The 144,179-nt window shown below is 40.5% G+C and overlaps 2 protein-coding genes across 2 annotated transcripts; one reads left to right on the top strand and one right to left on the bottom strand.

Moving 5' to 3' along the window:
* Positions 1–18,408: 18,408 nt before the first annotated feature.
* On the top strand, positions 18,409–25,836 carry TNIP2 (TNFAIP3 interacting protein 2). The gene is made up of 6 exons (XM_054295610.1): positions 18,409–18,870; positions 20,961–21,266; positions 22,993–23,076; positions 23,586–23,867; positions 24,231–24,350; positions 24,835–25,836. The coding sequence occupies exons 1-6, from the start codon at positions 18,430–18,432 to the stop codon at positions 25,114–25,116; spliced, it is 1,515 nt and encodes a 504-aa protein (XP_054151585.1). The 5' UTR covers positions 18,409–18,429; the 3' UTR covers positions 25,117–25,836.
* A 41,111-nt stretch (positions 25,837–66,947) lies between these two features.
* Positions 66,948–143,643, bottom strand: FAM193A (family with sequence similarity 193 member A). Its single transcript, XM_054292610.1, has 22 exons — positions 143,586–143,643; positions 112,248–112,313; positions 109,368–109,613; positions 106,956–107,122; positions 106,544–106,711; positions 104,376–104,610; positions 100,977–101,101; positions 96,600–96,744; positions 91,785–91,862; positions 90,095–90,207; positions 89,699–89,941; positions 87,613–87,766; positions 87,327–87,506; positions 84,181–84,432; positions 82,006–82,204; positions 80,510–80,782; positions 79,875–80,157; positions 77,822–78,008; positions 76,085–76,315; positions 73,349–74,192; positions 70,375–70,456; positions 66,948–67,820 (listed from the first exon to the last, which is right to left on the bottom strand). Exons 3-22 carry the CDS (start codon positions 109,455–109,457, stop codon positions 67,727–67,729), a joined length of 4,143 nt encoding a protein of 1,380 aa, XP_054148585.1. The 5' UTR covers positions 109,458–109,613; positions 112,248–112,313; positions 143,586–143,643; the 3' UTR covers positions 66,948–67,726.
* Between the last annotated feature and the right edge of the window lie 536 nt (positions 143,644–144,179).

Raw genomic sequence — 144,179 nt, 5'->3', positions numbered from 1 at the left:
ATTGCAATTTTTCCGTTCCTCGCTGCGCTGTCGCCAGAGGAGCATCGCTGTCACTGCTCCCGCTGTCACTAGAGGGCAAAGAAGGCTCCCGGAGCAGAGGCTCCTGCACGGCCTCGGCTTCCCCAGGAGGATTTCTGCTCTCTGTAGCTCAGTCAGCCCGGTCGGCAGGGAAGGGTTTCACCCTCAAACCACGGGGCTGCCGAAGGGGTCAGGCAGAGCCCGCGGCGGGAGCGCAGCATCCCCTGCACTGCAGCACCTGCAGCCTCTGTGTACAGACAGTGCCGGAACCCTGGGCACAGACAGTGCCCGAACCCTGAGCACAGACAGTGCCCGAACCCTGCTCGTTTTGGCTTCAGCCCTCAGGTGCTCGGCCTTAGCCCTCCCCAGCAGCTCCAGAGTGCTTGTGCAGAGCAGTGTGACAGTGCTGGCTGGGACACAGCTACGCTCTGCTGGAAGGGAGCAGGGAAGGGACATCCCAGCGGTGAAGGCTCTGCTGCTGGATGTGACACACACAGTTGGGAAGGGGCAGCTGTGCTCTGGGACAGCCGGGAAAATGGCACAAATCAGGTGTGATCCTTCCTTTACACACCTGCTGTGCACAGACACTGCAGCTGCCAGCCTGGGGCTGTTGTGGAGGACATGCAGTGGCAGGGGGACGTGGGGATGGGTTCTCACCCTGAATCAAAACACCCTGGCAGATCAGGTGCAGCTCAGCATGGCAGCTCAGCCTGCAATGCATCAAACACAAGGCTGCACCCTTCCCTTCCCTTCCCTTCCCTTCCCTCATTTCTTGGCCTGTAGGTCTCACTTTTGCATTTTGCCAGTCAAAAGAACCATGGAAACAGCAAAATTCCAGCAATTATAAGCCCCAGCAAAGGATCCCAAGCCAGAAGACTGAAAGGTCAATTATGGACTTAGGCAAGCTCATAATAAGGGGGAGGTTTGGTGGAGCTGCTGCCAACCTCACCTCTCAGCACAGAACCTGCTGTGTGACCTCCCTCCCTTTCCCTCCAGCTGCAGTCACTGCTCTTTCCAAGACAGATAAGCAAGTGGTATTTATTTATTACTGAGTCATTATAATTTTTTTTATACTGCAGTCAGGCTACAGGAGTGTGTGGGACTGGTAAAATGGAAAGAAAATATCATTGGTTGGCTGTGAAATAAGGCTTTCAATAACAACTAGAGCAGATTAGATTAGAAGCATAGGGAAATACTGGTCTTGTCAGTTTTTCAATGTTGATTTTCACATGCTTTCTATTTTTCCAAATGCTATATTTGTTACTTTTCCCAAAGTCTCATACTGGAAAGTAAAAAGGGGAAAATATGTGGTCCAATCACTACTGTGTTGTGTATATATATAAACATATACACACATTGTGTACACAGATGTGTATACACAAATATATGTATATAAATATATACACATATCCATTGTCTATACATACATATGTATGCACACATGATGAACTTGTGTTCACATGTAAACATGTGTTTACATGAGCTTCCCATTCGCAAACTTGGCATTTTTCCCCAGTATTCTTCTGCACAAATGTGGGAAAAGAACAGAGGACTTGTTGTCCAAAATAGGGTTATTCTAGAGCAGTCTGCAGAGATAAATTTAATATATGGGCAATTTAAGAAGAAAAGAAAGTGTAGAAGAAACAATCTGCAAATATACACCTAATCCTCCTCTGCTTTTACTTCCCCTTTTCTCTATTCAAGGTAACAGAAGTATAATTTCATTTGTCCAAACAGTACCAGCACAAATAACATCGCCTGATAATCCTGTAACTTTAGCTACAGGAAATATTATTTTATGTTGTGAACAGCACAGAGTGATTTGGATCCATGCAGGAGCCCTGCCTGTGCCCCAGGCTGTCCTGGGGAATGGCTGAGGGTGGCACATGGGCTGCAGAGGTGCCACCAGGAGCTACCAGCACTGCCAGCATGGGGGAAGAAGCAGAATTATACAGGAGCAGGGTCTGTTTGCAGGGGTGAGGGATCCACATGTCCTTCAGCAGAGCAAAGCACAGCCCTTTGTAGCTCTGGACTAGCTAGATCATCAATACCTGTCCAGAGTGTTGGTGGGCTGGTATTGATGATCTGACAATTCCACCAGGAGAACCATATTGGTGATGTGGTTCTCCTGGTGGAATTAAATTGTGAGAGTGTAATACATGAAAAGCCTAAGCAGCATTCAGCCATGCACAAGGAAAAGATTAATCTAAAGAAGGAGTGATATTGATTTTATGCTTTCATTCTCCACGTTTTGTCAACTTATTTTGGAAGGAATTTCTGCCTTTCACTTCCTGAGTTATATTGATGAGGTGATGTTGGTATATGAGGATGGTGCCCAGGATCACTCTGAACCACAGAGGAACCACTGCACATGTAAAGGTGATGAGATCAAGGTATTGTTGAGCAGAAGACCCAAAATAGCTGTGCTCTTATTGGGAATGGCAGTTCTCCCCAAAAGCAGGAGTCAAAAAACTGAGTTCACTGAATACAGATACCTGACAACCTGGACAAAGCCTAAAATGTCTTTAAGATCAGGAAGGAAATGAGTGATATAATATATCCAGGTTTCCAACACCAAAGAATAGGGAAATGCTGTGAAAAGGGAGAAGAACAGTCAAATTTTCCACTGTTTTCCTATGCTACCATCCATTTCCATAACACCAAACAAGAAAAGCAACAAACCTCCTAAAAATATGGAAAAGATCTGATCTATCTCTTCAGCGTCAATCTATTATACAGGACATTGTATCAAAGACATCATAGATGCTGCTTAGAAATGAAGATTTCCAGCATCTGCCAATTTCAAGGCACTGCTTCACTGAAGTGTCCAGTATTGTACTGGAGTGAGGAACAGCAGCTGAGTTCTTTTTTAACAGCATCAATTCTCAGCTTCTTTCATAATCTGTTTGACCTTCATAATCTGTTTGACCACAGCAGTCAGATGGACTTTTTTTTTCCATTCTTTTAAAAAATAAATCAATCCCAAATCTGAACACACACCAACACACTTGGTACTACCATAACAATAGAAGGGAAGTGGCTGAGAGATAAAAATGGAAGACTTCGGGACAGAAGCAGAAAATATGAACATTTGTGGGAAAGGACATCACATCCCTGCTGTCAGTAAATTCAGATGAATGATAAACTTGGTTCTAGTGGCCTTGCCATGTTTAAGTTAGCTGACTCTGAAGCAGGGGTCAGACTTATTTGAAGTGACATGAGAAAAAATCTGTGAGAGGAAGAACTGAATCTCTGGTATTGAATTTGCCTCCTTCTCTAGAACAAAAGCTGCAGTTTTTTCCCTCCACTGGCCACAGCAAACAGCATTAGTAAAACCCCAGCAGCTTTACTGGTAGCACAGAAGGAAACCGAGAGGCAGCGTGCAAACTGCACCGCACATTATGGGAAAACGATGACACAGATGAAACTTGTTCATTCTCTTGTTGGTCTGAAAGAGCTTTTTGGCTTTGCATTTTTGATTCACTTTTATCTTCTTTCTAGAGAAAAACACATGGCAGTAGTGTGGAAAAATGAGTGATGATGTCAGAACTGGCCTATGAAAGAGAGCTGTGTGTCTTTACAGTGTACAGGTACTAGAACAGATTTCATTTTGTCTCATGTTCTTCCAGATACCTCCCCCTCCCTATTAGATTTCTCTGTTTGCACTCCATTATTTAATAATAAATACACTTGTTTTTCTCTGCTTATATTTTTTAATTGTCCCTTAGCTCCTCTTCATCCAAAGTTTTCTATCACGAAAAGAGGAATAAGAACACTGACTTATCTCTGTAAACTGTTAAAAAAGCAGATGAAGACTCTGGGTAACACTGCTGCTAAGGAATAGCAAATTACAATGTACTTCATCTGAGCCAGATAAACATTCTATATTTTTTATTAGATGTAAATCAATAATTTGAAAAATTATTAATCTTTAATAAATGTTAAATGAAATCTGCAACAGTTTCCTGGTAATTGGGCCCATTCTGATAAATATTTCACTTAATTCAACATTTTAGAGAGGGCTCTACTGAATACATTTGTTAATTGGGCTACAGGGATTTTTCTTCTCTTTGTGTATTGAATTGGAAAACTCCTGTGAGATTGTGGCTTCTGTGAAGAAGAAGCAAATCAATTTATTAGCCTGGGCTGATGAATTTAGTAAACTCACTGTGTGCACTTCCTTTTACTTTACTGAAAACCAAACATGTCACAGTCCCCCATTTAGATCACGGTAGAACAGAGAAAAGGAACAATTGGTAATGGGAAAATGTTAACAAATCTTACTGTAAAGTGTGATTTGGACCTCTTTGTATTACAGCACTCATACAGTTTATTATGATGCAATAAAGATGGAAATAACTCATGTTTTGAGAAAGATATTGGTTCAACACAAATCTTTACATTACCAGAATCTGATGGTTTCATTTCTTGAAGCAGACTGAGAACTTTTCTCCACTAAGAACCACTACAGAAATGCTCTTGTAAATATTAAAATCCTGTTGACTGAAACTAAATAGACCCCACAGGGTTGCTTACTTGTGACTAATTTACTTTGAAGATTTTTCTCTAGTCATTTTCCTGCTGACCCCTGTAGTAACCTTCTTGTGCTTTTCTGTTTGGTTTTAATGGGTGGAGTTTTTGTTTGGGCTTTTTCAATGAAGAAACACAACCAGAAAATGGAACTGATCATAGTGTTACCTTTTTATCTTGTCCATGTGGTGTTAGAACTTTGAGCTATGGTGCCTGAGTAATATTCCAAGAGCATCTGGAGCTCTGACCTGTGAGCCAACTATCTGGGTACTGCTAGCATTAAAACTGATAAAAAATACATTAGCTAGAGGAGTGATTTCGGTTTCAGTTTCTCTCTGATGCTGTGACTCACAGGATTTCTGAAGTAAATGGGTGCAATCCATAATCTTCTGGTAAGAAGACTCTTTGAAAAAAGATTAGATAATTATCAATACACTGAAACACACTGCCTTAGGTCTAATTGTGAGATACACAAAATAAACCCCACAGCTCCAGCTCAATAATTAAGGATCCAGAGTAACCAAAAAAACTCATTACTGCTCTAAACAGAGTGAGGGACTCAATTGAATATAATTTGTCACTTTACAATCTAGGTTTCTCCAGTATGTTTTATCAGATATGCACTCTATTTGCCAAGACTGTACAGCATTGGCTCTGTGTGTGGTTACACATGCACACAAATGTAAATTAATAATGTATAAACACCTCCTATGATATGCAATGTCATTTCTATTTCTATATAGCATTTTATAATACCAGGCAGGAAAAGTTCTTACTCCAGAATTCTTATATGAAAAGTTTTTTGTCTTTTAAAAGCCTTGTTATTAGCCTTCAGGGAAAATCTGTATTTACATGGAAATAACACACTGGAGCAGCAGGATCTCCTGGCCTTGCAAAGACCCCAGTGGGCATGTTAGTGCCAATAAAAGATGTCTCAGATGGGCAGATAAAGGGGAACACAAATTTAGAACTTGTTTTCACAAAGATCCCAAGTTACAGAAACATAGGGCTGGCATCACCCTGGCAAAGGAATAGGAAATGGATGGTTTCTCCATGCCCTAAAATATAACTGAACCCATGAAAAGAAACAAGAAAAAAGAAAATGCTGAAAAACCCCTCCAGAATGCTGAAAATGAGCTGTAAATTATCTCCCCTTTCTTTTAAATCTTGCTTTCTGTTTGCTGCTGGTTATGGGAAAGAAGCACAAGGTGTTCCAGCTTTACCATCCAGTGGTATTTTTCTGCCGGCATCAGGTGCATCTGAGTAAGCAGAGCTATTTTTACATGCACAACCATCTCACCCAGTACAGCAATCACATAAGTGCAGAGTCATGCACAGCACCCAGGGGAGCCACTCCTCTTGGTTTGCAGAGTCACACACAGGGGAAGGACACACAAACTGCATCCTAGAGATTTTCATGAGCTCGTGACGAAGTCTCAGTTTCAGACTCTGCCCTTACCCATAACAAAATGTTCTCAGAAATTTAACATGGTTAAGTCCAGATTCAGTCAGATTTATTTTGGTGGCAAGAAAATTTCAGAAAGTCCCAAATTCAGCCATGACAACCACTTTCCTGGCTGACACATGGAGGAATGCACTGGGGACCTCCAGAACAAGAAACGTGACAGTCCTGAGCCCTGAAACCTGATGGTGCAAATTGCAGTGCTACAACTTCTGCTTTTTCTTGTTTGGCACACAGACTCGAGTACTTGCTGTGCCTTGCTAAATAATACAACCAAAAACAAAGTTCAGAATACATACAACCAAAAACAAAGTTCAGAATTATGCAAACTGAAAGAAATCAATGCCACATTCTACAGCTCTAAAATGCCTAATTTTCCCAGGAGGTGTCTAGGAAGTGTTGTGCCATGAAATGGTCAGACTGCTGTATGTAAATCAAACAAGAAGAGATACTCAACTAAACATTAACATGGCCCAGAGATGAATATTTAAGTCAAGTGTGTACAGTGATGCTCTTCACAGAGGTCTGCTAAGGGGGCCTGGCATCATTTATGCCAGGATCTGCACACAGCAGGATGTCACTGCAAATACTCTGAGCTCCTGACAAAAGCTTGTTGATGTTTGACACCACCTTTTAGAATTTTAAATGGAAACATCTGAAGAGTCACAATGATAAATGTTGCTGAACCTTTCAGTATGTACAGGATAACCATTTTCAAACCTATGGCAAAATTTAAATTTTCACTTCTTCTAAGTACAGTGCAGCAGGCAGACGTTAAACAAAAAAAAAAAAAAAAAAAAAACAAAACAAAAAAAAAAAAACAAACAAAAAAAACCCAAAAAGAAAACCAAAACCAGCAGGCACATGGCAAGCAAAATAACCCTAGCTTGTCTTGGGGGAAATAAAATAGAGCTAATGTCCTTTTTGTTATTCTGTACATTTAGCAGCAGCTCAGACACTGTGATAAGCAGGCTGCTCATGGAGATTTGAGCACTCTGATCTCTGCTATCCAGTGTGGAAATGAGCTCCTGGGTGTCTTTTCAGGGTCAAACAGCTGCATCTCCAAGGGCACAGTAAGGGGATCCCTTGCTCAGGGGTCAGACAATACACACAAGACTCAGCTAAGGCTTTTGCTCTTCTAGCCAGCCTCACTAGCAGCCTCCTATGAAGGAGGAGAGTGATGAAAAGAGGAGATGTATGCCCAAACCCATGTGCCAAGGCATATGTTCTGTGCTTCAGGCTATTAACACAAAAATCTGGAGGATACAGTAGTAGTTCTTTTGAATTTGAAATTTGAAAAGGTTATTTTGAATACCATAACAAAACAAGGGGGACAGCAAGGCAGCAGGGGCAGCATCCTTACCCATGAAAAACAGAAAAAGAGTGTTTTTGAACCATTTGTGTCATGTAAGTGGCAGGATGATTTCTCTATGTTAACCAACTACATCCCACTTTGGATCACCACCAGCCAAGAGCACACATTTCATAGAACCGTGGAATTCTTTAGGTTGGAAAAGACCTTTAAGATCATTGAGTCCAACTGTTAACCCAGCATTGCCAAGTCCATCACTAAATCCCATCCCCAGGTGCCCCAGCCACACCTCTTTTAAACAGCTCCAGAGATGCTGATTTCACCACTGCCCTGGGCAGCCTGTTGCAGTGCTTGACAAACCTTCTAGTGAAGAATTATTTCCTAGTATCCAGCCTAAGCTTTCCCTGGCACATCTTACACCAAATACACATTCTGCAGGTATTTCCCTGTTTGCCTCCATACTAGTTGTTACACACACACATATCTTCCCATCTTCTGCCAAAATCAAATAACATCACACTGCTTTAAAAGCAGTGAGGCACATGCCAGGGAAATGAAGGATATGTCTCACAAATTTGAAATCAAGAACCATAAATGGCAGACATTCAAATTACTCAGCATCACCCTGCAGAAGTAACAGTAATAATTCACTTTGGCACTCACCATCACATTGAGCATGCTACACTTTGAACAAAGGTATCACTTCCCCATTCTATCACATCTCATGTTGCTTTTAGCTGAACCTATCCAATCTCTGGTCAAGCCATAGGGGCAGAGTCACTGCAAGGCTGGCACTGTCAGAGGCTGAGCAGAGTTAAGGACATCACCCATTTCTCTACATGGAAAAACCTGTGTACACAAGGTAGGAGCAGAGAGGAGGGCCCTTCTCCATTATCTGCCCTCGTGGATCCCAAAGACTCCAAGTTTCTTGGTAAGACTAAAGCCACAGCATGACAGGTATGAACCAAATCAGCACCAGGCTGATTTGGAGCATCTGTGGGTTAGTGAGGAACAGCTCATGAAATTCCTTGGAGCACTGAGCAGCTCCAGACTGAAACAGCAGCACAAGCAGGAACAGCACTCCTCTGCTCCATGCAAAAGCATCTCCTCTTTCCAACAGGCCACAAGACTCAAATGATTCCCACACAGAGCAGCCAGGAAAGCTCTTTCATCACCATAGTTCTCTCACAAGTTCTCTCACAGGAAGGTCAAATTCCCAATTCCATTTGCCTCTGCCCCAGGGAATTAGAGCCCTCTTGGGCAGCAATCCCCTGTTATTGGAATATGAATCCCAATATTACCAGTTATATTGTGCCTGGGCCAGTCTGACCCTCGCTGCTGGGCCAAAGGCAGCAACTGTGGTGTAAATCACCCCAGAGATACCTTGGCTGCTGGAGATTGCAGCTGGGCACTGAACAAGTCCAGGCTTGTTAGGAACTCCGTTTACCTCAGGAGAGCTTCAGGCGATGGTGAGGAGAAAAAGGAGATAGATTCTGCTGGAGGGTTTAAATCCAGAGGTTTATTCCATGGTTACAGAGGTCTGGACGTGAGCAGCTGCTCCAACAGAATCCCGGCCGCATGGCCTGATCACCTTTTTAAGCTCCCGGGGCAGGGGGAGGGGAGGGGACAGCTGAGCACCAACCAGGTGAGAGGGGCAGGGTCTCAAGGGACAAGGGACACCCAGACAGGCCAATGACCCCTGGACATAGGGGAGCATCCTTTGAACTTGACCAACCACACGACGCCTTGCTGGAATGTTAAGCCTGATTGACAGGACTCACTCAGCAAGGGGCGAGGGGGAAGGGAGAGGCATATAGGCACACCTGGGAAAGGGACCCGGGCGTTTAAAACAGTTTACAACACACTGCAACACCCTGTGTGGGCTGCTGCAGGAATAAATACACAGGGATCACCCTGGGGATAGCAGCACTTTGAATGCCATGTGCTCTGTCAGAGGTACAGAAAACCTGACATGAGAGGTAGCACAACTCCCTTGTGGCAAAGCCATCCTGGAGCTGTTATGCAGATATGCTGGGAAATTCTCAAGGTGCTGCTCTGGCAGAGACTTGTTCCATTTGGCTTGGATTGCTCTGCAGGAGATGTATGTCTGAGAGTATTGCTGAGGTTGGAGATGTTATTAATAAAGACGAGAAAAGGAGAGGCTGAAAATACCTTTCACCTTCTAGCATAGATTGACATTAATCTATGGGTAAACCTGGGAAAGAGACAAATTTTGTTTTCTGAGTATTCTAAACATCATTTTGTCTATTAGCAGGAGTCATGAACAAATTCTGATACTGTTATTATCAGACATTACATCTTGAAAACTGCTTATTCTTTTCCAAAGTGTTTTCAGTGTTTTTAGCTCAAGTATTCTGTGCTTCTTCAGCTCACAATCTTTTGATATTATATGCAGCTTTGAGCAAACCTCTTGGTATCTTGTTGCTTCTGATAGCTCCTTTAGAGGCTACCTAGAACAGAGGCTAGATGGTGTTAAAGGATAAAATAGGTATTTATTAAAAGGCCTTCACAGGATACACCTTGGGCAGTACAAGAGCCTGGCTGAGGCTACACCCAATATGGACTCTGAGTCATGAGTTTTCACACTTTTATAAATGTTGGGCCTTTTACATATTGGGGTTAATTTTCCAATTTCAGATTATGAAGTGCCACCCTCCCAGATTGCTCTCCTCAATTCACTGTTGTTTATACTCTTTGGGCCTGAAGCTGCAATGGCGTCCTTGGTTCTCAGGCTGGAAAAGGATTCTTTTGTCTGACTAAAATGTGAGGAGAACTTGCTTACACTTTATATGAAGTTCAGAGTCACACACTAATGCAGTACAGTATCTAGAAAATATGAAAGCTAAAATTTAAGGCATCACTTCAGGTCTCCTCCTTCCAAAATAAAGAAAAAAATGTCTTGCCTGATTTCATTCTATTAAATGAAAACTACAAGAGCCATGTAAATTCTACAAAATATTGGTATCTTCCCCTCCTGTTTGGGGTAACATTTGCTGTACCAAGTGTGGTTGGGATGGAGATAATTTTATAACAGCAGCCTGACCAAAGCTGTGTTTTAGATCTGAGGCCAAAGCAGTGCTGATAACAGGGCAGTGCTTTGGCTATTGCTGGACAGGGCTTGCACAGCCTCAAGGCCTTCCCTGCTTCCCTCTCTGCCCCAGGAGAAGGCTGGGGAGGGCAGGAGGGACAGGCCACAGGCAGGACAGCTGCCCCCAGCGACCCAAGAGATTTTCCATGTTATTGAGCAGTAAAACTGGGGGTGATGGTGGTGTCAGAACAAGCCATTACTCAGAGGCTGTCTGGCCATTGGCTGGGGGTGGGAGGTGGTGAGCGATGCCTTCACATCAGTTCTTTGGTTTCTTTTTCTTTTCTCTGTTTAGTAACAGAGAAAACCTCAGCACACACGTTTTGCTTGCATTTGCCCCTCTGATTCTCTCTCCCCTGTGCTGGGGGGTCTCACCTGCCAGCTCACCCATCACACTCCTCCAGTACCTCTGGAAAGAAATAATGCCCTAAGCACAGCTTTCCTCTCAACAGCTAATCAATCATTTGGCTACTCTCACTATCACACAAGTGAACTCCTTTACTCCACTTCCTTTAAGTTTACAAGAAACCCTTAATTTTGCCTACAGGAAAGAACCATGAACCAAGATTCGGACTCATTATCTGGCAAATTCATAGCTTTTCTTTCATTCTGAGACACTTCCTGCATAGTTCACAGGAAATAAGAGATGGGGGTGATTGTGTTTCATTTTTTTTACAGCCATTGGGTCAGCTAATGGCCACACCATCATGTCAGAAATCTGATTTAAAAAAAAAACAAGGATTGGTTTTATCTCTAAGTCCCAGTATTGATGGTGCAAATGTCATATACAGATATAGCAGAAGCAAAGTTTGTAGGGAGAGACAGATAACTAATCTGAGGAAGTAGAGATCATCTCAAGAGGTCTTTGTTCTTTTTCCAGATACAGCAAAGGACCCAACAAAAACACCCATCCTCCAAATCTTCTCTTTTAACAACACCTCTGATTTTTTTTTTAAGGTGTAATTTCAGTAAATACAAGATTATGACAATATTATATTCTGCTCTCAGAGAAAAGGGAGTATTACCAAAGCTGGTTACATGAATATTGTGACTTTGGTGGAAATCTTGAAGTTGAAACCCACTGTTTCTGAAACCAGTGCTTTTAAAGGTGTCTATGTGTCTGCACACCCTGAAACTGGAGCATCACAATTACACTGTGTCTGACTTACTAACCCCCAAATGAGCCACTATGTAGAGTATTCCAGTGCAGAGAACATTTCTTATTTTGTTTATGCAAGGCCTAACAGAATTAACTTTCTCACAGCTGACTTCCAAGCATTTCAGTCATAAACAGATAAGTGGGTCAATTAAATGGCCATAATGGCTCATTCTGTTGAACCAGTTTGAAATCAAAACTTTCAGGTTTTCTCCAAAAATTAAGTAAGGATAAGCACAGACTGATGTGATCTTCATTCCATAGACCAAATACTTAATATTCTGCAGCTTTTTTGCCTTTAAGCCATCTACATCAATGTCATTATTGTCAGTACCAGAAGATTCACATGGCAAAGCAAATTAAGCTCTCACAAAACTTACTCAAGTCAAGCAGCACACTCAAGGGAAGAGACAGCAGCAATCAGTGTCAATCAATTCTTAAACTCACCCCTTTAGATGGTGGCATCTCTATTTGTTCAGTTAAATATATCAGTAGCTCTCATCAGAAACTTAAATGAAAACCATACATCTAGAATCCCCTGCAGTATCTCCTCCATAGCTTAGGGCAAGAAGAGAGTAAAGACTTTGCCAAACAGCCACCTACCCTAAAATGTACATTAATCAATAATAATCATAATATATTGCATAAATTTAATATAATTAATTGGAAAGAAACCCATTTAATTTAGAGCTAGAAAGATTTATTCCTGTAGACACAGGCATATTTCACTGTACCATGAGTGTAAATTCCTGTGGAGCTCAGACACATTCAGCCATGGAAACAGCTACAGTGGCTTTTTTTCCAGGAGTTATCACTTTGAAGAAATTATTTTTTCTTATGGTTTCCTGATTTTTATCTTCTACAATCCATACCTACTTGTGTGTCCACATTAAACTAATTATTGTGCTAAGGCTGAGAAGGTACTGGCATGCAGGCTCCTCAAAAATACTATTTTTCCACATTCCATTAATTCTGTTTGAGAGCAGAAATTGTCAAAATGCTCGTCTGCTTCAAGCATGACCAATGACTGAGAATATGCTTACTCTGGCTCATAACAAAAACAGGTTTGGACAAGAGCTGAAGTTTTCAGTAGCTGGTATCTACATGGCATTTATTCTTCACTTCAGTCTGAAAAACACTACATTGATGGCTTGAATTCAAAACTCTGCCGAAAACTGCTTTCCCCTTTCCTGCCAGGATGATTGAAGGATTTTCTGCTTTACACAACTGTGCTGTTTCTTGCCTCTGAACTGGACACTAATCAGAATTTTAGGAAATGTTGCCATTTCTGTGGAAGAAGAATGAGTGGTGTGGTAAGGACACTTCCACTTTCAAGTGCTAGTTGCTTAATTCTTCCCAACACTTCTTCTGTATTATAGTTCTGAAACTATTTCACCAGCTAGAGCCAAAGATGTTCTAAGAAGCATCCAATGTTTCTTTTTCCTGATTTAGAATTCTAGTAGAATTGAATTCCTACGTAACCATGATTTATTTTGTGGTTCCTGACAGTCTTAGGAAATCCTTTTTCCCCATCATCCTTTAAAACAAATGTATAAAAAAAGACATTTAAATCACATATTTATCTAACCAAACTCTAGAGGTCTGTTTGCTAAAAAGAAAGAGTTAAAGATCAAAAATGCTGAAACTGGTTTTGTTCTAGTTAGAATGAGCGGTTTTGAACAGAAACATCACGGACACCACTTTAGAAAGTTTCATTACAAAACATTAACATATCAAACAAATCTGCAAACAACTAAGTTTTTACCTGCAAACCTTTTGAACCTTTTGTTTCCAGTCTTGCAAGTGAATGCCAAGTTATTCAGAATTAATAATTTTATTTTTTTCCCCTTAAAATTGGCTGGCCTTTGAGGAAAGGTGAATAACAGAAACCAGAAAACTCACATCACTCTATATTAACCAAAGCAGAAAATCCATTTAATATATATATATAAAATCCACAAAAAGTCTGATTTTGGATCATATGCTAAGAGTTAGGAAAGTATTTCCTGCAGCACACAAAAATAATTTGTCTGCAGTATTTCAAATTTCAGATTTAGGGAAAGGTTTCCTATGACAACTACAAGCCAGCATATCCTGCACTGCTCAACAGGAATAAATAGATGTGGGCAAACCCCAAGGTTTTATCCAGAACAAGCTCAAAGAAGTAATTTGCTTTTAAGTAGGAGTGACCTAAGCTTGTGGGTAAAGAAACAGCCTCCACTTGTTGCACACTTAATGCACCAGAGAGCTTTTTACATTCTTGTAAATAGAATCACAGCTCAAAAATCAGTGACATCATGATAAGGGTTTCCAAAGAACCAAGAAAACTGCTTGAACTTCTCAGATCCAGGGGCAGCAGCAGCACTGCAATAAATTCCAGTCTGCAAGGTCAGACTGAGGCAACTGGTGCTATTGTGCCATGGGCAAACAGAAGAGAAATGCAAAAGTGAGACTGTGCAGGGGAAACTAAAGCAGGGCCTGAAACAGCTGAACACACAGACAGTGAGCACAGCAGGGTGAACTGAGCAAAGACCAAAGCACTGAGGAATAACAAAGCACAACAGAAAGCTCTTGCCTTGGCATGGACACAAACAGATCAAGGGCCTGGTGAGAGACCCATACCAGAGTGTACCCAGCTTATCTATCAACACCCATCAGGATGAGCCTGAACCAATTCTGTCCATATGAATGTGAAAGAAATACCTCTTAGGGAAAAGTGTTGGGACTGCTGGATCTGACCAACGTCATGGCTTTGTACAGCTCATCCTGGTTATTTCAGCCCTACCGTGACTAAGAACATGGGGCCCTGGGACTCAGCCCCCCTGCATCAAAACACTTTTGGTTTTTACATCCTCCAAAGGGCAAACCATGTAAAAACAAAACCAAAACAACAAGAACAACAATAGGAAAACCCCAACAAAACAAACAAACAACCCCCCCCACAAAAAACCAAACAACCCCCCCCCCGCCCCCCAAAAAAACCCAACAAACCCAACCCAAAGCCACCATCACCACCAAAGCAGGGGAAAGCCTTACATTAGAAATAAAGAGACCCCATTCTATTTCCCCAAGATAAACTAAATAGTTTCATGTGTGTAAACAGAAAACAAGACTGGAAAAGGAATGTTGTGCTCCAAGTCAGAGCCCCAGTGCACACAGATGGCCACATATGTACGTCACAGACATGAGTTCATCCAGTTTTGGGAATCCTGGCAGCCCTCAGGCCAACCTCTCAGGGACTGTCATTGCAGCAGTAAAACATGTTGATCATTATCTCATCAGAACATCCAATACAGGGATGTATAGAAAGGATGTTTAGTCCTGCCCATGGAAGGAGTGTAAACATGCCTGCAGCTCACAATTACTGTTGATCTATGAGTCACAAAAGCCTCAACACTTCAGTTGTTCAGCATGAAAATCAGATTTTTGGACACACACAGAGATTTCTGGCAGCACCTTATGTAGCAGGGAGTATGTCAGATAATTTTACAGGTTATTTCCCCCCCTTTTGCACTGCATGAGCAAAAGGAAATGTGAACTCATTGCTTTTTTTTCAGCCTACAGCAGCCAGAGGATCACCTACTAATTTCTAATTAGTTCTAATTAGTCACCTCAAGGCAATTCCAACAGTTTTTAAGTATCATTATGTCACAACTTACCCTCCAGTACAATTAGTGGTGACTTAAGACCATGGGGTAGATGAATGACATCTGGAGCTCACAAGTGAAACATACAATTTCTTACAAATTGAGTAGAGGTGACTTTAGAAAATGACAGAACCTCCCAATATGTTGTAGAGTCTTGTCAACAGAGAATTACTCTTTTAAATACAAAGATTTACAAGATTTTCTCTAAAGTTACAGAAACAGAACATTTAGAGGAATTATTCTTACCCCCTCGACAAATAATTCATGCTTAAAAATGAAAATTTAAATATATGTACATTTATGAACCCTTCACTAATCTAACCATACTGTTCACCTTCCTTTCTTTCTGCTTTCCTAGGAGCAGCTTCACTTTCTTTTTGTTTCTAGGCAGTATCTAATCCCTTTTTTCCATGCACTCTGTGATGAATCTCATATATGATGGTAAGTTGTGATGTGGACAGAATTACTTATTCAAAACAGCTTTGTTAAGAGTTCTTTAACAAAATCCGAGGTTAAATTTTTCCCACATGGGTTTAATCACATCCATCCTGTTACACCCTACTGAGAAAGAATTAAAGTGACCTTCACCTTATATATCATGTTGAAACCAGTACAGTATGGAAAATAAACTTTCTTTTCTTTATATCAAGTCGTGCAGAGCATACCTCCTGTTCACACAGTACTTAATAAGCCCTCAGGATTGTGCAACCCCAAAAAGAACAAGTGTGCCACAGCACAAAGCAGCTGCTTATCAACAAACTGGGTAAGAGTGCAGGAGAGGCAATCCAGGAAAAGCCAGGTGCTAGAAGCACAGCAAGATGTGACTCATTCTTTGGCAGCAGCTCCTTTGACTGAATTCCCAGGAATTCCTCTGTATTTCAGAAGTGACAAAAGGAAACAGTCATCTCAGGGCATTCCCAAGGACACGAGGGATCAGTTTCTTACTCAGCACTTACGCAGGTCAAATTTCCCTGGAGTCACTGGTGTTTTCCTTCATCCAAGGCACGAGTAATTTCAAATTTTCAGTCATGCTCTATTTTAACGTACTAACACAATACTACAAATGTAACTGTATTATAAAGGATTCTATTTTGCAGTTAACTAAATTCTCTGATGCTTTGCCTCATCTGCAAACATGGCATGGCTGAGTTTCCTTGTAGTTTGCTAATTAATTGGCAGGGAACCAAGCATTTATCCAGTACCGGGGCTTCATCATACGTTTCTACAAATCTTATACAAAAATATTTTGACAGTCAGCAAAAGCAATCTTGCTCCAAATCCTTCAGTTAGCTCTGACTGTAACACAATAATGAAAATGTAACATGAAGTTTTATGTGGTTTTTTTTCACTTTTCTTTATAATGTATATGAAAATGACAAAGCATAGGTATTTTAAAGCAGGAACTTTACTTTCTTCACACCAAAATCAGTGTCTTAAGGCTGTAGAATATAACTTTATACAAGTAAAATATAAAAAATTATATTCCCTCAACTTCCACACATTTTTCATTGTCCTAAATCATTCGATATTTACAGTATTAGATGAAATAGCAAATATGCCAGGGACCTGTCACATAAACAAGTGCTTTACCCTTTTCTGTCACACAAGGTCTTCTGTGAAATAAACTTCTATAAAATTCAGTTATATTTTCAGAAGCAGCTTAGCTAACAGACTGTTTTGAATTTATTACTCCTAATTCTTACTAGAATAATTAAGGTGACAAAGTAATGACCTTCCTCCTCAAAGAGCTTGACTGAATCACAGGATAATTCATGTTAAGAGGAACCTCAGGAGGTCTTTAGCCATCACCAGGGTGACTGACAGTCTCAACTTTGAAGTTCACCATCTTTTCCTTTCATCATGTTCCCATTCCTGTAAATTATTCACTGGTGTCTTTTTATCCTGAGACCTGCTAACACAGGAGGCTGCTCTCTATCACATTGTCTAAAGTCTCCTCTCTTTGCTGCCACCACCAGCAGCATATGGTGATTTTCACTTGCTGTATTTCAGGCACTTAGGTCAGACACATCTCCCGTGGCTTGTGCACACATGGAGCTTTGTGTTGTACACGTTATGATACGCATGCATACTCATACACACAATAAATACTATTGCAAATAATAACCAAATGTAACCTGGGACTCACTTTTGTACTGGTTTAAGGCTCTTTCCTCCCACTTAGTTCCATCAGAATAGTAACATGGACATAACTAAACCAATCCAAAATATGTCTTCTTTCAGTCCAGCTTTACCATACCCTACGAGAAATACTACACCAGTGTTACTCCCTGACAGTGATATTGATTAACAAGTTCTGTCTCTATGCTGCCAATAAAAAAGTTCTCCGCCATACGGCAGCCAGTGGGCAGCAGTTTATTCAGTGTCAAGCAGCTGCTTTTGCTCTCGTTAACTCACCCTGAGAGTATAAACACTGGCTGGTGATATAGATTTAGATGACCGAAGATTTTGGTGTGTTCGAGGTCTTTGCTAAGGAAGTTCCTCTTCCACACCTGCCCAGGTCCGGGGCTTGCGAGGGGGACGGGCTGCTCTGCCCGGGTGCGGAGCCATCCCCTCACACACCGCTGCAGACACAACCACCACAGGGAGGATTCCTGGGCCTTTCTTCTCCTGCTGCTGCCCCGGGGCCGGCGGAGCGGGGAGAGCCGAGAGCCCGGGGGTCGCCGCCAGCGGGGAAAGTCCCGCTCGGAGCCGGGAATTCCCGCAGCGGCGCCGGGAGGACGCGGCGCTCCGGGCCTTTCGCAACGCGGAGCCAGCGCCGCCCGCCAGCCCCGAGAGACCCTCGGTGAGCCAGGAGCCCCGCTCCCCGCAGCACCCCTCCCGCAGCCTCCGGCCCGCGTCCCCCCGCCCCGCTGGGACTTCCCCCGTGCCCCCGAGCCTCCCGCTCGCCCCCTGCCTCGCCCCCAGGTTTCTCCTCCCGCCCCCGGTGCCGGTTCTCCCGCTCGGCCCTGCCGGGGTTCCCCATGCAGCCCTGCCTCGGTGGCCGCATCCCGCGCGGGCCGGCCCTGCCGGGGTTCTCCCCCGAGGGCGGAGCTCGGCCCGGCCCGGCCCCACCCACAGAAAAAAGCGGCGGCACAGGCGGGCCCTGCGAGCCCTTAAAGGGAGCTGCTGCCGCCTCCCCTGGCGGGGAAGGCGGAAGAGCGAAGCCGCTGCCTTGGTTGTGCTGCGCTGCCGGGTTTTATGCACCTGTCTGGGCTCCTACTCGCCCTGGAGAAGGAACAGAAGGGAGCTACCCCGGCCATGTGCTCGGTAAGCGAGGCCGGTAGCACAGACCCCCTGGTGACCCGTTTCAGGCAGGTGGAGGAGACGCTGGAGAAGCTGCACCGGGAGAACAGGAGCTTGAAGAATAAAGTGCCTCGGTACAACGCGCTCTGCACCTTGTACCACGAGTCCGCGCAGCAGCTGAAGCACCTCCAGCTGCAGCTGGCGACCAAGGAGGCGACGATCCGGGAGCTGCGGGGCAGCCTGGCCCGGCAGCGGCAGCCTGGCCCGGCGGCGGGCGGGGATGCGGCGGCGGGCGCGGAGCCGGCCCGCTCGCTGGTGGAGAGCCTGCTGGAGCAGCTGGAGCAGGCCCGCGACAGCGAGCGGCTCTCGGCGCGGAGAGCGGAGACGCTGAGCCAGGTACAGCCGCGGGCGCGCAGGGAGCGCAGCATCAGCGGCGCCTTGCCTTCCCTCGGGAGCGGTGCAGCATCAGCAGCGCCTTTCCGCGCTTTTCCCTCCCTCGGGAGCGCGGTGCGGGCGGAGGGTGCGGGCGTTCTTCCCGAGTTCTGCCCCCGCAGCGCTCCTGATGCGGCGAGCGGCTGCGGGCGGCGCTGGCAGCGAGGGCTGGAGCCCCTTGGAGCGATGCCCGCTCCATCGCCGGGTGCCCGAAGCAACTCGTTTGTGTCCAAAGGTGGCGCCCCCTGCGTTCACTTCCAAAAGGCAAACGATAAAATCCTAAACCAAAAACTTAGCAGGACACTATAGATCTTCATGCAACTGTTTCCATAAGGAGAAAGAACATTAGTAAAAACCTCCCTGAATTTATTAGATATTCAGCTGATGCCACGAATTTTTCTATTACAGTGTTTTGTTTGAAGTGCTCTTAAAAATGGATTTTTGTATTGACAGTGAGGTAGGACGTTCATATTTGAAGAAGTAACTGAGAAGTTGGGAGAGATAGATTAGGGAAATCAGTATCTTTCTTGAAAGAAAAAAACCTGAAAACTGCATCCCTCCCCATCCAGCACAAGTGCTGTTTTGGTTATTGTCATTAAGAGTTTCCCAGGTTCAGTCTGAAATTCTCAAAGATTTTTACAGCATTTATTTCTAGATGAAGCTGTAATTTCCAAACTGAGCAGCAGTAGTTAAAACTGAAACAACTGTTTTTGTCATAAGTAATCTCTTGACCTAATGCTTATACAAAACATTTTCCATATATGACACTCACCTAAAATACATATTAAAAAGTTAATGTTTGGAAATTTGTTATAAGAGATGATCTCACTGACACTTTGCAGACAGATGATAAACCTATGGTATCTGAACATATTTGAAAGGCTGGTGCAGAATATCCTTAAAGGGGAAGTTTAGCATTCATCATGAAGCTAAAGAATGTAAATGTCAGTAATAAGAACAAGTGCTGTTTATCTATGTCAGATGTTAATGTTTATTTCTTGAAAGAATACAATGCTATGCCCAGTCAGATCACTGAAATAATTGGCACTAAATAATAACCAAATAAAAAAGACATTTTTGTGAAGCCAGAGGCCAGTGTTCTGGCAAAGAGTGTTCCCAGTGATTTACAGCTCTATCAGCACTCCTGAGAACTGGAGTGGTAGAGCTGGGATAGGAGCTGTCTATTGGTCTGCACTGGCACCCAGAGATCCTTGATTCTGGAGGAGCAGTGCTGCAGACGTTTCTAGTGCCTGCATCTTGAGGGTGTGTAAAAACCACCCTGTTTGTTTACAAAGCCAGAACCAGTGCCTTTCAGTGCATGGAGCTACAGGTGGTTTGCAAACCTCTTCCTTCCCAAAACACCTGCAGAGATGTTAGTGCAGTGTGGATGATCCCACAGAGCTCCCAACAGGACAAGGAGATGCAGAAACAAGTACACAGTTGTTTTCTAGGGGTGTGTCAGACCCCCTTGTGTATCCGGGAGTCAGCTGTGCCCAAACTAGAGCCACTGCTGCCACATGGATTTTATTTTCTGCTTGTTTGTCTTTACCTTACCATTCCCATCCTTTCCTAGGTGGAAAAGTTGCTCTGTTTTGTCCTTGTGACAGTGCCAGGCAGTGAATACACCTCACTGAATTTGATGACTTAACAGTTCCTTTTTTCTTTTGAGGAAAATCTCTATTATATGGTAGTTTAGTGTATAGGACCTGTAAGTATTTTTCAGTCTCCACAGTTATTAATCTTAAATTAGTTTGTTTCTTGTTTTTGTTGCTGCTGTATAGTCATAAAATCTTCCTGAATTTTTGCTGCTTGTTCCTCCATTCTACTGATTAGAAAGTGTTTGCATGGCTGCCTGAGCAGTTCTTGATTGATTGATCCAAGAGTTCCAAGGTCTTGTGAACATACAGAAATGAAATGGATTTGATCTACTTTTTAAGTACTTTGCAATGAGTGCAGGAGCAATAAGGAATTACTGCAATATTGAAGTCTAAGATGTATTTTGGCTTTTGACTTTATTTTGCTTTTAAGTAACTTCCCCTCCTCCCTCTGTTTAGGAAGTGCAGAAGTTGAATCAGCAGCTAGAGGAGAAAAATGGAGAGATACAGCAGATGATAAATCAGCCTCCATATGAAAAGGAGAGAGAAATCTTACGACTGCAGAAGACTCTGGCAGAGAGGGAGAAGGCTCAGGCCACCAGTGATGTTTTGTGCCGTTCACTCACTGATGAAACTCACCAGCTTCAACGCAAATTAGCGTCCACAGCAGAAATGTGCCAACATCTGGCAAAATGTCTAGAAGAGAAGCAAAGAAAAGAGAAGGGGAATTCAGATGACCAGATACCTACAGAAAGATCTAATCAGGTATTCTTAACAGCTACTGTGTGGGTCTTTGAAGTCTTATTAGCTTCCGAGATGTTAATTACAGTATGACAGGTGTAACTGGGGAATGGTGAGAACGGCCCTTTAAATAATTTCATGTAGGGTGTTAAGACTGCCATGGCAATGGTAAATAATTCTGTGTATCTGAAATTCAGGATAGAAGCAGTTGTCTACCCCTTCACTTTTGTCCATCTCATCATCAGAGGCTTTTTTTGGAGAGGAGAAGAACTTGAGAGGTTTTGTCCAACCTCAGCAATTCCATGATCACAGTTCTTCCCTCAATACACAGGAGACAGTACCTACCTTATACCACTCCTGCTTCTGTGCAGCACTAGATGGTGCTGTGATTTTGAAGCCTATCTCTCCTGATTGCTTGTTTAAGTATCAAAATCACAGAAAAAAGTAGAGATATTTCAAATTAGTTTTTATATTAAGAACTCTGTAACATGTGGTCTTGGATCAGGATTTGGCTTTGCACACGTAGTATAGCCCTAAAGAAAGTTGGTTAGTGGAATATGAGTCAAGGTGTCCTACCTTTTTTTTTTGCTCTGGGATTCCCCCTGGCCTCTGAGTGCAGGGCAATGCTTCTCTTCATGTTTAAAAAAATGTTTAAAAAAATTGGAATGTTTTAAAAAAAAGCTTCATAACAGGACAGTGTCAGAAGTGCTACTGCAGGGCACAAAGAAACACCTGGATTTTGGTATACTTTGCTAATGGCTGTTGAGGCTTCAGTAAAAGTTCTCAGTGTGGGGTAAGGGTAGATCATTGTTCTGTTGTTGCAGAAGTCCTGACGGCTGAGAGTCATTCATTAAACATTCATTAAAATGAGGTAATTCATTAAAACACCATAAGGAAATAACAGCAGTGCTGCCTCTAGTAACAGATCGGAGCAGTGAGTAGGGTGCTACAGACAGTTCTCACAAAAATGAATAATTCTGACTTGGGCTGTTAGTGCTACACTGTGGTAATGCTGTTTTCCGCATGAGCACTCATCTGTGCTGTTGTGATGAACTCTATGCATACCCATGTCTGCTTTATCAAACATCCCAGAAGTGCTTCCAAAGAAAACTTACATTAAAGTTACCTGTAAGAAATAGGGGTTGAGTAGATAGAAGAAAAAATGACTTTTTAAGGGACTTGAAGCATTTGGCATTATCATATTTAACATGTAATTGATAGACAGGAAGCTTGATTGACTTTGATATATGCAATAAGAAGCTAACCTTGTACAGTGGGGACTTCCCTGTTGAAGAGGAGAAATTTCAGATGCCATTACTAGCTGATTCTAGGGAATTTTACACAAAAGTGTTCTATATTACTCACGTACACCGGGGTTTTTTTAAGCAGATGTCACAACTGTAAAAAAGAGGTATCATTTTAGTCAATTATTTAGCAAGCAGGGTTTTTTCCCCTCAGTAATTTCTTCCTAGTACTGCCCAAAATTGACAGTAATAACAAAGCAAGATGAAGGCATATCTGTGCCTTTGTCATGTGTTCTCCCACTCCAGACAAGTAGTTTTGTGTAAACTCTTAAACATGTTGTCATGAGGTCTATTTAATAGCAGTACCAAGGTCATAAAAACCTAGATGTATGTCATTACACATCCCATAAAAAAAAAAAAAAGATTACTTCCAGTTAACAGCACAGCCAAACAGCATCTGAGATTTTTATGTTAAAGTAACACCTAACTTTATCTGAAAATTACAGCTTTTAGACAATGAAACTTCACTTCAGTCTCTTATCTGCAACTTACAAGAGGAAAACAGGATGTTAAAACAAAAAGTAGCTCACGTGAGTACTTTCATTTTGTTACAGATTAATATTTGCTAAGTATTTTGTATTAGAGTAAATTTGGAATAGATAAATCTGGTTAATCTAATTGCATGGCAATAACAAAGCAAGACAGTTTTTCTTAGTCCTTTCAACATGGCACATAGTTTTGGTTCCCTTAGTTAAGAATAACTTATTACATAATTTCAAGCACACTGGATTTTTATTGTTAAAAAATACAGTGCAGAGCAGAAGAAAATGTTCATGTTCCTTCTGTGGATCAGTATTCCACCCCAGAAGAACAGCACTAGGCCCACTAGACCCTTCCCTTTCCACATTATTTAATATTGTCCCTTTGGACTGGGAGATGGGAAGGCTGGGAGATTGTGAAGAGTCTGCACAATCATCTCCTGCTCTCCCGTACAGTGACTTACCCTCAGGGGTGGAGTCTGGTCCTGCAATTCTAGACAGCTTATGAAAGCCTGGAAGTTTGTGTCTCCCTATTCTTCATATCCTGGATGAACTTTCAGGTGGAAGATTTAAATGCAAAATGGCAGAAGTACGACGCGAGCAGGGACGAGTACGTGAAGCGACTGCACCTGCAGCTGAAGGAGATGAAGTCCCAGCTGGAGCAGCACCACGGAGGAGCTCCAGCACAAAGGAATTCTGACCTGATGCACAAGGAGATCTTCCGGTTAAACAAACTACTGGAAGAGAAAATGAATGAGTGCATAAAAACCAAGAGAGAGCTGGAAGACATGAAGAAGGCTTGTGAAGGAGATCATGAGCGAATACAAATGCTGGAGCAACAGGTCACTGTGTTTCTTTTTCCTACACATGGGAATTCTTAGTTTCTTCCCAGACCACTAAAGTCCAAGGGGAAAAAGGCATTTTCTTTTTTGGACATTTGCGTATCTGTGCACATTTGGCTATACAGATACTTAACACCACAGATTTAAAGGAAACTCACTACTTAAAGAACTCCATGCAGTTCTGCTGGCCTTAACACAGAATATGAAAGATCTGTAAAAGAAATACAAATACCTTTGAAATGCACATACAATAGAGAATACCGATATTCTGGGAATAAGTAATAAAGGAATCAGTCTCAGCTTTCCAATCTAACCTGCCAATGCTCTAATGTATAAAATATTAAAATAAAAATTCTATTTCAGGTCCTGGTTTATAAAGACGATTTCACATCTGAGAGATCAGACAGAGAACGAGCGCAGAGTAAAATACAAGAACTTCAGGCAGAAGTTGCATGTCTGCAACACCAGCTAGCAAGAAGACAGGTAAGTAAAGCAGCATGTTGCTTCTTTAGTTTAAGCATGCCAAGAGAATTTGGGACTAAAATATACTTCTAAATATATTTTTAAAATATCTTAGTATTTCTAAAACAGTTTCAGCAGCTATCAAAAACTTTGATTGTTTCATAGTCAGTTCTGGTGGAGATGCTTCCCAGTTCAGATGTAATACCCCTTTCCAGTCCCTTTTTTCTTCTGCTTTTGGATCAACATTGGAAAGGTGAATTCTTAGAAGGTACAGGACAGCCATGACTCTTGACATCTTTAAATTAGCACACTGGTTGTATTCTGTGTTTTCTACAAACCTTCTTTACAACAATATTAATACCACTGCAAAAACTGATTAATAATTTATTTACAAGTCCTCAGATAAATATTTGAGTGGTGTTTCAGATCAAGGTGATAAAATATCACCCGTTAAAAAAAGTATTTTTCTTGCATCTTTTTCAAGAGCTCTTTTTCGTCTTTCTAGGACTCCAGAGACACAAGCAGTCATTTCAGAGTTCACGCTGGTAACCAAAATCATTTGTTTGTTCAGACAAATGTGGAACACCTACGAGGCAACAGCCCAGGCCAGACAGGGAAGAGAAGAACAAACTCACAGTCTGAACAAGCTTCTCCTCCTGGGGACAATGGAAACTTGGGATCTGAAGGCAGGGCACAGGGTGAACTCAGATGCCCTCACTGCATGAGGTTTTTCAGTGATGAACTTGGTGATGAATTCCTCAAGCACGTTGCTGAATGTTGTCAGTGACCACAGGATGTGAGGGGTGTAAGTCAATAAATCACTACTTTTATAGACGTAAAACTTGCTCTATACATGTATCTCCTACAGGCCTAAAACAGAGTAATTCAAATGGAGAGCTCTGGGGAATTAGGAGGATGAACAATATCTACCTCTTACTTGATTTTGCCTTCTCTTGGACTGTGTGAAAGGCTTCAAGAGAAAGCAAAGTGTTTTTCTGAAGAACTATTTTTGACAGCTACAAGGAAAGCAAGTGTAATGGAGATTCTACTACAAACTAAACTGAAACCTACAGTGGTAGTTTAGCTTCAGAGTGCAGCTTGACTTTATTTGGGTCTAATTCTCTACCACAGTCTGATGGCTTGTGAGAAAAATTACTGAACTTGAAATTTTCCTCCTCTTCCAAAAAATGTAGGCTGAAGAACAGGAAGGAATATTTTGGCAGAAGATAGGAAAAATCTTATTGTGCTTTATCTGGATTAAAAGCGAAAGTATTTTCTTGACTCTTGAGGCTGAACTTTCAAACATCTCATCCGAAAATCCTTCTGTTTAACTGAAATCAGAAGAAGTGAAGAAAACATAAAAGGGCTGGTTATTGACTAAAACTAGCCTGTCTTTTTTGCACAGAAACAAGGTACAGGGATATTTATATTGTCTGTGCCATAAATATCTGTCCTACAGATTTGTGAATGGATATTTGTGTAATTATTGTCTGTATTCCTATTTGACCTAAGGATTATTTTTATAATAAAAGTGATTCTGCATTTGCTTTACTACAAAAGGGGTCCAAAAAATCTCTTTTGGTGTAAGTATTTAAATGTGAAATAGTGAACTATACTAAGGGCTAATTAAATGTCATGGTTTCAGGTATGAGTTATTTCATTACTTTAGTGATAACCAGCTTCTCAGACTATTTTCAAATGTGTTGAAAAAAAAATCTCTCCTCATCTCTGAGCGAAAGATTGACATTTCAGAGGCACAGGAACACATTTAACCCCCTACCCTGCCACACACATGTGACTATGCCAATGCTAACTTAAAATTTCTTCTTATCCTGTCTGCACTTGAGAGAGCTTCAACAAATAGCAGAGGACTGTTTTGAGAAGGAATATCAGCAATTAATTAAAGTGTACAAATATAAGAGTGCCACAGGTTTTTGCAGCTTAGCTCCAGGTGAAGCTGAAATTGTTTTCTCACTGTGTCAGAGCAAGAGTTAAGGATGGGACAGAAAGTAAAGGCCTAGTGCAACCATGGCACTTCATAATTAAAGAAAACTCACTTTGTGTAACAACTTTTGTCTTCTGCTTTGCTTCAGTCCACATTCCACATTTGAAAAGGAATGTGGATTGTTTTTCTGGCTATTTCCTTTTTGGGATCCTGTTGCAGCCCCAGAGGAAGATGGTGGTTTATGCCACTCTTATCTTAGGTGGGATATTACCAAAAGCAATGCCTGGGCCCTTGCATGCAGCAATGGTTACTTTTAATCTAATCTACAGCTGACTGCAATCCTGTCATTCACTTCCAGCTTGTTCTTCCCAACACAACATGCACAAACACGCAGAAAGTTTTGGGATTTTTTTTTTAGTGACCATTTTTTACATTGCCTTTTAAGGTCTTAGAGATCAGATGCAGCCAAGAGAATATAAGCTGAGAAACATGATTAAACTTCCTGTGGCATAAGCTAATCTTACTTTTTTGACAGTTATCATTAAACAAGCCTGGTTTAGAGCTTCAGTGTTTATCGGTATGATAATGCCAGTGATTGATACAGCAAAAGAGGGACTTGAGTTTTGTACTGATTCACACTAGAACACTTAAGAAAACAGAACAGAAAAGTAAGTTTGGTCTTGGCAGAACCTTTTTTTAATTGCCTTGAGATGATGACTGCTTTAATATGTATCCAAGGGAGAAATCTGCTATAGGTTTCCATATGTTAATCCCTGTGGGAATACTTGGATAGACTGACCTACAATAAGAAATAATAATTTCTAATAAGAAATAGATACAGGAATTAGATAGGAGAATGCGCACTACACAAAAAATTAATAATGCCTAGTCTTGTGGATTTAAATTCTGTGAATTAGTCCCTAGTCAAAGCAGAGGTTAGTTTCACACTAATCCTGGGAAAGGAGAGTACTTCAGAGCTGGGAAACTTGGATATACCTCCAGCAAAGACAACACTGGACCAACAACAAACCAAACCAGGTAAAGTTACAGATCAAGCACAGATTACAGCTACCACATACAATAATAAGAGCAATAAATGAGGACTGGCATTTGACTACCTGTGACATAAATCTAGGACAGATCTGCTGGTTTTCTGTATAAAAATGTTTCTCCTCAGAGCTGTTTGACTTTACCTCTACTGAGGTTTTTGGTTCCCCCCCCACCTCCAAGCTGGTAAAAAGCATGACTGTTTCTTGTTCTGGCTTAACCAAGAAATGTTACACTATAAAGAACTGCCACTGTCTTACATGCAAATATTTGCTTCAGATTGTGAGCCATAAACTATTGCTCCTAAGAAAAGTTGTCTGTTACGCAGTGCTTTGACTTTTACACCAAATTCACTGGTAGGTCTCTTGATAAAACACTGCAAAGTCTTTACCTGCCCCCTCCTCACCAAGCAAAGCATACACACCAAGGCATCCCCAGCAACTGCCACCAGCCCCTACCTTCACCAGCCACATTTCTCAGCTTGCAGACAAGAATGCATAAAACCTGTCAGCTCCACTCTCCCAACACTCAAGTCAAAGTGGCTGTGAATTTCCAGCACTTTTGAACTCTTTAAATTAAGAAAAGCTCCTTCTGGCCTCACATCACACTGGTGCTCTTTTCTTGTTGGATGGTTGTCCAAACAGAGTGTCTTGCTTGGTTGAATAGCAACAAGAACCCAGTCCCTTTCCTAAAAGAAAGCAATAAAGGCATAATGAGTAAGAAAGCAACTGCATGCAGTGAAAGGAGCTTCAGTAGCATAAACTTTGTGAACTTTCATTATCCATTTGTACTACACTTGTTCACTGAAACACATCATCTGTAAAACTGCAGAAAGACATCCTCACACAAGAGACTCTTGAAATCATACAGAAAAACTGTCTGACTGTATGGATGGGGCTCAGTTCCTCATTAGCTGTATTAGTAATAAAGGCACCCAAGAGAAGTAAATCCTGTTTTCAGGCAAAGTTAATGCCTGTTTAGGCTTCTGTACATCTCTCATTCAGAGCCCTGCCTGTAGTGCAGTGGCATGCCAATACGAGACAGAAGGCAGACAGAGACACTGCAGTTCCACAGAGGCTGAGAGCAGGCAGGATAACTGCCTATTCTGGGACTTGGAGGAATGTGTCTTAACACACCAACAGCTGCCAAGAGGGATTTGTCCAATTACCTTCATGATTAGTCTCTTCTCTTAAAATTTCTCCTCCACCAAATGACCGTTCCTCAGTTTTGCTCTCCAAACCAACCTGAGTCCAGAGCCAGGGCTACTTAGCTCCTGAGGATCTGTCTCACCTCACCAGCAATGAGATTCCCAGACTGTACAATCTCCAGCTGCTGGCAAACTTGTTCTCATTTCTCCTGGACCTGATTACAATGCACTTTGCTCGGGATTTTGGAGTAAAGCTGTTTTCTAATAACCCTGCTGGTTGCCATGCAGAAGTGGGCCCTTAGCACACAACAATCACAACAGCAGCTGTAGGCAACACTGACTCACTGCATCTTAGAAAATACAAATGCAAGAAGCCTCAGAAGTTGGTCCCTACCCCAAAAGCCCCAAGGGAGAAAAGATAACAATAATGCTCTTTCTTGTAGCATGGGCAGGACAGAGCTAAAAGGTTTCTCAACGTGCAACTTCTAAGTCCATGTCTGCTTCAGGCTTCAGTGATTTAGGATGTCACATCTTTTAAAATAAACCTTAAATGATGCCTCAAGGTAAGTGTTCACTAATAGTAAAACCAACTACAAGAATAAAATTTGTTCAAGAAGCAGATACCTATGCTCTATGCTCTTTTTTTTAAACTTCCATTTCCTGTGGCTTTGCTGCATGTGTATATATAGAAAGCAAGGGAAATTCCAAACAAGATGCCACACCATTATACTCAGAACAGCAGTGCTTCTCATTCTAAAAAAGGGAAGTCTCAAATGCTTTTTCTACAAAATCTATGTGAATTCAAAGTATGCTGTAGTAATATTTCACAGTACCATGGCCCACTAGCTATCAGCTGGGACACAGACGGTGTCAGCTAAAAACCTAAAGTGTAAGAAAGGCTTATGAGGCACTAGGTCAGCCCAGCAGCACCTCAGCAGAGCAATGGGATATAAGGCTAAGCACTCCTGCCTTCTTACCTGATGCCTTAAATTCTTCTCTGAGGGCAGAACACAGCCCAGCACCTCCCTGAAGCAGCCTGTCCTGGGGGTCAGGGCTCCAGCAAGGTCAGCTGGGGATTTACAGTGTGCTGCAGGAACTGCTTACACACGAGCTCCTGGAGGCATCAACCACCCCAAGTGGCACAGCACTTGTGTCTCCACTCCACTGCTGCTCAGTGTGTTTGTTATTCCCCTTTTTCATTAGTCCACTTTTCACCCCTCCTTTTACACTTGCTGGTAAGAGGCTGCTGGTGCAGGAAGAATCCACAACATGTGAAGGGTGTATGGCGTCAACAGGGGCCAACAGCCTCCCTCAGGAACCTGAGATCTTTCCATGGCACATGGGGCTCTGGTATGGAGAACACTGAATCAGATGGGGCGTTAAGAGACAGCAGATTTTGAATGGGTGTTTTTGGTGCCTTCTAGAAGTGTGTACTTCACCACACTGATTGCCTCACCAGCCTTCCCCAGACCAACCCTACAGCACATCTTCTGGAGAGCTGGCTGATGGCTGGGCTGAGCAGGGCACCTGGCTGCTCGTGCTGACCCCCACCTCCTCAGGGTCACAAGAACTCTCCTTGCCTGAGGCTTTCACCCTCTCACTTCTGAAGGAGTGGGAGGAAAGAAAGAGCAGTGGGACCCTCCTCCCCCATCCTGCACTCATCAAATCTGTCTTCATATAAAAAGGATTTTAATTTGGTTTTTTTTTTTAACTCATAGGCAGATACCTTGGCTACACACAAGTATCACAGGCCCTTTATACAGGAGGGGCAAAGGCAGCCTGGAGTGTGCCCCACCAGCTCTTTGGCCAGCACAGGAACACCCCATGCCTTGCTCAGCTTCTTGGCTCCTGCTGCAGGCCAGGCTTCCTTCAGCCACGTCCCAAAATTCCCCTGCACAGCCCAGAAGGGCACATCTGAAGGGAACAGTGAGTTCCTCAGTTCCACAGCAGCCTGGACTTGGGTGATACCCAGTTACCTCCTCTGCTGAGACAAGATCCTACACTATGGGAACAGGGCTTTGATGGCACCATGGGCAAGGTGAGCTGTCATCTCCTTCCAGCTGTGCCCCCACAGCCCTCCCTGGTCTGTGCCAGCTGCAATTTCAACCAGCCAGCCACCTGCAGCCACCAGCTGGGCCTGGGCTGGGAGGAGAGCCACAGGCACACAGACCAGCTCTGGGAACAGCCCCACTGCGGCTGGTCCTGCTCACAAAACCCTGTTTGTTTCCTGCCCAGTGCTGGAAGGAGGTCTCAGACCTTGCTACAACAGGGCAGGGGCTCCATCTCTTGTAGGACTCACAGGTGGGGAGATGAGAGATGCTCAGATCTTGGACCAATTGAGCCCAGCTCATAAAACAGGGAAAATGAGCAAAGAAAGGAGCTCAGACACCCACAGAAGAGTCAGCCCTCATTCTATCACTACCACATCTCAGGGAAATTCAGACCTACAGGGAGGACTGTAAAGGTCCACAGACACTGCAGGAAAAAACATCACCTACCAAGAGAAAGTGGGGCCTGGTGGGATGTGAAGCAGCTCACACACAGAGCTGAGCACAGTCCAACAGAGCATCCTACTCCTCTTTCCCACCACCTGGGCTTGCCCTCAGTGATGCAGATCTAATTTAGTGATTCTCAGCTCCTCTTCTGACCTCAGCACTGAGCACCTGCTCCACCTTCTGCAAGGCCTGTTCTTACCTCCCCAGGTGGAAGGACAGAGTTTGTGTCACTCCCAGGGACAGCAGGCAGATGGGAAGCAGACACCTCTGGAGGAAAAGGGCTCTTCTTTTGATCCTCACTGCTGTCACAAGGGGTGTTTCTATCCTCCAGCCTCTCCTTATTGAGCAGTCCACTTACCCATTATCAGAACCTCCTTTTGCCCTATTCCAATCCCAGTCAAACAAAAATGGCTCTTGGGGAGTCACCATGAGTTCAATGTCACCCAGAGCCTGTGACATTGGCCAGCCCAGCTAAGTGCCTCTAAGCACCAAGCTTGGTCCCAAAAGCACCAAGCAATTGCCCTTCAGGCTTCTTCAAGTACCTCTTCTATTAAAGTGATGAGTGGTCACTGAAAGGCATTTCAGCTCCTGCAGTAACATCATCACTTTCCCCTGTGGCACTTTCTCAGGGCCAGGGCTCTTGCAAAAGAGAAAATAAACAGAAAAGAAAATATCTTCCAAAATACCAGGGCACAGGTGTAGCCTGGTGGTCTCTTGGCCCAAGGGGGAGAGGTCTCTGATGGCCCAGGAGATTTCTGCCATGTGCAAGCCAGGAATGCAGAGGATGGCTCTGGAGCACTTGCCACTGAGCAGAGAGGATCTGGAAAGGGGAATAAGGTATAATTTGTTTTAAAGAAACACCAAGGCAAAGATATGGACTAGACCAGGGTGTTCTAGAGAATAAAGTGGCTGAGACCAGGAACCAATGTGGGGTGCAGGCAGGCTTTCCCCTCCCACACAAGATCTATCCTTTGATAACCAGGTACGGAATCCCCTAAACCCTCGGCACGGTGACAGCTCCTGGGGACAGTGGAAAAAATTGATGAGCACAACTACCTCACCACCCAAAGAATGAGTGACAGCTTATTTTGTGAACTGTTTTTAGGCTTTGTTTTGTTGCACCTACACACACCAGTTGCATGGCACCACGCCCCCTCCTTCAAAATGTCAGTCTTCAGCTCCCAACAATAACCACTGAGGGGGGAAATAGTGTGTGCTGGCCAGGGTAACTCCTGTGCACTGGGGACTGCACTGCTCTGGCCTTTCTCCTCAACTCAGCTTGCACCCACCTTGTTCTCAGTTTCCTCCTGGTGGTATATCCTTTGGTAGACAGTGGGCAAATACTCTGTGGTTTCCAGGTGACTCTCTCAGGGAAAGTTTACTGGAGCTTTAATCTTCCTGAAATGGCAGCAAGACTGAATAACCACTTCCTCTCAGCACAGCTGGGGAACTTGAAACGTGCAGTTGTTGCAAAAGGGTGTGAGGACACTGTCCCTTCTGCCTTTGCTGTACTCTCCTGCGTGCACCAGTGTCACTTGTTACACACACTGGGCAGTGACAAGGTTGGGAAACACTTGAGCAGTGAAAGCCACACTGACAGCCTGGAAAGGCAGGCCAGTGCTACCTCTTACTCTTCCCTCCAGTCAGCTTGTGCCTTTGCACCCCCAGCAGCTGCCAACAACCTTCACCAGGCAGTCACCATAATCTATACCTGAACCTCTTCCACAGCCTGGGCAACTGAACAATTTTGAGCCAAGTCCCAAAAGAATGCCTGCACTATAGGTACCTTCAAATATTTCTGTTTTGCTGCAATAATGCAAAAACAAGTAGGAAGAACAGACAATAACTTGTAACAGGAGTTCACAAAACTGATCTCTTAGGTTGCTTTTGTAACCACAGGGGCACGTAAATGTTCCCAGCATCCACAGAAAAGGACCCCAATGTCTATAATGAGAAGTTGGGCTTAACTCTTAGCAGTTCTTCAGAATCTTTGAGCCGCCCTCTACAAGCTGGGGTTCATGTTCTGAAAAGTGTTAATATTAAAATGGCTCATGTTTGACTGACTTTCAAAGTTCCAGTCTCCTCTATGCAACTCTCTACTTAAGGAAGGCAGAGAGCTGTCACTTGTTTAAGTTCTCTTTGTTGCTTCTTAAGTGACAACACAGGGACAACCTCAAAGTGTTTATAGAGATGGTGCTAACACAAACCAGAACAAGCTTTGTCCAAAGACTGCAACTGTTTTGACATCATTCCAATGAGACAACCCTGTAATTTATTGGAAGAAGCCCTGAGCTGGATACACTAAAAATCTCAGCCTCAGGTCACCTGTACAAACACTTTATATTGTCACAAGCTACAAACTCCACTGAGACTCTTTTTCCATAGTTTGCCACATTACTGAACTGTTTATCTTCCCCTGCTTCTATACCCAAGTTCTCTAAGCCAGCTTTTGCCAGGACCAGCAAGTTCCCTCCACTTGCATTTTTTTGGAAGCCACAGATTTGAAGTACCCAGGCTGAAGAGGCTTCTCTGGGGCTTGATGCACTGCTGCAGTTAAAGGCTGTGCCCACATTCAGAGATAGCATACTTAAATAATTACAGTGATCATGCAACTTTTTAAGTGCACTATATAAATAACAAAACACAATGCCCCACCACTTTTGAAAGCTACTTTGCCTAAAAATCCCAGCTATAGAACAGAGCAAGCCTCCAGCACACCCAGCCCCAATCCTATCACTTGCTGTCCACTAACATGATGTGGTTCAAAACATGTCTTACTCAATGCATTTCAACACATCATTAACACCTATTTCCAAGCAGGCATGGTTTGAATAGTGAAAGTTCAGCTGCAAAGGAGTTTAGGGAGCACCTGTAGTGGCAACACCACCCACAAGCTGTTGAGGGCTCCAATGCACCCAACTAGTTCAACCTGTAGCTACACAGCTGTTCACCCTGGTGCAATCCCTCCAGTTCCTGATGCAATGGCTCATGAGTCAAGATGAGTCTCATCTACACAAGAGGCTGGCAGTCAAAGCAAGCAACAAATTCAGACTCCAGGGTAAGCAGATCCTTCACATTCAAAAGCCAGAATCTCTTCCAAGTAACATGTGTGGACCACAGGTTTGGAAAATACCACTTGGTGTGTCCTGGACTTTGGGATTTCCACTCCAGCTCTGCAAGTGAGAGGTCAAAGATGGAAAAGGATAATATAAACACAATAAAAGGCTATAAAAGCTTATGGATTTAGAAGCCAATACTGACCATAAAGGAAGGGACTTTTAGGAAATAAACCACAGAATATCTTTTAAGCATCCATTAAATCAATAATGGAAAATTCTGCCTGTATGCAAGAGTACTTCAGAGAAAAAGACAAGGGCATGGAGCCAGCACCTAAAGGAAACACAGAAAGAAACTTACTGGAACTTCTGAACAAAGACAACAGGTCTAGGCATGAATTACTTGCCTAAGCCAAATTTATGACTGTCAGAGTCAATGGAAAGTTTTCAAAATCCACAGAATAGCTGAGCCAATTGGGAAGAGGAAGGTTTGAAGATCACGTAGTTCTACATCCCCTAGTCAAAGCAGGGTCAGCTAGAGCAGGTTGCCTGGGGCTGTGGCCAGTTCAGGTTTTGACCATCTCAAGGATGAAGAATCCACAATGTCTCTATGCAATCTACTCCTAGTTCAATCACCCTCACAGTAAAAAAGGTTTCCCTTATGTTTAAATGGAATTTGGCATTTCGACTTGTGCCCCCTTGCTCTCTTGTTTTGTCACTGGATACCACTGAGAAAAGTCTGGATCCATTTTCCATACTGTCCCCACACCAGGTATTTATATGCATTTGGAAGATCCCCCTGAGTCTTCTCTTCTATAGGTTGGGCAGTCCCAGCTCTCACCTCTCCTTGTTTGACAGATGCTCCAAGGCCTGAAGTACCCTGGTGGTCCTTGGCTGGACTCTGTCCATGTCTGTCTCACACTGGGGAGTCCAGAACCAGATGGGCCTGAGCAGAGGGGAAGGATCACCTCCCTCGACATGGTGGCAGTGCCCTGCCCAGCACCTGCCACCTTCAGCACAAGGGATACACCACTGGCTCAGCTTCAACTTGCCTGCCAAGACTCCTGGGTTAACCTGAGCTTCAGCTGTTTGGCACTGTTCAAGAAAGGGAGAAATGAGTCTTTTTTTTATCCTGCCCCTCCTCTCTGGCCCAAATCTTGAGACAGATTTAATGTATTTATTTATTAACTACCACATTCAAAGTATTCAAGATCTACATACATAAATAACCCTTGGAGGTACAGAGGAGACACTAAAACCTCAGCTAAAACACTAGACAAAGACCCTTATCTCAGGAATCAGTGCTGAATAATCAGAAAAACAGCACACAGCATGGCTTTTAAAACAAGCACTTCTGGAAGTGTTTATAAGAAAGATGACACAGTCCATTGCTGGCCGGGATGGATGGTGAAGAGGAAGGAAACAAATCTTCCACTTAATTTTGGCAGACTACAGAAATTCCTCAATTCAAATGCACAGGCTTATTTTGAAAACTCAGCTAACAGACTGATAGAAAATGAGAGAACCTTGAAGACCTGGGAGGTCTAATGCAGGGCCCCATTTTATAGCCAAGGTCTCCTACAGCACAGCAAGTTAAAATCCTGATAGAATAACTTCACTGCATTAGACTGTGTGTCTGAAACTCACGTGTCCACACCACATTTAGGACCCTGATTTTAAACTGAAAGATGAAAGCAAAAGCGAGGACATGGACTCTGACTGAGGGAAAAGGGCTGAAACCTGACAGAAGCGCAGAGTTCCTGCTGTTCTTACCAAAGTCAGCTGCAACAGAGCAGAAAACACAACAAGCACAAGTGATAACAAGGGACCATGAATTTAAACTAGGGAATCATGGGATACATCAGGTTTTTCAAAGTAACTAGGCTGCTGCTAATCATCAAAAAGTTTATATTAAAAAAAACTGGTTGAATTTTTTAAATTCCCAGAGAATTTAAAATCTTGTTTGAGAAGTAACAGATGAAACTCCACAAGCCCAGAAAAGACAAACATCTTAAAAATGACAACAAACTAACTTCAATCTCCCCTTAAAGGAACAAGCAGATGATTTTTAGGTGCCTGACAAGAAGGAGGTGATTTATTCTTGACAAATTCATGTTGGCTGCTACTCATGGTTGAACTGCTGACTGTTTGTTTCCTCCTTTTTCAGTGTAACAACAGCCCAGTGAGCAGAAGATAAACAGTAGATATCACGAAATATAATGAGAGTTCCAATGCCTTTTTCACATTACATTTCAGTAAATAAACTCTGAAAAACATTGTCTTCAGGGGTGCAAAAACTGATGTGGGAGAATATACCAGCAATGCTCCTGAAACACTGGTCCTGAACATAACAATGAGATATTTCCATTACTGCTTGGGGATGGGACAGAGAAGATGTATTAAACACACACGCAGATCCCAAATGCAAATAAGGTGCCAGTGCATAGGTGAAAGGAATCAGAATGACTTTGGCAAAGAGATGGTTTGGAAAAAGCTGGCAATTCAGTAAGTACAGACACAAATTTACATTGTTTGAGGACAACAAACTGCACAAATATGTAACAAGGAATCACTAATGAGCTAATTCCTCAAAAAGGATCAGAAGCTGGATTGAGCCATAGGCTGCTGTGAATAAACTAGACATGAAAATGCAAAGAATAAAGAGAAAAGCTGTCAGCTGGATGTGAAGAAATCCCTCTGCTCTGCTTGGGGTTAACAAAGCACAGCTGAAGTACCACTCTGTGCTTTGAAAATTGTACATCAAGAAAAATCTGGGGACAAAAGTAAAAAATATAATAATAGTAACAATAATATTGGACTAAGAGCCACAAGACTTCAACAAAATAGTATAAAATATGACAGCAGAGCAGAAGAGTGAGGGGAGTTTGGCTACATCATTGTAGGAGGCAAGGAATTTACCACCTCTAGTCTTTTCAGTACAGTAAATGTCATTTGTTTCCCTGACTACCCTGATTAAAAAAACCCCATGCAGTGTCCAGTTGGTGGTCCAGTGAAAAACACTGTAGCCCATTTTGCTGTACTGTGCTGTGTTAGCTCCCTCCCACACAGAGCCTTGGCAGCCCTGCCCTGTGGGAGCATCTCCAGGCCAAGCATAGGCATTCCCAGGCATGGAGCAATCCCTCCCTCCTTTGGGAGCTCAACATGAGGAACACACACACAGACAGCTGCCTCCTGCCATCCTCCCCTCCTCAGACACAATGTGCATCATAACTTTTGCAACAAACCAAAGGGAAATTGCACTGTTCACCCCCTGCCATGGCTGCTCACTACACTGTCTGCAAGGAATCCCCAAAATCCATGTACAGATATGCAGCAGGAGAGTGCATATTTGATTAAATCATAAACATGTGTGCATCTACATCTGGTGGTAGGGCAGGAACCCTTCCTACTGCAGGGCAATGCTCTAAGGCTGTTCAGGGATGCCTCTTCCATTCTGTCCTGATGAAGATTTTCCACTACATGCAGAAATCTTGGCAGGGGCTCAGACAGACTGTCTGGAAGGAGCCCTGAAACTGACTCACCTGACCACAGAGGGTGAGTTAAGCCCACTCTTAACTTTGACCTTCTGGTTCACACAGCCTTTCTTTCTCTCTCATCTCCCCTGGTAGAATCAACAGATCAACTGAGGTTGAGTTTCAATAAAAGCTTTTTGGTGCTGCTAAGTTAGTTTGCTCCAAAACCACCAGCTTTTCAAAACTCCCAGCTATCTCCAGGCCAGGTACTTTCACTTCTTTCAAACATCTCATCCTGATTTCATTGATTCCTCAAATATTTTTATTTGGAAATCACTTGGTTCCATGTTCTGTGAAGTGCATGTCTGGGAGCTGCATCACTTGCATGCGATGCATCCTCTAATCCAAGGACACAAAAGAGAGACAAAAAATTTTGCATCCCCATTGCACTAGTCAGGACCAGAGATATTACAAAAGCCATGATTCTTCCAGCTTCCTAAAGCCTTCAGCAACACATATCCAAGTTGTGGTCTCATTGAAACTGCAGGTTTAGAAGCAGCTGCAATGCCTTTGCCAGCTCCTCAGTTCCTCTTTGTGCCCACCTCCTCCCTTCTCCACCCTTCCAGGCTTAACCTTTTGTTCCTTTTTTTCTTGGCTCCTGCACAAGCCTTTCCACTAAGCACCACCACCTTAGAGATGACTGAAATATGGGCCCCCATTGTTGGACTCAGTAATTGTGTCATTTGATCAGTTTATACCTTCTTGCTCCTTGACACAGTGGTAATGAAGTCACCTCAATATATTTAATCTGGGCTGGGCTTTAATCAGCACCAGTGACTAATGCACAACAATTGGAAACTAGAAAGAGAAAAGAAAATAAAAGCACTCCCTGTGCCACCCCTCTATTTGTAACCAAAAAAATTCCCTGATTCCAGTGAACAAAGTTCCTGGATTTTTAATGACTGGATCCAATTTCTCAGGCTCCACTTTCTAAATGTCACCTCACAGCAGCAGGCTTTAAAAAGAAACTCATAGTGCCTAAAGCTCCTACTGCTGCCTTAAAACACAGCTGAGACTGGAGTGACATCCAAGAAGCCTCCACTGCCAGGGAGTGCTCAGCAGCTCCAGCAGAACAGTAATGGGGTTTCACCACCCCCAGCGTGGGTGAAATGGGTCAGCACACAGCAGGATGCAGGCAGGTCTGCAGCAGAAAATGGGGCAGCTCTGGAGCTTCCCAGTAACCCCAGCCTGCCCAGTTTGGTGCTGCTAAAAGAGTGCCCAGCATTGCTGCAAACAAAAGACAGCAGAGAAAGGCAGTGAATTTATGGGCAGAAAGATGAGTGGAAGGGCTGACGTGGAAGAAAGGCTGAGAAAGCGATCCTGTCTTTGGCAGGGCTGATGAGAACAGCAGGTGTGGCTTTCCCTCCTGCTTCCCTGCAATGGATCCCTGCAAGTGCAGGTGGCAGTGGGAGCAGGAACAGCCAGGGTGCTGCAGACACTGCTACAGCCACATCCCAGCTCAGGGGAGGTGCCTCTGCCTGCAGCCAGGTGCTCCACTTCAAAAGCAGGGGTATCACATACCCCAAACCAGGAGACATCTGCCACAGAGCTGTGTCTTCTGATAGAAAAGAGAACACTTGTAAGGGCTGAGAAAAGTGAATAAAAAGGGCTGGGAGTCAAAACAAAAGGCAGAAAACCAAGGGGATTTTGTCTGATAGCAATGAGATCAATGCCAGGCAAAATCTTCAGGAAAAGAATAAAAATTAAGTGAAACAGAGAAAACATAATGAATATGTAATGCTGGCTTTGTATTGCAGCCTAAATACAATGTGACTTCACACAGAGAGACAGCAGAGGGGCTGGAAGGTAAGAAAGTCCAACAGAAATGAAGTTAAACACCCAACTAAATTCTGATGTCATCTTTGATATTATTCCAGGGTTACAAAAAGATATCTTTCACTAGACCAACCTTGGCTAGAAGTCCAGACTTGAGTCCAGAAATGGGCAATGGAGCTGGTGGAGGGTCTGGAGCACAGGTCTGATGAGGAGCAGCTGAGGGAGCTGGGGGCTTTCAGCCTGGAGAAAAGGAGGCTCAGGGGGGCATTATCACTCTCTTACAACTGCCTGAAAAGAGGCTGCAGCCAGGTGGGGGTGACAGGGTGATGGCCTCTTCTCCCAGGTAAACAACAACAGGACATGAGGACACAGCCTTAAAGCTGCACCAGGGGAGCTTTAGGTTGGACATTAGGAGGAATTTCTTCACAGAAAGGGTGATTAGACATTGGAATGGGCTGCCCAAGGAGGTGATGGAGTCACATCCCTGGAGGTGTTCAAGGAAAGACTGGACACAGCACTCAGTGCCATGGTCTGGGTGACCAGGTGGTGTTAGGTCACAGGTTGGACTCCATCTTAGAGGTCCTTTCCTACCTACCTGACTCTGTGATTCTGTGAAAGCAGCTATCCCTCCACTTCAGTTTGGTCTGAAATAGTATTTTATTCTTTTCCACATAATAACTGCAGCCTGTGCCATCCCTCTGAGACAGCAGAATTTGCTTGACTTGTGGTAAGGCTGAAAAATTACTTAAATTTTCCTTTAAATTTTTCCAAAAAGAAACAGAACAACTATTTCAGAATAAGACTAGTGCTTCAGAACATCTTAAGTTTATTTTAAAAAGTTCATTAAAAGCTTCAACAATAGCACTGCAGTAATTTTCTCATATCACCTTCCAGAGTTTTCCCAAACAGCTACAATTCTAAGCATATATGTGGAATTTCCAGTACACTTGAAAAGTGACCTGGTGCCCAAAAGTTTCATAGGATCAATGATACCAGCACATATCATTGACCTTTAAAGCTTCTTTTTCTTTCTACATTCCCCCAAACCGAAAAGTAGTTCAAACTAGTAAAGCCAATGATAAAATTCCTCAGTTGCTGCAAAAGTCACAGCACTTTCCATCCCTTAAGTGTAATTTTGGGAAGGCTTTTGAAATCAAATTCCATGCATGCAAAACAGATTGGACTGTCAGGATCAGTTTCCTGTTTTGTTTCAGCTCCTCTTCTTATAATCAGAAGGAGAAAGTGATTTGTTTTTGTAGTACTGAGAATTATTAATATTCTGAAGCAGAGATCGGGTGTTTTCCTTTGGAATCAGAAAAGAAACAAGAACAATTTTAGGGAAGATTTTCCTTTCCATTTCTTAAGAGTTGTGTCATTTGGGAGGGGAGAGAGGGAAAACAGGCATGGAACTTGGAGAGGATCAGCATAATAACAATAAACCCATCCTCTCCCTCTCAGGCAAGTCAGCTTCTGTGAAAATCACAGGTCCTACCTGAACTGATAAGGATTGGCACACCACCCAAACACAGACTGAGCTGGTGCTTATAGGCAGAGTATCTCCTGTGAGTCATTCAGAAAACATGAGGTCCTTGGCTGTATCCAGATTAGTTTTAAGCTCCCTGAACAAACCAGGGCAGGGATCAGGCACCGACAAAGACAAAAAGCAGCTGAGAATTGGAGAGAGAAACCAAAGACATTGTGCTAACTTATAAATCCACATCTCATCACCACTGAACAGCTTGGGTTGCCTTCTAATAAATTACATAAAGACAACATACAAAATACATCAGAAGGGAACCAAATAGACACAGAAAGGCTTTAACCTCAGGAAAGATTAAATAAGCTCAAATTTCTTAAGTAGGAAGAAAAATGACTGATGGGTGAAGTTTATCAAATCAGGAGTGAGCGATGTGGTGAATGGAAGATTAGTACATACTGCTTTTCATAATGCAGGGATTCAGTATCAAGTGAAAATAAATCCCTAAACAAACACAACCCAAAAGGTCATTTCATAACAAGAGGTATAATCAGACTTAGGAACTCACTTCCATGGGATGTTTTGGATGGCAAAAGGATAAATGGATTAAAAAATGATTAACTGAAGGAAGAAAGGTCTATTTGCTTTTAAGCACAAGTGTGGATGACAGGATCTGGCTCAGGAAGTCCTTAAATCACTAGCTGACAAAAGCCAATAGGGCATCTTCAGGGAAATAAAATGAGAAAAAGAACAAATACATGCTCATCACTATATTATTCATTACTGCCCTCTGTCAGAGGATGCTCCTAAATTCTTTATCAGTTTTCCTATTCTGGCCCACAAAGAAAGGGAACAAAGCTCTATACCTCTTCTTGTTCTGGGAGATTCCTACAGAAATTCCATCTTGGCCTGGGGGTTTGTATAATTTATTTTAGTCCTGTTCACTCCAGTTGTATCTGGGAAACTGAGACATGAGAGATAAGAAACCAGATTTGTAGATAATGCAATTCATTTTGATGACTGTAAATCATCTGCTGGTACTCATGTAACACCACTACAGCCCAACTACCTGAAGGACACTGAAATTAAAAGGTGTCCAACATTGTGTAATGCTCTTCTGGATCCAGAGGTTGCTTTACCCAAGTTATTTCTGTAAAACACACCAAAAGGTCCAATACAACTGAAAGGATTGGGTGCCACCTTTATGGCATAAAGCAAGCAGAAATAGTTGGTTTCAGGCCTTTCATCTACCTTTCCTCCTTCCTGCAAAATCCCTCAAAAAATTCTAACACTTATTAGAAACAACCCAAGACCTGAAAAATTACCAGTTAGATTTTCTTTATTGCAAGCCACCTTTAGATGGTTTGTCCAGCAGAAAAAACATTTTGGTTAGTGTCTGCTATTCAACAGAGTGGTTCCGGGCAATATTAGCACAAAGCAAGGAGTCCAAAAACCTCCAGTTTTGTACCACTGCTTTTAAAAGGGACTTTTGTGAGGAATTAATCGTAATTGCAAGAGCTTTATTATAAACACATGCTTTGGTGAAGGTGCTTGGAAGTAGTGCCCTTTACAACAAGTATATTTTGACTACAGTCTGGTTATCATGGAGTGGTTTGCATTGCAAGAGCAATTAAAGACCATACAGTTCCAATCCCCTGCCACAGGCAGACACACCTTCTACTGGATCAGGCTGCTCAGAGCCCCATCCAGCCTTGAACACTCTCAGGGAGGAGCCATTCATAACTTCTCTGGCCAATTCCGTATCTTGATATCTCTAAAAAGACAGAAGAGTTCAAAGACATCTGTGGCACAACACATCCCTCTCCACCCATTTTACAGAGCTGTACAGAGTGTCTGAATGGACTAGATGAACCTAAACCTGAAATTTTTAGTATGCTCCTCACATCCTCCAGCCCCAGGATTTTTTCTGTGAATGCCCACTGAATAACCTGGAGGAAGACGCACGTATTGTGGTTTCCCATCTCTGCAGCAAAGTGAAATTCCCTTTGGTTAACCACCTGCTAGGCTGTATAACACGGCATTTGCTTCACAGTGAATCTTAACCAAAAGGCACACAGACACCACAGCTGTGCTGGGTTCACAAAACTCCACCACTGGAGATTTTTACTGTTGAAAATCCAGGGATTTTGCATCTATTTGCTTGAGAAAAGGAACTGCCTCCTGCAGTTCTTTAAACATGCCCTCATTTCACCCCAGCAGTTTTACCCGGGTGCTTTTGACCACGAAACGCAGGCGCACAGAACGTTCACTTCCTTCTCTAGCTCGCTGAAATTCCCTGATTTCATCACAGCCTGCTGTGACAGCCAGGACACTGCACAGGAAGCCAAGAAGCTCTCTTGCTAACGACAGCCTGAGGACAACCAGCTGCCTGGGAAATCACAACAAACACTCTAATTTATTCAAACAAGATTTGCAACAGCTGTGCACGTGCATGCGCATAGAACACACGGATTTATCATGAAACCTGGGGGCACTGATAGGAGAAGTGTTTACTTGTAGCCATAGCTACAAGCTTGTCCTAGAACACTGTGTTTTTAAACTTTCCATGTCACGAAAACTTGCTGAAAAGGGGAGCTTTCACCCCATCCGGATTAAGTTTTATTTGACCATCGGTTTCCAAACCATCCCAGGAATGAAAGTTCAGCACTAGAATCCCAGTAGTCTCTTCAATACTGTAATGGCTCCATGTTACTTAAATTGACATATATTATATCTCTAATAGATAGGTTTAAAAATCCTTCTAGAGATTAGAACAATCACCTCAAGTGATGTATTTCAGTACTGACCTGGAGAAACCACCAATAACACCAGGAACTGAAATACTGAAATTGGGGCCAAGGAAACCTAAGGTTTGGAGTGGGTTTTTTTGTTATTTTATTGTTTGGAGAGGGGGTCCCATTTAAACAACTTTAACACATCTGCACAGTGAATCAGAAGAGCAGGAGGGAGTATTGAGGTGTTCACCTTTAAAAAGCAAACTACCAGCACAGGAACCTCACGCAGAAATATCATCTGCTTGTGTTATTACTCTGCTATCTACTGCTGAGCAGCTCTGCTCATTGTCTGCTAGAGAAGCCAGGAACAAAATCTCAGCAGCATTACTGGGAACACACAGGGCCATATACAGCTCTTCATTCCTGGAAGAGAAAGTGCACCTCTGGAAGTGTTCCAAGGAGAATCTCCACACACACCAAGGCAACATAACATTTCAGGGGCAGCTTCATTCATCCAGAGAATTAACCAAGCCTCCTGCTCTCACCAGCCTCCTCTGGTTATACAGGAACAGGAGAGGATTTCCCACATTTCCTGCAAAGGAACGTCACTCAAATCTGTTCCCAAGGTAGGAGTCCTGGTGTCCAAAATAAAATCCCTGCGTGCTAAAGGCTGTTACAAAACCATCAACACTGGTGTAAGCCCAGAGGGCTGGCGTCACTCCCTATAACCAAGGGGACTCACAAGCAATGTGGAAATTCCATCCTTAGGTCATTGACTGCGACATCCTCTGGCAGTTTTCATCACTGGAACCTCACGTCAGAAAACCAAAAATCTTTCATCTCAGAGCCTCTTTTATGGCTTGTTACTTGAATTCTTACACGTACAGTTCTTTTTCTGGTTCAGTGTGCAGCTAGAGGGCCAAGAGGTTCTTTTTCCCTTTAAGCAGATCGTAAAATTCTTTTGGGTTTTTCCCCCAGTCTCCCCATCCAGAAACTGAATTATGTACCTGCAGTCAGAGCTGCCATGTGCCAGACATTGTCTTGCAGTCATGTGGCCAGTCTGTCCCATCACACGGCCATGTGGGTTTTGTTACCTCTCCTGAACAGATTTCTGGTGCTGCTTGTCCACTCTCTGTGACCAGGGACTGCTTGGTGAAGTGCAGGACAACATACAGCAGAAGTACAAACCATGAATGGGCTTCAGATCATCTCTCTGAGATCAGACCTTCTTTCTGACCCCCAGAGACAGAGGCTTTAGAGTTGTAGGACAGTCCTGAAGCATGAACAAATGACAGACCATGGCTGCTACATTAACTACATCAAATCACACTTCTCCCACACAAATCTCTTCTTTCTCCTGCCTTGGGATTCTCACACTTTCACATGGTTTCCTTTTTCACTCTGGCATGAGCCACTAGTCCAAGACAGAAATGTACATGGTAACAACCCTTAACTCTGCAAAAAGTCAAGGGGAAGGATTAGGGAGAAAAATATAGAATGAATGAGTGAATGAGAAAAAATAGAATGAATGAATGAATAAATTAATGAATGAATGAGAAAAATAGAAAGAATGCATTTTCTCTCCTTACATGCATCACAGCTCTTAAGCTTCTTTGCTCCATGAGTGTTAAATCAAATTGTTTTGGTCCTTTTCCTTACCAGCAGAAGAAAAAATGAGATTTTGGAGCTTATGGAAGACACTGATAATTCTGGTGGAGACCCCAGAGACATGAGCTCCCACCTGCTGCCATGGTGGCACAAGAGAGAGGGGAGGTTGCAGTCACTGTGTGTAGAGAACACTGATCCCCAAACGTGCTCCAGCCCTGAAACAGGGAGGGCTGAAAGGTGTCCTCCAGGTTAGTGAGGTTTGTCCATGTGCTCACAGCTTATCCCTGCTCATTACTGCCCTGGGAAGGCAAACCAAACCACCTCTCCAGCTGAGATTCTGCCTGTAACAAGCACCAGCAAGAAAGGCAGCCCTGCAACACCCACACAGCTTCTTTCTCATCTCCTGGAATAAGAGGTGAAAAGTCATGCTTCCAAGAAGGTATAGAAAAACAACAGAATAGACACTAGAGAAGAGGAAATAAACCCCTTCATGGAAACATAATTTATTCAGCATACAAGAAAAATTGCAGTGTCATAGTGATCAGGCCTTAAGAGATTACAGAAAAGGTATAATTTATGATAGGAAATAAATACTAATGAAAAACAGGCAGAAAAAGTGATTTGTTATGTGGGCAACATAAGGAGCAGAATTTGGCCTTCCACTAACTCTCTACAGATCTTGAGAATAAAGGAGAGAGTGTCATCAGTTCAGAAAATGAACTGTGAATGTTGCATAAATCAGAGGAAAGCTAGAAAATTCAGATAAAGTTGAAAATTCTGAGAAAACCAAATTAATCAAACGTGACAGCACAGGAAGAAAGACTTTCAACGGATAAGTTGGAGTGTCATGCAAAGCCAGCTTCTTAAAACCTCATTGTTTTATATCATAAAAAATTATCTTTCTGTTCCATGAGGATGTTGTCATTTCTGTGCAAATATTCCTGAATGCAAGAGAGGGGGGTAAAAAAACCGAAGATGCTTGTTCACTTCTGGACAAGTCAGGGAAGACATGTTTTACATAACTCTTAGTTCCAGTTCTGACTTGGTGCTAACTTTTGGGTTTTGCTTAAATGGTTCCTTATACCATGAAAGGGAATTCGTAAGTGGTTATCATCCTTTAGCAGCCTGAAGAGTGAATACAACACAACTTGTCTTGTGGGACAGGGAAAAGATAAAATTTTGTTAATCCTGATCCTATGGAGAGTTACAATTAACATAGATGATGCACGTCTTTTTGTTAAAAAATAGTATTTCAAATGAAATAGTTTGATCCAATATGAAAATCACGATTACTGAGAAGGATATTTTCAGTGATCTTTTATTTGTACATTACAAGGCAATATAGCAGCATTAGCTAAAATCAGAAGCAGGATGATAAAAGGATGCCTGACAGGTAGCATTACCTTTCAGCAGGAAAAAATCCCCATCCAACCGTAAAGGCTTGTGGAGGACAAAGATGAATAGAGAACATAACTATGGATACCTGGCACACTCCCAAAGCTGGGCACCACTAGTGTAAGTGGAAGGAATCCCCAGTTCTGCACGGATGTTAGAGGAGCTGACATCCTAACAAAAATAAAGAGCCACCAGGCATGGAAAACAAAAAGATGACAGTATACAACAAATGGCAAGTTCAAAAAGGTTCCAGATGGCAGAGGAATTTTTTTCACTCTAATCAAATCCCAGCATGATCAGCCCATGACCTCTTCAGCACACACACACCCTGAACAAGAACTCCTGCCCTTTTGGAGTTCACTCTGATGAAGGTAGAAGCAATACCTCTTCTCTCCTCACCCCAGAAAAAACACCTACCTCAACACTCTAAGAGGAATTGATATGAGCCTAAAGAGCACTGGCCCTTTTTGAGGCAGAGACAGTGGAACATTTTGGGATTTCCTGCCCAGTGTGTGCATTCCCACTGCAAAGCACTGAAATTCTTAGGGCTGTCAAACTGTGCCACCTATGTGATCTATGAGATGGTTTTGGGGAGGGGGTGTGTGATAATTCTGCTGCTGTGGTTTGGTTAAAGATGGTTTCCTGTGAGGCTGAGCCTTCAGCATATAAGTTTCAAAAGAGAGGAGAAGAAAAAGAAAACAAAAAAAAACCCAAAAAACTGACGAGCAAGCAAGACGCAAGTTTGGACTCTCCAGGAAACCACAAAATAACCCCTCTGAAGACTGCATGAAGTGCTATTTCTGTGCCTTTATCATCTTTTAAGGAGACAAGAATAGAGGAGGAACAGCTAGAGAGCTGAGCATGAAACCAGAACTGAACACATGATGTGTGAACACAGGCACAAAGAAAAGAACGACCAGGGAATGCCAAACCCTACTGAAGCCAATGGGAACTTCAGCAGCAGCTTCATGGAGCTGGGGCCACAAACAAGGATGAAAATCCTTCTAGACAGGAACAAAGACAGACACTGGTTGTCAGCTTCAGAGCCATGCATGGGAATGCCCCTGTTGAGATGAGCAAGCAGTGCATGAACGGGGTGCTGGAATTACCAAGGTGGTTTGAGTGACTGCAGGGTTAGGCCACCCACAACCAGACTGTGGTTGAGGGGTGCTGTTATTTTAAGCAGGTCTTCTGCACAGCAGGGAAGACAAATTGAGTGTGGAAATTATCAGTGGGATACCATCTGTGCATTAGGTATATAAGCCATCCCCACAAGGGTTTGGAAACCAAATGGTCAAGAGCAGAGATTGGATGCAGCAGAGATGTTCTGTCTCTGCTCCAGCTCAAAAGCTGCCACTGAGAGACACATACCTTGAAAATGTAACATGGGAGTATGGCTCATCTGCTTCATTTGGTCTTAACAATCAAAACCGGGCAACATTTCAAAAAAAATCAGCTAGAAGAGGGAAACCATTTATATGAGACTAATGGCTCTTAAATGACAATGACCTGACTTCTGCCTCTGCCGTGCCCTCATAGCACAAATTCATTATCCAGCAGTGAAAAAAACACAGAATACTGCATTCATTAGGCTCAACTCCAGCTTTAAATGTTACCTGAGTTTCTGGAAATCACAGGCACCTAACAATCTTCAAATTACATTTGTTTTACTAAGCATCAGAGCAGAATCCAACCTTAAAAATTGAGAGATATTGGTTTAAAGACCATCTGACCAAGGCAAAAAGCTTTCTCATAATTTCCAAGTGCCTTGCTGGAAATGATGAGAAAGCTTTTCCCCCATAATTTTGAAAATATTAAACAAGAAAAGCTCACCTAAATAATGAATTCAAAATATTAAGTCAGAAAGTCCTCTGCAGCAGGTGACAGATGTATGCTGTAAGAAATGAAGCACAGAGCATTTTTCAGCATAACTAATACATTTCTAAAACATCTATTTTGAACATTATAGTCTTTCAGTTGTATGACTGCAGTTCCAAATAAATTCACGTTTTGCATTTGAATCACATGAAGTTTTGTTTTAAACTTATATTCACAACTGTATTAATGGTAGCAAGGTAACCTCTGCTTTTAAAAAAATCTTTTGTTCCAAGTGAAACAATAAAGCTATAGGGGGGAGACAAGGAAAAGAACCTTTTCTTCTTTAACAGGAAAATCCTCTTTAGGAATAATGATTAGCCTATATTAACACAGACACCACTAACTTGATACATGAGCAACCTCTGTGTTTCACTATTGCTACAAAATTATTTAGTCTGTGTTCAAATGGGTCTCTGCTTGGAACACAAAGAGGAATCCATTGATAAGATGGATGCTCCATGCTCTGATACTGACTGACTACTCCTTTCAGCCAGTCATTTACTCTGCTGTTGACCTTACAAGTGTCATGCATGCCCTTAGCATCAATGTGTATATGAAAAGTGCAATCTAAGAACAAAACAATCTTATCGGACCACTTCTTTTCTGGTGCTTGTTTACTAGCATGAACTACACTGAAAGGTTATTAGGGTTCCAAGTACAAGCACTTTCCAAGTTAAGAAATGACTCTTCAGCAAAGCATCAGTTCATCTCTTTCACACCCTGGCTATGGGTGCATTTTTATAAGCATGTCCAAAGCAGGAGATTCTTGCTTCTCTGGAAGTGTGAGTGGACTTCACTGGGAGCAAGACTGCTGCAGTGAAGGAGACATTGTACACCAGACACTCTCCACATGGAGGCATCAAAATCCTAGGAAAAATCCTTCCTCTTTGCTGGTACATCCTATCTTTCATCTCCTGAAATACAGAAGCTCTGTTTTTGCCTCAGCTGAGGAAGAGCTGAACCAAGGCTGAAGCACAGATATACTGTGCCAGCAGCAGAGAAGCCATCTGGGTTTGGGCTGCCTCTTTATTCCTGTGGCCTCTCACTGTGGCTCAGGTCCCCTTGCCATACACTGGCAGTGTAGCTCAGAGGGTGAAGCTGGCTTGGCAGTGGAGGGGATAAAACTTAACTTAGCAGTGGGTGTGGAAGGGTAAGCGTGCACAAGAATAAATGGAGCCACAGCTTGCTTTATTAAACCTGGGTATTTTAAAGTTACTTTGGACTGAATACCCTGTTACCACAATACTGTCACCATTAATGTACACTGTGACTTCTCAGGTCATGTTTTAAGGAGTCAGAAGTTTAATAAAATGGATGAAAAGCATTACTCAAAGAAGAGGAAAGGAAACAATGGTTTGCACGTAAAGCCTCAGTGCCTGTATAGAACATGGGACAAGTAGATAAGGACAGAGCATTCTTTACACCAGAGATCAGAAAACGGCCCAAAACCACTTCTCTGGAAATCTTTAACAACAGAAACAAGAAAAAACCCCCCATAATTATGATTTCATCACAACATACAGGCTCCTAGATAAGTGGTAAACGGAGGATATTACAGTAAGATGTCAAGCATGTGAAAAGCTCTAGTCCTTTTTGAAAAGGATTCCACTAAGAGGCTGTTTCCATCTTCTTGTGTGCCTAGTGACAGGCTGCATGCAATAATATGACACAGCAAGGCACTCCTTCCCAAGCTTTTATAGCTGCCACCAGACTCTGATCCCTTTTACTGCAATGTTTTCACCACCATCAAGCCTTGCAAGACAGTCTGTTGGATATAGGCAGGTACAGTAAAGGAGAGAATAAAGCTGAGCAGTCTGCTCACAGCAGCTGCATAGCCCAGGGACACAGCACAGCCCTAAGAAAGTCTCTCAAACTATGTACAGTAAAATCCCCTCAAAGAGAAGTCACTGAGACACCTCAGCCAATGAGCACATCATGACTTCCACAGCTATGGAGAAGTGCTCAGGGGAAGTGTGCAATGAGCTCCAAGCAATTGTTCTAGGATAGTTCCTCTTCAGATAGTCACTTTTGGAGCTATCACAGCCTGGGTGGAATTCACCTGAAGAACCCTGGACATGAAAAAAAACTACTTCTAATCATCAATAGCTGCACACATCTCAGTAGAGATGAGGATGTGGGAGGAGGGAACTGCAATCTTCCAGCTTCTGAGAAGAGAAGGAGGAAGTACAAGGCCAATGCCAGCTGATTCTGCTCCCTTACATTGGAGAGAAGAAGAAAGAGCTTCCTTCCATTCTTCTTCATTGGGGAGTAAATCTCAAATCCACTGTGGGACATTCATACTCCACTGTGTGGAAAAATGATGAAGAAAAGCAAACTCTGCTTGAAGAAGGTTGAACAGAAGTTATTACAGAGACAGAACATGTGTTTGTGCAAGTTCATGAAGTAGGTGAAAGAATGTATTAAAGTAAATAATCTGTAATTCAGAATATCTGAAAACAATCATAAAGAGTGACCAACCTCTAAGAGGTAGACCAGTATGAAAGAGCCAGATGAGGAATGCCTGTATCTCTTACTGAGTGCCTCACTCACTCGCCCCAGAAGGAGGTCATGAAAGGTTTTTTCTCAGGATTCACAGTACCAGGAATTACATTCCTGACATTTCCTACACAAGTGGAGCAGCTTCTTTGCTTCACAAAAAGATTAACATTGTGACGCCAGAACGTGTTCCACAGAAAGTGAAAATTAAAGAACGAATAGTAGCCAGCAGCCTAATCTCTTCCCAAGACTTCCCACCCTCCAGGTGTGGGCTATCTCTGAAGGGCCTGTACATAAAAAATTCTGTGAAACAGAAGAAAGGGAAAGTCTGTGCGCAGGGCACAAAGCAGTGATATTTTTAGGAGCTGAGATATGGTGGGACAGTTTGCATGATTTCATTGCATGGATGGATGGATGGATCTCCAGGAAGGTAAAAAGAGAAGAGAGACCTCGGGGCCATGTTTTTTGCAAAGAAGTGATGTTAATGTTCAGAGCTCTGCCAAGCAGTAGGTCACAGTTTGATCAAAAGCTTAAGGGTCAGGACGAGAGAGGAACCAACAAGCAGAATAGCACAGTCAGTCTGCTACAGGCTACCAAAACCAGGAGAAAGTTGATGAAATCAGCTGTCATCAGCTGGGAGGAAAAGCCTTTTTGTCTGCAGGCCCTGTTTCTCTCAGAGACAGGATAAGTGGACAGAACCTCAAGGGGTGCCAGGGAGGCTCAGGTTGGGGATCAGGAAGAATTTCTTCACTGGAAGGGTGGTTCAGCATTGGAACAGGCTGCCCAGGGAGGTAGTGGCATCACAATTTGTGAAAGGGTTCAAGAAATGACTGGATGTGGCACTCAGTGCTGGGGCTTAGTTGATGGTGGTGCTCAGTCAGAGGTTGGACTCTGATCTTGGCAGTCTTTTCCTCCTTTAAATGATTCTGTGATTCTCTCTGGGGGGTTTCACCATGCCAGTATCTGCCCGGCAGGACAACAAGGAAGGGTGAAAGCAATCCCAGAGAGCTATCCAGAAGGGCACCTTCTTCACAAAAGAAGACAAGTCAGACAAGTCAATTAGGAGAGGCACCCCCTGCTCAATCTGCTACTCATTAATGTAGACAAACTAGCTGAAGCTGAGAAAGTTGATTACAGCCTTGGCTGCAGCAGTCCTGAGGGTGATTTAAAGATCCTGAAAGTAGCCAGGTAGGTGGGTAGCAGAATAGCAATCTTGCACTTCAGAACAGTAGATGTGTGTTTGTGCAGGGAACTGGCAGGCAGGATCCCAGTGGAGCTAAGGCAAAGGGACTGGGAGGCCAGCTGATCTCCAAGAAGCAGCACTTCAAGCAGAACACAGCGTTCTGATGGGCAGGAAGTCAAGCAAACGTGGCAGGCAGCCAGCTCCGCCCAAGGGGGAATTCCTGCCTGAGCTCAAACTCGACTAGGATGTGAACAGGAGGTGGAACTGGGGACAGGCTACTTGCAGTATTGAGCCAATACTGAGCACATAGGAAGGCAGGAAAATAAAAGTTTATCTGGAGTTGAAACATGGAAGGTGTGCAGAATGCAACAAGAAGTATTTCAGCAGTAAGGAAAACACTGATCCAAGGGAAAAGAACACAAAATCCCCCACCATGGTATAAAACATCTACTTGGCTGGCAAAGTCTGCTCTCAGACCTCCCTGAAGGTAGGGGCAGAGTCTATGCAAATGCATTAGGGGCCACTTCAGCAAATGAGGCATCATAAAAGGTAGCAGGAGACTGGACTAGATGACCTGGGGATGTCCCTTCTAACCTGAATCAGCTGTGATTCAAATTCCCAGGGATCACCATTAACCCTTTTGCTATCCAAAGAAGAAACAAGGTAGAAGCATCATTTCAGTCTATCATCTTAACCACAACTATGCCAAAGCTAAAAAGCTGCTCTATTTCAAGACAGGAGACATAACAATGCATACCCAAAATGTTGATTTTATTTCACTACCAGTTCTTATACACTACTCTGTCAGATGCTGACAGCTCTAGAGTGATGTTTTCAGACAGCAATATCTCGGGTGAGAACAAGATGGGGCCAAACAGAGTGCTGCCCTCTAAACCGTATCAGAAAAGTTGATAACATCATTGCTTCCCTCATTACCAAAGGGTTGACATCAGAGATTTGGTGGCTGAAATTTAATCCTATTATACTCTACTATTAAAAGGTCCCCAAGTGCTTAGGCAACCATTAGAACAAAATAGGGGGAAAAGCCCCTACAGGGGCACCTTCCAGTGGAGCACAATAATAACCAATTTGAAGGAAAAATACAGACAGGTATATTAGCTCTGTGAAGAGAACAAACCAGGAAACTATTATGAATTTAAGTAAAACATCAGTATAGTATCAGGTCTCTGTAAAGGTCCCTTCACTCAGCTATCAGCCAGACCTGTTCTTTTACATGTTCCAAATTCATTGTTACCTTTGCAAACACAGAAAGCCACCGTTTAAATTATGATTTTAAAATAAAGCAAGACCAAGCACTAAGGCAAGACTCCTGCAACAATCAAATACCAGCTACACAATTAGTCCCAGTGCTCCAGCAGGAGGAAGCTGAGCAGTAACAGTCTGTGCCTTTGGACAATAAAGCTTTTGAAGCTCAAGCCTTTTTCAGACCCTTCTTAGAAGCTGAAACATTCTCAGCTGAGTGCAAGCACTCAGAGATGTTCACGTTAATGAACTGAAAGTGCCAACTTCCCATTGGTGCGTCAGATGGACTTTTTCTCAAGCAGTGGAAACAATTGTCTAGGCAGCCCTTGTGTAGGGCTGCAGACACCAACGAGCCGCTAAAGTACCTTTTATAATAAATTTGAAACTGTGAGAAGAGACTATTCATTCTTTACCTCTGAATCAGGAAGTCCACTCATTCAAGCAATCACCCGGCTCCTGCAGCAAAACACACAACATTCACACCATCTCCACCACTCCTCCTCCGGATATTAACTCACAAAAAGCTACTCAGAGGCTTCCTCAAGCCCACCTGGAAAACCGGCAGGGGCTTTTTGCAGATGTAGTTTATGGTACTCTAAGGTCAACAGCTAATTTCAGCTAGGGAAAGCCCACTGCCATTTATTTATTATTTCCTTAATGTAACTACAGAGTGAGTAGGTTATAAAGGGAAAGACCTGACACAACTGTGATGCAGCCAAAATGAAACAAGGCTCCCCATCAACAAATCAGCCTGAAATAGTATTAACAAACATCACCTCACATGCCAGGTAAATACAATATTCCAATATTACAATACAAAAACAATAGCTACAATACCTACACCATTATTGTCACATAGTGGAAAAATCTGCCACAGGAACATGATCTCTAGGCTGATGTAAACCAGGTGCTTCACAATGGCAATGCTGTTTTGTTTCACTTTGAAACTTTTGAAATGCATGGGTTAATTCCCATTCTCTCTCCAGAACTTGCTTAGAAGCCATAAATAAGCTTTGTGTCTTCATTGGTAAAACAGAGACATGAAAGATGAGTTTAAAGGCTAGAAAGTAAATGAACAATAATAACAAATAGAATGCCAATTTATTAAGACCAATAAATCAAAGAACAGACTGTCCAGGCATGTTTCATTCGCTGTTCTAAAAGGTTTCCAAAGTCAAACCAGGTAAAGACCAGAGTAACCTGATCCCATCTCAAATCTGATCCTGCTTAGAGCAGGAGGCTGGACTGGTGAACTTCCCAAGTACCTTTTGCCCTGAATTATTATTGGTTTTTACTCCTGCTACAGAGCTTTCCTGGGTTCAGCCTCTGACTAAAGAGATTGAATCTCCTCAAGTCTGGCAACACAGACATGCTCACATGCAGTCTTCAGAACCAAAACTCCCCTTGCAGGTTCTCCAGCCTATAAGCATTCAAGTGAGAAAGTCATCAACCCTCTAGCCCAGTAAAACTGAACCATCAACTCCATGATCACCTATTGCCAGACGGTGCAGCAGCTTTGAAAGAGCACCAGCAAGCTGGGCCCTTGAAACAGCATTCCAAAGGTGCTAGAGAGTATCTAGAAGGATGGCCAGGCTGTAACATGAGTGCTAGACTTCACTACCCTGCCAGATTTGCAGGGCTCACTAGAAACCACAATCCCTGTGAAGCTGGCAGCCCACACTTCACATCTGTCAGGCTGATGCACCAGCACAGCAAGCAGGGTGGCAGTGGGTGGCATCTTGCAACTGGTGTGGCCTCAGTCTGTCTCCTGGAGTGTCAAACTAGACAGTCATATGGAATCAAAATCTGAAAGGGAAGCCAAATCCCTCTGCAAAATGCCTGTTTCCTGATTGCTGGTGGCCAGCCCTCCACTGGGTGGCACCTTCCCTGACTGCCACCTCGTGTCTTGTGAAAGCACTGCCAGCAGGAGCAGGATGTGCACCAGGACCTTTCCCTAGAGCAATCAGTCTTTACCCTGCTAAACATTCATTTTCTTAACCAACACAGGGAGCAGTGCAATCAAAATTTAAGGCAGACTTGTAACACCAATCTGTCATATGGTTTTTTGTTTAATCAGTTCCTGGCTAGCAGCACCCCAGGCTAATTGCCTTAATGAGTCAGAACTCTCTTTGACAATCCATTGATTGTCACATTTACTTTGACAAGAATAGTGTTAAAATACATTTGCACTTTTATTGGTACATGAAAATTCACCTTTTTTTTTTTTCCTTCCTGTAGAACACAGCGAAATTCTGCTCAAAAACCTCATCTGTGCTTTGAGGTATGTCCACTGAAACACCACTCATGACATGCCACGGACAAAAACCTGGAAATTATTTAAATTTTGGACAATATTTAAGATATTCCTGATGCTGATCCCAAAAGATCTAGTGCTGGCAATGGAAAACAGCAGTGGAAGACTACAGTGAACATAAAACAGGAAGCCCACTTGGCCACAAAGCACCAGCTTCTGTACTGGCCACATCACTCTCACTTACAGGCAGAGTATTTCCTTTCTTGGGTGGCTTTTCCAACAAGGGACCACCAGAATGTCACCATAAAAGGGAGCAGGGCTGTTTCAGTGACTCATCCTAGAGGAAAAGCAGGCCATAACTTCCACACTCCAAAAGAACAAGAGCCACACAAATGCTTTTTGTTTCCAAGCAGTGAAATTCAGATGGAGTATGGTTTGAAACTCAGTATCCAATGCAACCAAGCTTCTGCACTGGTTACACAGAAAAAGGCAAACCAAATTGCACCGAGGTGACCATTACCCTGAAAAGGCAATTTAACCTTTCAAGTTAAACTTTGGGTCTCATCACTGCTAAAAATAATTACATCTTTTACAATCCTGGCAAAGTCCACTTTTAGCTGAAAACACAGCAAGTGATAAGACTGATAATCTTCTGCATAGATAACGGCAACTCTTCAGTGATCCAAAGTACCACACACTCCTTACAAAAATCCAGCATCCAATATTCTTTCTTGTTGGTTATAAGGAGAATTATTTTCTCACCTGAAGACCAAGACATGAGAAAATTGGTAATTTCTTTTTTTAGACAATGTCAAATTTCATAGTGAATTCTCATTAAACATCTTTAAGAGGCAACTTCTCATTCTATAAGAAGTTATCCCACCAGACCAAGATGCTTAAACACACTTGGCCAAGCTCTTCACATATACCTGTTATCTTTTCTCTGTGTTTGCATAGATTATTTCAGCTCCCTCAACACTTCTCAGCAGGAAATGGCAGGGGCAGGCAGTGGCCGAATTAGCTGAGCCCATTCTGAGCTGATAATGGAAAGTTAGCTCGCTCCCATGCAAATAAGTACATCTGCTATGAGACAAGGATCCTCATTCAATGCAAAACTTGTTGTTGCTGATGAAAACTCTCAGTTTCTTTCTATTAGCAAAAGTAAAGTGAACCAAGTAAGTCATGTGCTTTCCTGGAAATTCGTTTCTAGCAGGTAGAATTCTTCCAATTCTACACAGTCCACAATCACTGCTGCAGATCATTTATACCACAGCTGAACACCTGAGGTCTTTCACATCTATAGTTTTTTAAGCATAAAACGTGTAAGTCAGATGATTCACTTCCTCATCCATCAGATGGGGATACTGCACCAGGTGGCCAGCCCATGCAACCTACAAAATGCAACCTACATCCTTAATTAGCATTTAATTCCCATCACTTCACTTACTAAATGTTTCTGCTAAACTTCTTCATGACACCTTTCAGACAAAAATTCCCCCCACTGGCCTGTTCCATGATCTAAAGACCAAACACCTTTCAGGGGTACAAAAGAAGTATTTAATAACAACTGCCCTTATTTCAAAAGTACAAAAGTGATACTCAGTTTTAGGGTCACAGTTCCTATTCCCAGAAAGAAATGTGGTCATGTATGATGGAGAACAGCAACCAGATCAACCCCATATGCTGATATGGTGAAACAAAAAAACTGATTTACTTAAGCCAGGAGCAAGAGGTGAGACCAATCCATAGAAAACTGAGCACTGAGGGGTTTGGATTGCAATCTGGCCACAGCTGTGAGATACAAGCTTCTTGATTTATGTGACTCTACCAAGAGAGTAGTACAGACCAGGAAATCCACAGCTCCCATCCACCCATCCATCCCAGTGACTGCCTCCTCCAGCAGAGGACATACTGTTAACTGTGGCAGGAATGAATGAGGTAAGAGAGAAACACCAGACCTCTCCTCTTTCCTCTCACCAAATGCTGTTTAGAGAACAATGAGGAGTTTTACTTTGTTTTACTTTTACTCTGACCCCACCAAGGTTACTGACAACATGGTCTGACTGCAGCACAGGGCACTCATCCCTTTTCAGTGATGTCACTGCTCACACATGGGAAGAAACACTACAGAGCATGATGGTGGCACCTAAAATGTTATTTCACACATGCTTCAACTGAATAAATTAAGCCCCATAGGATTAACTCTGAAGTTCTGCTGTCAAAAAGCCTGAGGAGAACATTACTGTTTACAGAAATCAATTGCTCTTCAGATATTTCCAGGGAACCTCAGCCACAAGGTCTGTAGGAGCAAGAAGGATCAATGTGATGATCTGGGAGGTGGTGAGAGTAAATGGATGAGAAGAGAACACATAGTGCAAAAATCACCACAGAGCAAGAATATATTGCTTCACAGTGCTCCTCCTCTCCTTTATCCAGTGACAACTCTTGTCTAAACCCTCATAAGACAGGCTAGTAATTCAGCTGACTTTGGTCTCTGAATGTCAGTGTTCAGTTTCCAACACAATTTCAGAGATGGATTGAGCTGAGGTAGCTCTGAGGCAAAGCTGTTTCATCTCTGTGCTGATGCTTCTTCTGTAAAATGGAGTCAAGCTGTAGTTGCACCATGTCTCTCCTGCCTCACCTGTTCCAGTTGTACATCAATGTGGGACACCAGTGTCAGCCTGGAGACATCTTTACCACAGTTCAGATCCTCATCACTAATCTTCCTAGGAAAGACCAACCTTCAGTGCAGTGATGGAGCTACTGGATTGCATAGACCACTACTGTATTTGCAGGGAATGCCCCGACGAAGGCAGGAATGATGAATGACTCCATGTTCTTAGAAGGCTAATTTATTACTTTATGATACTACATTATATTAAAGAACACTGTACTATAGAATACAGAAAGGATACTTACTGAATGCTAAAAAGATAATAATAAAAATTTGTGACTCTTTCCAGAGTCCGACACAGCTTGGCCCCAATTGGCCAATGAGTCAAAAAAACTCACACCAGAATCCAATGAAACAATCACCTGTGGGTGAACAATCTCCAAACACATTCCAAAGGAGCAAAACACAGGAGAAGCAATTAAAATAAGAATTGTTTTCCTTAACTCTGAGGCTTCTCAGCTTCTCAGAAGAAAAAGCCTGGGCAAAAGAATTTTTTCAGAGAATGTGAATGCCACAGACCACAATAAACCAAAAATACTGGCAGCTGGTTAGGGGAAAAAACATTTAAGAAAGTGATCAAAGTCCTTCACCAAAAGTAAGTAACACATTCCCAAAGAGTCAAAGACACAAAACCTGGTATAAAAATTTACAGCAATCTTTTCTATATGCTTTAGAAATCAAGTTAAAATGAAGAAAAGAATTGCTAAAAACCTTATAATGAAGAAAACAAAATCTTGTTTATAAAGTTACTTCAAAATAGCATTTTTTTTCCTTTTTCATTTACTCTCAGCTACCTAAGTTGAGTTATCACACAAGATACAGCATCTGAAGTTGTGCAGAGCACAATACTTGCTCAGCACAGCCAAGAAATGGCACATCTTCTGAAGTTTAGCTTATGAAACACTACCACAACAGAAAAAAACATTGAAGAGGAAGTGGGTCATCTCTGTGCAATGTGTAAGCCTTACGCAGTTAGAACAAGGGTACCTTCAATACCAAAACCATTTTAGATCATCACATTAAAACAGAGCATCAATATTTACACATGTAACTCAAGTAACATGCTTGGTTTTCATACTTATGCTGCACTATCTCCTGCAATCTAACACACGGAATGCATTCCAGGCTATACCCCCAAAAAATTAGGTTTTGTGGCAGTGGTTTTTTCCCCTCACAGCCATTTCAAAACACTATCACTTCCACAATTTCTCAACCAGCTGCACTGTTTCCTTACTGGGCGACTTTTGTTTGGGTGATTCTGTATTACAGCAACATTCAAGATTGCTTAAGTCACCAACAGCCAAACATTATGAAGTGTCAACTGACATCAAAACCAAATCCAAAGTAGAGATGATAATCTCCCCATCTAAATACATACAGGGTGCTGGGTTGTTTTTTTAAAAGAAACTGTGCAATAAACAAAGTCAGCCAGCCAGCCTGGAGACTGCAATCTGCAACTGTATTTGAGTTCCAACTGGTTTTAGTAAATGCTTCACCCACATCATCAGACCATGTCATGCTCATATATTGCTGAGAAAAGGGAACTGGCAGCAGGTCATGCCAGACCTCCTCTCTCCCCATACCACATCATTTAAAGGATTCCAACTCAAGGACAAACATACCTTTGCATGGAAATGACTTCAACTTTTAAAACCTTCTTTTCCATGTTTATTCTATCTGCAGGCATCATACAGATTAGCATGTCCTAGTCCAAGGCAGCACTGCCAAAATTGATTGCCAGTGTCTATTCCTTTCAAGCCCTTGACTCTTATGCCTGAAACGTTCCAAGGCACGCAGCGATGACACTCCTGTTGCACAAGTGCAGATTAGTGCTCAAAAAGGCATCTGCATGAAGAAAGAAAAAAAAATAAATCAGGCTATACTGGTTAACAGTGACCAAAAAAAGACACAAAGTTCAGACCACATGAGAACACAGCAACTCTCAGCAGTAACTCAGCTATGACCAGTCTGGATTGGCCAATTGGTAAGATGGGCTAAAAATGGATTTCAGAAGAGTGATTACAGTAATGATCACAGTTGGTGGTCTCTATGTGAACTGAAATGAAGAAATATCTTGGAAGAGATTAACAGTCCTGATGTGGCAAGATGACTGACTCTTACACTGCACACTCAGTACACTGACCTGCTTAACTCTTGCATTTCCACTTACCTCCTTACCTAGCATTACATTCCCAGCTGTGGCTCTGCAGCAAATTTAATGAACATCTGAAACCTCTTATGACTTTATACATGCATTTACATAACTCTTCCACCAGTTCTCAACTACCTGTTATGCTTTTGTACCACTTCAAAAACACTAAAAGACAGTATGGAGAAGCTGAGTGATGTACTCAGAGCTTTCTCTGACAGGCTGCTCAATGAATTACTTTGCTTCACGTTAAACAGAAGCTCTCAGTTAGAATAAGGAGCATAAGGTAACAGATTTAAGCCCTTTACCTCACAATTCTACTCTTACCTGTTCAGTTTATTAAGCTATCTCCTCCCAGAATTACACTTCAATACTGCAGGCAGTCCCAAATTTTTTATTACTATTATTATTTTAATAACCCATCCCCTCCCCCAGTCAATACACAATTTCATGACTTTTGACTCAGGAGCATAACTCATGATTCAGAAAGGGTAAGATTTTCTGCAAGACTGCCTTCAGAAAGCTTCCCCACCTGGGGAAGTATGCAAGTATGACCAACATAAATGACAAAAAGGGTCACAGGCAGCTGGGGAGAATGAATAAAAGAAAGAATGTCACTTTAGACCACAAAATGGCTTGGGCAAGTGACATGCACCACAATTACATTACTGAAAAGGTTCATTAATTCTTCAAATGGGCTTTTCAAACAAGAATTCAGTCTAAGAAGGAAAGAGACATCACCCTTTAAGGCTTTTAAGAGAGACTGATGGCAGAAAAAGGAAAAGGTAGACGCATATATAAGATAAATGCCAGCAAATTTTCTTGCTCTATTCAAAAGTTTTTTTTACTTACTAACGAGAACTCAAGGACTTTATCTGCAACTGTTACAAAAAGTAAGAGCACACAAAATTAAGAAATCTCAGAGGTGACTTGCATTAAAGGATAGAGGTGACAGTACTGTTGCTATGTTAGGTATTGGGCTACCAGGGGGCACACTGCCCCTCCCATTTTCAATACTTCTACCCATCACACCTTTCAGTCAGCAATTCTACAAAACTCTGGCTCTGCTTCCAGTCTTGAAATTTCACTTACAAGACCAAAGAGCTCACAGCCTGATACAAACAATATATGTAAGTGAAGAGGCTGATGTAATGTTAAAACTTCACTCTCCCTGTTATTCTGTTAAGACTGTCCTGAGAGGACCTCTCTTGCAAGTTGGTTATATCTAATTTGCCCTCAATTTAATACAAAACAAACCATCCAAAAAACCATGAAAACCTCAATTTAACTGCCTTTAGCAATATTGTGGAATTTATTTAGTGATCAAGCAATAGCTGGACAAAAACTTGTATCAGATCTTGAAGACAGACTGTATGAGACAAGGTATGTATGGTCAAATATTTGACTTCAAGTGACTTGATTCCTATGTTTTTTTCCTCTAGGAAGAAGAGGGCTTTGCTGTTTATAGGTTTCCAGCTGAACCAGTCTCCCAAGAGCTGACAGAGATGAGTGGATTGAAGCATGAAGTCTGTTGAAGCCACAGCAGGCAGCAATACACTCATCTGGTCTAATGAGTTTGGCATTGCAGCTTTTCTACTCCAGACCCCTGGATTCAAATCTTGTATTTCAGCCTCAAGCAAAACAATCTTGGTCAACATCATGTTGCCTGCATACAACTCCTCTGGCTCCTCCTAAACCAGCACAAGCCATTGTAGCAACTTGATTTGAGTGAATAGGCTGTTTAAGGGAAATCAGAATGGGAAAATAAGCCCAGACATCTTTGCCTCAGAAAAATCAAACTTGTGTAAGCTGGTTGAGTGACATACTTTGTGTGGAATGCATGCTAGTTTATGCACTATCCATGATAATTATTTGTGAGTACATCAGTATAGATTTTTATTTATTTTTCCATTTAATACTACATGTCTCTTTTTTCACAGATATTGCACCTGCCCACTGCCTCCTCTCTTCATGGACAGCAAACTGGATGTAAGAATTATTTACTTACATTACACTGTCACAATCTCCTTGCCAGTTAATGAGTCTGGAATTGTCAGCCAATGGGTATCTGAGATCTTCATTTTAATTTTCTGTTCAGCTTCCAGAAGAAAACGGTCAAGGAAAGGGAGGTTAAGAGCTGATATGAGATTCCCAAACACTCCTCACTGGCAGAGGGTTTGTCTTTGGGCAATTTCTAGAAGTGTCCAGTAGCTCCCTCTATGGAGATTTGTGGACTGCTGAACTTCTGCAACACGGACATACTGGAAGGGAAAGGTAGGTTAAACACCCAGAGCACACACCCTCTGCTCTCCTGGAAACTCTGCCCAAGGAGCCATTAACAACACAAAAAAAGACTGCATATTTCTCATAAAAGAGCAATGTTAAAGGCTATGGACCTTGAATCACGTGTGAAAACCCTTGAATCAAGCCGTTCTAAATTGAGAAGAACCCATCAGAGAGGACACAATCAATATAACTCTTGGTTTTTTAGAGAGATAGAAATTGATACTACCCATTTTAAAATCCCATTTATACTTATGATCTCTATAAGCAAACCAGTAAAAACTCAAAAGTAGTTACAGGAAAACACAGGTTTACCTGGCATGTTTTTCAACATGGGAATGTTGAAATGTAGATCCAGAGTACATCAATGAATTTCTTTCAAATCTCTAACCAGTGAGCTAGGAGGGGCCCAACTCTCCTAAAGGCAGCAGCAAAGCTGAAACTAAAAACACAGACCTGTGAAGAAGAGAAATGAGCCCCCTACCCACCCCCACGCCCCCAAAAAAGGGTTGGCATTGCTACTTCTTTGTTCAGTGGAGAGAACAGAAGAGAAAAACATCATCTTTCCAATGTCAGTTCCCTTACATCAGGTACTTGTGGCAACAGTACAAAATACAATATTTTTATGATTAACAAAGTGACAAACAGGGTTACCAGCTGACAGACATTGTTGTCCACGAGGAAGACATTGAAAATCTGGAAAATTGGAATTCTTCTTAGAGGTCTTTTCTGGTGGCAGGAAGAAGAAAGGAGAATCTCAAATCAACACTTCTGTGACTTCACTTCAGAGAATTTCCCTATTAAAGGTTTGAGTCTTCAGATTTCCTGGAGATTTAAACAGAAAGAGCCAAAGACAACAAAGATACCACACACCTCATCTTGCTCAGATGTATGTTACAACAGAGCAAGCAGAGTTTTTTTTTTAGAATAGCTTCTGCAATTGCATATCACACACCTTCATTTGTACTGGAGATGTGTGTAAATGTAAACATTAATGTAAACATTTACTCCAGTAACCATTACATTTCTCCATTATGATACAACATGCTAAAGTGAATGTAAGCTAATCTTTCTCTGAAACTGAAGGCAACTTGCAAAGCCTTTTTGAACAGCACTGAGCACAACAAACGCCTACACACTCAACAGCCACTTACATGAATTAATTTTTAACACATGAATCTTCTTTTCAGTCCATGGTGAGATCTGTGCTGCCAGCAAGCAGAACCTCAGCTGCACAGTTTTAGGTAACACTGATACCACACCAAAAAGACATGCTGAAGATTTTTGAACTCTTAAGTTACATTACCTCAGGAAGCAGCAGTAGTGAATGCCAAACAGAAATAAGACATCCCTGTTTAAGAGTTGTCTTAGAGCCTCCAAAATCAACACAGTTCAAGATAGACACATTTTGTGCAGCTATGCCCTCTTCCATTAAGGAAATGCCTGACAGCACCACACCCTCAGATTCAGCAGCAGCACTGGTATCAGCAGACAGGCACAAAATACATGTGTCACCAGCCTCCTCCAGAACTTAGATTCCATCTTTCATACAGGTTGAAGCCAGTAAGGAATAGGGATATAAGCTACACTACAGCTATCAAAGCAGGCCACTCTCAAACTTGGAATTATTTCCCCCTTCAATTCTCATGAGAACCCTTAACTTACTCAGTCATGATGTATCATTTACAGAGGTCTCCTCTACTCAAAGTTAGCTTGAAATGTATTTTATCTGAACTACACAAATACCAATGAGGATGATTTATGCTTCCAATAAGTTGTACCTCAACAGACTTCACATAGCTACTTACTTAATTTAGACATTAAGAAACAAACTTATAATTCAGCAAATCCTCAATAAAACCATTTTATGAATGGAGTAACAGTAACTAATGCATTTGCCCAAGGCCACAAAGTGGTAGAACAGAAGCCAGTACTTTTCATAGACTCATGGAATCATTTTGGTTGGAAAAGACCTCAGAGATCATCAAGTCCAACCTTGATCCAATCACTGCCACGTTACCACTAAACCATGCTCCCAAGTGCCACATCCACACATTTTTTGAATATTTCCAGGGTGGTCATTCCATCTCCTTCACAGCCTGTTCCAATGCCTGACCACCCTTTCGGTGAATAAATATTTCCTAGCATTGAACCTAAACCTTCCCTGGCGCAACTTGGGGCCATCACCTCTTACCATGTCACTGGTTACCTGGGAGAAGAGACCAACCCCACCTGGCTACAACTTCCCCTCAAATCTCCCAGACTAAACCATGCTTATCTTCACCTAATTATGCAATTATTATAAAAAAGTACGATTTGCCTTTAACTTCTCCTCAAGGGGCACAACATCAGATCCAAGGAGACTCATTCAAATCCAAGGAGACTCATTCTTGGTGCTTTCTGTTTAGAATGCGGGAGCACATCTCATGTACCAATACACCACGATGGAGCACATGGCAAATATCTTTGAAGGATATTACAAATACATACATATATTCCTCAAATGTAAAAAGCACAACTTCTGCTGTCTGCACCCAGGATCTCAAAAAAAAAAGGAAAGCAGTCATAATCATGTCACTATTTAAACTGCTTTGTTAGTAGAGAATAAAACCAACTTTCTTATCTAATTCCTAGTGAAAACAAATGCTATGAGTTTTCTAGCACCATTAAAAATCTCAGTACTTTCAAAGTATTCCAACTCTAGAGAAGGTGTGATCTCCAACAATATTCACCCATGTGACATCAAACAGATTTCCCAGCCCAGGTCTCAATTTGTTGAGATCCTTGTCAAAGTGATGACATGCACTGCCATCTTGTGTTATGGTTTAGAACTGAAAAAGTCTCAGAAGCTGGGTGTCACAGCTTCTGCTGTTTTAACAGCAATTTCTTCCCCAGCCACTGCTCCACATGAGGAGACTCTCCAGTAACATTTTATTTATAGATATAAAACTAAGATCTAACTCAGGCTGCAACAGATGCAAGCCTCCACATTCCCAAGAAACAAAGCTCATCCTTTTCCACTGATGCAGGTGTTTTCAAGAGCACACAGTTTTTTAGTTTTGCTGGGACAACTGGTGTCGAGTGGCATGGATATTATCTTTTAGGTTTGAGCTGCCATTCCTCTAGCACAAGCAAACAAATCCATTGACAAACACTGCAGTGACAAAAAATGTGAGTCTAAGATATTAATCCCTTCCTCAACTTTTTTTCTGAAGAAGAATAATAGAGGATGTCCCTTTTATGTCCCTGAACTATATTTTGAAGACAGGTATTGTTCTCAAAATCTCTTCTGCAAGACGAGACTAAGGGTTCCTTTACCTACAACGGCTGGGTATAAGCTGAGTAACTATATTCTGTACCAGGAGCACACACTGGGATAGGAGCCCCAGAACAAAAAAGAGGGATGTGAAGCTGTGGATATTTCAGTGGCGTGCAGCCAACCCAATCCTGCTACATCCATGCCTCACAGGGGACATGAAAGCAATCATCTATCAAACCTTCCCAAGTCCCAAGGTGATTGTAATGACATTGTGTCTTGCAATTCAGTCCCAAGCCCAGGGGGTCAATCACAGAAAAATATGTGTTAACAAGTAGAAGAAAGACAACTGTGCAACAGTTCTGGGAAAGGACATTAAATATATGCTGAGTGGAAGATGCATTTTCTTAACCAAAAAAAAAAAAAGAAAAAAAGAAGAAGACTGCCTTACAATTTGGGGTATGGTCATCTAGAAGTAAAAAAGCTTCTGCTGTCTCTATTCTGAACAGAGTATCAGAGAATTTCCACAAGTGTGCTATCTTTACACAGTTCAAACTCCTAAATCACCCATCTTCTTTCTCACTGGGCATACTATGGAACTGCAAACCACTACTATATTGTTAACCATTTACCTGACAGCAGCAATGAACCTACCCACTTCACTACTGCACTGCTATTAAACTGGAAATTTCTGTATTACCTTGTTGCTCACAAATCATCCACTGAAATAGGAACATAACGGTAGTTCACAAAAACATAGTTCCAATAATTAGGAGGCATCTTTCTTGCTCTAGCAGGTAGTTCTTCCTATCATGTGAGTTGGCAAACAGAGAATATATTAAAGTTGATAAGCCTTCACTGACCAATTTTGACACAAGCTGAAATTCATTTGACAAAACTTTTTGGTATGTTTCTTTCTTCCCTTTCCCCACCCACGCAGAAAAAAGCAAGACACAAGTCATCTGCCATACTAATGTATTCCATCTTTCAAAAAGAAAGACATGATTTTAATATTACTTAACAATATGTTAAAAAAGTAGCCAGTTAGGCTTCAGTGTTAATACAATTATACACTCTATAACAGATTTGATAGTGTGAGTACTGTTTTTTTTTAAATTTTCTCATTCTGCAAGTATTCTTACACAAGCTGGCTACAAGTCAGGAAGAAAAAAATCAAAACACAAATAGCGTAACTTGTACACTCTTAAACAGTAGATTGTGAAAGAACTGAGGGAATACTTGTCCCATAAGAGCCTCTTTTTCATGAAGTCATGTCAGGAGAGTTCTGGAGCAGATGAAAGCACAACTGACTAGGTCCATTCCTTTGTCAGGAGTCAGAATGACAAAACATCGCTAGATGCAGAAGTGACAGGAGCCACTGCAGATGATGCAATCTAGTATTTTGGCCTCCACCCAAGCCTAAGCAATTTAAAGTCTCTGAGGCCAAGGCATTCAGAAGGAGCTGGAAAAGAGCTATTGTTCCAACTCCAACAGCATACAGCTACAATCAAGTAAGTCTCACTCACAGACTACAAGCACACAAGCTAACAAATTCAGGTAGAAAGTGGCAATTTTTCAGTCCGCAAGAATTATCAGGCCAAAGGGTTCAGTGCAGATCCACACAGCACTGGGGACAAGGCAAGGCAGCACTGGCTCAAGACCAGATAAGCTCTCAGCACAGCAGGACAGGTAAGTGGAGTTGTCGTTCATTGATTCCTGCAGGGTTCCCTCCCTGTATTGTGTCATTTCAATGTGCAGCAAAGGTGGTTTTTTTTAAGCTAAAATTGGACCAGTTGATGGAAAGTCTCTGCCTTGTCTGTCTGGCAGAATCCAAGCAGAATCTGAAAAGAAAGAAAAGTGATAAAGTGAAACCAGTATAATTAAAATCAATCCACACATATCCCTCTTTTGGAGATAAGCTCTCATTCAGAAAGACAAAACCATACATTAAAAAAAAAATCACTTGTCCATCACTCAAATACATAATAAAACAGTTACTTTCAACACCACTGCATTATAAGAATAAAGCAAAGGAGGTAGCAAAGAATGCTGCACATTCAGCAGCACAGAAGCAAGTTAAACGTCAACTAGAAACAGAAATGGTATTGCTGTACCCATCAAAAATTTTGAAAGGGTAAGAATGAGTGGCAGATGGTGTGTAAAGCAGCATCACCAATGGCATGGGACACTGCTGCTTCTCTTCTTAAAAAAAGGACACTGGAGACAAAAGACCTAGGGAAAGGAGGTCTCTATAGTACAGCAGATAAGTAGCCCACATGCCTGAAAAAAACACTCCTAGAACAAAAATCCTCTTATTTGCTTGCACTGACCACAGCTTATGGAATAACTCTGGAAAAAGTTGCCACATGCAGGCTTTTCAGGGACTGTTAATCTGATCTGAAGAACTTTATTGAGGCAAGGTACAGCTTGGTGGGGCTAAAGGCTGCATGACTGCATCAAAACAGTGCAAACCTCTCTCTGTACAGAAGGTTACACTGCTTCTGTAACAAGTGAAAGCCAAAAAGGGGGGCAGTCAGAAGGAGCACAATTAAACAGGTACAGTGGAAGACTATAGTCAGACTTATTTTTTTCTTTCTGTGCTGGTTAGAAGCAGCGTGCAATATTAATCATGATGTCAGGGTGTAATTAAGGTATTCATCTATTATACCACTACAAAACATGAAGAGAAGATGATGAATGAACTCCAAGTGAAAAATATTAATTCAGTCAGCCCGTAGCTCATTGCCATGTAGGGTTACTAGAAGAAGCCATGCTACTTGCCTTCCAAGTATTATGCTGGGCATTACCAAATGGTAGAGAACCTACCTAGGTATTAAAGGTGCCTTAATGGCATTAAGTAGTTGGTTTTGTCCCCTAAAAGAGCACCTATCAGGGCTTTTCAGACACCTTTCCTAAACAGGTATTTGTGAAAACCTAGACAGTTACATATACTTCCTTACAGATGACAGTAAAGGAGTAGACTCCACCAATTAGTGAAGAGATTACAAACAGCAGGCTTTAAAGTGCTAACGCTTCAGTTGGATAACATTTGACAAATTTGTTCCCAAAATTCAACTGCACCTCTGCAAATGTAAGACACTGTTTCATTCATTCTATTCAGAGTAAATAACTGATGGACAGAACTTCTCCATTTACTGAAGATTATGTAAACTTGAAGGAAGGTAAGAATATTCCATAACAAAGGCTTATACTGTATCAACACTAGCAGGATCTAACACATGCCATATTTTACCTGTAAAACCTGCATTTTGATTTTTAAAACAATCCTTTAATTGGAACCATTCAGAAAAATAATTTTTAATACTATAGACCATGTACCTACAACAATTTCATTGTCTTGCACATAAGTAATTAGATATAGGCATTTTGTAGCAATAATAAGCAGGAGTTGTACTCAGGTCCTTCCAAAACCCAGACACACATTGCATCCCAGGCATGTAGGCTATGAAAGCTACATGAATTTAGAAAAGAAATCCATACTGAAAGCCCCTTCTTGTAACAAATGGCTTGTGTTGCTTTGGGAAATACTACTGTTGAGTCCTAAATTATTCAATTGCAGGAAACCAAGTTATTTGTGCCCATTACAGATTTGGCTACCATAGTGAAAGGCTCACTAGATGCATTCATGGGGAACCAGCACAACCAAACTACTGGAGAACAAATTCAAAGAGATTTCAGTATTATGGAAGAACATGTGCTACACTGTTTAAACACGAGCTGTCTCCTGATATTTGAGGAATTTAGAGGTAACTAATATCACATAATAGTCTGAGTAGGAAGGGCTAGGATCATTGAGTCCAACTCTCATTATGATGCACAAATCCCAAAATCAACCAAAAAGTCCAGAAGAAAAAACTTTCACAAGCACAGATTTATATTATTCTTTTACTGTCACTGTACCAGGTGAGATGAATGAGGCTTTGGGCAACTTGTTCTACTGGAAGGGGTCCCTGCCCATGCCAGGGGGGGTGGGACAAGATGGTCTTAACTTTTTTAAAAAAATAAAAATATTAATCAGTATCCGACCTGTGTGGCTAAGAAATATCCACAAAAACTTTGCTTATAAATTATGTAATTGAGAATATTCTGAAGGCCTTGATGAGTACCTAGGGGTCACACAGATCATTCTGGCACTGGCTTCTGAATTTGTGCTATTCAGCCATAAGCTGTGCCCACAGATCACAGCTTTGGTGATTGCTACAGTTTTCAGAATGTCAGCTGTAACAGGATTTGATGTGTTACAACACAGGCTTTTCTGCCAGGAGTTAGTTATTAACTTGGGGGCTGCTGTGGTGTTGTTTTTGCTTGCTTTACAACCATGACACATGGAAAGAAGCAACATCAGCATTATGCACAGGGATTACAGCACTTTACCTTTTAAAATACTCCACTTCTCGTTCTGTTTCATCCATTTCCACACTGTCTAGATCAATGTCTTTGGGAAGAAACACATCATCTACAAAGAAAAAATGATGGCACAATGTTAGATTCCATGGGGAAGGCAGAAGGAGAGAGGAAGAAGCTGCATTAAAGATGTCTTTGGAGAACTGACTGAACCTCACAGACTATTCATTATTCATATTTACACTGAATTAATACACACATAATTAAAAAGACACTTCTTAAAATCCCTATACTAGCATCTCTGCCCAGACTTGAAGTAGTTACACTGGTAAAAAAGATGATTTAACAGTAAATTCACTAATTGCATGGGCTGCAAAAGGTACCATAAACCTGGAATACACATTAGAGTAACCAAATCATACAGAGGGCTTGATGAATCAGATAGCTGTTTAATGCCTGAAATTTTTGGTCTTACTACTAAAAATGTAGCTCTAGAAATATTTTTAAAGCAGTATTTATAAAGAAAAATACTTGGAAACTTCTGGGTTGTAGAGTTGCTATACTCCCTCTGGGACATGAGGATCAGGCTGTGTCTGCAAGAGTTTAATTCATGCTAGCAACCAACAGACTTTAAAAAAAAATAACCAAACCCAAATATTTAACACATTAATGTATGACTTGAATAGTATGGCCTCAACTCTAGCAGAGAAGTCACCACAGAGCCCGCTGGTATATTGTGCTATCCCAGCATATGGTTCTCCTTTAGACTTTAAAAAGAAATGCATTGGAAACCACACATTTTTGTAGAAACCAATTTGAACATTTGCCTCTTGAAGTTTTTTTTCTCACTGCATATACACTCCAGTCTCATTTCTGAAGCAGCTTTACAATACATTTCAAAAACCAGGTGTGACAAAGCAAGTAAACAAACCCACCAAGTACACACCTGACTAGAGAATCCTAGAGATGATGAGAATAGACAACTCATGCTGAAGACACTCGTGGCAGTTTTTAAAAGTTTCATGTGTTTGCTATTCAACTTTCTTCTGAGGAAGCAGAAAGCCCTACAAACACAGGGCATCCCTAACACTCTTAGCTTTCTTCAGCCCTTTTGTAACAAGGAGTAAAAATACTCTGCCAGAAGAAATTTCTTTAAGAAACAGAGATCTCACCAGAAGCATATTTACTGCTTTAACACTTCATTTGAAAACTCAGTTAAAACCCCCTAGCTTTGTTTCCCTCTTTTCATGTTCTCCCAATTACCCTAGTTTTTTGTATCTTTGCTAATTTGCTACATCAAACCTATATCTTGAAAAAATTATAACTACATGAAAAATCATGTATTACAGTATCTTTCTTGTAGCTCTCAGGTCAGAATGACTTAAAGTAAAAACTCAGTCCCAAGTCTACAGAGAACAGCACAATTTTTTCTTGACAAATTCTGAAACACATCCCTGTATTTTTTCAGATGTAAACATTAACTTTCGGAAATTTTAAGTATACTTTGACTTAAGCAGGAGAAAAAAAATGGTGGGGGCAGGGAGGAGGATAAGATGCAGAAGGTACCTGCATTCTCCTACAGTAAACACCGCCTCCCATATTTTCTCTTTCAAATGTCTCCAGTCTTTTCTTTCTGATCCCAGTTCTGGAGCTCTGTCTTGCTCCAATCACTGGAGTACATTCTTGTTAAATTAAAAGAGCCAAAACCCAAACACCCCACAACAGAGTATGCACAAGAACTGAGGTGTCAGAGAAAATGGTTCCATACTGTCCTGCTGCTTGGCTGACATAGAATGGAAACATTAGGCACCAGATTGAAAAACAAAGATAGTGGGCTGACCCAATCCAAACATGAAATCACTAAAAAAATCCCTAGCACTTCCTGCAACTAGGAATTAGCTTTACATTTTTGTAACAAAGCTTAACAAAAGTAAGTATTCTGAAACACTGGCAGAAACTGCCAAGGCATGAAGGTCTCCTGTCTTGCTGTGCTTACCAGAACAGCAGCAAGAACTGGTGTACATTGAATTTATGCAATGTTAGCAATCAGCTACCAGGTGATTCCAGGGGAATGACTGGGTGCTCCAAGCAGACAGATGTCCACACCACAAAGCTGCCATCCCAGCTGGTAGTCCCAGTAGGGACCCAGGATGTGCAGGAATAAAGAGGTGCCTGAGAAAGCAGTTTGACTATGGGGCTGACAAAGCCAATGGGCCAGAACTGTGTGTTTCTCAGCCCTGGTATTAGCTGTTGGATGAGTTCAGGCAAACAAAAAATAAGTTGTAAATAAAATTATTCAAGTGCAACTTGCGTGACATAATTCAATCTTCTACAGTTTTATTATTTCTGAGAAATAAAAATAACTCTGTTGACTAGAATGAGTTAATGTGGAGAAGACACTCAATTTTATCAACTAATTAACATCCCACTACAACTTTTCACTATGGCAAATAAAAAAAAGTAAATTAGTTTCCGCATTAATTTATTTACCTGTTGATGTAATTAATGTAAGAAAGGAATTATTGTCACTGAAAAAAATGCATACTTGAATGACCACACATGAAAGACCATTCTTTGACTGAAGAATCCCTTTATTTCCCTTGCCTAAAGAGTAAGACCAACTTCATACTATACTCTTTGTGCTGTATGAGAAACAATCTTGCTTTTAAAGAAAATTCAAAATGGATTTCAACATACTATTGAATTAAACAATATATTTAAGCAAGAAAAGAAAGCCAGTCTCCTGGAAAGCCTAACTGACAAAACCCCCTAGAAAACCTAGAGCATATGCTTATTCATTTGTTTGTAAAAGCATCCTACAATTCTTTACTAAAACACTATCCATCTCTTAATTGTTGCAATTCTGATGACTTGACTTTTCCTGATACCAGTTTTCCAGTTTCTCGGAGTGACATTGGCAGGAATGCCTGAAGATAAATATGTCTCGAATTAAATGGTAAGAACAGAACATAAGCCAAGTTTTTCAACTTTCTTACACACTTACCAATGGAATTGTTGACTTTGTCCCCTTTCTTCTTCTTGTTTTTCTTGTTCTTGCCTTTTGGTTGAGGAGAATCTGCAAGTATTAGCTTATTATTTTGCTGCTGCTCACTTGGTGATGGGGATTCACTTGTTACGGGGGCTTTCTCTTCTTTTACATGGTTCAACTGCTTTTTGTTGTTATTGTTTAATTTCTTCTCATCCTTTTTAGGTTCTGCAAGTGTTGGGAGTTCTGCTGCTTTTGCTTTGGATTCTATTTGGTTTCTGGCTTTAGTCTGGATCTCAGCTGCTTTGGAGGATTCAACAGGCTTTTTCACTTGTTCAACACACTGTTTGCTCATCTGTTTTAGTTTCTGTTTGCTGTTTCCTTCTTTATGTTGATGCATAATATCAAGCAGAAAAGAGAGGGGCTCATGCTGCTTTACAGTGCCCTCCTTCTGATAAAGCAGCTTTGAGTCTCTAGTGTTGACAGGGTTGGACAGTTCACAGCCTGTCTCTAGAACTGGCCTCTGTTCTGTGTGATTCACATGTCGGGACAGTGAACCAGCTGAGGTTTCTATCTTTTCTGATTGCTCAAGGGTACCATTCTGAATGTCTTCTGGGCTGCTTGGCACAGCTTCCTTCACTGCCTGGCAGTTCCTAGTGAGCAGCTCTGCCTTTGCACAGTCCTTACTTGTTCTCTCTTTCTTCTTTTTCTTCACAGCCCGCAACTGCTGAAGCTCCTGGAGCCGCTGTAACTCCTGCTTCAGTCTCTCCTCCTCCTCTTCCTCACGCCGCCTCTGCTCCTCGAGCAGCTGGTGATGCTCCCTCTCCCTGGCTTCAGCTTCAAGTCGAGCTTTTTCTTCAAGCTGCAAAGTAACAATAGGTTTATTGAAAGTGACAAATATTTTGGAAATGAAGAGTTTTAGGGATTATTACTACTTTGCTTTATGAATGTTATAAATCCTTGGATGTGAACATATGAACGTACTTAAATCTGTAACTCTGCAGAACAAGCAAATAAGTATACAAAAGCTGTCCTTTTAAATATATTACAATCCTTTCTCTGTTCACATTTGCTATGTTTCTCTAACTCATTTGACTAATGTTAATACCAACTGTTGATCCTTTCTTCCCTGCTGCTACGCCTAACGTCACATCAAAGTTTTCTATAGCCACAAAATATTCAGCTTCCTTCTCAAAGACCGTGTGTGTTTCTCAGGTAACTCAAGCTTGCATCAGGTTGTATAATTTACCTGTTCTCTTGCTATGGTAGCAGAATTGCCCTCTTTCAGAGATCAGGAACATTAGAAAGAAAAATCATTAAAAACATTCTGCACCAAAACCCTAAGCAAATAATAGTTACATTAGAAGTTGTCAAAAATCCCAAGGATGGCAGATTTCCATTGTCAGCCATTAGTTCATTAATAAAAACAAAGACATGAGGGATTTTGCCAGCCATTACTGCCAATGACTAAAACTTTGCTGGGCAGCATTGATCTTGCATCATTAACAAAATGAAACAAAGTCATACAATGAGAACAACCATGAACATTTATTTTCTTGCACATTTAGAGGTGCCTGTATGGCATTACTTTTTCAGTTACAGAAGTCATTCAAAAATGGGAATTACTCATGAGAATGACCCTATGGGAATTTTCCACTTACACTCCAACTGCACTGTATGAGCAAAGTGAATTTTGCATTGCAAATTTTACAAAGTTTATTTTATTTATAAGTAATCCACTAAACCCTCAAGATGCTGAATAGTGCTACAAGATGAACATAGAGAATTTAACTTGTGAATATTAATCTTCCAAACCCATGGAAGACCCATGGGTCTTCCAAACCCATGGAAGCCTTTAAAGAATGCAGAAGTAGCGCCAGAAGAAAATCCACAAACAAGAAAATATTTACAGTGTGATCACATAACACGCTTACCAGAAATCAAAAACCTTCAGCAACCAATTACACTGAGCCTTGAACTTTATACTTATGGCTGATACTTGAACTGCTCCAAGAAAAGATTTCCTGACTGTTCCAACTTTAAAAAAAGGTATTTCTTCTGTTATTCCTCTTTCATATTTCCTCTATATTATCCTCAGCAAATACTGTATCAAAAAAATTAATTTCACTATTACACACTGGAGCTTGTCAGAAATCTTTTGTGCCAATTTTCATTTGAAAGCAACCTGTAATTTTTTCTTCCCTGCCCCCTCTCTGCTGCTTGCCACTCCAGCTCAGGATAACCCTTTGTGTCATCACATGGCACAGCACTTAACCTCTGTCACTCAGGACAGCAAGGTGCTCAGTGCAATTATTCTAAAAATACCAAATGCAACTCTTCCTGTCTCATAAAAGCACTGACCTATGTTTCCTGGCTTTCTACAGAGACACTTTATCAAAACATTATCCCAGTACAGAAACACTGACTTTCTAATTTCCCGCACTTTTAAATGTCAATGCCACAAAACAATAAAATTGGTAACACTTCTGATACTCAGAAATAACCTTTGGAAGTGTGGGGAATTCCAATATAAAGCTGATTTGCACCAAAACACATGACAATGGCATTTTCAGGAATCCTCCCAGTTGAGTATATAACTCCTGAACAGGTAAGCCAGTTGTGTAAAAGCAAACTGGCAGTGCACCACAAACCACAATTACAGCATTAGGATAAATCAGTACACAGTGGCTTCTTGGGGGGAGTGCACAGATTCAAAAGTGTGAGGTCTAGGACGAACATACTTTCATGTCTTACCTTTCTCTGCTTATGCCTGGCTCGCTTGGCTGCACGAGAACTGCTCACAGGTTTGGTTTCAGAGCTGTTTATAAACTGTAGCAAGTCCTCCACCTTTCGATGGTCAACAACACTTTCCCTTTCAGAGATCTGATCTGGTTTCTTCGGCTGCTCCTCTTTCCTTTTTGTTAAACGTAAACGAAGCTTTTCTCGCATCTCTGCATAATTTCTACTGGTTGGTGCAGCTGGAGGCTGAAGGACACACGACAAAAATTTAGTGACTAAATGGAAAAATTTCACTGACTTAATGCTTTTGAGATTTTGAAATACCAAAATACTCTGCCTTCAAATAACACAGGAGGTCCAAACCTCTATCAAGCTCATTGTTTCTATGTGAACCTAAAGTCTATTTAACAGGCAACAGATCTGCCACACTTAGTGCTGGCTTCTGAACTACATTTTCCAACTGAAAGAACAGCAGATCTTGAGGAGGATGGCATGAGTAAGAAGACAAAGAAATAACCTTTAAAAGCAAGAAAAAATACAGTGACTTTTATTTCCATATTCTCTTGTGACTGGTAAGCTGTATTTGAAAATTTCAAAGGAGCAGACGCTGGCTCTGTTTTTATTTCCCATGAAATCTGTTTCAGAGGTTGAGCTACACAGGCCTCTGGGCTGTACCAGTGAAGGGCTGGATATCCTGCACTGAAGCCTGCCAGCCCACCCTCCAGCAGAGTCCCGTGAATAACTCAACACTGCTGCAAGTGGAATCCTTGCATCATGTTCCATATCTGTATTTCCAATCTCTCCCCTCCTGATGCCTTACCCTCTCTGCTCCTGTACCAGCCCTGGTGCCCATCTGTTCACAGCTACACCAGTTCAACTCACTAAACCAGCAAAACAAAGCCTATTAACTTAAAAATCCTGTCACATTCTGCCACTTCAGCAAAATGAATAACTTACTGTGCAGTCAGGTAACCATCAAACACAAATCAAGCATGGATATGGTGGGAGCATTCAAGGAGAAATGGGATGCCTTCCCTGGCCCCTTTAAGCCACAAGGCAGGGGATTTAATTCACTTGAACAACTAAGATGAAACTGACCTGATCGAATACATGGCAAATAAGCTGAGCTTTTACTTCAAACAGGAAAAATGCCAGTGACTCAAATTTTACCAGTAAACTGATTATTACAACAGGCCACACACAGATTTACAAGTTAAGAAAAAAATAACGTGTTATATTTCAGCTAAGAATCTAGAGGGTTTTTTTTTCCCTCCTTTTTAAAGAATTGGAATAAAGTGAATACTTTGAGGATTGTTATTTTTACAGCTAGCAGACTAGCTCATAAATTGCTGTAAAGATTTAAACTAATATCCTATGTAAAGGGTACTTTTATCCAAACTCATCACATTCATTGTAACTACAGTACTACAGAGGAGCAAATTAATTTTGCAAAGTTATTTAAACGGCTCAATGCCCCTGTTTGCAGTTTCAGTCAAACATGGCATCTATTATCCAAATCGGTTGCTTCCTAAATCTTTTAGTCATTTTTATTGCTCTTAAATGCTTTGAACTGGAAAGGTTTATTTCAATCCTTCATTTCAAAGAGGAAAATTACTTTTCAACTCCTTTTACAACCTCTTGAGTGAGTTCCAATGCCATCCCCTAAGATGCAGTCTGATAAATCACACGCAACCTTATGATGAGTAAGTCACAAAAAAGCAAACAAAAGCAATTTAAAATACAAAAACTTACTCCTCCATGGCCGAAGAACTCACAGTAACAGCAGTCACAGTATTTTCCTTCCTTCTGATTTGTGGAAGTTGAGGTACTGGAGCTATGCTCTGAGCAGCTATCTTCATCCTGGCTCTCCTCCCCATCATACTGCTGATGATCGTACGTGTTACTGTTCTCACAGCGATGGCCCTCACAATCAGGGTCACTGTGTCCAATTAAAAAAAAATGCTTATAAAACCCTAATGATAATAAATAAGGCATAATAATAATAATAACCAATAACAACAACAATATTATTATCATTATTTAAAAAAAAGAAATGTATACATGTTCCTGTCTCTAACAGGAACAATGGTTCTCGAACTGGGATATCAGTCATCCTAAAGCTTTCACCCACTAACTTACAAATGGAGACATTTGAAACCAAGCAGCAGGATAAAATGATACACAGGAAAGCCATCTATAAGAACCAAATTTAGTGATGCCCTGAACAAGCATGCCTAGAGAGTGAGTTTTGGAACAGCTCTTCCTGGCTTTAAACAGGTAAAGTATTTCAGAAGTACTGACTAGCTTTTTTTAATGGAATAGTTTTGAAACTGCTGCCCTTCTCACCATTTGTGACATCAAGAAGGTTTCAAATGCAGTTGCAAATCTCCTGGTTTTAGATATATTTTCAAGCTCTTGACTTAAATAAAAAATCCAGTGTCAGCTAAAACCTAGAAGTTTCCATTACCCTGTCTGCAACTTGATTTTGAAGGGGGAATACTGGCACATCTCTTCAATAAGCAGGTACACAGCATTTGATTCCCCCAGAGCTCTGTGTAACTGCACACAACATTTCTACTGCCCAGGTCTTCTAAAACAGAGGTGATTTTGCTCCAAAAGAAAGTAGCATTAAAAAAAAATCCCCTCTCTTGTCTATCATTAGTATTTCTTTGTTCTTATGTTAGAAAGGTGAAAACAGCTCATATTCTGCCTTATCTACAGAATATGTATAAAACTGCTGTCTAACCTCCCTCCCCCTTCCCAGATTGCAATCACTGCTTCTGGGTCTCTCTCAGTTCATTTTTTTTCCCGAACAAAAAATATCACATTAGCACCTGGAAACAATGATAAAAAGTTGGATTTCTACTGTGTCCATATTCAATTATGTCCCTGCACTACATAAAAAAAATTCTTTACAAAATTGTGATAATTTCTCAAGTATGAAAGAACAGTTACTTATCTTGAGACATCATCAATAAAACCAGTTGGTAACAGAAACAAGGACATTTTTAGAAGTATTTACCAAACCCTACCTAAATCTCACACCATCTTCCAAAAACTTACAGCAGCCAGGAGACTACATTGATACCATCCATGATCACAGCCCCACAGGTCAGAGCTCAGAGCAATGACTCAACTGCTTTTCTGTTATGCCTCCACCCTTCAGACACATCCAAGGGCTGCCACCATTGTCAGCCTGCCACAGTACACAACATTACCAGAAGACAGCTCCACCAAAGTGCTTCCCACCTCCAAGACCTGTGAAAATCTTCAGAAATCACAACATCCCTTCCACGCTAAAACCACTGTATAAATGGTAGGAGTCATATCTAAGAAGCCTAAAGTGCAGTCAGGAAAACATGCCACTACATGGCAGGTTTCAAGACCATGTATGACCTCTTTATATTCTGAGCTAAATTACAGAGTAAGGTCTTCACAGCTTTCCACTCCTGCTTGCCATGTAATGCCAAAATGACAGAAAACAAGAGGTCTGCGTCTCAGCAGCCTCATTAACCAGTAATTAGAGTAAGGAAGAACAGTTTGATTTGTATATCCCAGACAATATTTCTAGAAGTGTGCAAACATTTCTTTTCAAGCCTCTAAATTCAGTAACTGGACTGCACAATGGAAATCATATTTGTGAAGTCTCACACCAAGCTAAATACTAAGTGTCTGCACTTGGTTTCATTTGCTGAACACAAACACAGCTTTCACACTACAACCAGTGGCAAAGGAGAAGAGGTATCAGTATTTTCATTTCCTATCTACTGATTAAAAAAGAATGGCAAGAATAACAACAACTTACCTGCAGACACTTGGTGGGGCACTTACAGAGCTGTCTGTGGTTGAAGTAGGAGGTGCAACTGTAGTAGGACAAAGACCTGAATGAGGATCCACAAATCCAGGGGCTGTTGCAGCAGTTTTGGGGAAAGAAGGAGCAGCAAGGTTTGGAAGATGTGGTGTGGAGGCTGGAGACAGTGCAGCAGGAGACAGTGAAGGAAGGGATGCTAAACTGGTAGGACTATTTCGTGGTGCAACTGGTGCAGAATGTCTATGATCCTCTTTATTAATATTGTGGAACACTTCACCTAAATTGGTGGGAAAAAAGAAACCACCTACAGTTAAAAATAATTACGAAGTCCCCATAAACTATCCATAAAATCATATAGAGTACTGTATATTCTCAGCTTCTATAAAAACCTGCAGTATTTCAACTAATTTCCATTACCAGTTTCCAACCCTAACATCAAGGTCTCACAAAGTTCTTCAATCCAGAAGACTTCAATCCAGACAGAGACTACCTCAAGAATAATAACAGCAATTAACAAAAATCATCAAGATGCATGATTTTACTAAATTAAACACCTATATAAATCCTTATAGTTAGCTACATGTACTTGAGCCAGTTACTGAAGCTGCATGTGAGTTACAAATCCTTACCTATCGATGAAGGTCTCTTGGATGATACTTTGAACTGGTTGCTGCTCGACTGCACTGTAGTTGCTGTGCAAGAGACAGAAGAAGTGGCAGAAGAGGTTGCCATGACAACTTTATTAGCTTCCATAAAGGCATCCTGGAAATTGTACAGACATTTCTTCTTTGCAGCATTTTTTTTCTCTTTGCTGTCAGTAACTGCTGTTGTTTCATTGCTAGATGTAGTAGGAAGTGCTTCGGGTCTTATTTCTGAGAGTGCTGGTGCTAATATATCACTCCCTTCAATTGAAACAGAGTAATTAAGAATCACATAATTACTGAAGTGTCTTTACAGGATTTAAATTACACATTCGATAATTCAGATGCAGACACAGGATATATTGTTAATGTTGGATTAGTAGGATTAGTGAAGGGAATCCTCCTTTCCCTCTCCATCCTCCCAGATAATGTAGGTGTAACAAAATCTGCTGGGAAGTATCAGAGCAGAATCACAAACCCTGAAGACAGAATTCTAAGAATGTCACTAAATGTGTTAATAAGCAGTAAATGTGCTACAGGTATCTTCACCCATTTATAATTGAAAAATTTCAATTTGACAACATTTTAACATGCTAAAGATATAATATGCACTATCTGAAATCCAAGTACGCCATGACAAAATTGTAAGATGAAACAACATATCCATTTATCAAGACAAAATTATAAACCATTTATTAATTTATTTGAATTGCAGTTAACAGAAACACGTTTGTGATAGACCTTCCAGATGAGTCTGCCACCAACCATCTGTTGGAATAGCTACCCACAACTACATTTGTAAATGGATGAGCTGTCCCACTGGGGAAATTTTCTGGATGTTTTTTATGCCCTTCTTTTTAAGTATCACTGTAGTAGCTTTAACAACTTAGCAACACATGAGTCTGAAAAAGAAAGCCAACACGCAAAACCCCCAAGCCTCCTTTTGTATACAAGACAAAAAATAAAAATGGCTTTTTAGTATTTGCTAGGATGCGAATGGAAAGATTTCTCTCTCTAATTTTCCTTTTGTTCTTTCACTTTAACCAAGAATTGGCTTAAATTAATCTTTTTCTTGATTTGAGCCTTTTTCTCAGTGACAATGTGGTTATCTGTGTGCATTATAAGAAGTGGGACACAGTGTCTTGTTACCAGTGCTCTTACTACCCTGTAGGAATAAGGCAGGCTTTTGTGGAGAAGTCTAGAAGTTATTTAAGTTTTCCTTTACAATACTAAACTTCTGAAGACAAACAACTCTACAACAACCACAGGTGAAAACCAGCATGCTATTTGTTTGCCTTTAGCATCTTCTCCCCAGTACATAAGAATTTATTTTCCAATTTTCTGCCCAACTGGAGTAGAGGTGGCAGCAAATCTGCCAGAATCCCATCTTATAAAACCATGGTGATAAAACCCACCATTCCTGAAAAGAAACATAAAACATAAGGCTTTTAACTAGTCAGTATAAAGTAGCAACAAACCCTCACCAGGAATTGTGTCAGGCAAAAATGTAGCAGGATTCCAGTTCTTGTCATTCATCACCTCTGAACCCCAAAGACTTATAAATTTAGAGCTATTCCAATCTGGAGTGCTCCCAAAACAGCTTGGATAAATATGATCTTGCAGAGATGCATTGAATACTTGATGCTTGTTTGTATGATTCTGAACTGGAGCTGGTGGTAATGCCTGCAACAAAAACAAAGAATATCTTCCCCATTAATATTCTGTTTGCTTGCACAGTCACTCCAATAGCAATATTCAAATCATAGTGTTTTAATTGGAAAAAGCATTATCAAAAGTATAATAGACACTATTTCCCAGAAAGACAAAAAGGCTGATTTGTTGATAATTGTAATGCACGTAACATATTACACAGATTGCATGTACATGTGTATATTTTACACTCACAAAGCACTGCTTTTAGAATTAACTAAATGATGAACACAAAATATCCAAATCTCAAAAAATAGTTGTGTCAATATATAATTAAAAACAGTATTTGTATGAATTTAGAACTTGCTAGGAATTACTACCTTTCAAAGCATGAGCTGCCTAAACAAATTAATCTTCTCTGACATGACAATCATTACCACAGAACACAATTGTGAAAAAGGGATTACAAACACTTCAGCATTGAAAATAAGGGCAAGAGAAAAAGAAACAAAACACATAAAACAATAGCTAATTATTTTCTTCCTTTCTTTTAATTTTCAAGTATTAAGTGGTTCCTAACTTAAAATTAACAAGCAAGGAATACACCCCTTCCTTTTAAGTACCAAGTGGAGGGAAAAGAAAAGGAAGCACACATTTTTTCTCATTTTATAGAGACAAGTTGTTTGGGCTCACTCCATTTCTTCTGGCTGAAATTGTTTACACATTCTAAAATTACCTTTTCCCAGAGACCTCATGCAACATAAACATTATATTCAAATACTGCTACCTTTAAAAAGGAAAAGCAGCTTTTTTTCTCTTTTTATACTAGATTTGATGCAAATTAAAAGCTATGCAGAAGTAGATAGAGATATTATAGATAAAGATATTAAAAATATCAGTTGAGTCCAAAGACCTTTCAGACATTAGACTCATGGCCAAACAAACTACTTAAATACATAGTCTCCCTTTTTTATAAAGAAGGATTTTCATTATCTGCCTAATGGTGAACGTGGGAGGGGCTGGAATAACCTGCACTGAAGAAAATTTGACTACATGAGTGCAAAGAAATACTTAACATGGTCTCAAAAGAACAGCAATGGGCTGTTGCTGGCACATTGCAGCTATGGAACAGAAGTAAGGGACACCCAAGACAGGAAAACCCAAAGTGTATGCTAAGAAGGATAAAAAGAGCAAGTAAGAGTCATCTTGATGGATTATTCTACTCTGCTTGCAACCTTGACCAGTGGATCAGACCAGGAGAAGACAAGGATGTACCTAATGACAGAGGCTTTTTTTACCCCTCTCAGCATCACGCACAGTTCAGCTGCTTTAAACATATGTGAAACAGCATCCCCATGAACAGGGAGGCTTGGGTTTAACTCATATTTCTGAAAAGCTGTCACTTGGTCCCAATTCTTGTTCCACATATTTCTCTTGTTTATTATTTACGAGTTTAAGGTCAAAAGAACTTTGCAGAACCTGCAGAAACACGAGTTCTCTTGAAGGACAAAAAAACCCTTACAAATATGAAATAAGACTCCTGCGTCTTTGCTCAAAAAAAACCCAACAAATCCCAACCAAAAAACAAAAAGGAGAAGAATTCACAAAAATTTTTAATTACAAATCTCAGAATATTATTGCCAAAATGGAATACTAAATTTTTCTGATACATATAAAATGAAGACAATTAGTTTTCTTACACTGACTGAAGATCTATCACTGCTTCCACCTTGCAAGCCTCATTTGACTCAACATGCTTCCTAATCACAGTGAAGACATTATCAGTCTTCCTGATGAAAAAATACCCTCAGCCATTCTCTATGAACCTCCCAGCAGTTCTCCATCTCACTCCCTGCCCCTCAGCATTCCTTGCAAAAGAAATATTATAACCAAACCACAATTTGGAACAACTTTTCATTGTTTCACTGATACTCAGTCATGCTGGTTCATACAGCTGTACAGAATTTCCCCTGGGATGGGGATGCATCCATCTCCTTGGTCAGGCTTACCTTATTGTGTGTGAAGGGAGAAGCAGTGTACAAGGTGGGATGGATAAGTGGACGAGGCAGATGAGGAATTGTATGCAATGGTATATGCCCATGGATGTGAGGGTAAAGATGAAGTGCAGGATGTGCAGGTTTTTCAGGATTCATAAACTGGTGCCCAGCAGGCAGGCGTCCAGTAGCAAGTGCAGAGACTGTTAGTCCTGAGGCTTCTTGTTTGCAAACATGACATTCACAAGCATTTGGACCTTGGTCAGCCTACAAAAAAACCCAATAAAACCCATTAAAAACTCAATCTACTCAACAGACAAAAAATTCCTACTAATCAGTAGTATTATTTCATTTTCCATACATCAATGAATATTTTCAGAGCATCCATATAATTTTTTTCTAGTACCAATAGAAAAGTCTCATAGTGAAGCAAAAGCACTAGTGAAGGATCTCTGTCTTACTTAAAAGAATACCCTAAAGACTGAGAGATTTCATACCATACAGAGATTTAATGTCCACTATGAGTGACAACAAGCAAAATACTGACACAAACCTTGACAGCATTCAATCATTACTAGGCAAACACCCCAGTAAAAAAAGAAAAAGCCTAACTGGATTAATATTGTTCACAACTTTCCAAGCATATGTAAAAAATGGGTGTAGGAAGTAGTGGTAAGAGTTGATTAGCTGATCAAATTGGAAGTAGTCCTCAGTGTAATAGGCAGAGCACAAACAGCATGTCAAGGGAGGCAATCTCTCCACTCTGCTCAGCACTGGTGAGTGAGTGAGTGAGCACTGGTGACTCCAGTGCCAGGCTCAGTCCCAGGCTCCCCAGTATGAGACAGGGACACCCTGCTGTCAGACCAGGGAAGGACCACAAAGATGGGAGCATCTGTCAAGGAGTGATGGACAGCTCTAGGACTGTTCAGCCTCAAAGAGGAGATTCACCCTGACTGGGTGGAGAAGGGATGAACAGAGAGGACAGCAGCAGGCTCCTCTCAGTGGCATCCCATGAAAGGGTCAGAGGAAATGGACACACTTAAATACAGGAAATTCCACTCAAACCACTCATTTGTGAGAGTGGCTGAACACTGGAACATAACACCTACAGCAGCTCTAGAGACTCCACTCATGGTGGTACTCAAAATCCAACTGGACACTGTGTTGACCAACTCTCTTTAGATGATCTTGCTTTGACCAGGAAGGTTGGTCTGGATTATCTCCACAAGCCCCTTCTAAACTCAATTACCCTGTAAATGTGTGAGACGGACATTTCTCCTAAAAATTTCACAATTGCACCAACCATGAAAAATCCACACTTCAGAAACTTGTACAGATCTCAAGGTATCATCAGCCTCTGTTGTCTCAAAAGAACTCAAGACTTTTGAAGAAAAGCAGCCCAGGAAAGAGCAGCTTCATTTCCCTTTCAGCTCATTATTTTTTGCAGCACTGTCACCTGACATTTCACTGGTAGATAATTTATCAGAAGCAATACCAAGACTACTTCCCAATTTCTCCTTTTCCAACCAAAGTGGCAGTTCACATTTTTCCAAAAATGTAACAGTTAGATTAGCTTTCTAGAGAAGAACTGACAGGTGATGCTCTTCTTACATATCCCTTCCTCTCAGAAACAAGTAACTCGTCATCAGCATTTAAAGGCATTACAGCCTTTAACACAAGGTATATTTTAACAAATAACAGATGTCATCAACCAAATACATGAAATTAATTCAGTTGTATAAAGAAAACAAACCCCCCCACCTTTATAATAAAAAAATCAGTACTATCCAGAAATCAACACTAATCTACTAACAAATGAAAATGGAGAAAATATTTCAAACAAACTGAAGAGATTCAAAACCCAATTCTGACAAACTGGGTACTGAAAAGGAATCCAAGAGAAATAGAGGTACTGAGTAAATTAGCAAAACCAAGAGGTAATGCCAAAAAATCTCAAATTCACATGACATGTATAAGTGAAATTCATCACTTAAATACAACACTACACTACTCAGCTCTGATTAGATCAGACTGAAAAAAAGAATGTCATTAAGAGTTCCTCAGAATCATTCTGAAAATACTCTTACTCCTCAAAGAAAAGAAAAAGGCCAAATCCATCTTTTTATCTTGCATTTTAGTTTGCTTCCCTAAGGCAAGCAGACTTATATAATCTAATTTGATTTTCCACAACAAATACTGAATCTCTTTCACCAGTTTCAAACTAGTCTGACAGAGGTCTCACCCCATGTAATTTTTATGGCATAGGTCAGCAATACATAGAATAAACCCTCGATGTACTTGCTGAAAGAAAATTGGTTTAATACTCTTAATACTTTCAGTGGAAGGTCTTAAAACATCCTAACCAGAGGATAACACTTGCTGGGAGATGATTATTGTCTAAGGTCTCAAAGGTGCACCACTATGCACTCTCTCATGCAATAAGAAGAAATGAAAGTGACAGTCTCTCCCAAAGCAGGGAGCCTGTGTTGTAGCTGCAGGGCAACTTAGATTGAAATCCTTGTGGTTCCAGAGACAAATCCATTGGATCCTTTGCTTTGGTGCTCAGTTGTTGAACCAAACACTGTTACTTGCAGAGCAGATAGTCCAGGCATGGCTCTCTAGGTGGTCTGATGACCTCACAGTCAAGAGCTTCATAATCTCAAGCCATTAAAAACAAATAAACCAAACATCCCAAGACCCATGCTGTTGAAGTCATGTAACGAATGTATATACACAGGGAAAGGCAATCCTCAAATAGAGGATATGACTATCCTCAAATATCAAAGAAATATGTGTTAACTAAGTACTCATAACATCCACCCCCCACCCTAATTAATTTCAAATAACACCAATATTTAGCAAAGGGCAGGCTGATCTTCCAAACAGAAATGCTTGTTAGTTTGTTTCTCATTCATACAGGTAGGAATAGGCTTTTTCCCCTTTTCCTGAAGTAACTTTTAATATAAGTAACATATTTCAGGTTTTGACTAAAAGATTATTTGACATGACAAGGTAACAATTAGTTATTTTAGGTGTCATACTTACCTACTGACAACTTAATATTTTAAGTTAAAAAATTAATTGACGATGTAAATGTCTTCTCATTCAACAGCCACATTTCAGAAATTAATCTACTACAAGATGCTTTTAGATGTCTGTACCTGCTGACTGGGGTAAGAAGGTGGTGGACTATCCATTTTTGTTTCCTCTTTCCTTAATGCCCTTTTTCCTAGAGACATTTCCTCCTTTTGAGTCCCTGGTGGTTCACCACTGCTCTCCCCATCTGCTTCTTCATCATCTGCTTCTGAGGAACTGCTGCTAGTACTGCTCACCTGAGGAGACTGGACAACATTAGCTCATTAACATGGGGACATTAACAAGGACAAGCCTTTCTCCAGTGAGCACATCCAAAAAGCAGAACAAGCTAGGGCACTGCAAATGCTGTACCTCATCTTTCAGGGCCATGTTCTCACCGCCGCCGTTCAGCTCGCTGTGGATTCCGTTCATGTTGGCTACAACTTCTGCATCGTCGTAATTATTCAGTGGGTAGATATCAGCAAATTTTGCTGATAATGGTGCAACATCATCATCATCACTACCACTGAGGGGAAAAGAGGCTTAGATAAATCTCAGTGCTCAGTTATAGTGAAAGCAGCTAGAATACCAAGATGAAATAAAGTTGAGGGCATCCCTTGTATAAATGTTCCAATTAGGAGTCAATGGATGGTCTTCCAAGTTGTTCAACTGAATTTACTTTTTCAAGCAAGTAAAATCAAACAATTTGCCACATAATCCTACTCAATGTAGCAGTCACATGCCTGAATGACAGACTTAATTGAAAACAAGGTTCTCTGCTGCTTTTGGGCAAAATATTTTTCAAACACTCTTTTCTGACCAAGAATCTAGGGAATTAATAATTCCAGGATACTGATGACCTTCAATTTGATGAAAAAAGCTTTATGCCAATGTCTTCCTTCATATAAATTGCTAAGTGGAAAAACCCAGAATATAAAATTTGAGTTTTTCCACACGTTAAATGTTACACCAGTAAAAAGGGAACACTGAACACATCACAGCAGCTCTTAAATTTCTCAATAGTCATTAGTTTGTAGACAACCTCACGTCTGCATGCTTTTCAAAATTAGTTCTAAAATAGTGGAATTTTTTTGCCTAACAGATAGATAGTAATAGGACGTGCACATTTAATTACTCACTCCAGGGAAGTGTTGCAAAGATCAGTTAGTTCATGTTGCTACAATAATCCAAAGCTCTTAAAAGAGCTCTTAAACTGTGCACTTTTATCTTTTGCATTCCATAAAATACTCAACCAAAATTTAATTACATGATGGCACCATTAGGTATATTTCAAATGTGCAATGAAGAAACAAAACACAGCAGATAGTATACGACATAAAATGGCACTTCCCCAAGGAGCAATGGTATTTCTCTAAAAATAGGCTTCTTACAGTAAATAATACTTGGATTCAACTGAACTAGCTTCTGAAGAGACAAAGTGAACAATTTTTGACATTTCAGCACCAAAATTAGTGAGAGTTTATAGAAATGGCAAAGTACACATTTAAGAACACGTAGCAGTTTTCAAGTGCTCCCTGAATAGGTACAGAAACTACAGCTCTGTAATGGAATACTAAACCATTGGTGGCAGTAGATAAATGCTTAGAGAAAACGGAACTTAGTGACTGACAGTGACCAGAAACACCCCACACACCTGCACTGTCCTTGTCCATCACACCCTGTGAGCATGGAATACAATGGGAAATTCCCCAGAAACACCCCACACATCTGCACTGTCCTTGTCCATCACACCCTGTGAGCATGGAATACAATGGGAAATTCCCCTGACTGTACCTAAGCAGGTATTTCACTATTTCAGTGCCATACTGAGTACAAAAGCCAGCCCACCAGGCAGCTTTTACTCTTTGGAATCACGAAGAGGTGGAAGTTACCATTAGGCTAATGACTCAAATCTCATACAGACTTGGATTGGAGTGTAAGAAATTGAGTGGCAGATACTTCTGATAGGGACAACAATTTTTGATGGAAGCCATACTAACACAGGTTCAACAATCCAAAAAGCCATATAATAAAGGCTTTTTTTGGAACCAAAGCAATTCATGTGAATTGATGATCCTTCAAAAAAAGGAATGCCAGTTCCCTTGCTCATTTTAGGAAAATCTGACATTTTAAGACAATGTTCTAAAGCAGTCAGAATCTGATGTTCCCGTAATTGCAAAGCAGGAAAGCGTACTACAGAAACTTCTAGCAATAGTGGTAATACAGTATCCTCAGAAATTTTCAGAAATCTGACAGCATCTATTTTAATATATAACACATATATATATATATATAATATGCACAACAAACAGCTGGAGTTGTGGCCAGCTGAATACAGTACCATTATTAAATAATTTTCTGGGGCTAAACTAGCATTACATAATGATAGCCTGCCAATGTCATTTGCCTGCTTAAGTTCAATTAACTATAAAAATTTAAAACAGGAAAAGGAACTTACAAAGTTGGTGCAGAACCATTATCTGCGAGGATGAGTCTGGGATGCTGCTGAATCGTGATAGGTGAGCTGGAACCAGATCCTGAACTTGCTGAAGACATACTGGGTGGGCGGATCTCGGATAAATAATCCGGAGCAGAATCGATTTGTAGTGGTAACTGGTTAATGTGGATGTCATCCGTTATGGGAGAATCCATGATGCCACACGTTAAAATGTGTGAAAGGCTGCAGTCATCACAAGTACATCTGCTCAAAAATTAAATTACAGATTTTTATGATCTTGTTTAACTAGCATTTATTCAAAGTAACCATATTCTTTGTTCCAATAATGTATTTCTTTTTTCCTTGAACAAGAAAGTAATGATTTATTATGATTTCATACCAAGAACATCAGCTCACCTTCTTCTATAATTACAGTTGGGACAGTCAGGCATGCTCAAACGTGATGACAGCATGTGTCTCATTGTGTCTGTGAAGTTGTTCTCCCCAGATAGTGCTTTCTTGTTATTAAGCTGAAGTAAATGGTAAAAGTAATGTTTTAGTAGTGCAAGTCTTCCCGTTAAAAACTCAATGGCACATAACGACAAGTTACATAACCAAAAAGGGTTCTTTGGGCAAAATAATTGAAAAGCAGAATAATTCAGAATAATTCCATGAAGGTGGCGTTTTGATCACAAAAAGGAAGTTCAAAGTTACAAATGACAAACATTTGGCATCAATACTCTTCAAATAAAGTCCGTCTCTAGTATGTAATAGGAAAGTGGACAAGTCTGTCTCCCTGACGGATTCATAGGTACATCTTGCACTGTATTTCTGCTGATGCATTCTGAACTTGAGCAGTTTTTGTCTTGTTTCATGATATGCACAAAAGGACACTACTGACAAATGGGGAAAGCAAACTGACCCTTAACTTGCAAATAAAAAAAAATTAGGACTAATTTGTTAGCTACAATGGTATGGAGTCAAGAGTAGCTGCCCAAAACAGGACTTGACTGCATTAGTAAAAAAATACAATCAAAATAATCTCCACCTGGCAGAGGCCTAATCCTGAAAACACCTAATTTCATTAGATACCTACAAGCCTTAGGTTAAACAAGGATGTGCCTAAGCTCCCACTTCTATAGATGCCCAGACCTGATCCTTACCTAAGCAGCCATGGTCTTACAGCTCACTTAAGGCCAATTAGGACCAAGGAAAAAGAGGATTCTTCCTCAAGTCCTCTGAGGAGACCTGCATACCAGATGTTCTGAATACACGGTTAACACAGGCTTAGGTTCCTTATAGGAAAAAGTACTTACTGATGACTGCTTTGAGACATTGCCAATTTAAGCTTAAGTTTAAGTTTATTAAAATGTACTATCATACTCTCTCTGGCTCATGACTAGCGTTTCTTTCTGCATACTGGTACAGGAACGGAGAGGTTCTCCATCCAGAGTTGACTCTAGCCGAAGCCCACTGTACTCTTATGGAAAGCATGATGCACCTTAGGTAACTTCTAGGCTGCAGAAGAGAGTACTGAGTCTTAAACAGCAGTTTTAGAATAAGGTAGAAACTTCTACTGGCCCCTCTCTGGTTACAGCTTGAAAAAAGGAAGACAGTTCTGCTCAGCCCTTTCCCCAAGAAACAACTGCAGGAGCTATCTCTGGAGTCTCAACAGGTGGAATCACCTGCCCCGACACTGAGGCTCACACTCCTGCACACACACAGGCATTTGTTAAACTCTTGAACACAATATTCCCTACCATGTACATCAAGACAGCTCCACACTCAATGTATTGGCTGTTTTTGGATCCCACTCTAAGGCAACAAAAATTCCACTTTTTTATGTACAAAGATTTTAAACACCTGGCATTCAGTCCTAAGACTACAGTGTTTATGTTTTACCTTGCAGTAACTGAGATTACAGACCCTTTACGTGCTCTTCTTGGATCTCACTTCTCTGTATTTTAACTGAGCAAATTTCATGCCTGGCAGAGTTGCAGAATTAGATTGCACAGAACTAGTACACCATACTACACTCATGTTTGCATCTTGCAAATATATGTGCAGCATAAGTATAACTTAGAAGGGTATGGAAAAAAAATCCTACCTGCTCTTCAATAAAACGCCTCTGTTTAAAAAATTCCCAGTCTTCCTTTAGCATGCGTTGTTTTGTTTTCATTGCCATCTAAAACAGAATTTAAGAAAAACTCATTGATTTAACAATAGAAAACCTACTTTGATGTCATTGGCCTGTTTCATTAAACCTAGCTTACCTATATTACTCTGCAAGTACTTACACTTAGTCAATATGAAATGTGTTTTATTTGCTAATAATTTGAGTCACTTAAACAAAAGATTTTCTATTTATTTATATGATTTTTCACTTGTATTTTCCACTTGGACTTTTCCACTCTTACTCCTTATGTTAATATTCCTTTTCATTAAATAGTTTCATAATATTTTTGACAAACAGTGATTGCTATTAAATACTCAACATTTCAGATTCATTGCAAACCATTAAAATCTAGAGATAATGGATTTACAGCAAGGCCCAGTGCAGGCTCAAGTGTAAACCCTGAAGTACCACATGTGCAACTAATCAGCCAAAGAGTCAAAGAATCAAAAGTAGTGACGTGGACTAACACTCTTTAATCAAAGTTTTTCATGCCCCTTGATTTATCTATCTAAGGCTGGAAAAAGACTTGATAATTGCTTGTCTCTCAAATCATATCAACCTAAATGAACACAAGAGTCTGTAACTTTTTGTACACAAATGCTATTTTACTGATTTAGTAAATAAATTGATTCTGAGGGAACACAAAAGCTTTCATGAACTCTAACACAACAAAATGCAAGAACAAAACTCCTCTTGTTGTACCTTACAACATTCTAAGATCATTACTTCATCAGTGAGGAAAAACAACTACCTGGGTTATCTTTTAATAGATATTTTTAAAAATTTACCTAAATAATAATAATCATCATCATAATCTATCACCTTATAGAATATAAGAGATTGCTTCATAAAATAGGTTAGTGAGCCAAAGACCACTGGGTTACACCACTACCAACATTCTTTTTATCTTCAAAAGCATGCCTCCAGAAATTAATACTTGATAAAAAGTTTAAAGTCCCACTACATTAAGCTAAGTACATTATTGCTATTATCATTATTTACTTAGGAAGATAAAATTTTAAGCTGGGGATCTGAAGCAGTATTGAGTGGAAAAAATCTGCCTAATTAATTTCTGAAACTATCAGCATCATATTTTAATTACTACTGTGGATTTGGATTTCCTTTACTCCAGTGAGATAACATTAACACCAAAAAATGAGTTTATCATTTATAAAAATTAGAAAAAAAAAAAAGACACCTATGAAATATTCTTAAATCACTCATACCATTTCTCAGACACATTAAAAGGTACTGCAGAGCCTATGGCAAGCAACATCAGGAACTTCATCCTGGATGAACTATCATCCCCTGAGAACCCTCGAGCTATATTTAAGGCCAGCAGCTCTCACTGGTTTGGGTGCCCTCACCATCAAAGTCAGCCTGCATTCACTACACTTTGTAAGAGAAGACTTTTAATGCCACAGAATGACATTTAAAACAGCCAGTGCATTAACTGGGAGCTGCCACTCAAGCCTGCCCAGAAATTGTCACAGCAAACAGCATAGGGCAAGGGCTGGTACCTGAGCATTAATGGGAACAGGAGCTGACACTCAAGTGTTCCTACTTCCACCTTTGCAGCCTTGCCAATACTCCATGTCTACAAGTATCTTAAGTTATTGATTCCATAAATAATAGAAACCCACTTCTCTTCCTCCTTTCTTTTCCCCAGTGAATATTTATTTCACCAGAGCAAAGCAGCTGCAATACAAACCACATGAATCATGCCCAAGAACTCTGCTAGGGAGTGAGAGATAAATTCAAATGCCATCAGAAGAAAAAATTTACACTTCAGTCTTGTACATCTGGACTGTGATATGAATAACACTGCCCAATGGAGAAGAGAGGGTCACTACCACCCTCTTGCTTCCTCCCTACTTATTTGAGGCTAAAAAGTATTTGAGCTCCATCAGACAAGCAAGACAGACATGTGAATAAGTATTCTTCCATTCTGAAATGGATTTAATCAAGAAATGAAACCAGAAGCCTGGTCAGAACAGAAACATAACATTAAATCACCTGTGAAAACTCTGATGTCCATACATATATCACAGGATGCTTGTTTCTCCCAAATTTTGAAGTCTGCACCAAATGTAAATCGCACATTTGATCTTCCCAAATTTCATGTGTGAACCTATTTTCCTAGACTATTTCATAAAAAATAACAAAAATAATTCCTCCCATCACAAACTCTCAGCACACAAAAATAACGATTGCTTCAATTACCTATACAGCCACCATAAAGACAAAAACCAATTTATGTCCATATTATTTTGTCTATTAAGTTGACCGGGTCTTAAAAAAAAAATAAAAATCACACATTAATATGGAGAGACAAATAAGAAGCTCTGCCTGGGCAAAAGCATTTCAGTTAAAAAATAAGTAAGAAAGGAAATAAAAAAAGGAAATCTTTCGGCATGAAGCACATATGACTGTCTAGCCATTACTTGCTGAAATAACCCAGGACCTCCTAGGTAAACGTAATCTAAGTTTGGTAAGGAAATCAGAATCTGGATGTACAGGTTGCATATACTTAAAACTCTCCTGTACTCCAGATACGCCAGTTTTTCCAAAGATGTAGCATATGATTATTACAGGCACCGATAAAGATGATTGCTTATTCTAAACTTCATCACAGCATACACACATGGCCCAGTGTATTCAGTTATATCTGTGCATGGCACAACTATCTTACAGAGTCTTAAACAATTAATATTTGTACTGCTTGCAAGAGCTAATCTCTTTTTTTTTTACCAACAAGTAACATAACATACTATAGTGGAGGGTCCCTCAATTATCTTTGCTGATGGACTCCTCTGGGTACAGTTCCACAATGCATAAGTGAGAACCATTCTTAAATCTCCTTTCCTTTTTAACTTTTCAAACACTACCAAGAAAACCTCACAAGTTTGTTGAGCCAATAAGCAAGCAACTAATGAACATGCATTCACTATTAAGTGAATGATTCACAGTTTCTGTAGCAGCTGGGCTTTCTGATTTCTACCTTGTGGACAAAAATATCACTGCAAATTCAGGTATGATGGCTATACTGAATAATGTATTTTTGATCAAGAGTATAACCACAGGTTATCACCAGCACACGGCTTAAGGTATGACTGTGAAAATGCTTTTTCCTACAAATAAATAGCAACATAAATATGACTAAATAGCAATATAAATATGACTATCTTCTTTAAAATTTGAGGGTTTAAGTTTTACTGTCGCTTCTCCTACACACCCCCCACACATCGTTGCAGGTACTTTTGGTCATTAGGAAATAAGTCATCACATTAAATTTCCCAACTGGGAGAAGAGTGTCTGTCTGCATAGGATACAGGCATCACTGAGCAAATCTAAAAAATGCTACAAGACAGGACTTGTGGCAGCAGCATGGTCACTTGATAAAAAGAAACACAGAAAAGTCAGTTAAGAGCTGACCAAGTGGTACAGGACAACCAGTCAGAAACCAAATATGAATGTGACTCTACAGAAATGCCATTTAAAAAAATAGCTGAATGATGGCAGTGAAGTGGGGTCCTTTCTTACTAAAGAGGCAATATCAGACAGCCATGACACCCTGACACCATGGGAAAGATGACTTCTAATAGCATAAAATGTGAGGTGATGACATTTTACTGGGCTGCAGTCAAATGTTTAGATGCACAAAAGCAGCCAGACCAAGAGAAAACTTTTTAACTCAAAGCTCACAGATGCAGTCCCCAAATATAGAGTGAACTCTAAAAATAAAATTAGTTATATCCTGTCTCCATCGATAAGGCACTGAAATTAATGGTAAAAGTTCACTTAGATCTTCAACACAGGGAACAACTTCTGAAGGACATTTACAGTGCATCATAAGACTTAACTATGGTTGTCATCTATAGAAGCAACACAGTATTACTGAATCTCAAATTAGTTCTCCACATTCCCACTGTTCATAAAACTTCAAAATAGAAGAAAGATTCTAGATTTCATAGAATTCACTATCTTCAGTTATATTTCCAAGACATTTTTTCTTCTAGAACACTCAGGATTGAACTAAGCAGATATTCACTTTTCCTGAGGTGTTTAAAAAAATGAATTATTTTGAGCATGAGGCAAAAGCCACAGGAGAAATTTTTGAGGCGTATAAACAACCACTTGCAAAGTAAACAGCTATTTTCCTGAAAATTAAGCTCTCAGCAACCTAAGAGTCAGCACAATGACATGATTATTCTCTGAAATGTAGCACAAATTCAGAAGAATAAGCTATCAGACCATATACTTGATTAAAGGACTGCTTCAGAAGTCTCAAATATTTATGCCTTGAGACAAACTGGAGTTTCCATTTTGACAACTGTACAATGATCACCATGACACTATGAACCATAGAGTAATTTTTAAAATCTACCTCTTCCTCTGGATTTCATTTAATGCGCTTATTATTTTGAAAGCTTAGGGGGTTTTGTGGAACAGGTTATTTTATTTCCTATGGCTCATTTACTAGCTAACATATTTATAAAATGCTCAAAGACCATCTCTAAACAAGAACACAACAGTCAGCAATTTGAATATGTCATTGTACAATCACCACTAAGTATTTTAAGTTCATGCTTTTCTATTGTGAATGACTTACATGAATGAAAAAAGTTACATTTTGTTGCTTCAAAGTCCTAGATAAAAATACCCAAGAAATTATTCTTCACTGGAGGCACAGTCCTGCATGGACTGCTCCCTACATAATCTTGAGACTTTTTGCATGACTCTTACCTGTTCATCAACATAATCATCTATTCTTTTCTGGCATTCAAGCCATGCTTCAGCAACTTGGCCCATTTCCTGTTCCAGTTGATGATACCTTTGTAGCAAGGTACTGTACATATCTTCACTACAGGAATCGTGGGTTGTTCCAAGCCTGAAAGTTCAAACAGCACTTGTTACACAAGAGACATTTCACTGAAGAATCACACTTTTAAGATCTGCCAGCCAAAAACAATGTTGTGAAAATGTGACTGCTGACACACCTAGGCCCACAGAGTTGCTTGTATCCCAAAAATTGAGTATTTTTAGCAGTTTTTCAAAAAATACCCAAACCCTGCTTATTCCAATCTTCTGTAACCAACAATAGCAAGAATGTGGGAAGTGCCACATTGCTAGAGCCTCTTTCCCATGAGCAACCAGATGACAAACCTATTTGTTCAAATTTGGTTGCTTGATATATTTATCCTTCCAAATTCTATGGGCTAAATATACATGTTGACTATCCACTGCAGAATTACGTAATAAAAATAAAGCCAGAACTCTCATGACCAATGCTAAAAAGAATACCAGACGAGTTGGAGTTCCAGGTGGGAAATGTGCTGTAGAATGAGGCAACTGAGATACAAGCAGTTATCTACTATCACTTGAGCAGCATGGGATGCACAACATGGGGATGCCACTCACTGCTGACTGTGTCTGTGAGGAGCCCCAGAAATAGGAGACACACTTACCTCCCTTCCTACTGCTGCATTTTGCACAGCATAATGTTTCTTAAGCAAATATGTCAACTCCCAATACACTGACTTGACAAATAATAAAAGACAAAATTCTACTCAATAACATGTGTTTAAACCACACTGAATTGTAATGCCAAGTGACATAAATAAACTGAAGCTTTACAACATTTTTCTACTCATTAATAAAGAGAAGCTGTGTGATAATTAATTAGTCACAGAGGTTGTGTAGCAATCAAAGCCAGTAGCAAAAAAAAGAAAATTGAAGCAACACAAAACGTGATATTTAAGCCCAGTTCCAGCATTCCAGGGAGGTTATAGATTTTCATTGCAATAGGATGTCAACCCAACCTCAGAGCCACACAGTCCTGCTATCACCTGGCAAAGAACTAACCCCTTAACTTGGCAATTAAGCACAATGGAGAGCTGAGCAAACAGACAACTCAGTAAGCACCAAGTTACAGCTGATAGTGTGAACTTGCCAATAAATTCAAATTTGTTTTGTTGGTTTTGCCCAGAACCTGCAACACAACCACTTAAGAAGGGTGCACAAGCAACTCTGCACATTAAAACCTGGGCTGTCCATGGGTTGAACAGTGCAAAAAGAAGTTTCAGTGGATACAGTGTCTTCATGCTATAACACTTCCCTACTATTAGTATAAACACTGTCAACTCCTGTTACTAGACCACAATTTACTACTTTTTTTGGAACTTTTGTTTCTAGTATTATGTAATTATGTGAAAATCAGATCCCTACTATAAAAAATTCAGTAATTTGTTATCATTACTGCTCCTGACTAGTACTACTCTTTCACACAGCAGTTGTACATGAAATAATTTTTAAAATATGCTCAAGTTAGAAGAAAAAGAACTCAATTAAAAAATTTGTAGTAGCAATGCAATAGCATTTACACTTTAATTTTTTATTGTGACTCTGAGTAAAGGTAACATGATCCTAGTAAACACACTTTCACCCCCAAGGCAAGTATAAAGTAACAATTTAGTTAACATTTCAGTCCTCTTAACAGAGGTGCAATAAGTTCCTCAACTGCAGTAAAAACAAAGATAATAAAAAGGATAACACATACATAAAATTTAACAAGAATTGCTCACTTCAAAGTAACTGAGACTTTCAAGCCATACCTGTTGACAAACTGTATGCCTACATATTTTGATCAGGAACACAATTTTTTTGGACAATGGCATTTAACCAAAGCTCTGCAAATATCCTCACCACTGTCCCATCTCATGCTGGAAAAGCAAAGGGGACAGAGAAGCCCCAGACATTGGTCACTTCATTGGTCACCACATCCCAATAAAGCAGTGTGGTGAATTCAGAGGGCACATCAGAGGCTGCATGTAATCAGAGGCACCTTAACCCAATCAATATTATTTAACCTCTAAGAAACTCTTCATATTGACACCTTTATCACTCACCTTTGGAAGAACTGGATTTCCTCAAACACTCATTATGAAAATACATCCTTATGAGCTGCTGTGTCTGACCCAGAAGCCCTGCTGAATAATTAACTCTTACCAAGCCATGGACTGCCCTTGCAGCTGGTCTGCAGACTGTGCAGCTGAGCTGCCTCCTAACAAGCCACAGATGTAGCCAAACAAGACACAACACATGAAGACCCAGGTAGTTTACCCCAGCAGATGTCCCCTGTCAGCTGTGCAATACTGGCACAGCTAATCTTGGATCAGCTAAGCAAACTCCATCCCCACAGAGCTGCTGTTCAAACCCCACTATGTGAACACCTTTTCGAGTCTGACATCTGATAAGCATCCTTGGAACTAACCACAGAACACCAACTACATATTTTGAAAAAGTCAGTTATACAAAAAATTTAGTGATTTAAGCAAACGATGAAAGAAAGGACGAACACCCAAAATCTAAGCGATGCTGAGATGTCAAAATGCCATTTCACATTTCTCTTCAGAAAGAGAAAATAATGAGGCCAATGCTCTTTTTGTAAAGGAACTCTGGCAATACGTTCTCTACTGCACATAAGTGATTCTCTGTTCACCAAATGTCCAGAGGACTAGGCTGATCCCTGCTTTTCCATGTGAGGCTTCTGTGATGGAACATTTCTCCACTCATTTCCAATGGAAGGAAGAAACATATCCTTCCCAGAGAAATCTAATTCTGTCACTTCAAGATACAGAGAACTCAACAATAAAATCCTGAGAGACCATGAACACAAACAGAATCTATGTTTATCAAAGAAAAACAAGACAAACACTAAATAACCTAGGAATGGGAAGCTTGTGCTGAACCTCTCCTGTCAAAAAATTATTCATGTCAACCAAACTAGGCAAAACCATAAGTTCAAGGATGTTTCACATAAACTACCTAGAAAACACAAATGCACTGGAAAACAAAGTCCTGCAGGAAGAGATTCTGATTTCATCATATTTGTAAGCTTTGAAGATGGCTGTCACCACAGTGACAGCAGAAACACAACTTCTGACTTAAAGTCAGTTGCTCTGACTTTAACTGCAGTAGCACAGAACAAGTACAGGAAACGAAAAATGCTTCTGTTAGGAAATAACCACAAAGCTCACTAAGAGCATTCTCAGCTCTGCAGATAAAGGCAATACAAATACTTTTATATAGTCAGGACTGCTGGAGTAAAGAGGTACAGAGAGACCTTGTCAAAAAGCATGGACATGATGAAGGATAGTCACAGAAAAAGAAGGCACAGATCACTGGAAAAATACACAATTAACATGCTGCTGAACACAGCAACAAAATCAGCTGTTGGGGCAGGGAGATGAAGGCTTTCAATATCAACCCAGTTCCATCTAAACAAATCAGGTAACTTATGAAGGACCTTAGACTTGCTGAGCCTGGCAACAATTCAGTTTTTTTGTCTCTTCTTTTTTCCTTTCTGGTATCTACTAGCAAATGAAGGACTCAAAAGAAATTTTTTGATTCACTGTGTACAACATCTCTTGTAGCAGAATTAGTCAAACTGCTCTTGCACCATGGAAAATTACCCAAGACAAGACATGATGTACACAGATCAAATATGTGTCCTCATCACAGACAAGACTGAGAGGTCAACATGAACCACCCATGACTGTATGTTAAAAATGCTCAGGCTTAGGGTAAAGAAAATTTCTATTAATACCTCTTTCCTAGAAAACCCAAACATTTTGGCAGTACACAAATTACAATCAGAGCAACCCTACTAAGAAAATACACAATTTAATGCCTCAGGAGCTTTAAAGCATGAGACCTACAAGCATACAGCAAGGGGGTTTCTCCAGTGAGAAGATGCTTAAAATTCCAAATTCAGTTCTGTGCACTATGGGAAGCAGAAGGTAATGAGGCTTTAATTTGCTTGTAGAGCTGTAGAAACAGCAGCAATGCCTGATAACTGAAAAAAGTACTACTCAGTCATACCATCAGTATTTACACAGGATGCTGTCATTTTACTGGGTAACCTACAACTAAGCAAATTAGGGTTGTAATTCTTCTGACAAGCAAGTTATGACAGCAGTCTGATCAATCAACACTCTTTTCAAGAGAGATCCACAAAGATTTTTACCAATTCAATTGCAGCAGCATATTTTTTTAATGCTGTGGTTGCAAACATGGGTTTTCATCTCTTCTTGAAACCACAAAACAAAAGTTAAACTCTACCTTAGCTGTGACACCAGCGTTGGCAAGCTATTCTGCAGGAGTGGCTCAGAAAATACCAAATTTTCAAACAGATGCTTGTTGTGCAATTCCCATGTCACCTGAAATTTCTTCAAATGTTCATTTTCCTATAATGATAAAACAATCAGAAATAAACCAGGGTTAAGGAAAAAAACCAAAATTCGGTACAAGGTAAGATTTTTAAAAAAAGTCTAATTTCCAACCTACAGGCTGTATGAACCAGCTCAGATCTTATGCAGTTGTAAAACCCAAACCCTCAGAACTGAAGCGATTTTTAATGACTTAAATAACCATAGCATCAGTCTTTCTAAATTGTCATGAATTTAAGGAAAAAAATAATTTTAAAAAATCAGTCTACATTATTCAAAGTTCTCTTTCATCTCTGCACCAAAAGATGCATTTTATGATCTGAACCCATAATTCTCAGGTTTTCTTGTCAAACAATTGTCTAGTTATGATTATTTTTCAGTTTTTTGAACTTATCTAGTAAAAGACATAAACAATGTGAACCTATAATCTTTATTCAAAACTGACATAAAATCAAATAAACAGTTCTCCTCAACTACAGCTTAAAGAATGAAGTTCTCTAAACAGAAGAGACCAACAGCTTACTTCTCCAGTAAGCAGAATATTCTTGTATTTGAAGTTATTTAACACATAATTGTATGCAATTTCAAGAGGTAAACTTTAAAACTATTATCATTAAAACACAAGAATTCAAAACATGTATAATATACATTTCAAGGCAGCAAGTTTTCCTACATATAGCCAGCATTATTCAGGTTTTCTATACCAGGACTCAACCACACAGCAGAATTAAATGCAAGCATTTTGGTTCTCAGGTCAGCAAGTAGGCCTTAAGTACTATAGCCCCAGGCACCCAGAAGCACCATTATACTCTGGAATTTTAAAGTTTTGTTAATAGCAGTGGGTCAAAAAATAAATCAACCAAACATATTTATATCAGACCTGAAGACAAGACTACCAGCATTAAAAAAAAAAAATCAATTAAGTTCAAAGTATTATTATTAAGAAGGGTGAGTGGTGAGGTTTTATGAGTTGGACAAGACACATGTACTTTTTCATTTTGAGTATTATGTCTTCAAAATATTTTAAATTTCTATAAAATGCTAATAATTTCTCAAGGTTCACTGAGGCTGACTTCTCAAGGAATTTCCATATATGCTGTGAACTAAGCAATAAACACTTATCTACAAACTCCTGTGTACCAGTTTGTGCAGATTGTGGTATTTCTCACAAAGAAACATCAGGAAAGTTTTCTTCTCTACTCTGTATGCTGTGTACTTGAGGGCCCTTCTGTACTGACCAGAGTCCTTGCAAATTGTTGTCAGTATAATCTGTCATTCCCTGCATTGTTGGGGCACAAAGCTTTAGTTCCTGCTACTGAAGTCAGATGAATTCCTTTGAAAGGCAGGACAACTATTCACAATTTCATTGAGAAATCAGTTTCTCACAGGTGGAGGTTCAAGGCATTAGATGCCTTTATACAGTACACTACATGCAAAGCTTTCATCCTTAAAAGGAAGGCAGCACCAAGTTTAGAGGTCTTGGCTGCCTGTTACGTATTTTAGCTGAAAAGAGTCCTTTTTCCATAGTGTACTGGTATCTTCAGAAGAAATATCCATGTACACTGAAAAAACTAGTGACCCTACTACCTGTACTGCAAGCTGTGATGTACTACTCAATTTAACAAATGGGTTATTTAATAAAGCTGAGAAATGTATGACAAGAGACAGTATCCTACACTCTCACATTTCAGTTTCTCAAGGCCATAGCTTAGTAAAAAGATGTTTTCAGTACTGACTGGGCTACAGAAGGAAAAAGACAAGAAAATCTGGCATATTTTCTGTTTTCTTATGCTTCATTCTTTAAAAGAGGAGAAGAATTTTATTTTACTTTAAATTTTGTCAGGAAAGGGGTTGACTAGGGAGTTCAAGCACCTTCTGTTTTCTCATGGCTATGATTTCCATCTCCCATACCTACTGGCTTTCATAACTACTAGTTCACAGCAATTGCCAGGAAAAAGGTATACAGTGGTTATTTTCTGATCAGCTGTGTAATTCTGGCATTAAAGGGTTCATTATTGGCAGAGCCACTTTGAGAAAGCTGAGGTGCACTGCAAACCATTTGCTTTACAGCTGAACCAGCTGCAATGCAAACCAACCTCAAGAGCAACCTTCTCTCAAGCACTTTGTTAGAAAATTATTGACTGTTAAAAGCAGCCAATAAACAGGAGATAGCAGTGACCTCATGTCTCTATCTAAGTGATAAAGCTGAGAAAGATAATAGAGACAACAGCAAATACAGAGCATAGACAACAAAAAACCCCATCAGATATGCTCAAGTTTCTTAGAAGAAACATCTTCCTGCTTTGCCAATTTAATTTTATTGACAGCCCTACTTCAGTAATGAAACTCTGCCTCCTCTCCACTTTATATCCTCACCTGAGGCCATCACAGTGTATGCTCCATCTGTTTTTTCCTCTCTTTACCCTTTCAGACTGCCACTTGCACCTAACTGGCAATAAAATCCAAATTCCCCATTTTTGCCACCTTTTTTTTAATCCTTGCACAAAGCTTACACAAGAAAACGAATGGGCAGGATGACAACATTAACATAGGATGCACAAGAAAGGATTATTAACAAAACAGGATTAATAACCTTCTAAGACCTTAAACAAACAGAATTACAGAACATGCTTATGGTATTACTCACCCAATGGACAGTTACTCAAGAAGACATTTTTAAGGCTACTGCCTATTTTATAGCCAAAAATGTAATCCTAAGTCCAACATCACAATCAGTTGGCAAAAAAAGCGTTAAAGGTAGAACCTTAGAAATAATAAATTACATAGCAGATAAAGGCTGAGGCAACACAATGTCTTCAAGTAGCCATCCTAGACTGTGAATGAAAAGTTGAAAAATTTTCACTCAAAATCCAGGGTGGCTACTTGAAGAGATTGTGTTGCCTCAGAATATATGGAAACAATTTAAGTTAGTGCTACACACAGAAGTTGGTGTCACTTAATCATGGTTGTGAAGCTACCATTAAAGATGACCAGAGAAGAGTTTTCCACATTAGGATTTCTAATATTTTGTACGTCTGCTTAAAGATCTGTTTCAGATTAAATGCCACAAACAACACCCCACCTTTTTCTTTATGAACAAAAAAAAATTACATCAAGCCTGTATACATAAGAGATGCCTACTTCACACTTCTGAATATTTAACTCCATTTTCAGAATCTCCCTGTCTCTAATGATGAACACAACCACAGAAGACACCTGAAAGAGCCCAGAAATAACTTTGCCAGCATCAGCCCTGGCAAGCAGAAGCACAAAGCTGTTTTTTCAGTCTTACCAGAGTAACTAGGAAGGCGCTGATTGTACAGGCTGCCTGGCAGAGTGCACTGTACTCCTCAAGCAGGAGGGAGATGAACTGCTGGGCCTGGGGGGGCCCCTCTGTGGCTAAGGTCGATGCAACCTTGGATCCCAGGGACAGGTGTCTGAGCAGGCGAACCTTCATCTCCAGCACGTATTCCCGAGCCTGCTGCTCCAACCGTTGGTAAAGCTGGTATGGATCTCTTTCACAAAGCCTTTAGTTTTACAATATTTGTGACACAAAAGAAAAAAAAAAGAGAGTGTGTAATCAACAGCTTTCATTTTCCTAGGAGTATTTACCAGTTACCATTATCCTCATAAAAAATAACCTCGGTGGCTCAGGTTTAGAGAACTACCTTAAATCTCAGAGAACACAGTCCAGTCCCCTACTTGTACACATATGGGACTGAGCTCCTGTGTACCTTAAGGAATAGGATGCCTGCGCACCCGAGGAGTAAAATTATTTAGGATTTAAGATTTCACTTCAACTTGTGAGCTCAAAGTCTTAACACCATTTGCATCCAGCCCTGCAGGCACCCAGACTATTCAGATAAGCTTCTTCACAATTTCTCCATGATGTTCTTAACATGTGACAAATTAGTGCCTACAGAAGAAAACTGACCATGATGGCTGCTTTGAACCACTTAAAATAATCCAATTTCACTCTAAATTTCTGTGCATGGAGTTTAAGCATGCACAGAATGCTTTGGGTTTTTTACAGCACAGGGAGAAATGAATGGGTTAAGTACTTAAGAGTTAGATGAATATAAGTCTGCAGCTATCTAATCCATGCTTTTCCCTCAGCACTCACAAAACAGTTCTATCATACTGCCAGCAAGTATTCCAACATACAATAGGAACATTAGCTGGCACCACTACTTATTCCAACAAAAACAACCAGACACTCCATTTTTTGCCAGCTGTGTCTAACAAGAGCCAAGCATGGAAGTGGGAATTTCTGCCTTTTAAACAGAGTTACTCAACCACAGCATGGTCTTCTGCATCCTACCTAAATGGAAGGTATTTTAAAAATGCATTCAATACCTACATTGACCAGCTTTGTAAAAAAAATCTGCATGATACTAGCACTAGAGACTGGACACACTGGTGCCTGCCCAAACTGTATCCTTTTTTATTTTTCACTTTATAGACCATAAGAAACTCAAGTGAAAAATAATCCAACTGGCATTTAAGGATTGCTTCTTCGAAATCCTGTTTCTGTCTTTGTATTGTTAATAATCTCTCTCAAAAGTGAAAAACAGTTCTGAGTAATGAAAGCTACTGAGTACGTAAGCAAGTTACACAGTATTATGTTCTGATTTCCAAAATTTTTCCATTAAGGAGATGCATAACATCAATAACCACTTCAGCTGTGATTCAGTTTTAATTACCAACACACTATGCAACATTTAAACATCTTTGAGTTCCAAGCCTATATTGCACGTTTTAAACACTTGAATAAACGAAGTGTGACTAATAGGGAGGGACATTATATTGCTCTGCTTGTACACAACTCATGTATGAAACCAAACAGATTTTATATAAACAAAGAGCAATATGCTTATTTAATTATCTACTAAAGCCAGTTCAGGTGTACAGTCATATTAAGAGCAGTGCTAGATGAATTTCTCTTTCAAATGTGTCTTTACCTCATCAGAATTTAGGTTCAACTAGAAATTGAGAACTACAGCTCAGGTGAGACTGCTCAGATCTCAGTATATTAAACATATATGGAACCAAGGAGAACAAAAAGTCCTTGACCACACATGGAGTTAGAGAGAAACTGAGATGATCCTACTGGAGCCCTTCAGGGTTTGCCCCACTATTCTAAAAAGCAGAAAACTCTCCACTGAGGATCTCATTAAGCCCATATTCACTTCAACACCTTAAAAAGCTACAATTATGACTTCTAAAGTAAGAATGAAATTGGAATCTGCCTCATCTAGTGATCAGTGTCCAATCTAACTTTTCTTTATTTTTATAAAATTTCTTCCAGGTATTACAATCACAGTTTGGTACAACACTAACTATTACTAATTCAGGCTAGTTCCACAAAGTAAGATTTTCACATGGGGCAATTCAAACTTAACAGTGTCTTATTGAAAAATCCTGAATAAAATAGAATGAATCCTCTTTGAAGTATTATACCTATCCACCAGCTCTTTCATTCCTTCTTTATCTGGTACCAACGATTGGTCTTGGTCATCTGCCAGAGGGGTCCCAGCTTGACGATAAATACACCGGACCATGTATCTGACTTCAGACCAGTAATTCTGTAGCTGCTGAGGTTCACGTTCAGGCTCTGCTGAATTTTCTCTGCATTTGAAGACAAAAATAATTACCCTCTGTTTGTATGCATCACATAAGTGTTTTGATTCCTACTATTCCAAAAAACAAAAAGTACATCTGAAAATGCCTAGAATAAAGTATGAAACTGGGTGAATACTGACGTGCAGAAATTACTGTTTCAAGAGTTTAAGCACACACCTACAAACAAGCTGCAACACTGCCAAAGTCTGACTACAACCTCTGTGCTGCTGAGGATCAGTTCAGCTCTTACCTGCGTTCATTACAGGCCTCACAGTTGCACGCTATGTCTGAAGGAGAGGAATTGCTAAGATCTGCAGCAGGCACTGTCTGTGCACCAACAGTTATTCTTCCTCCTCCTACAGACTCCTGCTGTGATCCACTGTTTCCAAGAGGCATGTGCAAAAGGAAATCTTGGCTCTGAAAAACAAAAAGAATAACCCAAACAGTCTGTAAGGTCTGAAATGATATTAGGTAGACAAATATTTAAGTGGCAATTGTTAGTCCTGCATGTATTTTGGAAGGACACTCAATCAGGCACAAAGAATTAGTCTTTCAGAAGCCTAATAAATGCAAGAGATGAACAGAGACGACCAAAGATACAAACAAAGCTTCATTTCTAATGACCAAAGTACACTGGCTATAATTATCACCTTTATGTACTTCAGCATAAACAATGAACTAAGCTAAAGGAAGGCTTGCATCACCCACACTTAATCATAAACCAGCACTATCTCTTCAGTCTCCATGTAACAGTGTGTTTGGCTTCCGGAGTTTAACAATCCCTTCTAGTAAAAATGATAAAATCTCCTTGTTTGTAACAGCCAGACAGTATTTCAGAGCAATGGATGTCAGAAAGCTGCTGCCATTGGAGATGGATGCAATCTCCTGTGCACAGTGCTGTTCAATTCCAGCAGATGACACAGACCACTCACCCAAACTGCTGCTATTTTTGTCTGCAGTTTCTCTCCCTTCTCTGTGCTCCAGCCCCAGCACACGCCACGCTTCTCTCCTACACCCTCCCAAGTCTGCCACCAGATTTCCCTGGCACCAGGCAGAAACCTCTCTCGCATCAGTACTGTGACTGAAGGTGGGTTTTTCTGTGCCCCAAATCCTGGATCAAGAAGCAGACACAGGTAAGAACAAACCTGCATGCAGTTGCTACCAAGCAAGCTAATGAGAGCAGCAGCAACCTGAACACAGGAACACCTATAGCAAACCACCTGTATTCTGACTTGCAGTCATTGGTAACATTTTTTTTTTTTAGCTAATTTTGGCTTTTTTTCCCCAGCTGGCTTCTCTAATTTGACCAATTCATATAGTCGCCTTTTTAAGTCAAGCTTCCAACCTTGGAAAATCTATTTGGTGTCTGCGTGTCTGCTTTTAAAAATTCCTCTTTAAAAAGAAAACTGTTGCCAAATTAAAAAAAAAAAATCTGAATTTTTATTTACACCTGGAGTATCTGTAAGTTAACAAAACATGTAGGAAGCAAAACCTGCCTTCCTTGCAAATCTAGAACACTCATTTTCTTTGCTAGTTCCTTAAACAGAGCTTAAATGTGTTAAAAGATTTGACTCAACTGAACAATAATGTGCCTCGGTCTTGCTGTGCTTTGAACTCCCTAGGATGTGTTTACCACCATACCACCACTATAATTCCCTTAGATGTAACCTCTTTTGATTAGTTAACCACCCTTGTTAATAGCAACATTATCTGTAAACACAAGTTGTATACGAGTGATATACTCTTAGATTTTCCTCACAAATAAAGGTCCTTATCTATACTTTTAACACAAGCTTAACAACACCCCCTATACAATCTTCCTTCACAGTGATTTACTGAAATAAAAACCTGTATGTGCCTATGGGTGTGTGCACAGCCTGTTAGCTCTCTGCAAGGAGGTGTCAGCTGCAATCTACAGCACTTCCAATTATCCCAAGTGTGTGACTTCCAGGTCAGTCATGAAGACTTGGTTCTGCAGTATAACATAGTTTGCTTCCAATGAGGTTTTGCTGGACCTGTCAATGAACTCTTAGCATCTTCCTGCAACAATAAGCACAGCTCTTACACGAGGTTGAATTCACAACTTGAAATATTAGCACCACATATTAAATTGGTACTCGCTGTGCTACCAAGACTAGGAAACTGTTACATTCATGCTATGGAAAGTTGTGCTTCTTTATTAAAAAATGCAGGAAAGAAAAGAGCAAAACTCAGAAATCTGCAGGAAGGTGTCAGTGCAAGTGCAGTGACTCAAGAAGTCCACTGAAAGAATAAGGAAAATTCTGACAGTTTACTTCACAAAGAGAGGAAAACACACTATGAGCAGACAGAATAGAAAGTGCAATGAGTAAAGTCATGTTGGTAAAAGTAGAAGAAATTGTATTTAAGTACAGGGGATAAGGACAAAGCTTGAGATCCAATGAACTAAAAGCAAAAAGCTCAGTAAAAAACAGATCCAAACCTTGCTCTACTTAAAACTCCTCAACTCAGAACCAGAACTCCTCACTTTTGGAAAAACTTCCCTGTTCATTTTATATAAAGCCAACTCAAAATCACCTAAAAAGCTTTTCAAGCATTTACAGCTCCAGTGGTGCCACAGCACAAAGTGTCATGCAGCCCATAATTAAGCATCTTCTCAGTTTACCGAGCTACTTGAACTTACCACGAGAGACTGCTCTATTGTAGCGTGCCTCTCCTCCTTTTCCACTGTTCTTCTACAGTCTGGACACACCCACAGTGGGAGGTGCAGCATGTTGTTTGCTTTTGGAGATGTGGAAAGTGCTGTTTTGCTGGAATTCTTGATTCCGCTGTCTGAAAGCGAAGTATCTTTGCGCTCACTTCTACAAAGAAGACAATGCTCGCCAGTTGTATATGGTGCCCTCTGGCCCAAGCCAAAGGTAAATGGTGTCTACAAACAAATGTTTTGATAGATAACTGGTTATTCACAGAGTACATATGAGTACATATTCTGATATTTGAAACTAACAACAAAACCCCCCAAAACCAACACACATATTTTACTAGTCATTATAAAAGTGAATACTTGGAGTGTCCCAACAAACACAGCAATCTCAATATCCATGAGGCAAACAACTCAGACTATTAATACATTCCCATTTAAGAGCATGGTCTACAGTCTTTCCCTCTAAAATATTTTGGCCTAGATGTAATAATCCAGCAAGTAAAATTAAAAAAGGATATTTACTTTTACTGTCACTATTTACAGATAAAAAAGAAAAATATCTCCACTTTGAAGCTCTGTGACACTTCCTTTTATAATACTACCTGAAACAAAGTCACTTTCAGCTAAGCCTATTACAAAATAAAAGTTTAAGTCAGTTTCAACAACACAACTCAAAAGGGTCCTCAAATCCACTATCAGCTATTGAATCAAGCAGACTTGGCAGCTTACAAGGACAGAGGTACTTCAAAACCTGAATTATTTTCCAAGATGCTACTGAGCATGAAACTATGGTTCAGCCATGAAATGCTGATTCTTCACCAAGGCTGATAGTAAAAAACAACTCGGGCAGCACAAGACAAAGAGAACCCAATTTTATCAGACATAACAGATGACTGGAATAAAACATCATGTAATGGCAGAATCACAGATTTGCCCAATTTTATTACAACTGCTAACTCTGCCTTAATTAACAACACCTTCTATGTAAGCATCAAAATAGTTTAATTCTTTCTCAAAGAAAAGGCAAATTTTAAGTAATACAAGCACTGCTCTTGATACTGCTCTAATCTCAATACTAACAAAAATATAGCTTTAAAGGTCTTGTAAGGCTCAATTGCACAAGCACAGGTGAACAATTCTTTAGGGCAAAGGACCAGTTCAAGCTAAACCATAATTCACTCTCTTCTTGTCTTCACAGCAACAACAAATCAATTCTGTAGTGCTGACATCTAAAGAAAAACAGCAAAGCATTACAGACACTGATTTTTGTGTTCTTCACATTTGTAAAACTGACAGACTCAGCAATATGGAAAGGAAAATTAACAATTCTAGAACATAAAAACCCAAAAGACAGATTGATTTCATCTCCATAAATATCTTCCTATCTTTCAAAAATTCATGAGAAATTTAACAGATATATTAAGAACAGCTAACCTTCGCTCACTGCTGCCACTTGTGGAATTTGCACCTAAGCACTAAAGGCAGGAAAAAGAACACAAACTCTCCAGGAGTCTACTGCAGGTTTTTAGAAAACCTTCTCGTGCAGGAAGACTCCCTCTGCCAGCTGAAAGGCCAGGACTGACCAATTCCTTTATAGGCTCTACAAGCACCAAGAGATTTCCCAAGTTAGACATTGCTCTTGGCTGACCTGCACCCAACTGAAGATCTCATTCATGCCTAAAACCCCTGCAGGAGGCCATGGCTGCTTGTCCCTTAGCCCTGAATGTTTCCTTCTTAAATCAAGTTTTTTTTAAGCCAGATTAGGTGAGTCCCTGTCAGAATGATGACATCTTCATAGCTATTTTGCAGGCAAATCCTTATGAACATCTTATATAGGACATCTTCCAACAAGCAGGAAAAGAAGAGGACAAAAATGTAAAAGTTCAGAAGCTAAGACAACCTGACACTTACTCTTTTGCAAATGTAAAGGTCATGGCAAACACACCTTAGCCACTCTGCAGGGACTTCTAGAAGTTAAGATGTGTGTAACTTCCTTAAAGCTGCACCACAATCACTAAAAAGCCATGGCAAACACAGCAGGAACAACAATCTTTGTTATGGCCACGCTCACTGAACATTTACATTTCCAACAGGAGTGAATCTCAAATTAAAGCCCTTGGTTCCTAGAGCACAATGCAAATCAAGAATCAAAAGTGAAACTTCAACAAAATCTAGACCACAAGCATGTCTGATACCTGTTATGACTCCATCCTACTAAAATGTAGCAATAAATTGCAGTTTCTTATTTATTTAAAGCATGATGAATGCAGTGAGTGTTCATGTGACCGTTTCAACATGAGCAGCAAACTCTTGCTGGATTAGCAGAGCTTGCAATTAGGTCACATTTGTATGTCTCTTCAGTGCCATCAGAGCAAAGTGCACATTTTGTGAAAAGCAGGATATTTTTCCACTAGTCAAGCTTCAAAAAATGTGGGATGCATCTCTGCAAGAAAACACCCAGGCTCACTTTATCTCTGAAACATGTTCAGATATAACATTCATAAATGAAAGCTGGAAGTAGGACATGTTGGAACAGAAATAACTGCATCTCTGCTATGTATTTAGATTTATTTCCAAGAATAACTTTATTACCATAAAACTGCATAGATTTTTTTTAACATCCAGGTCTAATTTCAAGCATACTGTAACAATAAAATTTTACTAAAAAAAAAAAGATTCCATTTTTTTAAAGCTTAAATAGGAGATAATCACAAATTGACTTCAATTACCAGCATCCCAATCTCACACAGCATTCTTTTCAAAGAGTTTGATTTACTACCTTTAATACTGCTTAGTATCTTCTCCCATTCGTAAATAATTCTGCTTTTATATATACCCACAAAATTTGACTGCACATACCTGAGAAACACCTGTGAATTCTGATCCAACAGAACTGTCTGTAAACTGTGTACCATTTAGTGAAACCTGGAAAAATAACAAGAGATTGGTTACAACAGTTGAGTTTATTGCTAAAAGAGCTTTATAAAAATTAAACAAAGTCTTCCTCAGTATCTGAAGACTGATACAACAGCTTTTGAAATTTGAATCATCGACTGCAGAGACAGAAATCTGCTTTTCTTTTTTACAAAAGTTCTACAGATGCAAAAGTTTAGATTTTCAACTTTTGCACTATAGCTGTTTCAGTAACAACTCTGAGCTGAAAGAACTGATACAGGAAAACAGAAAAGTCATAAGCAAAACTGCATTTTTCCTTCAGTATTCGATTGCTTGCATTTAGCTTTTGAACTTCCACTGTAAATCAAAACAATTAACAAAGATTCCTGCCTTTTGAAAGCTGACTACCACACTGCTTAGAAAAATATGCAGTGTTAACCAGAAGAGTTTTCCACAGCAAGGCTCCCAGTGGCATTCAGCTACTCCAGTGCAGCAGCCTCCTCCTGCCCCAGGTTATAACTCACACAGAAACCTCTGAGATCTCCTCTACACAAGTGCTGCAGAGACTACACCAGACAGCAATGAAATGCTTTTTACAAGCCCCAAGTGCTCTCTCACAGCACTACTTGAGGACACTAAATCAAGAGTAAAGTCAAGACAATGTATGAATTCAAGTCAGTGACAATGAAGAGCTCTAGATCACACCAACTTGAAGAAAAGGCATTTCATTTTTAAAAAAATGCAAAAGGAGAAATAAAGTCAGACAATTATTCTAGTATCTCCTTCTTGAGCCCTGGTTGAACTTTTGAATTTCAGACATCAGTTCTCATGCTTCTGTTCCACCTTTCACATGCCTTTTCTAAACTTTTTTTTGCCCTCCAGTTTCCCACCTATTGCTGTTGGATATTAGTGTTTCTAAGACTACTCTAAAGACCACAATAAAACCAGTATGTCTGACCAAGACCCCCTCAGGTCTTGCATGCTGTACTGACAGGATTGAGAAAACATTTCTGCCCTGTACCCAAGCCATAAACTCTAGCTGGAGCTGTCCTCAGTGCAAAGGAGCATCCTTCACTTTTATACACTCACAGCACTCCCAACAGCTCAGTTCAGAGACAGGGACATTATTGCAAAGCCACTGCCTTCAGCTGAATTTTTCCAAAGGCAAAGTGGGGATTGTCAAATCACTGCTAGAGAAAATGCCAATAAGAAATCACACAACTTCACTTCCATACCCTATGCTATCTTTCCATAGTAGATATTTAAGAAAAAAAAACCTCTTATGCAAGCCAAGCATCTCAGGTCTAAAATTAGGGGAACAAAAATGCTGATGTGGAATAAGTTCCCTATTTTTATTCAGACACTCTCCAAAAAGTGGAAAAAAAAAAAGGTTGTTTGATAAAAAGATGTCTTCTTCATCAAGAAAAAACATCCTCCAGTCTGGAGGTCCACTGGTTATTGGCATTCATATACATTAAGAAATAAAAAAACCACTATGAAAGTTTAGAATGAAACAGTTTCTGCAGCTAAAACCAGTTTTTGAAGAAAATGAATAAAAAGAGAAATTCATCCAAAGACATTACTTATTCATTAAAAGAGTACATTTACCTTCTTTACATTCAAGACAGTGATAATGAGAAATACATGAGCCTTCACACTGAAACATGCAGGCATTGAGTGACCAAGCTGAGGTACTCAGAATGTTACAAAAGTAAAGACAAAAAACAATGGCAGGTTTTTGTTATCCACTAAATGTCACAGGAAGCCAAGACAAAATACTGAATATCAGGAATGACTGCTTCATGGAAAGAGCTGTCAGAAAAGCCATCTCTTGATCCTAAGCACTGTGCAGAATTTGCTTAAAAATATTAGTGCAACCCTCCCCCAGAATTTAAAGTGACCTAAATATCTGCAGGAGGAGAAAACACCAAGGAATTTAAAGAGAGGAATTAGACAAATAGGAGGCAACAAAGAGAATCATCAAAAACTTGTGTGTAGACCATGAGATATAAGACATTGTATGTGAGGCCCACAAGAAACATAAAAATCACAAAAAAAGAAAAGACTTAAGTGGGGATGAATAATGATGTGACAGGCAAGGAAGGAGATGGCTAAATAACATATTAGAGAAAATATTAGAAGAATCTTGTAAAAGTTGTCCAAATGAGGCTTAAACAATAGCAAGCTAAAACCAGAAAAAAAAATACAAGACAGTCTCAAAAATAAATTAGGGAAGGAAAAAAGAGCATTAAAACTACAACTAAATCATTTCTTGAGACACATAAGAAGCAAGGAGCCTGTCAGGATTGGTAAGGGTACAGCAAGTAAACAAATAGAAGCATTAAGAAAAAAAGCTTAAATAACCAAAAGTGAGGGGAAACCCAGAATTATTTTTTGCATGTTCATTAGGGAGGAACTTAAAGATATTCTCCCAGTGAAAGGCCTTCATGGACTATGCATTAGAGGATTTGTTTCAAAGCAAACACTGCTAGAAAAAAAAAGACAAAAACAGTACAGAGAAAATGGACAAGTGAAAAATTAGCAAACCACCAAGAGTGGATGACATTCAGCCAAGAGTCCTAAGGAAATTCAAGGACCTCAGAATTGCACTAATAATTTCAGCATGTTAATGCTTGCTTTGTGCTTCACTGGTACGAGAGGAGCAAACAACTGCTTTTATTTATAATTTATTTATTTATTAAGCTTTCAAAAGACAAACTGCAGTTACCCGAAGTCTCTAATAAGAAAGTGCCTGAGATGACAAAGTCAGCTAATAGCACTAAATTCTTCATGTAACTAAAGAGACTGTGGAGAATGGCAGAAGAACCATCCAAGATTGAGTTACTGTGCCATATGTTGACAGATGTAACTCTGTGTGCAGAGAATTCAAGTGGAAGTGACAAGCTAGATGCTGTCACTCCTGGATTACCCTAACTTTTTTATTTATTTTAAAAAGCCCTATTTTTTCATTCTTGAGTTTTTTATGATTTTAATGTTTTGTGTTTTATAAAGCTATTTTGTGAAGGTAAATGCCATAAGGAAGGGTGACATGGATGATGAGGAACATCTGACTCTCCACAAGCACTCTTCTCTTCACCATAATGAAAAGTGTGTGTGTGTGTGTGAAGTATTTCTGTTCTTACTATGAATTTTATTTACAATTGAAAATATATAAGGAAATATATCTTGTGTTTCTTGGAAGTTACTGTCACACTAACTCACCTTGATTTTCCTGGAGAATAAGACATGCAACACCTTGGCACAGTATAGTTCATGGCAGAAAGCATGAAGAGAGAGGGAATCCCAGTTTAAACAATACAGCCTGATTACACCAGAATGACCTTGAAGAAGCAGTTGAGCAATTAGAAAATAAGCACTGAGAGAGTGCCACAATTTGCTCTAATAGCCTGTCACTACTGCAATCAGACCTCCAGGAGGCTGAGTGACACATTACTAGACAACACACCCCCATCTGCCTCACAACTGAAGCCTGCTGAAGACACACAAACATCATGAAAGCGAGAGTGATGCAAGATCTCAGGAGAGCTCAGGAAAAGAAAGGCACAGGAAGGAAATTTAGATTCAATTCGCCATCACTGAACCCTAAACTGTCCAAAAGAAATGTGAGGCTCAAAAAAAAAAAAAAAAAAAAAGCAAGATTGAATCAAATTTTTTCCAAAGAGAAACAGCAAGGATAAATTGTACTGATTTCTGATTTTCTCAGGTGCATTAGGAAAGACAGAAGACAGAAAGATCAGAAAAAAACCAATGTTACCAAGAGACAATGACAGCTACACTTACTTGTACAAGGTCCAAATATAATAATTGTATTCCATACCACTTGAATCAATTACCTTATTTTTATATAGGGAGGTGAAGAATCAAGTTGGCTGAAATCAGTCAGTGAGTACCTGACTAACACTAAAGAAACCAGCCTGCTACCCCTCCCCAAATCCCTCCAGATGTCTTGTCCATGCCACTTGTTCTCCTGCCTGCATTTTAAAGCCAAATCCCATTTGCCATCGCTATGCTGTGCTCAGCCTTGCCTCAGGCACCTGGAGCAGCTCTGCTCACCTCCCACTGCCATCACCCACCACTCTTTGGTGGCAGCACTCTCAAGTCCCACTCTCTGCTCCAGACCTGCCACCCTGCAGCTCCAGTGAAGCTCTGACTTGGGCAGGCTTCAGTCACAGCCTGAGCTTTCTCTCCTCTTCCAGCCACAGCTAAACTGGTGACAGAACTGCTGCTGGCAGCTGAGTGATGCTTACAAAATCCTAAGTGACTGCAGATATGAAGAATGATTTATTTATGCCTTTAGTTCAACAGATAGCAAACAATCTGATTTCAGTAAGTGAAAATTCAGGATCCTTCCCCCCTAACAGAAACTGATTTAATGATAAGCCATTGTAAAAGTCAAATGCCTGGTGGATGAGGGGAAAGAATGATGACAAATGTATCAAAGAGACATTCAACAGCAGATAACAAACAAAATCTGATTCTGGACACTCCAGGAATGGTAAGACCTGTGAAGGTGCACAGGAGGATTATTCTGCACGTGCACTGTAATTCTCTCCATTCTCTGGCACCAAGCACTGTCAGACAAGACACCATGCTGGCCAGACCTGTAGCACAGCAAGGCTTTGGGGTTTGCTTCAAACACCTCTCCTGAACACAGGCAGGAGTGACTGCAGCCTCTGCAAAACATGTATTACAGCACTGAAGAGATATTATGATGTAAAGCACAGCAAGTGAACTATCAACACTTATCCCTTCCTTAATCCTCTTTTAAGTCCACATTATACCCAGTTAACATCTGGTACAACCCAGTTTTTTAGAGGAACAGCAAACTGGATCAGTTCTACTTGGCAGCATCATCACTCTTGCCAATGAGATTTCATTTCTTTCAACGTACTGATTATTCTTCATCTGCTTAAGAAAACCATGAGCATTTTAAAGGCATAGAAAGGACACTACCAAGAGACTAAGCAAAGTACTGCCTGGTTTCTCACAGAAAAGGTTGTTCCATACTCTGGACACACCAGTGTCCAGAAATTAAGAAATAAACTGCTGTTTTGTAGAATGGAGTGTACAGACCCAAAATGCACCAAAATGCCATAAGCCCTGTAAGACATCAATTACTGCAAAACTGAAGCAAACCAAAGCATAGTCCAATAAAGCAGAACATACTCTAGAAAAAAAAATTGTGTATTCATCTTTTTTTCATCAAAGCACTTGTTGTTAAGGATGCTCTAATACTGAAAGAAACAGTCCAGGAAGATCTTGCAATCAGATGAATGATTACCCAGAACTACACCCAAGAATCCTCTTGGAGAGGATGAGCACATCCAAATACTTATGTTCAATACCAATACAGCCAAGAAATGCAGAAATGTCCTCTATCACAGCATGGCTGGGCCTGCTGTGCTCCAGCTGGGCTGGCCCAAGCTCACTGATGGTCCCGTCCATGGTCACCAAAGTCTGACACCCAAGTGGAGGTGAATAAAAGCCCCAAACTACAAAGGGCTTTTGTAGCAGGAGAGCATGACCTCAAAGAAAAGTATACTAAAATGGTATTTTTTAACAGATCAAAGGCAAGAGTTTTCTTCCTAGCACTGGAGCAAGGAGAATGCAAAATTAGCATGCCCGAGAATGGGCCAGAAAATAATCAGTAATATACAACACATTTCCAGGTTCATTAGCATAGCAACATTCAAGCAGATATCAGAGTCTATTATTATTAGTTTTGAGGAGAAAAAAAAAGTCTTTTGCCAACAGTTATATAAAATTTGATTTCAAAGACTTCTGATTCAGTAGCTTGAAAATAGGTAATGTTTGATGAGCAAAAGGGAAAAGCCTGGGAGGTTCCTACTCCAAATATAGCTATGGTTTAGTGTGAAGCATGTCTTAGTGGGGGAGGAATGAATAAAGACCACCAGTTAGTTTTATTAACTATAAACTTAAAGGATGAACAAACTAAATAGTATCCCTTCCTGATCTAGAAGCTGCAGTGCTTTGCTTAAGAAATGGACAAATATCTGGATTTTTCATGCCATAATCACACATCTCTAGTGACACTGAACAGAATGCAGTTGTACATCCTAACACAGAGTTGCATGCCAGGGAATTCTCAGGATTATATGAGAGACACTGACAGATAAAGTGGTTACTGATTATTTGCAACAGTCACCAACAGGGAAAGTTGTAAAGACTTCCTATGCAGAAAGATCCTTAATTTTACTAAGTGTAACAAAGTACCAAATAAAAACCAACATGAATAAAGACAAGGTGATAATAATTTAAGTTCAAATATCCCTATTAAGGCAGCCAACACTTGATCTGGCCAATTGAGTAACTTTGCAGACTATCAATTCATTTTACCAAGCATTCTGTCCTTGGCATTAATATTCACAAACACCTAAATTATAATTTCCCAGCCTCATCTGCATTATTCTAGTACACTCCACACTCTTGAGATTGGAAATGCTTTAATGAAGAAAAAAATACACATAAACAAGTCAGCAATATCACAAGTCAGCCCTTGGTGCTCCTTTGAAAAGCTACTGGACTGGACATAATTTCAGAGAACCTTTAAATCTTCATGTCAATTATCAGGATATTAAAAAGTGAAACCTGAGAAAGAAAAAGGATTCCAAGAAGAGTTACATGACTTTTGTGACTATCCTGATATTCAGACTTTTTAAAAATTGTGATATTACTCTCAAATACAGATAAACCAGCTTTTGGATATGAAATAATTTAGAAGTCGGAGAAACAGAAGTTGCAGAAGCTGAACAACAGTCAAGAGTAAAGGGTTCATGAGAAGCCTGTCAGAGCTCCAAGAGCAAAAGCTCTGCACATGAATACAGCCAGCATGCTGACTCAACCCTTATTTATATTGGCATCTAGTGCACAGCACATCTATGTTCCATAGCTATAGTATGTAACAGAAATCATTAAAAAGCAGATTTGCTGCAGAACACCACATGAGAGACATCAACCAGCTGTGAAACCAGCAGGTGAGTGGTTCATGCACCATCTTGTGCACACACATTTGGATGGGGCAGCTTGGAAATCCTGTGACTGTAGAACACGCCAGCCCTTTCCACCATGCTCAGCCAGAGGGAATTACACAGTCAAGGGCTAAACGCAGGAAATGACCTATGGAGATGGAAGGAAGAAGAGAGACAATGCTGAGTCTAAGAAAAGATTACTCATGTAACTTGAGAATTCACACTTGCTTTGTTTGTAAAGACAAGCAAGAGACAAACATGCAGAGCAGTTACACTCTACTCCTAACCCAAACACCTGCAAGAAGCTAACAAGGCTGTGGTTGAAGTCACTCAGTTTAGCCCTCAAAAGGTGAAGTGTGATATAACTTCGTATTAGGGACAAGATATTAAGATAAAGATATATTTGGCAATAGACACTCATCCTATTAAACCAAAATTAGGTACTCCCTATCCAAGCATTTTCACAGAAAATGCTTACGAACCAAACTGTTTCTCCTCTGAACTGTACTACTGCCAAAATAAACTTTCTAAGACCCCAGGTTAAATCCTCATAAGCCAATATAATTAACAGTCTTCTTCTATGAATAATGAGGAAAATACAAATAAAATCAACATGAGGTTTCAATAATTTTAGTGACACTTCTACTGTAATTTTAATCTGTTTTATGTAATAACACTGACTTCCAGTGTTTTCCTTATTAAGTAAAATCACACCATTACAGAATCTGACTAACCTGCAAGACAGGTTCTCTGAAGGCTTTTCTTCTTCAGCAAGTCATGTTATTAAAACTTATCACTGGGCTTTAAGTAAACATAACACTATTTTCATAGTTCAGTAAAAACTAGTCCTAAAGTAAATTGTTGATGTCAAGCAAGCTGACAATCAGAGGGTGGGGAGGCTTAATCTAGAAAGCTCCACTAGCTTGCCTGTAGGTTATGAAGCACGTGAACCATGAAAGGCTCAAATCCCCAAAATTATTCCTCTCCCCACACCCCCAAGATCTCAAATCTGAATTGAGTGATATCCTTTAAGACCTTTGATACTAAGTCAAAATGCCAATGGAGGTTTCAACAGGAACTGAAATTATTTCAAATTACACTTTTTCCAGTTGAAGTCTTTGTTTTCATAGAAGTTCAGTCTATGGAGAGGAATTACAGAAGGTAAGTTGCAGGTATACACAGGACTTGTTCAAAAGTACCAATACTTTCTTTTAGCAATAATTATGAGTTAAGAGTGAGGTCAGGGTACATGGGGAGGCTGTCCCTATCTCACCCATTTGGGAGATATCCTAAATGACAAGATATCAAGATACCCAAGATGACAAGTGCCAACTACCTTCCTGCTAAAACTCAAGTCTAAGATATTTAACAAACAAAATTTTTCCCCAAAGGATTTTTGTAAGATGTGTAAGATTTTTGTAAGATTAAGTATTTACAGACTTATCACAGGGGTGGGGGAAGAAGGATAATCAATCACTTGTACACAGAGCTGTATTTCAAAATGAGGCATATTAGTAGTCTGAGAAAGTTTAAGGCATCTTTTCCTCCACAGTTTGCAAAAGTGTTCATCATGCATTGCCAGCTTCTGGAAGAGCAAGTGCATGGATGACTTGTAAAAGTCTGTGCAAAAAAGGTACATAATTAAGTGTTTGTTTTGTTTTTGTTTCCCAGACATACACAAAACCTTCAAAAACAGAGCCGGGAGGAAGGAAATCAGACAGCATTGGACAATGGAGAATTGAAAGAAAATCAGTTCTCCCTCTACTTCAGTTCTGTAAGACTGAAGTCCTCTGAAAATTAAGTAAAATCACCACCTCTGGTAGATTTACACAGAACTGATTATTTACCCAGTGCATTTACTTTTCCTTTGGATCCTCAGTGCTAAAATAAAACAATTCTACTGTAGCACAGTAATCAGAACAGACTGAAGTCTAAATAGCTATTTAAAATTCACAAACCCATCAAACCTGGACTGACAAAAATCTAGACTCAGAAACACAGCCATCTCAAACTACATTATCTACACTGCAAAGAAAGCTAGACAAAACTCCCCAGTTAAAGTTTTTTCCTCAGTAGTACCTTAAAAAGACAACTGTGAAGTTGTACTTTGAAAAGAACACAGATACTGTTACTCTGTAATGAGTTTTAAGGAAGCAACATCTATATTCTGTGCCATTCCTCCCACATATTCGTCAATAGCACACTTGGTTTTCTTTTAGCTGAATCAACCTAAACTACATCCTTCAGGAAATGAGAACCTCTTAGGAAATAAGGAGTCCACAGGTTATAGTGCCACAACATGAAAATGTTAGCACACACAAAAAAACATGATCTCTACAGGAATTGGGAAGAATTCACAATCCAAAATTAAAAAGATGAAACTCTGATGAGTATCCTGTTATAAGACAGAACAACCTATATTCACTAAATTTTTAAAATGGAAGTTAAAGCAAGGTTGTACTCAATAAGTTTCTCTTATCTACTCCACTTTATCGAACAAAGTCAAATGACTTCCTTGGCCGTTAATCTGAATGATGCCAACTTTAATTACTTATTCCATGAAACTCACAGATGGGTATATTCATCCCTGCCTCAACCACTGTCACAGAACTCACCTCCCCTGCTTCTTTATTTTAAAAAGTCTCATGTGACAACTGATCACTATCAAAAAATACCCTAAGGAAAAAAATTAAGAAATAAAAAGTTGTTTTGTAGAATGGAGTGTACAGACCCTATCAGAAGTCCCTGCTGTGTTCTGTAGATACTCTTGAGTTGAATTCCACCATTAAAACCAAACCTACATAAACTGTAATTAAGAAATGTATCTAAGTGCTGCCTAGCACATGATCTCATGAAATTTGTCTTGACAAAGGCCAAAGACCTTCCTGAACTAACCACTGTTGGGTGCTTTTTCCATAAGACATGATCTGGCATAGCCCCTATTTAAAAACTGCAAGTAGCAAATCATCTCTAAGAGAATTAATCTAGGTTCAGAATCAAACATCAAGTAGTGCTTTTCATCATCACTCTTCTTTTGTTATGTATTCAGATGCTTTTAGCTGATGAGCCATTTTCTCCTTATATTCCAAGAAATTGGAAAGGGTTAGAGAACAAGTCCTTGGAAGACAATTACATCATCCTTCCTACAAAATACTCACAAAAACTGGTAATTCTGGAAGAAATCCCTGCCAGATACCCAATAACCTCCCACTTGACACCATTGTGAAGAGATTGTAAAGGACCAAGATAGTCTTTTTTTCTTTTCTTTTTAATTCACAGAATATTGTGCACCCAGACAGAGGCCAGCAGCACACCCATCCTAGAGGTGACTCTACCTAAGTCACATGAAATTTGGCAAGGCTTCCATGAATACTGTTTGCAGCATATGAACAAGTACTGGGTTTTGTCAGGCTCAGAGTTCTGATTATCCCTCTCTGCATCGCTACATCCCCTAGAAGTTTTATCAATATAATTTCATGTTTTCTTCCAACGCAACATAAAAAGAAAACCAGCACTACCACAATTCCCTATAACCCACTAGCAAACCCATTACTGAAGGTTTTCCATGACAAAAAGCTGTAAGATCCATGTCACCTGGGAAGAAAAATACTCCTACTGCATTTGAAATCTAACAAGCTGAAGTCTCCCTTACTTTTTCAAAAGCAGTGAACAGTAGGTGCAGTGCTGTCCCACCCTGAGGACAGAAGTGCCCAGCTCTCTCCATGGCCCTGCCCACATCCCTTCTCAAGAAGATGTACATGTCCAAGCAAGGCTTAATAACACCATAGTGAATCCTACTGCAGTCCCTGGTGGTTTTTTAATTCCTTCCAGCAGAGATTACTACAGCAGAAAGCAACAGATCCCTGATGCCATGAAAAGTACCTATGCTTGCAAATCCCAACTTGTCATTTGATCTTCCTTTGAACCTAAAACCATCTGTCTTATCTTAGAAAAATTTGAGAAGCATTAGAATCACAATTTCTATCATGCTTACATTTATAAACATATACTAGAAAAAAATACCTAACATCTACCATACAGAAATATATATTGTACTGCAAGAAATGAAAGATTTTGTCCTTGGGGAGCAGGAGGAGGAAGAGAAACCTAAACTTGCACTTTTGCCCAACTGTGAAGCTTTACTTTGCAAACTGCAGCACCACTGTTTGTACAAATGGCAGCTGCAGCTGATGAGCCACTCCTCTTAGCATCATAGAGGAAAAATTCAGTTCCACAGTAAAATAAAATAATTTTGGTCATTAAAAGTAATTTCTAAAAATATACATTTAAGTTTAAGAGAGTAAGTTAAAACATAACTTAGCATAGAAATATAGCCTACTTAGGCTAATAAATAATGACACTTCAGCAAAGAAGTGGTGAAGATGGTAAGAATCACAAAGTCCCACATTTTGAAGTAAAAATTAAATATCAGTCAGAAAGCTGCAAACCGTAACATAAGCTTGTGTTCCTCTTATGTCTTCATTTTTCTTCAAGAAAATGTTTTTAAACAGAACAAAATTAAACCAGCTACAATACACATGAGGCTATCAGGTCATAAACTGTGTGAAACCAAGACAATGCCTATACTTGTGCAACCAATTACTTGGCTAAATAAGACCATTATTCAGATTAAAGCCAGTAGAATTAATATCCTTTTCTTCTTTGTATTTTGCTTTGCATTGATCTGAGGTACTGCATGTAAATTAAGACTACGTTACTAGAAATTGGTTCTTTTTAAAGAAGTATAATCATGCACATGTATATTTAATTATTTGTATTGATGATTCTGTAATTTCTTGTCTTTCACTATATTCAATTCGTTATTCACAGTTTACATTTCCAACTGTCAGAATTTTTCAATTCCTATCACCAAATCCAAAAATTGCATGTCCTAAAGGTGCATTGACACTGACAAGTGTCTCGTTCTGCATTTGCAGCCAAAGAGGCTTTCTCAGATTAATCCTCTATCAGGACTGGGAAGTAAAAGGGGATTTTGTTATACCAATGGCTGATGCTCACCACTGCAACTGTGAAAAGGAAACATGATTGCAAGATGCATCACACTGTTTTCAAGAGGAAGGAGGCATTAGCGCTGCTTCACAGCCCTCTGGAGGAGACCTCATTTGGTCAGCCACCCTCCAGAAATGCCTAAGTGGAACAGACATGATAACAGCCTAACTGGGCTGTCAGCAAGAGCCCTGCCTTGTTTAGCTTAGCAAAGCAATTCAGGTCTCTGCAAGGGTACTGGGGATGGGCAGAAAACAACAATTAAACCAAGGACAGGGAAGCAGAGTCAAGTGTCCTGGAATACACTCAAACTGAAGGACAAGACTATCAGCCACAGCACGAAGCAGAACTGAAGATATGGACAGTGAAGATCTATTTCAAATGAAGTTGAATCAGCTAGTGAAAGGCATTTTACATATTTCTACAGATAAACAGAATCAAAACAGCTGCCCCAATCCCTTCACATTTTTATCACCATTCACATGAAAAAGCTTTGCAGCCTCCCAAATACATCTGCAACTCAATTGTAGTATCAGAGCTGCCTTTGTCTTCTGGGTGCTCTTTTCAGCAGCAGGGGAGAGGGAACGGAAATTTGTCTACAAGAGTTTTTACAAAGCTCTTACATATCCTGTAAAACTGAATTTAAAATAAAACAAAAAGAAAAAAAAGAATAGTATTTTGTATAAAGGTATGAACAATTTGCAAGGTAAAGCAAACTTGAAAACCTGAAATCAAAATAAAATCATAGGGGAAGGAAATCAGGTCTTTCACTGGTGGATGTGCAGGAATTCATTGTATTTCATGGCTTTCAGCACAGCATTAAAGGCTATCCCCGAGCCGAAAGCAAAATGGCAGCAAGTATACAAAATAACAGAACTAACTTAAGTGCAGACAAGCTTGGACTTGAGTGAAAAGACACTTGTATCTGTAATAGTTGCATGTGCAGCTACCAAGAACCCAGGCTTTCCAGTAAAAAAAGGGAGGGAAGGAAATTGTGTTCTAATTACACACATTACAAATTCTTTAGAAGCACATACCCCTTCCCACATGCAATACTTCCCTTCTTTGTAGCTAAATATGACACAGCAGAACACAGCCAATCCACCTCCTACCAGGATTCTGTCTTTTCTGTTCTAGGAATATGTTCAACATTTTCCCAGTGATTTTGCAGCCACGTGCTAAAAAAAGGCACCAAAAGCTAATAATGAACATGATTTAAGCATTCATTTCCCCAAATACAATGAGGAAAGTGCTCTGAGCAGGTAGTTAAAACACCCCAAAATTCTCTCAACTAGCCCTGACAGGTAACAACCATACATATAAGCTCTTTTCCAAGTCAGTTAGAGCTTTAATCTGTTGTTTCAACTTCAATACTGAACATGTAAAATTAATAGGATATAAATAGAAATAGAAACATGTAAAATTAATAGGATTACACAAAACCAACCCAACCCCAAGATGTGCCTTATGAACAGTAGAAAGCATTCATCCAAAGGCAAGTTTAAGATGTGTAAGAAAGACAACATCTAGGAATTATCTACCTGACTGTGTAATTTCCATGCTACAACTGCAGATGCCCTACTCCAGGAATTATGTTACAAGAAAATGGCCTCACTTGTTAACTGTTAAAGGGTTAAACATGCATCCTTCTGACAGAAAAATCTCATAAAGCATTAAGTAAAGGCACATTCTGGACATGGGAGAGGCCATTTTCCAACTGATTCACCAGTGCAATTTCTAAAACTAGCCATGTTTTTCCCTCAACAGAAAAAAGAAATGTCGGGCAAATTATATATGCTGTACTAGCATATGACACTGACAGCACAAGCCAGAGAAATTCTCTATTTCTAAGCCATTTCAATTCTGCAAAAATCAGCATCAGTAAGAAGCAGAGTCCGAGTTTTAATAGTTAAGAGCAATCAGCAAAATGACCGAAGATGCAGCAAGTTAGCTTCAACATCAGAACTGCATTGAAAGGCTGTGTTTCTAATAAATCATTACAAAGTTAATAAAACTCCAAGTTAAGCTAATAGCCACACAAGATTAGTCCTTCTACTTCATTATCCTCAAACTGCCAAGCTCTCAATGCTCACCATACCCACATATATCACATCACTTAGTAGTTTCTCCTGGCCACGTGAAATACACTGCTGAAACACAACACGCGGTTTGCTTCAAGCACCACCATGGGGGGGGAGCAGACATTTACTGAATTAAATGAGGAAACATGTAAAGCTTGAAGTCTTTTGACCCAAATTTACTGCTGCAACTCAAGAATCAGAGATTAGAGTGTCCAAGAAGTCTGTTCAGCTACCCCTCACCAAAATGCAAAGGTGTAAACGGCAGGAAGATAATGATTTCAACACACATAGAAGGAACTAAAAAAGAAAGTGGCATCTCCAAAACTTTCAAAGTGGCATCTCCAAAACTTTCATCTGGAATGTTCCCTGACCCAAGGATGAAAAGGTTACAATGATACAGTAAGACAAATTTATGTCTTGGACTGGATTTGTAGGAACATTTGCCTGTATTTCCTATACTGAGGGAGATTACAAGGAAAACATACAGGGCCCATAGTTGTACATTACAGATTCTTAGAAACAGGTTTTGAGATTTGGATTGTGGGGTTTGTTTTGGGGGGGTGAGGCATTAAGGAGAAGCAGGAGGCAGCTGAACCAAGACATCTGTGACTGTTAAGTCTTTAAGGCAATTCAATGGGAGACTGCAAAAGACAAAGCCAAGTAAACAGCTGTACCAGACAAAACACCATAAAGAACCAGCTGTATCCTGGCCCTACTTGGGTGCATACTGCTCCAGATGTTCTTTGCCTCTTTCAAACCTGAGAAAATAAAAGCTGCTCAAATGTCAATCACCACACTGGTTACTCTTCGTGGAAACTACTAACAACAACTGAGAACAAACAGGAAGCTCCCAATCAGCTCTCCACACCCCAACACTGTCAGGAACAAACTGTCCTTGCAGACAACCCCACAAATTTGAAAATGCTATCAAAGGACAGCTTTGGCTTCTCTGACCATGTGATGAGGGTCTGCTGGTAGGTGACAATGTACATTACAAGGAATTCACATACAAAAAAAGCCTTCCCTGGTTGTCAGCTTGAGGGAAGACTGTTTTTCACCAGGATGATGAGCAAAACGTTTGCTCATCACTAGGATGATGATCAAAACAAAAGATGATGCACCAGAGCAAGAGCCTCAAAGTAAGCACAAGTAATTATTCACAAAAGTAAATTTCATAAATCCAAGTAACCAATCCATCAGTCTTAGACAAATGCACACTAATGTATAAAGCATAAGAAAAGGAGTTGGAATTCTCTGAATGGGAATAACACAATGATCTACTCCATAAGAATCCTTTTCCCACTGGAACACTAACAGAAAAAGGATCCAGTCAGTTCACCAAAAAACACAACAAACACCTACACATGCAAACAAAAACCCAAACCAAACAAATGCTGAGGACTGTTATGCCTGATACCCAAAGGATACAAGAATCACAAATGCAGAGAGAGGTATCCTGCCAGTCTGCAAATAATAAAAAGAGGAAAGCACATGAGTGCTATCAAGCTGCAAGCTTACCACAGACCATCAAAAAAAGGCTAACAGACAAATATCCTTTCTGAAAGGGGAAAGAAAAACCTGTAATACTTTTTGTTACAAAGAGATAAGAATCTAGGCATCTACTGGGAATGGATCAAGGAACGTTCATTTTTAAAACACAGAAAGCAACTCAAGACGCTTCCTTTAGCTGTAGCAGCAAGAAAAAAGTATTTGACAGTAAACAATAAGAGTTGCACTGGAAGTAAACCATCAATTCAATGGTTACTGAAGAGGGAAAGGAAGGAAGAATAGCAAGAGACAGATTTCACATCACTAAGAGCTCACAGATGACAAGTCTATGGGAAGGAAGAGTTAATTCTCAAATGACACAATAGAAACAAACAAATTCAAGAATACCAAGCACAGCAAGAGAATAACGACTCAGAAAAAGCACATATGAATGCAGCAGCAAGCATAATGGCAAGAGAATACGAGGGACAAATATGAAAGGCTAAAGGCACAAAACGAAAGAATTCTTACTAAACAGCTTGAGGCTACTAAGAAATCATTCTATCAGTATACTACTACTACTAGAATTTCTCCATTACTGAATCTCACATATTGATGAAGAACAATCCTCAAAGAGATCAACTACAAGCACATGACCAGCACAATTAGAAAAAGTAAATGAGTAAAAATATCCACCCAGAATCAACTGACTATTGGAAAGAGCCATACTTATATTTTTTCCAAGTAGGCCAGATCTGATAGCATTCAAGAAACTTCCTCAGGAAATCCTTTGAGCCACCTCAAAATCAATAATCCTATATTTGAAAACTCATGGAGGATGTCTTAGATAATTAGTTTAGAAAGAGGCAAACTATTTAAACCCTTTATTTAAAACAAAGAAACAACCTCATTCCTCAAAGAAAACCCAACCCTTCACGAACAGAAATAAACAGACAAAAAAACACCACCCAAAAAACCTCCAAAAACTGAAGGAGAAAAAAGGATAGTGAAGGTAGAAACACCTGAGGAACACTGTCTTCAGTTCCTAGAAAAGTCAAATATACCCAAACAATCTTTTAAGCACTTAGATGATATGGAGAGAAGGAACAGCCACCTTGGTTATGTCAAACCAGTAAAATTTACTTCAATGAAAGATTTACACAGGGGAGGAAGAATAAATGTCACGATTTACTTGATTAATGTCTTTGACGGCCTTAAGTACTGAAACTTTCTCATGACCAAATTAAATAGCAGGATCTTGACAATTACCACAAATTTCCAAATAGTCCTAAGTGACTATATGCAAAAGAGGAGTCAACAAGGTCAGGCTGATGGAAAGAATGAATGCTACCTTGGGATGCATAGCTTATGTGACACAGGACATAATCCTTTCACCTAATACCGCTCCTCAGAGTCTCAGAGGGACAACTACAAGTCACTCTGAGCACAGGTCTTGGAGCCAGACAGGAACAGCTGGAGAAAAGCCACAACAGAACTACCACCAGACACAGACAATATTATTATTAATATTATTATTATTATTTCCTGCCAGGAAAGGCTGAGAGAACTGGGGACACCAACCTTACTCATCAAAACACTGAGGAGAGAGAAGAGTCAGTTCTCTCCATCCACAGCAAACAGAATAAGCAACAAAATGTTTGAATTGCAGCAAGGGAGAATTCTATGCAATAGAAAATTAACAGCAAAGTATTTAAGAGTCAAAATAGGCTGCTTGGTGAGGTTGTGGAGTCTCCATCAAAGAGGACATTTTAAGAGCAAGTTAAACAAACAAGTAACAAAAAGTAGAATCAGTACTGTCTCCACAGGGCAGAAGACAGATAAATGAGATAAAAATAAGCATGGAAAAAACCTTGAAGTTAAGACTTTAGAGCACTGATAAGAGATTCTGGAATATTATAATCAACTTTGGTGTCACATTTAAGGAGATGGTTTACAAAGATAGCTACTTGGATTTTTGTCTACTTCCTAGAGTGCAATTAAAAACCCCAAAACAACAATGACCAAAAAAACCCCAAACAAACACAAACAAAAACAAACAAACAAAACCCAAACCCCACACCATAAAATGATCTTAAAGAAAATCAATTGTATTCCTCCAACAAATCATCTCCTTTTAATATGTATCAAGGTATATATTTACAAATACTAATGTGTTTTAATATTTTAAAAGAAGATTAAAAACTCAAGAATTAGTGGAGTCTACCTGATATGATTCACAGAGGGAAAAACCAGAGGCAAAAAGCTCAACTCCCCTGGAAGCTACACAGCTCCTGATACCCTGTGGTGGTCAGACTACCTGCCTGCTCAGTGCCTGCTCACAGTTACCCACACATGATCTCTCTCACAAATGCTCAAATGCTCAAATGAAAGAGTGATTAGGAAAATGGAAAAATAAGAAAGTCTAATTAGAAGGATAAATCCCCCCCACAGTGGGACACAGACATCCTTTCTGCCTCTCCCAGCCCTGTTCATGGCAGTATAGTGGAGCTGGAAGGCTAACCAGTGTAATTTCCAACTAGCTCAAGAGGTCTGAGCACAAGGACTGGTTTTCCATAAAGATGCGCTACCAAGATTCTTCCTGTTCAATAGTGTTCAACAGTGTCAGTCAAATTTTGCTTAAGAGGAAAAGAATCCCAAGAGCATATTGGAAGGGCAGGCACAACAGGTGCCAGAAAGACATCTTCCAGTGATCCTCTCATGCTTTAACAATAGGAATTTGTGCTCCACTAAACTCCAGTAAAGTCCACTAAGCAGAAACACCTACGAAAGAAACAATCATCAGACCTAAAACCTTCCTGATCATGTAGTAACTTTCATTAACAGATTACTGCTAGAGCTATGCAAACTCTCTCATGTCACAAACACCACTTTATGCAATAGTCATTTTGGTGAAAAAATTAAGACAAGGACAATTTCTAGTCATAAATAAAGTCTTAAAAGCATCAATAAAGGCAGTCCATTGCATCAACTATTTCTTGCTGATCATGAGTTAATACCAACACAAAAAAAACTTTGCCTGTAACTTTGAAAAGTTAAACTACTCAAGCACACTATACAAAGAATATATTTGTGGCAGAAGTGTCAGAGACAAGACAATGCAAGCAAAATAAAACAGTGAAGACTAATTTCCTGCTATAAAAAAGAAGGAAATACATGAGTAACAAAGAAACCACAGGGAAAAAAAACCCATCAGACAAATTCATCCCTTACTTGGGAAAACAATTAAAATCTAAAAGTACAATTATTTGGGAATTATTTTTTATTGTTAGGACAATACCTCACATAATGAGGGTTGGAGTGGGAGTGTTGATCTGCTGGAAAGTAGGAAGGCTCAGCAGAAGGATCTGGACAGGCTGGATCAGTGGGCCCAAGGCTCTGAGGTTCAACGAGGCCGAGTGCTGGGTCCTGCCCCTGGCTCACAGCAACCCCTGCAGTGCCACAGCTGGGCCAGAGTGGCTGGAAAGGGCCCCATGGAAAAGGACCTGGGGGTGCTGGGTGAGAGTGGCTGAACATGAGCCAGGTGTGCCCAGGTGGCCAAGAAGGCCAATGGCAGCTGGGTTAATTATTATTAATTAAATCAAATTAAAATTAAATCAGCAGTGGTGTGGCCAGCAGAACCAGGGCAGTGACTGCCACCCTCAGCACTGAGTCCTGGTGTTCAGCTCTCACTACAATGAAGTTACTGAGGTCCAGAGGAGAGACAGGGAGCTGGAGAAGGGTCTGGAGGATAACTCCATGAAGAGTGGCTGAGGGTGCTGGGGGTGTTTAGCCTGGAGAAAAGGAGGCTCAGGGGTGATGTTACTGCTTTCTACAACTCCCTGACAGGAAGCTGTAGCCAGCTGGGGCTCAGTCTCTTCTCACAGGCAACCAGCAACAGGAAATAGCCTCAAGCTGTGCCAGGGGAGGTTTGGGTTGGACATAAGAAGGAATTTCTTTGTGAAAACAGCTGTTAAACATTGGAGCGGACTGCCCATAGAAGCGGTAGAGTCACCATCCCTGAAGGCACTCCAGAAATGACTGGACATGGCACTTAGTGCTATGGTTTAGTTGACATGGTGGTGATCAGTCAAGGCTGGACTCCATGATCTCAGAGGTCTTTCCCAACTTAATTGACAATGGGATTCTGTATCCTCCATTTTGTAACACTGTACACTATTTATATGCTATTTCTCTAAGCTAAACCCTCATGGAAAAAGCTCATGATCAGGATGTTGATTTTTCTCAGGATTATCACAAATATAAACAGGGTTAGGAATAAATTTCTTTGATTTTTTTTTAGTGTTTTCAGTGCAAAGATGGTCTAACACCAGTTAGGATCTTCTGGACTTCAGCAGAGGAGACACAGCCTACCATGGACTTTTGCAGCTTAGCTGTCAAATCATCAGTAACACCTTACTGACTGAGAGGATGAGCCAATCTGGCCAACAGGTAACACCATCAAGTGCAACCCACTGACAGCTTGTTTCAAAACTGGCTTCACATTTAGACAAAGCCTCATTTCTGCAACCTTAGTTAAAAGCCACAAAGGCATGCACACATTCAGACTTCTGTCTGAACATTCTACTTAAAGAATAAATTACCACAGGCGATTTCTAGCAAGGTTTTAACAAATTTCTAGGGATCAGAACAATCCCCTAAATCTTACACAATCACTAGATTTTTTCACCTGAATAAAAATGAAAACATAGGCTCAGAATTACTTTAAATATTGACAGAAGAATGTTCCTCTCCATTTTTTAAGATGCAGCCATCAAGTTTACAAAAAACATACAACAAGCAGCCTAAATTATATTCAGCGTGTAATTGTCATAATTTATGCATAATTCTGAAAAGCAGTAAGCTAGGTCACCAATGACAGCACTTCTGAAACATTAAATAATAATTAATCTTTAACTTAGTTACTATGCAATGTTTCTTAGTACAAAGTTCCATACCCTCCTACATAACGTTTCAAATCTCTAGTGTATACTGTAGAAGTATGGTAGCCTGTTGTCCAGAGAGAAAAATAATTGTATTTTTTTCCTTTGAAAACATAAGAATCTTTCTGACAGCTTTTTTTATATCTAAAAATTATGGAACTTAAACTTTGTCCACTTTCATTCCCGTGGCTCAGACTATTATGATGCTAAAAACCCCCAGCCTAGTCAGCTTCAGGCTGTGCTGTAAGCTGTCTCCAATCACAGCAGACACCAGCACAATTCCCTGCAGACTCCCTAAAAAGAAGTGGAGAATGACAGTATAGTGGAGCCAAATCTTGGGAATAGCCAGGAAAAAATGTGAAGATAAAATAAAGATGATCACACAGATAAAAGTGCAAAGTTTTCTTTGACAGTAAAGGAGAGTTCTGTCTCTTGCTGGATGACAAACTAAAACCTTAATTCATTTGAAGCCTATTCCATTCAAGATCTGGGTTTCAACTATACATTAGCTACAGCCACATAGATAAGTTAAAGCCATGAAAACAAAATTGTGAAAAACTTCTAGTGAACCTCAGCTAAACCACCATCTGTTGTGGCAGCAGCTTATTGAAGATAAGCAGCCTGGAAGCATTATGGCAATTAAGAAATCTTTTGGTCATTAACTCCACACCAATTAAACACTAAAGGCTGGCAGAACCGTACTGTGACTCAGAACTGCTTTTTAAGGTGAACTCTTCTGTTTCCTGTGACTGGTTTCAGGATGAGACACAGTGTGGCAAAGAACCTTTAAATATTTTCCCAGGTACTTTCTCCATTGGCAGCCCACATGTATGTGTGTTCTCCTACTCAAAAATAATTTCCATGCACACATACAAAATATTACTTCATTTCCACACTTACATAGCAACCTCTTTAACCCATATTCAAAACCACCATGTTCCAAAAAGCCTCATGCACATCAGCTCACCATGAGCTTTTTCCTTGAAGGCTTAACACATTCTCACTCATGAATCTGCCCATGGAAGTGTCTCTGGGCTTGCATCATTAGTGTTACCCAAATTCAAAGTGTCATATCTATCTCAGTGAAATATTCCCTACAACACATTTGAAACTGTCAACTGTTAAGTTTAATATAGTTGCAGAACTTGAAAGAGATTTCCTTAACTTCCTTTAATATTTATAAAATAACAAAAGTCTACCTATTACAACATGTTTTTCTCAAGGCATTTTTAAATTAAACTACCAATCTCTGTGGAAAAAAAGCACCTAATAGTAGAAATATCTGACCTACCTACTCAGCCTCAAGAAGAAAAGAAGACAAAGAATACATCTTATCAATGTCTATAAGCATCTGAGAGGAGGGTGGCAAGCACATGGAACCAGGTTCTACTCAGTGGTGCCAGGCAATAGCACAAGAGGCAAGAGCTGGGAACTGATGTACAGGAGGTTCCATCTGAAAAGAGCTTCCTCACTATGCAGGTGACTGAACCCTGGAACAGGCTGCCCAGAGATGCTGGATTCTTCCTCACTGGACATATTCCAGAACTGTCTGGAAACCACCTGTGCAAGATGCTCCAGGAAGACCCTACTCCAGCAGGCAGGTGGGACCAGATGACCACACCAGTGTCCCATCCAACTGCAGCAATTCTCTGTAAAATTCAATGGCATCATCACCTCCCTAGCTTAGGAAGACTTCTGCTCTGAGAGCTCAAGCTTTTATTTCTGCATAGAGGGAAAGAAAGAAAGAAACCAACAAACTCAGTAACACCCCACCACCACAGAAAACAAGCTTTGGCATTAAAAAAAAATTCCTACTTTAAAACCTTAATTATTTTAGCCCCAAAATACAGAAGAAATCAAAGTTTGTAGTGCCCACAGTTAGTGCGCTGACTTCAACCACATCAACACACAGCTGTTTGTACTAGGTCTCTCTCTTTGAAAAAAGCCTCAAAGAGAGAAGTGGGTGGCAGAGTGTATTCAAGTCTGGCACCCCTGCCTAAAGCCACATCTTTTGCCTCTAAGGAGCCATCATTGATGCAGTTTCAGCACAAAGCTGAAAGCAGAAGAAGAGTCAAGGTAGAGCCTTACAGCACTTTACAACACTACATGTACACTGCATAATATGATTTCCAACCTATTGCAACGCTACACATGATCCCCTAATACACAGACTTTAGAGTCATGGCTTGTATTAATTAACAAACTGCTTTCAGCAAAGTTATTCAACTGACAGCCTTCTTTTCCTTCCCTCACTTTACAATCCTAGTATCATGAAAGACATTCAAACCTGAGGCACACGACAAAATTCAAAACACAAGTCTACATCATGCCATGTTTTTTAGCTAGTGCATTCAACAGTCTGTCTTTCTTTCTTGAACTCAACTGTCCACTTCAAAAGGCCAAGCATATTTCATGTATCATCAACAGTGCTAGCCCTTTTACAGTCTTCTCCCCTCATCCACATTAACTCATCTCCTACTTCATCCAAGAGGAAAAAACTCACATTTTAGTCTTATTCTATCCCTCTAAAGACCCCACCCTCATTCACTACCCACAGACTTCTGTTAACTTACCAACCCTGTATCTGCCACCTGTTTCTTCTCACATACAAGGAGAACAAAAGCAGAGCAAAAAAGACCAGTCCCCAAGAAAGCAGTGTTTTTCTATAAAAAAGGTGCTGCTTCAGGGTCTTGTTCAGATGTCAGTCTAGCTGGCAAATATCCATGTTTAGCGCTCCTGTTGGGCTGGTGGGCAGAGCTCAACACTAACAACTGAGTTATCACGCACTAGCTCTGGCAGCAGCCAGCCCTGCCAGCACACAGCTGTGCCAAGCCCACCTGAGAGGCAGCTGACTACCCTAAATCCAGATCATATATTAGCTTAGATAACCATTTTTTATAAAAGCTGGCTCAGGAGATAGTCCTAACACAACATGCCATATGCATTTCCCCTCTTCTCAATAGCTTTATCAGTGTTATAACTGAGATTCCCAGTACTGTAAAACCTCCTTCAGCTCCTGATGCTGCAGAGAAACGTGTCTACTACTCACTCCTTACTTTCCAGTACCCTTTCTGAGGACTGACTTTAGAGGTTACTTCTGCTATGCCTGCAGATTCCTAAAGGAGGTGAAACCTTAAGGAGGAAGTAAGAAGGTAACTATACAAAAAACATATCTCAATTAAAAACCTTAAGGAAGAAGTAAGAAGATAACTATACAAAAAACATATCTCAATTAATTCACTGCTGTCCACAGAAGTAGGAAAACCCTTTGAGTGGGGTTCAGTTGCCAGGGTCTTTATTCCTAATTCATAAAATTACAAATAGTTATGGTTCCATGGACCCCTTGACATTTTTAAATGACAACTACTAGAGTTAACTTATCAATCATTTATCATTTAATAACAAATATCAATCACTGGAATTTTATATTCTAGTGATGCATGCATATGTTAATAGCCCATGTCTACAGCACATTTACAGTAACATAAACCAAACACTGCCCAGTTCTCTACACAGTTTGGTCTTGCTTTAAGTAGAGAAGCTACTATTTCCAAAAAGAGCAACAACTGACTGAGGAATCCAAGTGAGCAAAGCTGAAAGTGCAATGCAAGCCATGACTAAACAATCACTTTTGATACTGTAGGCATAATTAATATCTGGAAGAATAAAGATGGGCATCTGAAAATTCACATCTAGAACAGTGATTTGTTTTGTGCTGCCAGCCAGACACTTCTATGCAGCCTGCTACCTTTCCCTGGAGAAGAGAAGAAACAGCTATTTAGAGCAGCAAACACTGCCCCAACAGCTGATCACATCCTCCATCTGTCTGCAGCTCAACACAGACCACTGAACTGCTGCCAAAGCAGTTAAAGAAAAAAAGCCAGCAGCTTTTTCCTACGAGCAACTGTCATCCAGGAACCCTCCCAGGAATTAGTCCTCACTGCCCATTGTGGCTCCTCCTGGACCACAAGCAATTCACCTCCCACAGGCACATTCTAAGAGGAGTAGGAGATGAGTCCATAAGAGAAGCCCTCAAGTCCAGACGCCATAAGTGACAAGTTTGCTCAAGATCCAGGCAGTCCACAGCTCTGGACTTCAAAATAATTACATTTGTGACCTTGTAAAAACTTAATTATTTACCTGGGTGGTGGTTGTCTCATGTTTTTGAACATCCTTTGCAAGTAACCGCCTGTCAAAGCTACTACAAGCCAGTTCAACATATTAGTGTGTGAAAGGAGGACTAATATAAAAAACAACTACTGTGCATGAGGACTTTGTGACCTTCCACAGTAAGTAACAATACAGACGCACCCACAATCTATTGCAGCTTGTTCCTCTAGGCCTGAGGAGAGACTGTGTATAGGAATATTTCATGGAAGCACACAGAGATTTTCTGAAAAATGTACAATGAAGTAATCTTTTATTTCCTCCTTATAATGAGCAAAGTTACTCTTTAAGATTTAAGATACGACCTAAGGGGGGCTTGTATCAAAACCTATTTGAGCTCCAACTTTTTTGGTTTTTTAAGAGGAAGAAACCATAACTGAGTAGGCAGGTAGAGGCTAGCATGGCCTCCTATACAGGTTTTTCACCTTATCCAACTTCAGCACTCAGCTTGTACCAAAATGTCTCCAGGCTCCCTTCAATAAAGAGTGGAGAGAGACAGCCCCTCTAGAGAGTAGTGCAGAACAGGAACTGCCTCTCAGATCCCTGAGCAGGTTCTAGCATTGCTAGGAATTTTGAGATGGAGAGAACTATCTTTGTGGCTTTTACAAAAGAAGGGGAGCTGATTATTTAAGAACATGGTTAAAGTTCCCACCCCAAGGAAGTTTCTCACCAGTCCAACATGAACAACTTCAGTTCAACAGCTTAGAAGCGGCTCACAGGCTGCCCCATTAATATTCCCCCTAAAATCCACTTTGCAAAACAGTGCCTGGACTAACTTCTGCATCACTAAAGCAGTTAGTGATGCAGAAGTTAGTCCAGGCTAACTTCTGCTGTACATCCTCTATTAAAAAAGTAAATAACAAGAGAATATTTAGGAAAAAATATTTACCTCAGGTAAACACTATGCTGCTCAGATGTATCTTTGATAGTATTTCTCATGTGTTTCCTCACAGGGGAGGAGGTGAAGGTCAGTAATGTCAGAGGCTGCCTTGAATTTTTACAACACAAAATTAAGTAATTGTTGTGTCAAAAAAAGGGCCTATTTATTCTACTGACATTCTCAGAAAAGCCTCAATTTAGGCAGTTCCTGTATTACCATTAAGAGTAACATGATAAATGTCATTTCCCTGTTGAACTCTTCATTTGCAGCAAAGAAGGAACTGAAGTGCAGTATTCTTTGAGACATTTAACTAAAATATTTCATTATGTTTCATTATCCTAGGAAAATTCCACATATGGAGTATTCTTTCTCAAAACAGACCGGTCCACAGCTACCTTAGTCACGATTAAATTAAAAAAAAAAAAATACCGCAAGGAAAATGTAGGGACTGTTTCCATTACCTTAATAAAAGGGGACATGTGACCTCCCTTCTCATCAGTGAAGGAGCTCCAATAAATATTAAACCTTCTTTGATTACTCAGATCCATACAAACCCAGAACACTGCCTAGCACATCCATGAAGTCCTGCACATCCCAAGCAAATCAAGTTCATTTCCCAGTTATTTCTCCCAGTCACATCTCCACAATACGTCTTCAGCAGGTCTGTATTTGCTCAGGACCACCCTTGTTAAACACACATAGCAAGGTCTGAACATTACTCTCATAGGCACCAAGCACCACCAAACTGAACTTCCAGATCCTCTCGGGTCTCCTTGGCAGGCAGAAGAGAAGCTGACTGGATCTCCTGTTGTAAAGGAGAAAGCATCCAAAGACTCCCCCCAAGATGAGATACCACTACAACAGGAAAACTTCCATAACCAAGAAAATAATGCAGTATTAAATACTTACATAAAGCTTTACGTAATGTTTGGGGGCAAAAAATTTACAGGATAAGAACCCTGGATATTCCCATCAATATACACCTACTTCAGAACTAACTTTTCAAACTAATCTAGTTCCAAATTAAATCACCAAGGTTTTGCCTCCACAGTCAGGAAACAAAAGGGAGGAGAGGAATGGAGTCACTATGTTTTTTAGAGTAAAAAAATTCTCTCTCTCAATCTCTTACATTTTGCATCCAATACAGCAAGGAGAAAAAAAATTCTCTGCCTTCACACTTGGAATTAAATGTCTCCTAACAAAGCCAAAGGAGGATCCTTAGCTGATACGGATTAGACACCGCTGAACCCGATGCCATTATTTTCAGACACACTTTTGATATTTTGGTTGCTTGATTTAACAATTCACAACCAATTATTGTCATTATCAGGTGACCATGATTTTGCAGGTGCAGGAGGTGGGGGAGAAATGCACTGCTCAGGGATTGGATATACATCAAGGTCATGAGTACACACAGGCACTCTCTTCCCAGGAGCAACATTACGAGATCTGACCCAGTCCCTGGTTCTGTGCCTCTGGGCTGAGGTCTATTAGCTGAAAAATGCCTTAACTGAGCATGGGAAGAAGCTATGAAAGAGCTAATAATGTCAATGTTATGCAACCACTAAGCTTGTTTTAAAGTTTGAAATGTTCTGTTTAGATTCTGTTTCTAAATTAGCAAGTTAACTCAACCATACCATCTAAAGCAAATCCTAATAGTTTTATCCCATTCTGTCTCCTTTCATTACAAAAAGCAGAGCATAAGCTCTTCAGGGCAGGCACTGCATGTCTATTACAAAAAAAAAAGTGAACTACCTTTAATCAGAGGAAGAAATTTACTACCTGACTGTCACAAAGGCTTGTTTTTCTTCAAGTCAGTGTTTATAAGTACCGGCCACCTCAGCTTGAGGAGCAGAGGTTAGAATACTGTTTTATTAATTTGAATTTATCTAGTTTACCTGAACCTTGACAAAAATTGGCCAAAAGAAGTTTGCTTCTGGAGAGGAGGAGGCCCTACATAAAAGCACAAAAGCTAGCTATTTGCTGAACTTCTGAGCTCCTGACAAAGCTCCTTTTCTGAGTGTTTGAATCATGGAATGGGAAGAGAGAACAGGGAAAATCTGAAATCACAAATCAAACATACATGTCACTAAAACACAACGAGCTACAAAGCTGCTGAAGAAATTGGCAATGTACATTCTGCTATGTATAGAATCTCTGTTTAAAAAGCAGTACTTCATAATAAAAAAAAAAGTCTGCTGAAGTATTTTATGAAATTCTCAAAGAGCTCTCCAATGTAAGAAGATCTAATACATTACTACATTTGACATACAATACTTTGAAAAATGCAAGTGAGAGAATTGTAAAATGGCTACTAAATTATTCCCTTTAATAACACAAGATTGGTCAGACCTGTAACAAAAAGTATTTCTGTAGTTGATCAGCTACTGATACACCATTCTTCTGTCCAAAATACCTGAACATACTAATGAATAGCCAATTTTGCTATAGTATATGTATGAATTATGCAGTGGTTGCTAGAGATAATCAAATGCCTCTCACAACATCAATAATCCAACTGTCCGTCAAAAATTCATAGGAAAATTAAGAAAGCCTGATACAATGCATTACTGAATTAAAACCAAAACAGAACAGAAAGCAACATCTCTTTCTATAAATACACATATTAAAAAGAAAAAATCCTAGAGAAGTCCTGCAGCAGCACTGGACAATTAAATGTCTTGGTTTCCAGTTAAAGTTGACACGGTTACAGGTTTTCAAAACTGAGACTCCTTGCACTGATACACTGCCAATGCACCCTTAACTTCACTAGCACTCCAAAGCATCTAACAGTGCCTCAGAGGATGAACTCAGATGTTACAAAGCATGTGCATGGAATAACATTCCTTCCAGGAAGATCCCGTTAGGAGTTGCCCACTTGCATCCCAGAACAAGACTCAGCATGTACTCTAATGCAGAATTTAGCCTACAGTCTTCAAAAACCCTCCAGATAAGATGTATAAAAACATCAATTCAAATTTATTTGTTAGCTCTAACAGAGTTAGCTGGGATTTCAATGCTGGCACATGAGCTTTTAGTCTGAACCATAAATACATTCATTTTTAAACTACAGTCAACCCGTTTTATAAAGGAGGTTCAAAGTATACATTATCCTGAACAATTATTGACACACAAGAATGTGCACCACACACAGGATTATTCATTTAACATCCTGTTTCATTCTTTTAGACAAGATTTGCAAGAATCACCTAACAGAACACAATCAGAAGGATGTGCCCACCCCACCCAGAATGGCTGCCCTAAAACCAGGTAAGTGACAAAAGCTGGAAACTCCATGAGAGCAATGAGAGCATGAGAACAAGTAGAACACACACCTTTCCAAAAATTAAATATTTAAGTTAGTTCAGCAGAGAACTGGTTGATGATTTCTCTTACCCACCAAAGGGAACTCCACATTATTCTGGGTAAGATGAAAGTAAAGCAAGTCTGGTTACTACTTAGCAGCTATTAGTGTGTTGCTTACTCTCCATTCAGCCAAAACAAACATTGCACCTAATTTAGAACTAATCTGTCCTGTAAATTACAGTTTTCCTTCTCAACTTCATCCAGAAAAAACATCTGCTAGTCTTTCACTCAAAAAACCAAGTCTTGTTTTGACCATGTACTTAAACTACCAAATTTTAACACACCATTAAGGTGATCCTATTCTCACATCAGCAAGAGTCATGCAATGACACTACGATTTCACCTTTGCAACAAGATTATCAGCAAATTTTTAAGTACTGGCAATTTTCATGTCACAACCATTGGTGAGCTATTGAAAGTGTCAAGAAAGAGGTCACTGAAACCACTATGGAGTAAGCAACACCAACTTTAAAGCAGCATTATGGGGTATAAGCATTTACCTTCCAAGAAACTGAGCACAGGGATTTACCTATCCTCAAAACCTCATTCTAACATGCTTACTGTTTGATTGAGCAACATCTGTGCTGCAGGTGTATTCTAGTTTAACTAACTAACCTGTTTGTTTAGCTGACTTAACTCCCCACTTGCCCATCAGTCTTCAGAATCCCTTGTATCACATTACAAATGGAAACATTTGACAATTCACATACACATCTAAGAGTAGAGGCAAAAAGAGACCAATTAAGACAAAGTCACAAATGCATTAAATCATATGTTGTGTACACTTATAAAAGTATGAATAACATGTAAGCAGGTGTAATAGACAGATGTATTCTCCCAAAAATGTAGTGCTGAAACACAGTACTTAATTTTCAAGACATGACATACTTTCAGAGAGATTTTATTTGGAACTGCCTAGTCTGAAAGAAATAAGGAACACAAATGAGTAGACTAGCAATGATTTTGGCTTTTAAGATCAATTTCAGAAAGATCCCATACAGTCTGATGAGAACCAAAGTTCTAGACTACACATAACCACAAGCCACAAACATCAAAATATTGGGGGTAATGGAGCCACATCAATGTCCCATCCTGAGCATCATTTCCCTGCTGGTTTTATTCCCCTTGGCATTATGATGTCTAACAATATCTAGGAACATTGTGATCTAAGACACAAAACAAAACAAGACACATCTTCCTCGTACAGGTTTAGTTAGAATAGTGTTGAGTGATGACTTGCAAAGCTGCAAATAAAAACCTGCACACCTCTTGCCATTAGGCACATCATTCTTCTGGGTATCTAAGTCACACATGGGCTACTGTCCCAAAAGGAAATTATGCATGAAGTTAAGTGTCAGATTAGGACAGACATACAGAAACAGTTAATCAAAAGTACAGTAGCCAGGTATGAAAGTGTATAAACCCAAGCTTAGAAGACGGGGGGCGGGGGGATCAACCTACAATCACCAGATTGATTGTTGGTTGACCCAGCAAAATAGATGGGCACAAAACTACATGGAGAAAAAAATAAACCCATTTGTTATATTATGGCATTTCAGACATGCTACATCACAAAAGCCAATTCTTTCATTTCCCCTTCACGTGCTCAACAAGTTCATGAGAGCAAGAGGAAACGGAGCAGGTGGTATGACATGCACATGGAAGTCTGAAGATGCTGTCAGCAGGAAATGCTGCTGTAAATATGATACCTGAACACAAGCTCTGTGTTGATAACAAAAAACTTGAGGTAACCTTCACAAGAGAAAGGAACATGAACTTATTTGCTCTTTTGCTACTTGAACCAAGAGGACACCTTTTTAAGGGCTTGATCCTTGAGTACTTTTTCTTGGAAAAAATATCAGTTCAACTACACAATCTGCTCGAATAAATTTCACCATAATATGATATAATGTAACAGATCTGAATTATTCCAAGGCACCAGAGTGCCAAACACAGTCCAAGCTACAATGGACCTCCTATGCTTAATACTGAAGTTGGCTACTGCAAAAAGGGCGTAATGGAGGTGTCTTTTTGCTTTCTCAAGGCCTGCCCGCCTATCTGTTCCATCTCCTCCATTAAGGTGAGACCCCGCGGCTGGGGAGGCCGAAGCCGCTTTCAGGACAAACCCCAGGACGCGGCGGCCCCGCGCAGCCGGCGCGGCCCTTCCCCCACAAAGGGTGGGGAGCTGCGGCCGCTGCCCAGCCCCAGCCCCAGCCCCGCCGCCCCCTCCCCGCAGCCCCGGGCCCAGCCCCGACACCCCGCCGGGGCCCGAGCGGCCCGGGGGCACGGGGGGATGTGGCGGTGCAGCCCCGGCTGCCAGCGCGGGTGTGCGATGTCACCGCGCCCGCCCCGGCCCCGCTCACCTCGCCGTGTCCCGCCGCGGCCCCGCCGCCGCCCGGGGCTCCGCTGCCGCCGCCCGGAGCTGTCAGCAGGGCGCCCACCGCGCCCGGCGGGGCGGGGGCCGCTGCCGCCGCACCCCCGGCCTTGCCCAGCCCGCCGGTGCCGCCGCTGGGTCCCGGCCCGCCGGTGCTGCCGAGGCCGCCGCCCCGCTTGTTCTTCCGGCGCTTCGCTCCTCGCTTGGCGTCGGCCGGACTCATGGTGCTGACACCCGGGCACGGGAGGAGGGAGCGCCGGGGAGGAGGAGGTGGGGGGAAGGGGCGCGGGGTCGCGCCAAGCGCCCGGGGCTGGCGAGGCCGGGCGGGGCCGGAGCTCCCCGGGCGGCGCGGGCGAAGCGGGGCTGTCACGGCCACGGAGACTCGCTCGGCCCCGGCGCCGCTGGGCAGAGTTACCGTCCAATATGGCGGACACAAGGGGAAAGTGATCCCCCTTTACGTTGGGGGGCTCCCCCTCGGCGCTGACGGGAACCGACCACGCTCGGCACGCTGGGAGGCGTAGTTCTGCACCTCGCCGCAACCTACCACCGGTACTGGCATTGGACTACAGTTCCCAGCGTGCAT

This window comes from Melozone crissalis, unplaced genomic scaffold (genome assembly GCF_028551555.1).
Source record: "Melozone crissalis strain CALT ecotype California unplaced genomic scaffold, PUWL_Pcris_2 ptg000006l_1, whole genome shotgun sequence".
NCBI lineage: Eukaryota > Metazoa > Chordata > Aves > Passeriformes > Passerellidae > Melozone > Melozone crissalis.
This window is presented reverse-complemented; position numbering and strand designations above follow the sequence as displayed.

What these genes read in the sequence shown, in the direction of transcription:
- TNIP2 (XM_054295610.1), top strand. Translation starts at nt 18,430, where the DNA reads ATGCACCTGTCTGGGCTCCTACTCGCCCTGGAGAAGGAACAGAAGGGA. An exon ending in GAGCGGAGACGCTGAGCCAG is followed by an intron (nt 18,871 to 20,960) that starts GTACAGCCGCGG and finishes CCCTCTGTTTAG; the next exon opens with GAAGTGCAGAAGTTGAATCA. An exon ending in TACAAATGCTGGAGCAACAG is followed by an intron (nt 23,868 to 24,230) that starts GTCACTGTGTTT and finishes ATTCTATTTCAG; the next exon opens with GTCCTGGTTTATAAAGACGA.
- FAM193A (XM_054292610.1), bottom strand. Translation starts at nt 109,457, where the DNA reads ATGCTGCACCTCCCACTGTGGGTGTGTCCAGACTGTAGAAGAACAGTG. An exon ending in CAATAGAGCAGTCTCTCGTG is followed by an intron (nt 107,123 to 109,367) that starts GTAAGTTCAAGT and finishes TTTGTTTTTCAG; the next exon opens with AGCCAAGATTTCCTTTTGCA. An exon ending in CTCCCTTCACACACAATAAG is followed by an intron (nt 82,205 to 84,180) that starts GTAAGCCTGACC and finishes TTTTTGTTGCAG; the next exon opens with GCATTACCACCAGCTCCAGT.